General features: G+C 43.7%; 1 protein-coding gene and 1 pseudogene across 3 annotated transcripts; one reads left to right on the top strand and one right to left on the bottom strand.

The window, feature by feature from the left end:
- Positions 1–15,953: 15,953 nt before the first annotated feature.
- Positions 15,954–16,103, top strand: LOC119804118 (annotated as a pseudogene).
- Positions 16,104–46,469: 30,366 nt separating this feature from the next.
- Positions 46,470–103,318, bottom strand: LOC119803922 (multidrug resistance protein 2). Of its 3 annotated transcripts, XM_038315405.1 has the most exons (28): positions 103,191–103,318; positions 102,685–102,752; positions 98,105–98,153; positions 96,529–96,691; positions 93,933–93,990; positions 91,596–91,787; positions 90,759–90,930; positions 89,479–89,603; positions 85,531–85,702; positions 82,626–82,739; positions 82,386–82,496; positions 82,056–82,181; positions 81,763–81,966; positions 81,313–81,483; positions 80,202–80,363; positions 78,691–78,843; positions 76,868–77,014; positions 75,827–75,934; positions 75,414–75,491; positions 71,959–72,042; positions 70,253–70,456; positions 64,335–64,435; positions 62,860–63,000; positions 59,553–59,709; positions 57,600–57,797; positions 55,854–56,060; positions 53,238–53,384; positions 46,470–47,057 (listed from the first exon to the last, which is right to left on the bottom strand). In XM_038315405.1, exons 2-28 carry the CDS (start codon positions 102,744–102,746, stop codon positions 46,857–46,859), a joined length of 3,807 nt encoding a protein of 1,268 aa, XP_038171333.1. In that variant the 5' UTR covers positions 102,747–102,752; positions 103,191–103,318; the 3' UTR covers positions 46,470–46,856. The 3 variants fall into 3 exon arrangements, with proteins under 3 accessions (XP_038171333.1, XP_038171334.1, XP_038171335.1); XM_038315406.1 differs by lacking the exons at positions 81,763–81,966; positions 82,056–82,181; positions 82,386–82,496; ... (8 more) ...; positions 102,685–102,752; positions 103,191–103,318 and having other exon boundaries at positions 80,202–80,314; positions 81,313–81,640; XM_038315407.1 differs by lacking the exons at positions 46,470–47,057; positions 53,238–53,384; positions 55,854–56,060; ... (16 more) ...; positions 102,685–102,752; positions 103,191–103,318 and having other exon boundaries at positions 78,707–78,843; positions 80,202–80,314; positions 82,626–82,719.
- Positions 103,319–105,551: the final 2,233 nt, after the last annotated feature.

Here is a 105,551-nt window from a genome sequence, read left to right as displayed (position 1 = left end):
ATGCAAGGATCTAAGGATGTTTTAAGGTCTAAGAAGGTGTTTTAAGGTGTGTATATGCAAGTTATAATGGTCTGAGGAAAAAGGCTTAAATGCTAATAATCTTAATATTAATCAATAAAATTCTGATAAGCCATTGAAGTACAACCACTATCATCATAACTACAAGCTCAAGATCTCAAATTCCTTTTGGTTGTTTCCCAACCATAGACTTAAAAGGTACTTTTCATAGGGCTAAAAACATCTGTCACACATGATTTGTGGCATGAGCATACTGCCATTTCTAATGGGGCTAAAACTGATGTCTTCACAAACTCAAAGAATTCTTGTAAGTTTTAGGAAGTCAACTTGGATTTACCTCAAACAGATCAGACACACCCTCCCCCCAAGAACCAATACCTAAACAGCCTAAGCCTCCCCATCTTTCCCTGGTCTTGACACCCCCCTTCCTCAATTACCAGGACTTAGAAGAAAAATTCCCTAAGCTTAACCTTGTCCTCTATTCTGCCAATATCTTGCCAGATAGTTCCACATAGCCTGGACAGCAGTGAAAACCCAGCTACCCTAGGACATGGCCAGAACCTCAGCTTTCTCAGATCCCCCAAAGATGATCAACAGCCCAGATCAGCAGGAAGCAGTCTCGAGAACCCAACGCCTCATTTCCCTAACCTGCCACACCTAACGCCTCACCTTTTTTTAATAAATAACGAAAGGAGAAATGTTAGCATCCAGGCAAACCTGGAACTGCCCCTTAAGGACCTGACATTTTGTCATCCCCACATTGCACCCACGTACATGGCAGACAGTACCCTATCCCTTTAAAAGATGAAAACTCTATTTCTCTCTTCTCCCTCCTCCCTTTTCTCTCTCTATATCTCTGTCTTTCTCGTTCTCTCTCAGTCTCTCTTTCTCTCTCCCTTCCTTTCCCTTTATCTCAATAAAAGCCAACTAAAGCTCTATCTGCATGGCGTATTTGCCTCTCGCCTGTCATGGGTACTGTTGGCTCCACCAAGGTCCATCTCATGGAATTCTTAGTCTCCCTTTGTATTTCATCTTTCTCACTATCTTCAAAAGCTCCTGCGTCAAAGTAGATGTCATAGCACTTCCACACTCCCGTCCCTGTACCCATCCCTCCTAAAATATACATGTATATTCTTCTTCCTGACAAAGCTCCCTTGGCCCTCTTCCCTGCAGGCTGCCCCCACATCTCTCTCTTCTTTGGAGGCAGACTTCTTGAAAGAATTGTCCCATGACATCTATTTCCTGCCCTCTTGTTCTTTCTTAGATCCAATCCAAACAGGAATTTGACCCTTTAATACTAACGAAACTGCTCGTGTCAGGGTCACTGATAACCTTTAGATTGCTAAATAGAAAGGCCTTGGCCCTTTTTCACTTGAGAAACTCAAGTATTTGATAACATAATCACATTCTCTTCCTGATTCACTTTTCTGGTACCCAGGATGCTGCCCATTTCTTGAATTGTCCACTGCTTCCTTGCCATTCTTTCTCAGTCTATTCTGATAGTCTCCTCTTTTTATAATTTTTTATTTTGTTTTATTTTTGAGATTATAATAATTACAAGATTCCTCCTTTCCCTTTCCTCCCTCCAAACATATACCCCTTCCACCTCTCCTTCAAAACTATGGCCTCCCCTTTCACTAACTGTTGTTGAATGTGTGTGTGTGTGTGTGTGTGTGTGTGTGTGTGTGTGTGTGTATTTCTAAATACAACTTGTTCAATCCATATAATGCTACCAGTATGTAAGTTTCAGGACTGACTGTTTGGTACTGGAAAGCCAATTGTTGTGTCCTTCCTGGGGAAGGACTCATCTCCTCTTCCCAGCTTTCCTTGGCTGCCTGTAGTTCTCTGTGTAATGTTGAAGTCTCCCAGGCTTTTCCTTGTTCAGTTTGGCACGTTCACTGATGTCATCCTTGTTCAGCTCACATTTGGACAGTCGTGTTGGTGAGACTTTATAAGTATCTCTGGTATTAGGAGGAGACACAATTTCCCAGCAAACTCCCATCTGGTTCTTACAGTCTTTCCGTCTTCTTTTCAGAAATGTTCCCTGAGCCTTAGACATAGGGGTGTTTGGCAGATGTAGCCACAGGAAATGGACTCCACAACTCTGCAATCTGATTGCTTGTGGCTTTCTGCAGTTGTCTCTGCTGGGGCACAGGAAGTGTGGAATGTGGGGAAGACTAGGGGAAGGCTGCTACCAAGGCATGGGTGGCCAGACTTGACTGGAGCTTTTGCTGTGGGACCTGGGGCCAGATCTGCTGGGCTGTGAACAAGTGGGGATTGGAGGGTGGGAAGCACTCACCAGGCTACAGAGTAGAGGAGGATGTGGGAAGGCTGGATATGGAGTGAGTGGGGTCCTTTTACAAATTTCACTTTCCAAAGAGTGACAGAGGTGCTCCAAAGCTCACTTATGGGTCTCTTCATCTCCATTCTCACGATCTTTGTCACCTCAGTCTCTCAGCTTTAAATAGAATTCACATCCAGCAGTTTCTCGTTGTTATTTTTATCTTAGATCTTCTTCCCAAGTCCTACCTTTTATGTTCACGACATCTTGAATGGTTGTATTAGGTGTTTGGTGGCACATCAAATCTAATATGCTCACTGGACTCCTGATCTGTTCTTCAAACTGGCTCCTCCAACGGGCTTCTTCTCAGTTGGCAATTTGGGTTTTCTAGTTGTCAACACAATTAAAGTCATCCTTCTATTTCCTTCTATGTCTTTGATACCACATAATCAGTCCATCTGGAGATTATGTTGAATTTACTTTTAACTATACCCCAAATCTTAATACTTCTCCGTGTGTCCAGTTCTGCCATCACGACACAAGGCACCACCATCTCTTGCCTAAGTCACTCCAAGAACGTAATTGTTCCTCTGCCTTGGTCTCTGCTCCATCTTCCGCTTCTGTCCTCTTTCTAAAGAACAGTCTAGTGCAGTAGCAGTTTGAGAGGTGAGTCAGCTTGTGTTGTTTGCCACTCACAACTCTGCGCAGGCCCAGTTCACTAGTCACAGCCCAGTGTTTCACACCCTCCCTGCTTCTCTGACCTCATTTTCATCTTCTATCCTTGCCTAACCCTGACACACACACACACACACACATATACACACACATATACACACACATATACACACACACATATACACACATACACACACACACACACACACACACACACACACACGGATTTTGGATTTTCCTCAAATAAGAGAGGCAGTAGGTACCCCAGTTCTGCCTCAAATTCTCTCTTCCCCAAATTCACACAGTTCACCCTTTCACCTCTTAAAGTCACTTCTCAGTTACAATCTGCAGTGACAGCAGCTGTATTCCACAGTCCTCAGTTTCTCAGCTCTTCCCTCTCCACTTGGTTTGATTTCTCCCCAGCATTGATAGCCTTCACGTGAGCAAAGATAATTTTCTGTTTCATTCATAAAAACATCCGACAATCCCACACGTTTCTGGCTTCTTGTTAGAGTGTGAAGATATAAAGAAAAAGCTGTGTCACTCCTGTTCACACTCAGGTGTTTCCATCTGTCTGCCCCAAGACCCAGTGACAGCAGGACACGTCAACATCAGTCACCAAGACGCAACTATAGCCACTACAGGTCACGTGTACTTTTTATATATCCCTTATAAAAAGGTAGGGCCATCTCCCCCTACTCTTTTCCTTCCACTCTTGCTCAGAGGCAGTCTCTGCATTATTCCCCCCAATAAAGCTTTTATGCGGTGCCTTGCATGGTGTGACTTTGTGGAGCCCTTTGGCTCCAACCCATCAAGGTAACTTCTACCATTAAATCATGAGAACTCCAGTACAAAACCCATTCAAGTTTAGGTGGTATCTTATAGTACCATTGTAGACAGAAGTTTCTGTACTGCCCAGTCCTGCAGCCATCAAGTCCCAAAGAAACACACAAAGGCTTATATTAATTATAACCTGTTTGGCCTCTTAGCTCGTGCTTATTATTAACTAGCTCTTAACAACTTAAATTAACCCATAATTCTAAACCCATGTTTTGCCACATGGCTTGGTACCTTTTCTCAGTCAGGCATTCTCATCTCACTTCCTCTGTATCTGATTGATGACTGTCTCTCTCTCTGCCTTTCCTTTTCCCAGAATTCTTTCAGTCTGGTGGCCCCGCCTATAAATCCTGCCTGACTACTGGCCAATCAGCATTTTATTAAATCTTTACAGCATACAAAAGCATTATCCCACAACATACCATTACTATGTATATATCATTTGAATCTCAAACTAAAAAAACATGTTTAAATAAGGAAAGTGCTAGTGTGTTCAGCTTAGAGTGGGAAAACAGGGACTTCCAAAGAGTAGGTGAATTTTATATAGTTGGTAAATGATGGAATTGGGGTTCCACCTCTGACCACATGACTCCAAGTTGTTCTTCTATATCCCTGGGGAAGATTACAATGAGTCAGAAACCATGCTTTTTTTCCTTCTATTAATGGTCCTTTAGCATAAAGGGGGTTCATGTGTGTGTGATAAATCAATGCTTTCAACTATACAATAAAATATTTGCATTACAAATAAAATTATATAAAGATCAATAGAAAGCAAAATACATTTACCAAAATACTTAAAATTTATCAAAATATTGCCAAATATAACAATAACAGCTTTCTCTGAAGAGGGTGTCATGGATTCTATTCTAGACACAGTTAACTTGATGATGAACTCTGTGGTACTTTCTCCCAGTATTTTGCTTTCATGGTTGCTAAAGATTGGGTCTGGCATGCTCCACAATGTCTGGAGCATGTGTTCAAAGGCCTGGTCCCCAGAGGAGCAGTTTGGAGAAGTGATAAGAGGCGGAGTCTAGTGGAAGATGTCCAGGTCAACAGGGGACATCTTAAAGGGCACTATGGGGACATAGTGTCTTCCTCTTTTGCTGCACTCTCTGATTTGTCACATGAGCAGCTTAGCTCTGCCACAGATTTGTGCCAGGATGTGATGCTCCACCACAGACATGCAGTACTCTCGAAGGACCAAAGAAGTTGTGTGGTGACTCATTTCTCAGTGTCCTGCCTTACTAGGCTGCGCCCTCCTAGGTCCTTTGGCTAGAGAGCAGGAGGTTTTGTTTCTGCATGTTGCCATTTCTGGATCATTTCCTCCTTCAGCTGGGACAGAGGGTGCAACAAACCAACAAATCAGGAACTCGCTACCACAGGCTGTTCTTTGGGTCCCAAGACCTTTGGCCAGTTTGACTTATTATCTCCAGTTTTCAGAACTTTCAGAAATGTCAAAAATTTCTTAATTTTTTTTTTAGATGTATCATTTGGTATTTTCAGTTGTACTTCACAGGACAAATAGGATAATGGGCGTGCTCTATTTCCCTTAAAGTGATTGTTAAATGTTTAAGGGTGTGTGTGTGTATGTAATTGTTTTGCTCATAGTATAGGAGAGCTCAGTCCATGGAGGCTTGGCACCATGCACTAGAGCAGAACCTTGTAGTGGTGAGAGGATGTAGTACAGAGTAACTTCTTCACCTCATGCTGGATGGGAGACAGTGTAAGGTATGGACTAGAGGCCTGCCTTTTCTAAGCAAGCCGCTTCAAAGGTTTCCGTACATCCTAAGATAGCACCACCAGTTGGGGTGTAAGTGCTTACACATGAGCACTGTGGGGAACATTTAATTATTTAAACCATAATAATCTGTCCCTAGCCCCTAAATGATTCATACATGTCTAATAATAAAAGATGAACTTGCAAGACCTGAGCCAGTGACCTCTGCCAGAACAGGCCTGAACCAATGACCTCCACCAGAGCAGCCCTGAGACAGCAACCTCCACGAGAGCAGGTACAAGCCAACCACCTCTGTGGGAGCAGGCCCAGGACAGTAACTTCCATGAGAGCAGGCCCGAGCCAGCGACCTCTGTGGGAGCAGGCCTGACTGAACTCTGGAATTGCAGAGCAACCTCCTGGAGTGTCAAGTGACCTTCAGGAATGACGAGTGACCTCCAGCTTGACTGGAACTGTGACCTTGACTCCACAATGAGGAACAACCATCTGAGCCTTGGATCCAACTACACCAATCAGAGGAAAAGATGGGTAGACAAGGTAAGATTACTCTCAACACTACAAAGAGCAACACGACACCAACAAAACTAGTGTCTCTAAAACAGCGAGACTTGAACACCCCAATACAGATGAAGCAGAAGAAAATGACTTAAAAATAACTTTAGGAGAATGCTTGAGGCACTTAAAGAGGAAATGAAAAGTTCTCTCAAAGAAATGGAGGAAAAGACAAACAAAAAATTGGGAGAAATCAACACATTTTTAAAAGAAAAGTAAGAAAACACAATCAAACAGGTGAAAGAAATGAATAAAGACTGAAAACTGAAATAGAGACAATAAAGAAAGCACAAAATGAGGGAATTCTAGAAATGGAAAATATGGAAAAATTATCAGGAACCACAAGTGCAAGATTTAACAGCAGAATTTAAGAGATGTAAGAGAGAATCTCAAGTGTTAAAGATACGATAGAGGAAAGAGACTCATCGGTCAAAGAAAAACACTAAATTTAACAGAAGCGTAACACAAAATATCCAGAAAATGTGGGACACCATGAAAATACCACACCTAAGAATAATAGGAATAGAAGAAGGAGTCCAACTCAAAAGCACAGAAAATATATTCAACAAAATCACAGAAGAAAACTTTTGCAACTTAAAGGTATGAATATGAAGATAGAAGAAGCTTACAGAATGCCGCAAACAATGGACCAAAAAAAAGTTCCCTCGCTAAAACACTAAACATACAGAATAAAGAAATGATATTAAGAGCTGCAAAGGAAAAAGGTCGTGTAACATATAAAGGCAGATTTATCAGCATTACACTTGAATTCTCAATGGAAACAATGAAAGCCAAAAGGTCCTGGTCAAGCCTTACACAGACATTAAGAGACAATGGATGCCAGCCCAGACTACAATACCCCAAAAAACTTTCAATCACCAAAACATCTTGGACAAAACAAGATATTTCATGACAGAACCAGATTTAACCAATACTTAGCCACAGACCCAGCCCTACACAAAGTACTAGAAGAAAAACTCCAACCCAAGGAAGTCAGCTACATCCACAAAATCACATATAATAGATGATCTCACAGCAGCAAATCCCAAGGAATGGAAAAACACAGACAATAACATCATTAAAAAAGGAAACTAAAATAACAGGAACCAGCAATCACTGCTCATTAATATCCCTTAATATAAATGGCCTCAACTCACCTATAAAAAGACACAGGCTAACAGATTGGATACAAAAACAGAATGCATTCTTCTGCTGCATACAAGAAACACACCTCAACCTCAAAGACAGACATTGCCTCAGAGTAAAGAGTTGAGAAAAAATTTTCCAATAAAATGAACCTAAGAGCTGGAGTAGCTATCCTAATATCTAACAAAATAGAATTCAAACTAAAATCAATTAAAAGAGTCAAAGGAGGACATTCCATATTAGTCACAGGAGGAATCCATGAAAAGGAAATCTCAATACTGAATGTCTATGCTCCAAATACAAGGGCACCCTCATATGTAAAATAAACACTACTAAGGCTTAAATCACACATTAAACCCCACACACTAATAGTGGGAGACTTCAACACCCCACTCTCACCTCTATACAGGTTTTCCAGAAAAAAATTTAACAGAGAAATAAGGGAACTAACAGATGTTATGACTCAAATGGACTTAACAGACATTTATAGAACATTACATCCAAACATAAAAGAATATACCTTCTTCTCAGCACTTCATGGAACAGTCTCAAAAACTGACCACATACCAGGTAACAAAGCAAACCTCATTTCAAAATACCATGGCTTAAAATTAGAATTCAACAGCAACACTAATTTCAGAAGGCCCACAAACACATGGAAATTAAATAATGCTCACCTGAATCATCAATGGGTCAAGGAAGAAATAAAGGAAGAACTTAACAGCTTCCTAAAATTCAATGAAAATGACCACACAACATACCCAAATTTATGGAACACAATGAAAGCAGTGTTAAGAGGAAAGTTCATAGCACTAAATGCCTACATAAAAAAAGCTGGAAAAATCCCACATTAGTGAGTTATTAGAACACCTGAAAACTCTAGAACAAAAAGAAGCAAACTCACCTAGGAGGACTATAAGGCAGGAAATAATCGAATTGAGAGCTGAAATCAACAAAATAGAAACAAAGAAACTAATACAAAGCATCAATGAGACCAAGAGTTGGTTCTTCGAGAAAATTAATAGAATAGACAAACCTTTATCCAAACTAACCAAAAGGCAGAGAAGGAATATCCAAATCAACAAAATCAGAAACTGGTGTGGGAAGTCCTTCTGTATATGTGTTGCTTTTATTGGTTAACAAATAAAGCCGTTTTGGCCAGTGGCTTAGCAGAATAGAGCTAGGTGGGAAAACTAAACTGAATGCTGGAAGAAAGAAGGCAGAGTCAATGGGAAGTCATGTAGCCCTAACAGGAGACAGACACCTCTGCTGGAGCCCACCGAAACTTTATCAATAGGCCGCAACTTTGTGGTGATATACAGATTAATGAAGATGGGTTAGTTTAGGATATAAGAGCTAGCTAGAAATATGCTTAAGCTATTGACAAATAGTATTACAATTAATATAGTTTCTGTGTGATTATTTCAGTTCTGGGAGGCCAGGAAATGAATGACCAGCCTCTAACTGGTCATTGGGGGACATAACAACAGATACAAATAAAATCCAGAGAATCATCAGGTCATACTTCAAAAACTTGTACTCCACAAAATTGGAAAACTTAAAGGAAATGAACAACTTTCTGGATAAATATCACTTACCAAAATTAAATCAAGACCGGATAGGAAAATTAAATAGGCCTATAACTCCTAAAGAAATAGAAACAATAATCAAATCCTCCCGATCAAAAAAAGCTCAGGACCAGATGGATTCAGCATAGAATTCTACAATGTCCAAGATCAAAAACACTGATGACAACTTATGCTGGAGAGGAAGTGGGGTAAAGGGACCATTACTCCATTGCTGGTGGGAGTACAAACTGGTACAGCAGCTTTGGAAATCAGCAAGGCTGTTTCTCAGAAAATTAGGAAACAACCTACCTCAAGACCCAGAAATACCACCCTTGGGCATACACCCAAAAGATGCTCAGTCATACCACAAGGACATGTGTTCAACTATGTTCATAGCATCGTTGTTTGTCATAGCCAGAACCTGGAAACAACCTAAATGCCCCTCAACCAAAGAATGGATAAGGAAGATGTGGTACATTTACACAACGGAGTACTACACAGCAGAAAAATTAATGACATCTTGAAATTTGTGGGAAAATAGATGGATCTAGAAAACATCATACTGAGTGAGGTAAACCAAACCCAGAAAGACAAATATCATATTTACTCATTCATAAGTGGCTTTTAGACATAAAACAAAGAAAAACCAGCCTACAGTTCACAATCCCACAGAACCTAGACAACAATGAGGACCTTAAGAGAGATATACATGGATCTAATCTACATAGGAAATAGAAAAAGACAAGCTCTCCTGTGTAAATTGGGAGCATGGGGACCATGGGAAAGGGTAGAAGGGGAGGTGGACAGAAGAGAGGGGAGTGAAGAAAAATATATAGCTCAATAAAAACAATTAAAAAAATAAATTAAAAAATAAGAAAAAAATTGAAGCTAACCAAGTTCACAGATAATAAAAAGAGAATTATTTATTCCTGAGGCAATTCTTTTACTTACATTCCTTTCAAGTCAAGAATTTTAGGCAATTTTATCAACTTTTAAAAAAGACTGTCTTTATATTGGCCTTGAGTCTGACAGACCACTACTAAAATGTTCAATTCCATTTTGCTGCTGCTTCTGTCAAGGTGTTTTATAGCTACCATAAGTCATGCAGTGTGAAAAGTTCTTATTCTGCAATTTCCATGCATATATTTCCCGTATTAACATCATCATTTTCGTCAGGAGATTTGGGAGTCCAGCGAGTCTGTTAATATTTTGCATTCCAGCTGGGCGGTGGTGGCGTACGCCTTTAATCCCAGCACTCGGGAGGCAGAGGCAGGCGGATCTCTGAGTTCGAGGCCAGTCTGGTCTACAAGAGCTAGTTCCAGGACAGGCTCTAGAAACTACAGGGAAACCCTGTCTCGAAAAACCAAAAAAAAAAAAAAAATATTTTGCATTCCATTTCAACACTGAAAATGTTATCAAAATTTCTGAAATCTCTGTAGCCTCATCTTATCTACAGGTCAGTGATATGTCCCATGTTGAAAAACTCAACATAGGAGTCACTGCAAATTTACAATAAGCATCTTGAAAATAATTACACATGTTGCTCTTTTAGAGTCTTTGCAGGGGCTGATTCATAAATTTTAGGTTTGACGTCTCAAAAAAAAGGTGGTGCATTTGTTATATCTGTAAGAGATCATATACTCTTAGCAGTTCTCATATTGTTACTGAAAGACTTCTGGGACTCAAAAGAGAGTCTTAGCCATGAACCCATGTAGCATTAAGAGGAAGTTATTTATTTATGGTACAGGGTGGCAAAGAATAAACATCCCCACTCCCCAAAATGAATAATGGGAGAAAGGCAGAAATGGATGGGACCAAAACAAAACAGAAGTCCATAAGGTTGAAGATTCAATTCTTTTACTCCACATCCAACAGCAGTGAGTTTTGAGCTCCAACAGGCTGGGGCAGCCCTGTCTCTGAGACCTCTCTCCTGGAATACACTCAGTGTCTGTGGCTATATTCTACAAACAATCCATGTTCTTATCGTCTCCAGAATCCTGGGGTCACCATTGCAATCTGTGATTTACTATTATAGCTTCACATACAGGGCCCCCAGAGACTGCCTGAAGGGATTAGACCCCATCATGCATTACCTGGCTGCTTAATGTTTCCTTTGAAATCAAAGAGGAAGGCTCCATGATCCTATAACTTTTACACTCTTCACCTATACAAACAGAATCATGTGGACATTGTCCTTGAATGTCCAAGCAACTGGGCCTAGGGAAGACTTACCTAACAGAACCTGAATGTGTAGGCTCTTCAGAGCTCTTCTCTCAACACAGTCTTTAAACTGATGAAAATCATTTCTCCCATGATCACACTGTGGGGAAGGGCTAGCTGATTCATGAGATGTAATTGGAGGCCTGCTTGTTGGTTTCCCGGCCACCCAGACCTGAAATAATCACACAGAAACTGTATTAATTACAACACTGCTTGGCCAATAGCTTAGGCTTTTTATTAACTAACTCTTACATCTTAAATTAACCCATTCCTATTATTTTATATTTTATCACGAGGCTCCTGGTTTACTGGCAAGGTTCTGGCGGTCTCCAGTGGGCATCTTTCCCCTTAGGCAGCTACATGGCATCTCTCTGACTCTGCCTTCTTTCCTTCTCTACCTGCTTGGAATTCTAACCTTACTCTATTCTGTCCTGCCATAGGCCAAAGCAACTTTATTCGTTAACCAATAAAAGCAACACATATACAGAAGGACTTTCCACTGTATATTGGACTCTTCCAATGACAGGCCCTTAACACTTCCCTATTTCCCCAGTGCAAAATACTGGATTTCTCTAATGGTCACAATTTCTTTAATAGCCACATTCTATTTATCCTCAGCTCTAAATATCCTCATTTTCTGGCCACAGTGCATATTTTTCAAATCATTCTGTCCTGATTTTTGTCCCTGATTCTTACAATAAATCTGGCCAAAATCAGCCAGCAAAACCACACCATATACTAATTGTTATGTTGGCTTAAAATGTTTTCCTCCAAAATAATTAGTCCATGTCTTACTTAGGCTTTCTATTGCTGAGAAGAGACACCATGATCAATAGCAGATTAAAAGGTTTCTCTACTTTACCTACTCATCTCTTGGAACCATTTTCTCCCATCCTCTGAGGACCTCTCTCGTTCTTTGTGGCTGTTACAAAATCTTCACATGGCCTCATGTTTGCTCCACAGCAAAATCAAATCAAATATTAGTAATTACAGACTTTCTCACCACAAAGTAAGATGTAGTATAATGCTTAAAATGCAAACAGCTTATGTACCATTTTACATTAATCATTCCTATTCGGATGTTCTTTGACTGTCTCTTCTGAGTGCTCAGTTTAGAAACCTGTTCCGCAGAATGTCGATCCTGTGTGATCAGGGTATGTTTATGAGGTGGGACCAAGTACATTTTTGTTAGGTTACTAGGGTTGATGCCACAGAAAGAATCAAGGTAGGTTCTTGAGGGACTTTATTTCTAAGACAAGGTTCTTATAAAATTGGGATTGGACCCTCTCTTCTCTGGCTTCTTGTTTCACCATGTGACCTTTCCTTTTCTCAGTGATGCCATTCACCATGAAGTGAAGCAGCTGGGGACACCACCCTGGGAGCCAAATCCATGACGATTGCAAACCATGAGCTAAATAAATTTCATTTCTGCATAAAGCAACCTGCCTCAGGCATTCTACTGTTTCAGTGGAAAGTGGACTAAAGCCGTGATATTAGTTACATTGCCTAAGTTCTGCAACTGCACATTCACTATATGATTCATGTTTCTCTTCGGTTCTGTCATCTCTCACTTGACTGTGAGCTTCTTCTCTGAATATTACAAGTCCGGAGGTAGGCTACTCTTTTACCTCATGCTCATTCTTTTTCTACACTTTTAATTCAGGAGTAAGCCCAGAAAGATTTATGGGGGGTTTTCATGTACAGCTCATCTAGGTTTAGCTTTTAAAAGACCCCTGAGGCTGGAGAGATGGCTCAGGCATAAAAGTGGTCTTGTAACGGACCCAAGTTTGGTTCTACACTTGGAAGCTCACAAAGGCTAGCAACCCCAGCTGTAGGAGATCTGAGATATCTGGCCTCCACAGACACATCCCCCCCCCTCTCTCTCTCCCTCTCCCTCTCCCTCTCTCTCTCTCTCACACACACACACACACTTAAAAGTAAAAAGAAAAAACCAGAAAAACATCTGAATGAATAACCAGCACCTCAGACTGGAACTTGCAGGGAGTAATAACCAGCACCTCAGACTGGAACTTGCAGGGAGTAATAACCAGGACCTCAGACTGGAACTTGCAGGGAGTACTGGTCACTTTCTACCTCACCCCCACACCTTTTGAGATTCTGATAAAAGCACGGATTATCTCTTAGAACTGTGGCCGATTTTGTCTGTATTTATCGATTTTTTTATGAATACGAATGAAAGGAGAGAAGGACAACATGAAGAACATATTCACAGAACAAGGTCATCCAGGTGTAGCCTGAAGAGTGCCAACCATTGCTTAGTGGAAACAAGCGTTATCTGACTTGAGAGACACTCTGCCTCCTCTTAGAGGGTTTTATACTTCCAAGGTTTTGAGAACTTTTGTAATGAAAAAGTCATTTGACATTTCCTTCCCTTTCCCATCAGAATTCCACTGTAGTCAAAAACCACAATATTAATATTCTCTTTAACTTCACACATGAAGCCGCTTCTAAGGAAGATAGGTTAAAATTTCCCAAAGAAAGCAAACAACCCCCAAAGACAGACGGGGGTCAGAGAGGAAGCCCTGGAAGAAAGCAGGTGTGACCTTAGTTTAAGGGTGGGGAGCTGTGGTGGTTTGAATGAGAAATGTCCCTCATAGTTTCATAGATTTGAACAATTAATCCTCAGGTGATGACATTGTCTTTCAGCCTTTAGTGGTGGGGCATTGCTCAGGGAAGTCTCTCACTGGGGAAGGGTGTTGAGGTTTTCTAACCCAACTGTACTTCCTGCATTCTTGAGCTTTTTCTGTCTCTGTTTCTCTCCTTTCCTCCTTCCCTCCCTCCCCCCTTCTATTTCCTGTGTGAGGATGTAATGTGAGGAGGTCAGCATTCTGTTCCTGGGCCCCCACTGTTTTGTGCCATGCCCTCCCCACCATTGAGGACTGTATCCACTCTTAAACTCTAAGCTAAAGTGAATACTTTCTTTCCCCACTTGCTATTTGTCAGAATGTTTTCATCAAAACAAGACAGGGAATAATACAGTGACATGTGGAAGGGACTTGATACTTTAGTAGTGTCTTGGTTACTTTTCTATTGTTGACAAGAGACACCATGACCAAAGCAACTTAAAAAAGAAAGAGATTATAGAGGATTTACTTACAATTTCAGAGGATGAGCCTGCAGCAGGCAGTGGGCGCAGTGCGGCAGCAGTAGCTGAAAGCCCGTATGTTGAGACAACAACCAGGAAGCAGAGGAAGAGTCAACTGGAATGGTGTGGGTTTTTGAAAACTCAAAACCTGCCCCCAGTGACACACTTTTTCCAACAAGGCACACCCCACCCCAATCCTTCCCAAACAGTTCTACCAACTTGGGACCATCATTTAAACATATGGATCTATGGGAGTCATTCTCAACCAATCCATTGTAAATAGGTTGAAACCAATATAAATGTAGACTTTCAGAATTTTTTGAGGTGTTTAGAAGCAATCACTACAAGAATTATGGGTCACCCTGCTGTGGGTGGTGCACGCCTTTAATCCCAGCACTCAGGAGGCAGAGGTAGGCAGGTCTCTATGAGTTTGAGGCCAGCCTGGTCTACAGAGTGAGTTCCAGGACAGCCTTTTCACAGAGAAACCCTATCTCAAAAAACAACCCCCCCCAAAAAGAATTGTGGGTTGTGTATGCCTGTCTGTCTCTCTCTGTGTGTGTGCACACATGCAACACGTATGTGGAGGTCAGAGGACAATCTCGGGGCTTGGCTCTCACCTTCCAAAATGTTTGAGACAGGATTTATTATTTGTTTTGCCACTGTGCCTGCTAGAATGACTGGCCCTTGGGGTTGCAGGGATTCTTCTATTGTACGCTAATCTCCTCATAGGAACACAGGGATTACAGATGCTCCCATTGGGTGTCCAGCTTTCACATGGCTTCTGGGCATTCAAACTCAGGCCCTCACACTTGCTCTGCACTCTTACCACTGAGGTATCCCCCACGCCTCCAAATTACAGATTTTTATTGTTGTCATTGTTGTTGTTGTAATAGTTGACCTGTTTCAATCAGGGTCTGTGAAAGAAAGAATGTTCAGTCATATACACACGTTCAGTCATTCCTGCAGGGTTTGGTGACAGAAGTTTCAGAACAAAATAGACCAAACACAGGCAGCAGTAGGAACTTCATATGGATAATGAGCTATCTTAAGGCCACGAAAGGTTCTGAAGAACAACATTGCCTCTCTGCATCAGTGTGGGGAGTGGAGGGCAGTTTCTAGAAGCTGGTTTTAAGGCAGAGCTGCTGTGAGAAGAGCACGCCTACTTCTTGGCTGCCCCTTTCAGCTGAACCCACAGAAGAAAGCTCTGAGGGCAGAGATCAGTGTGCAGAGAAGGGTCAAGACTAGACACGGAGGGCAAGCAGAAGGTATGAGGCATATGCCTCAAAGTAGAGGAATCTGGAAACCGGCAAAACCCTGACCATTTCCTGAATATTGGTGTCCACTCATGATTTCTGTGTTGCTTTCTGTGCCTAAACATGGGTTAAGTACCAGCGAGGCCCGAGGAAGCAGATAGAGACTCAGCTCTCAGTGTGTGAAAACAGCTACAGAGTACACAGTAAACTAAAATATAGACTGAAACCTAAGGAGGTGTAGAAATCATAGAAAGAGTTCAATGCTGGCCATTTTTAAAAGCCATTTATGACTTTAGTCTTGATCTGAAGTACTGGTATACAGCATACATGCAACATTCAAGAACTTAAATTAAAATGAAATTGAGCTATTTGTATGAATTAATAAGTTTGATTACTATTATCCAATAAATCCCTTATTTTTTTTTTTAAAAAAAACTTATCATTCAACCAGTATGCTTGTAACCCTACGTGCTGAGGAAAATGGATTGCAAGTTTGGGTTAAGTCTAGACAATTTAGAGATAATCAGTCCCAAAAATGAAATTTAAAAAGGGATAGGGATGAGTACTTACTTGGCAGGGGAGATCACAGGGTGATTTTCCCAGGGCAAGGCTTCTCCATTGCACTCTGCATGCACTGGTCCCTGTGATATCCCCAAATGCGGGAAACTCGACTGCATAATTTGTGGTAGTAGAAGAAGAGAAATGTCTCTTACAAATAAGTTATCCTCTAACCTCTACAGGTGTGCAACACCATATACACACATGTACACACACCACCCACATACACACACATGTACACATACCACACATACCATACATACACACACCATACACACACATATACCACACACACTCATTTATGCATGCACACACACTATATATATATACATATATATCACACAAATAACACCCACACATACACCATACACACACATATGCACACATATACTAAACAAATACACCATACTGATGTGGGATTCCCCTCTGTATACTGTGAATATCCATGGTTAATGAAGAAACTGGATTGGCCTGCTAGGATAGAACACAACTAGGAGGGGAAAACTAAACTGAATGCTGGGAGAAAGAGGAGTTTAGAGAAGCCATGGAACTGCCGCCAGAGACAGACAAACTTTGCTGGTAAGCCACTGCCACATGGCAATACACAAACTAATGGAGATGGGTTAAATTTAGATGTGAGTTGGCCAATAAGAAGCTAGACCTGATGGGCCAAGTGATTTAATTAATACAGTTTCTGTGTGGTTATTTCGGGAGTCTGGGCAGTCGGGAAATGAACAAGTGGCCTCCTACAACACCATGCACATACACCATACACACTCATTTATGCACACACACTACCATACATATACCACACACACACACACACACCATACATACACCACACACACACACACTTTACATACACCACACATACCATACATATATCACAAACACACATGCACACACCATACACACATATACCACACATACACACACCACACGCCATACACACACTATTTTAAAATTCAAAATTGAAGTTTGTTTTTCTACTTTAACTGGTCATCTCCATTTGGCTTCTCTCCCCAGGCTTTGTCTCTGTTTAGACCTCACACATGCTTGCAAATTGTAGGTACAGGGTAGTATCATCCATAGCCTGGCTGAAACTGGTACTTTCTCAAAACAACATGGAAAAATCCATGGGTAAATTCTGCCTGAGTCATCTGTTTAAACTATAAAGAGCAGGAGTGATGGGGTCATTGCCCGTGCTGACCAAGAATTTTCCCTCAGTCATGCTTACATTGAGCTTGTTCCTGACAAAGTGTGATCCAACCCCCAGAGTTAAGGTTGAGAATGTGAGGGTATATCTCCTAGGATCTTTGTGTATGGTGTGTGTGTATGTAGTATATTTGTATATTCACTGTTCATAACACTGGATTCCTAAGGATGTTTTCAAGCTAGTATATTATATAGTCTGACCATGTCTTCCCTCCCCATGTGTTCCCTTTTCCCACTCCTCTCAGTCCGTTCCTTCCCCTTAACAGGATGTTTTCCATAAAACACAGTTGAAGGGTGAGCATGAGCTCTTCTGGAATGCATACATTTTCAGAACAAGGAAGCCTCCGCCGTAAACTAGTTGAGATATAGAAAAATAAAATAGTCCCAAGACAGATAACTGTCATTCTTTTTCTTCACTTTCTGTTTCTAACTCCTGATTAAAGAGGAGGAGGAATTGTGCTCCCTCAAGACGGCTCTGCCCCTTCCTCCCTAAATAAAATGGTCTGACTCCCGCCAGGAACCCAGGCCTCTGTGTCTGCCCACACGTGGAAATCGAAACTCTAAAGATAAACACCTTCTCGGGCTGCTCCCAGGCTCAACAGCCACACCAGAGTCCTAGAGTTAGTCTTTCCTCTTTCTTTTGGAATTGTTACAAGGCTTGAATTGTTATCTCTATAATATAAATTCGAGGGATAAAATGTTACCTGTACAGACATTTAGAATGTAAGTTTTCACCATTGGATCTAGCCTCATCTGTGTGGTGGTCACCACACACCCTTCCCCACATCCAACACCCAAACTCCATCCGCCCTGAATCACCTGTTTCGTCCCTTCCAAGTTGTTTTCCAGTTGTTCTCCTACCAACACCTATCCGCTGTCTATTTTCCAAGTGTGAGTTCTGTTCTCCATGAAGCTTCTTGTACGTTCCATGAATCTGAGAAAGTCTAAAAGATACCTGGTGTATAGAATGGTTTTATTGCCCTTTACTCAGCCCCCCTTCCTGGTCACACGGGGCAACTGTGCCTTACCCAGGATGTCACATATGAGAAACCTGCTGTGCGTTCCTTCTCAGGCTGGATTCTCTCTCTTGTTTGCATTTTGGTCTCCTCCTTATTTTTTCATGACTTATTTCTTTAGTGCTCCATGATATCCTATTGAGTGTCTATACATAATTTATTTATCCAATCTCTTGAAGAGCAACTGGGTTACTCAGAAGCTTTGACATCCTCAGAGGACTCCTATATGGGATTTCCCTTTTCAGCAACCCATTCTCCACGCAGACTTGCACCATGACAGCAACACATTACGGATTCTTAAGCTGTGCGCTCCTTCTCCTATGCTCCCGTGCTCCTGACGTGCTCCAGAAGGGATCTAAAATAATTGCTAAATTAATCAGCACCGAGTAAACCTTACTTTCATCAAAGAGAACAGTATTCTTGAAGATCCAAAAAACTATGGACTGAAAGGCAGCCGGCATTCATTTTCACTGCGTTCTACACAATGGGTTGTCCTAGGTGCTTTTATTATATTTAGTACCTGAGCAACACAGTGAAGCAACCAGGGAAGGAAACTTTTTTTTTGCCAGTGGGGAAACAGGGTCTACGAAAAATAAGTAACTTGTCCAAAGAACCACATGCCACATGTAATAAACTATGACCCCAAACAGAAACTCGGGCTCTCTGATTGTAGAGCCTAGGTTTTCTCTGCCATTAAGCAACAATCAATGAGAGGAAATATTTAAATTTGGCTTGTCACAGAAAAAGGGAAGCCTCTCAGGTTTCAGCTCAAAGGTCAGTTATGACCCACACTGGCTCTTTTGAAAGAGCCCAGGTGAAAACATTTCATCATTTCTCTTTGCCCCTGCTCAGAGGTTTCTCTTTGCTCCCTAACTTCTCCAAGGACACAGAGAGGTCTTTCACCTAAGTGTTGCACATTCCAAGTGAGACATAGTAATTTCATTGTGGAAGTGTCCTAAGTCAATCATTTGTCTAATCATTTTCCTCCTCCCAGAACAGTGCATCTTTTTGTTTCATTCAACAAATATTTGTGCTGAGGACTTTCGGTGTGTAGTGTTGGTAGAAGTATCAGCACAATGCACAGCAGCTCTAGGTGCACAGCAGCCACCTGCGAGGATACTCTAGGTGCATAGCAGCGCTGCGAGGATACTCCAGGTGCACAGCAGCCACCTGCGAGGATACTCTAGGTGCACAGCAGTGCCTGCGAGGATACTCTAGGTGCACAGCAGCGCCTGCGAGGATACTCTAGGTGCACAGCAGCCGCCTGCGAGGACACTCTAGGTGCACAGCAGCCCCCTGTGAGGACACTCTAGGTGCACAGCAGCGCCTGCAAGGATATTCTAGGTGCACAGCAGCGTCTGCGAGGACATTCTAGGTGCACAGCAGCCGCCTGCGAGGACACTCTAGGTGCACAGCAGCCGCTTCAGAGAATATTCTAGGTGCAGGGGTTCTTTGGAGGATCAGGAGAGTTGAGTTTAACTCTCATTATTAAATTAAATGCAGAATTTTATTAGGTCTGGTTTTTCATCGAGTTGATAGGCATAGTGTTTAAGATCGCTTGTAGTTGTATCCACTGACTGGGCTCAGTTTTTGTCTCAGAAACCAACTGAGGCTACAGCCTCCTGAGGGCATGGCAGGCCTGTTCACATGGCTGGCATGTGATGCTGGCTGAGTACCAAGGGCTCTGTAGGATCAAGTCACGTAGCCACCTCACAGGACTTCAGCTTCTCATAGAAAGGGGGCTTGATTTAGCGGGGAAAAAAAGGAACCATCGTCACAGCTTGGGATCTTGTTCTCCATTTAAAAATAACTCCAACTGCCACTTTGCTAGGTGGGGCTTGCAGTGTGAAGAAAAGTCCCTGCTCATGCACCATGGTGTCTCGTGCTGTGTTCTGCCTTGTTCGGTACACTCCGCCCACGGGACTCAGTCCTGATCTTCAAATGTTCCTTCAGGTGCTGTTTCCTCTTGCCTCCTCCCTCTCTCACCTCTTCTAGTATAAGACAGCCTCCATTTTTGTTCAAGAGTTAAGCCCTTATTATTAAATTTATCCAAACTTTCAGACTTTCCATCTGTTGTCTTACTTTTTTCTTAAGAATTGTAATAAAGACTGGTAGGAAATTACAGATATCTTACATGGGCTCCTGTGTACCGGTGGGTCAGTTTGTCCCAGTGATAATCTGTGATAATTGTAGTTCGAAATCAAACCCAGAACTCTGACATCAGTACCAAGCTGTGCACCTCCAATTTCTTAAAAATAAGACTACATATACATGTATGTCTCTATAAATATTTTCTTTTATCTTAAAAACTTAGACACAAGGCTTTTCTCCTCCATTCTGGGGACTGAGTAAGGCTGAGTTACACGTCTGAGAGTAGCAGTAGCTCCTCCCTCCCTCTCTCTCTCTCTCTCCCTCTCTCTCTCTCTGTCTCTCTCTCTCTCTCTCCCTCCCTCCTTCCCTCCCTCCCTCCCTCCCCCCCTCGCTCCCTCCCCCCCCCTCTCTCTCTCTCTCTCTCTCTGTGTGTGTGTGTGTCTTTGTCTCTGTCTCCCTTCCTCTCCCTCTCCCTCTCTCCCTCTCTCCCTCCCTCCCTCCCTTCCTCCCTCCCTCCCTCCCTCTCTCTCTCTCTCTCTCTCTCTCTCTCTCTCTCTCTCTCTCTCTCTCTCTCTCTCTCTGTGTGTGTGTGTGTGTGTGTCTTTGTCTCTGTCTCCCTCCCTCCCTCCCTCCCTCCCTCCCTCCCTCCCTCCCTCTCTCTCTCTCTCTCTCTCTCTCTCTCTCTCTCTCTCTCTCTGTGTGTGTGTGTGTGTGTGTGTGTGTAGAATTATATGGCTCCAGGCAAGAATCCTGTCGCTATGCCTTGTGTTAACAAAGACTTGTCAGCCTCGGATGGGCAGCACAGTAGAGCTGGCCCTGGGATGAGTGTGGTGAGCTGGAGTCAAAGGTATGAGAGCAGAACTGGCCCCAGTCCTATCTGGGGTGTTCTGGAGAGTTCACCTGGGTGATGGCAATGAGGGAAGGCTGGCAGGCTTTCCAACCTAGCCACCACCTAGGCTCAGGACCAGGGTTTTCAGTTGGCCCAACCCAGCATCCACTTCATCTATGAACTCCTGGGGCATGTGAAGGGACCGAACCTGCAGATCCAAAGCTACAGGATGTACATGACACAGGGCAACAACAGGATCTCCAAGAGGAGTCCCAGTGAGGGCCTAGTATTGAGGGTGTAGCAGAAGACAAAGGCTTCAAACAAGACCAATTGATGTAGGTGTGTCTTCTATCTATCTGATGATTTCATTGGTTAATTAATAAAGAAACTGCTTGGCCTGATAGGTCAGAACATAGGTGGGTGGAGTAGACAGAACAGGATGCTGGGAGTGAGGCAGATGCCTCAGGCAGTCACCATGCCTCTCCTCTGTGAGACAGTCGCCATGAAGCCAGCCACCAGGTCAGACATGCTGAATCTTTCCCGGTAAGCAACCACCTTGTGGTGCTACACAGATTACTAAATATGGGTTAAAGCAAGAGAGAGTTAGCCAGTAAGAGGCTGAAACTAATGGGCCAGGCAGTGTTTAAAAGAATACAGTTTCCATGTAATTATTTCAGGTAAAGCTAGCCTGGTGGCTAGGAGCCGGGCGGTGGGAAGCGGCCGCTGATCCTCACTACAGAATGGCACCCAACGTGGGGCTCGAACCCACGACCCTGAGATTAAGAGTCTCATGCTCTACCGACTGAGCTAGCCTATTGCAATGAACACTTACAAGTAAAGATGTATGGAATAAACAGTGTACTGTGGGATTCACTGGGCCACCCTACAAGAGTTTTCATTTGCTTGTTTGTTTGGTTGATTGGTTTGATTTTTGATTTGGGTGGGGTTATTTTGGTTTTATTTTTAAATTTTGTTTTGGGTGGAAGTAGAAAGGATGGCGGGGGAAGCAAAGGAACAGGGGGATGAGTAAGATCAGGATACACGATGTAAAATCCACAAAAAATCAATAAAAAGTTTTAAAAAGATTTGCTAGATACTAATTTCTGGGAAAACTGACACAAGGGTGATACAAACTGGATCAGAATTTGTTACTTATACTGCATGCCGAGGGTGTTCCCAACCTCAGGAGCATAGTACTGTAAAGTGACCTTCTCCTTTAGAGATCTGCAAACTGGGAGTGCCCAGGGTTCCAAGCTGAGTAAGCAAAAATGGGTTTTTATAAAAGGACCTGTTATTGAGACCTGAGGACAAATGACTGCCTTGTATACCAGAACAGGTTGAAGCATGAATTGGCTTAAATTCAGAGGCTGATGCTGTTGAGTCAAATACTGTGTCATCATTGTGAGAGTTGGGCATCACTGGGTAACTTTTGAGATGGAGCAAGAGGAATCAAGAAGCCCAGACTAGAAAGGAATAAACTCAACAGATGGCACACATTGAAACCGCCTAAATTTAGTGTGTGTCCTGAGATCTGTATTAGTTAAGGTTCTCTAGAGGAACTGAACTTATAGCAATGGCTCTATATAGAAAGAACAATTCTTATATATACAAGGGGATTTATTTGAGTGGCTTATAGGCTAATCCAACAATGGCTTTTTACCAAAAGAAAGTCTAAGAATCTAGTCATTGTTCAGCCAACGAGGCTGGACGTCTCAGCTGGTCTTCAGTGTACTCTGGAACCCCAAAGAGGTAGGCTCTAATGCCAGGGAAGCAAGAACGAAGGGCAATCAAGCAAAGAACCAAAGCTTCTTTCATCCTTGCCCATCATAGGCTGCCATGAGAAGGTGTGGCCCACATTTAAGATGGGTCTTCCTACATCAAATGATCCAGTTAACTAAAAATACCCCACAAGTGTGCCCGGTGAATTGAGTTTTTAGTTAATTCCAGATGTAGTTGACAACCAAGATTAGCCATCACAGGGCCACACCTCAAATACCTGTGTGCACATGAACAAGTTGCTTTCCTGCTGAAGAGGTGCCTCAGATCTGTCAGTCACAGCGACTTCTATTGTGCCCAACTATGTATACATACACACACACACATACATACATACATACGTATGTATGTATACATAGTTGGGCACAATGGCTATATCCATCCATCAAGTCATCCATCCATCCGTCCGTCCATCCATCCATCCATATGTAAGTTTCCCTCTTTTTTCCCTTTTTATAATTGATTTTTATTGAGCTCCACATTTTCTCTGCTCCCTTCCCTGCCTCTCTCCTCCCCCTCCAATCATCCCCCAAGGTCTCCATGCTCCCAATTTACTCAGGAGATCTTGTCTTTTTCTACTTCTCATGTAGATTAGATCTATGTAAGTCTTTCTTAGGGTCCTCATTGTTGTCTAGGTTCTCTGGGATTGTGGTTTGTAGGCTGGTTTTCTTTGCTTTATATTTAAAAACCACTAATGAGTGAGTACATGTGATAATTGTCTTTCTGGGTCTGGGTTTCCTCACTCAAAATGATGTTTTCCAGCTCCACCCATTTGCTTGCAAATTTCAAGATGTCACTATTTTTTTCTGCTGTGTAGTACTCCATTGTGTAAATGTACCACATTTTTCTTATCCATTCTTAAGGGTGTGTGCAATCGCTGCCTGGCCTGTATGGGCTGACTAGTGTGGCAAGCTTTATTTATTAAAACACAAATAATATGCCACTATAACACCCTCCTCTTAGGAGACCTTGCTATGGAATTTCAATGTGGCCTCCCATCTGCACAAACAAATGTGTAGGGACTCCCATGTCACTATCCTGACTACAGCCCATGTGAGACACAACGAGCGGGCGTCCTTTGCTCTTTGTGACCGTTCTTAGTGCACCTTTCACAGTACCTGTCCTTCATAGCCAGGGATGCAGGCATCGCACCGGAAACCACCATCACCTTCCAAGACACAGGTAGGGCTGAAACTGAAAGAAAAGTGATTTACAGAAAATTTTAGAGATTAGCTTCAAATCTTTATCTTAAAGTATTTATTCCTCATCACATCCTAAAAACACTGAGTGATTATACCGGGTGGCTGGACAAGCGGCTAGAGCTCAACTCTGTAGAACAAAAGGAATCAAAGCCTGCAGACAATGCTATGGGACACATGGAGGTCTCCTGTGTCCAACGTCAGAAGAGGCGTTTGCTGCAGGGTTGCAGCAGGTTGAGTGCTAAGTAGATCAGTCTCACAGAGCATAGCCAGCTACCCAGGAAAACAGTCCAAATCAATTTGGAGAGAGGGGTTGCCATATTTATTAGATAGCGATAGAGCTGACAAGGTGCGGGAAACAGGAAGACAATGTTGCTGGTTAGTACAGTTCCACGGACTGCGTCGATGTGCAGAGGACACGTCACAGAAAAGCTACTTGGAGGAACAGGGAAGCATGCTGGCAGCCACCGGGTAGACCAGCAGAAGTAAACTGATACAGCCCAGATGGAGCTTTTGATTAGTATCTTTTTTTAAAGTCCTGGTGCCACCTGGAGGCTGAAGTGGGTGACTGCAAGCTACTGGAACCTGACCCAAACCAAGTGGGAAACCAGGTCTGGTTCTTTGCTGGATGTCCACAGCATGAATTACCAGCCCTGCACCACCTCCAGCATCTCTCTCCTTACATAATCAGGCAGACTTCAAGGAAATACAAATACGTGGAAGATGAACCAAGCAATCTGTGCCTTCTCAAGTTTGTAAATTCTCGTGCCTCACAGATATGACTAAGGGGTTGGGGGGGATGGTTTTTTGATGGAGGAAATAAAATGCATTATTCAACAGTGTGGACATTCACACAGTGAATGGTTAAACAGCCACGGACGCACTTCTGTGGGTGCACACAGCCACTGGCCACAGATGCGGGATATACGTATAGAAATTACCTTTTCCAGAATGGTGCCACATTACCTATCCAAAAGCATGGCACCGCATAAGTTACTAACTGATGGATTAATGTCATGTATCTTTTCTCAGTGCTTGTGTGTTTCCCTCTAGGAACATGTACACACAATCCACCCCTATTCCCTTACAGTGAATATGAACTGGATCACATAGCTGAACCCATAGCTGGGAACTCAAATTACTCTTGAAAATTCCCCAAAACCCATTTTTAAAACTGGTTCCATCCCAACCCTCAAGACCAACACGATGCTTTCCTTCTGAAGAGATCCTGCTCAGACACCCCTGGGAAGGTGTGCTTTTCTTTAATGTCCCCACAGGGACAGCATTAACAGAGAGCACTCAGGGACTAAGCAACTGAGCTTAGGAATGCAGGAAGCTGCTGTGTCAGATGTGTAAGCCCGGACTTACCTGAAAAGGGGGGCGGTGAGGACAGGTACACGGGGTGCAGTCTCCAGGCAACCCAATCACCTTCTCATAGTGGCCGGGAGCACACATCTTGCAGGGGTCACCAGCAGTGTGGCTGTGGCTGTTCTGAAGGTCAGCATTTCAGTGGAAGAGAGAAGCAATGGGAAACAGTCAGAAATGACACTCACCAGGGAACAGCTTTTTAACCAACTGTGCTTCACATCAGCAAACATCCTTTAATGCTTAAGGAAGATGGGGCACGTTTCTTTATAGTTTCTACAATTCTGGAGGCTTTTCCAGATCTGTGGCCTTTATTGACCATAGGATTACATAAGCCTAGAAACTGTTACTATGTTCTCCTAGAGGAAAACAGACCCAGGATGCCAATACAGTCAGAAATGAGATCCTTAGATCTAAAGTAGATGGAGACCTGTGGTGTGCCAGTGTGTCTTTAGGGGAGCCCCCCGCATCTGAGAGAGCATCAGCGTGAAAGAAGTGAGACAAACACACCTTGATGGAGGGAAGAACAGATGGCTCGGAGACAGTGCTTCTCAGCCTGTGTGGGTCGGGACCCCTTTGGGTTCAAATGACCCTTTTACAGGGGTCACACATCAGATATTTACATTGCAATTCATAACAGTAATAAATCTCTAGTTATGAAGTGGCAATGAAATAACTTTATGGTTGGGGCCACCACAACACGAGGAACTGTATTAAAGGGTCACAGCACGAGGAAGGTTGAGAGCCACCGCTCTAATGTCATCAAGTTCTCATCATCTGCCACTGTTGTGCTAGATGAGACCCCCCGGTCCTTGCAAAAGTCTCTGGATGCCGACTGCAATCAAGGTCTCAAAAACCAAGACTAGGCTCACACAAGCAGGTGGGGAACCAGAACCAAATGTCTGTATCTAGAAACAGAAAAAAGGGTGTGGGAACCCACTGTAAAGACAAGAGAAAAGTAACGTCGCAGAAGTTATTCTGACATCAAGGAAGGTCACAGAGAAGGTTTTACAGGGAACGTAAGGAACTCGAGAGCTTACGTGTACAGCCACCATCCTGGTACCCGTAGAAGCCGTGTGAACACCTGTCGCATGTTTTCCCACCGACGCCTGGTACACAGGGACACTGGCCATTCTCTGTGCAGTTGTCTGATGTGGAGCCCCCCACACTGCAGTTACAGGGCACACAGCCACGCCCTGTGTCCAGCCCATAATAGCCAGGCTGTGTCACAAGAGAGGAAGGATCGCGGGTTAGTGGCATATGCACACACTGGAATGTTCTCCAAGTCACACACACACACAAGATATTCCACAGACTCATCATGTTCTCAGCACATGTCTGTTCCTGGGCACGCTGCACGCATGCTCTATAGATGGGAGGGTACAGCACAGAACAGTCAAGAGTGCGTGTGCTCGTCCCACATGAATTCAAGTTCCCGTGGAGCTAGGTTAAGCATCAATCACACAACACTGGCAAGCAACCGAACAGCCTGCAGTGATTGGGAGATGTCTTACCAGGCACTGGTCACACTGCTGGCCTGTCACTTGAGGTTTGCAATCACACAGCCCAGTCTCCAGATGGCACACGCCAGAAAGGGAGCCGTTTTCATGGCAGTTACAGCCTAAGATGCACAAGACACAGAATGCTTTAAAAAAAAAAAAAGTATGGGTTAGAGTAAAATCCTTTTACTTCCCAAAGTACAAGGCATAAAGATTCAACATGCCAGATCACAGAGCTAACACATTCACAGTGAGAGCCCAGCCAGGTTGTGAAGCAACCACAGCAGAGGGAGCACTGACCCTGGACACTGCAGACTTCATAGCCTGAGCCAGGGCTGGATCAGCTTCTTGGCTAACCCCAACTTGCCTAAGAATCTGGCTTCTTTCTGGCGTTCGGTTTTCCCTGGTGTATGTGGACAATGCCACAGCTCTGCTTGAGATCCTGAGGGACTGCAACCCTGCTGCCCCATTGCCTGCTGCTCTAGAAGGGCTTTACTCTTTCATTCTGTAGCTTGATTCCCATTGCGATTCCTAACTCCTCAGCCCTGCCCCAGGCACCACATGGACAGATGCTCTCTGATGGAGCGCTCCCTCTCTCTCCTCCCTCCCTCCTTTCCCCCTGCCCTATCCTTCTGAAGGAATGTCTCTTACCACACCTCCTCTTCCCCTTAGGATGTCCATCAACCTCAACTCTTATTTTGTGTCCTCTGGTCTCTTATTCCCTAAAGTGTGTCACTTTTCAAAGTCTCTGGGACACCGCAAGCGCTAAAGTCAGTGAGCAGAGTTGAGTACTCATCTTATGGGATCTTTCTTCAGACTGGAACCCACAGACCTCTCACTCCCTGGACTTTAAACCAAGGTGTCCATGTAGTTCAGACTGATGGGTCAAAGCCGTGATTGATTTCATCTCCTAATGTGTACCTACATTATTTTTTTCTATATGGCTGGTACCACCTTTTCTCCAAGCTGTAAGATAAGCCCAAAACACTTATCTGGAGTTATCAACATATGGAAGTGGCATTATTTTTCATGAATCCTTTCCTAAGACTGTGCAAAACCAACACCTGCACAAGGCCAAGCCAGCAGAAATCACAGCGGGAACCAGGGAGGGGACCCATGAAGCTGAGGAGTGATCAGCAGTTGATGGCTACTAGAAAGTTTTCTTCAGAGATGCAACCCCCCTTTTTAGTGCCCATGCTTCAGTGGATGGCCCCAACTCTGAGATCCACATAATAGCAGCACTAAACGGACTCAGTAGGTTTAAAAACAAGGTACATAAAGTTGTGAGGGAGAAGTCGTGGGGAGATTGGAGGACTTGGTGGGCCAGATTTGATCAAAGTACATTGTATGCATGTTTAAAACTCACACAATGGAGTTTTCTGAACAAAGCAACAATACAAATGCCCAGGGCTCCAGTATTAGCCCCAAAGCTGGGTCCCCTCAGGCATGAAACTAACTGTCTCGGTGAGTGGCTTTACCACATCTCTATGTTCAAGGCTCCACACAGAACTTAGCAAATCAGGGTGAGGCAGCACAGGAGCAGACCCCCAGGATACTCCACCACCAGGCTTGAGAAAATCTTCTCACTGGTCATGAAGGATATGCATTTTCCAGACTTCTGACCTTAGAGGTGACAGCGAATTAAGCCGCTGTAGAGCACAGAGGGAGGAACTGAGTATCAGATCTACCTCTGACCAACAGGAAACCCACCATCAGTACACAAGATACACTAAGGTCTCCTCCAGGCTGAGTTCTCTTGGCAAGTGTTAAGAGATTCAAATGGCAATATATAACAACTATGACCGCATTGGTCACACACTCACCTCGGCAATTTTTGGCAGTCACAGCATCTCCATAGAAGCCACCTGCACACCTTTCACAATGGGCACCATCTGTGTTCCACAAGCACTTCAGACATTCCCCGGTGACAGAGTCACAGTGGCCAGCCTCCAACGGATCAACATTGCCGCTGCAGTTGCATGGTACACAGGTTCCCCCTGGCACTGTTGGGTTTCCATAGTAACCGTCTGCACATCTGTATCCAGGATGGAAAGCAGGATCTAATAAATAAGAGGGTTTGAGATAATACCTCACTAGCTAGGGCCTCCCTGGGTGGTTAATAAATCAGACTCTGTCCCTTAAGATTTGCAATGGAAAAAGGGTGACTCTGTCCAGACAGTCACAAATCTTCCTTGCCTGTTGTGAGGTGGGAACAGATCCAAAACGAGCATAAACCCAGATGATGTGCAACCACGTCCAGAGCCAATTCTGACCTCCTTCTGGCCACCCAGGATGTCACCCGGCTCTTGACAGGATGCACCAGGGGCAGAGACACCAAGGCTTATGTGTGGGAAAACACAGACTGGCTTTTGGATGCCAGAGATGGCTCCTAAATCAAACCTCCCAATGCCTTCACTATTGTCTGGACAACTGAATACTCAGACACATGACGACTGTAACTACTGACCCCCCCCCCCATAGTCTTTGGTGTGATCAGAGATGCACTCCAGGAGGTGAAACACTGTTCTCTCCACGGGCATCCTGCTTTTCTCCATGAAATATCAGTAACGCACCGAGATGCCAAGACCACACTTAAAGCTATAGATTTTAGGTGTCCACCACTATACATTATATACATACATTGAATTATCACATCATATCTACAGGGTCTGGACGACTGCTATGTATCCACTAACATTAAACATTTGTAGATATTTAAGAAGAAAATACGGACTTTCTGCTGGACTTTTTAAATAGTTGATGCTGCTTTGTGAGACTGGGGGTTGAAGAGCCACAAGGTACCTCTCACACCGGGATCCTGAGTAACCCGGAGCACACTGGGCACAAACCACATTCTCTCCATCAGTAAGGTGGCAGGTGGGGCTGAAACTGTAAAAACATGTGGAATTAATGTGATTCTTCCAGTGGACGCTGCTCCTTTCTAAATATTTAAAATGGTTATTTTTGGATACATCTGTCCTAACAAATGCTCTGCAGGTTCTCTCTCAGTCTTTAGTGCTGTATCCGCCCTGGCACAGCCATTAGCCTCCTCTGTCCATCATCTACTGCTTCCTCCGCATGTGCCCTGCAGCTCACAGTGCACTCACATCGCCCCACCCCTGCCTGTCTGCATCCACCCTCACTGCTCCATCCTCATGGCCCAGTTCAACTCTGCTTCCTCCAAGAAGCCTACTTGGGTTAGCTTCCTCTCTCTGCTGTGGTTTGTTAGCACTGATTTTCAAGCTCTAAAGATAGTCCCTCTGGACACGGGGACACACCACACACACACACACACACACACACACAGAGAGAGAGAGAGAGAGAGAGAGAGAGAGAGAGAGAGAGAGAGAGAGAGAGAGAGAGAGAGAGAGAGAGAGAGAGAGCCAGAGAGACACACAGAGAGAGACAGAGAGAGGCAGAAACATACAAAGAGACACAGAGAGACAAAAGAGATAGATTGATAGACAGACACACAGAGACAGAAACACATAAAGACAGACAAAAAGACAGATACACAGACAGAAACAGAAGGAAAGGAAGAGACACACACAGAGAGAAACAATAAAGAGATAGGATAGACAGACACAGGCAGAGAAACACACAGAGACACAGAGAGACAAGAGAAAAAGAAAGACACACACACACACACACACACACACACACACTTCTTGCTGAGGTCCTGAACTGGCCTGAACAATGAAGGCTGACAGTATCTCACCCTTTCACCATAAATAATAATAAACTGTTCCTACTATCATTTGGGATGGCCCAGCGTGGCCATCCCTTCGTCCATTTGTCCATCCCTCTATCCTTCCTCAGGCCGCGGTGGTGGAGCATGCAGAGGAGCCTGGCAGAGGCGGCCAGAGCACAGGCGGGCTGGAGGGGGCGCGGCGGGTCCGGGAGGGTGGGAGGGAGTGCGCCGGGGGCGCCGGGCGCGCCGGAGAGGCAGCGGGGTCGCGCCGGGGTCCCACGCGCCAGGCCTTGGGCCTGAGGAGCCGCGGCTCTCGGGGCGGCACCGCTCTTCGGGCTGGGAACTTGTCCCGCGCGCGTCTCCCGCCGCTCGCGCTTAGTCCGGCGGCCGCTCCACCTCCCTTCGCCGGCCGCAGCCGCCGCGCGGCTCTGCCTTACAAAGGAGGGCGAATGAGGCGGGCGGCGGCGCGGCGCGGAGGCCCCAGGTCGGCGGGGCTGGCGGCCGCCCCCGGCACCACCTAAGACGCCCCCGCGCGTCCAGCCTCGGCCCAGGCCCGAGCCCCGCAGGCGGCCGAGCGCTGCGTGACGCCCGCGGCCCGCGAGGAGGCGGAGCAGCAGGACGAGGCGCCGCCTTCCCCGCGCATTGCGGCGCGCCCTCGCCGTTGTCTGCGCTGTGCGCTGGACCAGTTTCGCGAAGTTGCCCGGGCCCCGCGCCGCCCAGATGTGGGACCTCATGGAGCCACAGCCAAGCCAGAAGATCCGCAGGATGAAGAACTTTGTCAGAGTTTCAGCAGCATCGGTGAGTGTGCTCCTCTGTCTCCCACCCCACCCCAGTGTGCTGCCGGCTGTCTCCGAGCTCGCTCCCTAGGCTCCTTGCCGCCAGCCGCGCTTCATGCTTCCAGAACCTGCCAGGCAGCTGTCACCTCTGGGCGAACTGTGTACCAGGGATGGAGGGGGATGTCGCTAGGAGAGCCACCCCTCTTCCCCAGGATCTGCGCTTCATTTGTGGACCTTCCCAAGCCTTTAATTTGGGTTCCTCCTCTCAGCCACTAGTATCTTTTGCACTAGCAGTGGACCGAGAGGGGAAACCCCGTTCTCACCGCCATAGGGGTTCTGCAGTCACCACGTTGTTATTTTTAAAGCGCTTTAGTATTAGGTGTTTAACCAGTAATTTAGCTTTGAGAATCGCTGAAATGTTGACATGTGCCTGATGTTGTTTAACATAGCCAACCTAAAGGAGGTGGGACAGATACCTTGAGACCTTTCGTTCAATACCTTGAGTACTTCGGGTCCTATAAATGGAGGTTTGGGTATTCAGTTCCTAGGACGCTGAACCTTCCAGCTGCTGTAGAGAAATGTGAGCTATGAAGTTGTGGGTACTCTATGAATCAGTCTCCTGAACTGCTGCAGTAGTACAGTTCCGAGGCTATTGTCTTTGAAAAAGAGCAACCGACTTAACAAAGAACAGACAACAAGATCAGGGAATGTTTAGAATACTTAAAAAGATAGATCCGTGTTCTGGGGAACAGCAAGATGACAACAGTGTCATGTGGAATGGCTTTGTTAATCTTGAGGTTTACTGGCAGGAAGTGCACCTCTTAACCTGGAGGTGTAGCTGCCTCCTCAACTGTCACAACTTTCTTTGACACAGGTAACTGTGCCAAGCAAGGGATTCCCACAGAGCCTAAGACAAACCTATCAGAATGTCCAAGCGTACCTTCTGGCCTTTGGTTTGCTGTGATCATGTTCATGAAAGTGTTAATTAATTAATCATAAACAAGCTAATTCCTTAAAACTCTGATGTGCCAGTAAATGTCAGCTGTCTGTCCATGCATGCAAACTGTCTTCAAGTGAAGGTAAACATTTAGTCAAGCGTATAATTGTTAATAATTATTATTATTATCATTATTTTGGTCCAATTTGTTAATATTATTTCTAAGTTATGTGCAGAAGCCAGATTAATCCAGCCTTTCCATATTGTGTTTGAATGCACACAAACTCACTCTTATGTATTAGGCAGTCCAATGTGGAGTCTTCCGTTTAAATGAAGTTCGAAGCCCAGAGGATTGGAGAGTGAGGTGTGGAGTCCTGTGCATTATCCACAAGGATGTTTCCGTGCTGGGCCCAAATCACCACCCATGCAGGTTCTGGAGTCCATTAGAGCCTGTTCTAAAGCGCATTAACTAGATATTTACTAATGCTAATGATTCCGTTGGAGCCCCTCCAGTTTTGTGTTAAATAATCTATTGCAGTTGAGTCTCAGTAAGAAACCAAGGGCATTAGTAGAAAAATTCTGTATGTCGAAATAATTTTAGGGTTTGATGGCCAATCACTAAAATTTGGGGTAACTGCAATATTGGCAAATGGGTGTTAGAGTTAACTGGGCTTCCTAGATTATTGAGATTTAGTGGTGGGAAAGCTCCTTTTGACTTGAACTCTTCTCACAAGTGCCTTCTATGATATGTGGTGATTACACGCAGGCTTCAGGTAATAACAGCTCAGTAAAGGAAACACGTCATGTCATGTATTGAAAGAGGACCCGTGACTCAGAAGAGAGATCATACTGTGGTATATTGTGAAAGAAATTATTGGCATTTTTAAGTGATTTTAATGTTGAGTGTGGACCAAAGCCAGGGTGTTTATTAGAAACAGCACTGCCAAACATGTATCGTTCTCCTCTGCTTTTCTTCACACTCAGAGGCAGTGAACTCATTCTGATGACTGAACGAGTTTTTGAGGAGCTAAAGGCAATGGAATGAGAGTTTGTGCAGGGAATGGGATCCGTGTATCAGATGGGGTTCGTGGTGTTGCCAGTCTGAGCTCAGTGACCTTGGATAGGTCCCTTAACTTTTCTGAGTCTCAGTTTTCAATTGGTTGGCATTTAGTGAAATAACGATCCGATGTCTTGTGTGACATGCACTGTGCACTCCATAAATGTCTGCACCGTGTTGTCGTCATCGGGCACTAGACCATCCTGGCCTGACTCTACAGAAAGCAAGAAAAAGAGAAGCGCTGACAGACTTGTACTATAGCAGCCGGAAATCGGGGTAGAATTGGACCGAGCTGGGCCTGGCCATCTCTTTTCCCGCCCTCCTTGGGCAAGCAGTAATCCTCTTAAAGGCCTGCATTCTCACCGCCACACATTTGTGTGCTTGTTGTGGAGATTGAGCAAGACAGAATAACGTGATGTGATACATCTGCTGCACGGTGGACATCGGTACTGGGAGCTCTGGATAGTTCTTTCTGATTTCTCTTTGTCCATCCCCCCATGGAGAGGTAGAAGAATAAATGGTTTATTCCCATTGGACAGCCCAACAGTACCATGCGTTCCCTTTCATTGGCACATCCGAGAGAGCCTCTTACCTGTACATTCTGACTATTTCCTTCTTTCAGCACAGTTCAGGTGTAGCTTTCATATACGGTGAAATGTCCATTATCACTGTTCAGTCATTAAAGAATCACTAACCATTTACCTAGAAGATTATGAGAGTTCACAGTGCATGTGTATGCAGTCAGTGGTTATTCTTAACAGTAGTTCAGTCACTAAAGAATCACTAACCATTTACCTAGAAGATTATGAGAGTTCACAGTGCATATGTATGCAGTCAGTGGTTATTCTTAACAGTAGTTCCGAATACAAAAGTAATAATGCTTAATTTGACACACATCATAGATGATGCTAACTTGGTTACCATCTTCCCCACACATAACTGATCTGAGATTGCTGTATTATAAAAGGTCAGATCAAACACATTGGGTTTCAAGCCACAGGGCTCTAAGTATGCCATCTGCTAGGCAATGGCTCCAGTGTAGCTGAGTTCCCATATAAGGCGAGTGTGAATTCTACGGCCAACCGTCCATTTCACAGTGAGTGTTCACAGCTTCCTGCTCAGTGACGTCAGTGTGGTCACTATTTAGGAATCACTATTCTTGTCTTACATGATTCCCGCCCGTTTCCCACTTAGGACTTTTAGGCTAGCTGAACAAACAGGAGATTCATTGTTAGATAGCTGAACTCTGCTACAGCCTGTCTTTCCCCTGGTTCTTTTTCTTTTTTGAGACAGGGTTTCTCTGTAGCTTTGGAGCCTGTCCTGGAACTAGCCCTTGTAACCAGGCTGGCCTCGAACTCCCAGATATCCACCTGCAGCTGCCTCTGGAGGTTGGGATTAAAGGCATGTTCCACCACCACCAGACTAATTTTTTCTAACATAAGCATTTACAAGTTTCCCTTTTAGGACTGTGATTAGTATGCCCCAGAGGTTATTTTGCATTGTGCTTTTATTAATTTACAGGAATACTTTGATGTTCTCCTTACGTTATCTTGTGGACCACTCTTTATTTAGTAGTGTGTTATTTCTTCTGCCAAAATTGTCTAATTTCTAAACCTTCATTGTTCCTTATTTCATCATGGTCATCTAAAATAAAATCGTAAAGTCATTTGCATTTTTATTTATGGGAAAAAAGTAGGTTGTACGCAGACCAAGGACCAAGTACTCTGTTTACCAAAGGACAGGGTGGTATTCACCTACAGTGATATCCCTGTCACCCAGAGACAGGACTGGGGAGACACTCAGGAGTCCTGACTTCTGGAAGTTCCAGGGGGCAGTTTCAGCTTTTGCACTTGACCCCATTAAAATGGGGCCTCTTCTTCCCTTTGGAGCATTTGTTTTCTCTGTAAATTCAAACCTACCAAGCAATTCCATAAAGTCTGTCCTAAAGTGACCAGGTCCCTGAGGAGAGCTAGCATGGGGTCGCACCTTCCCCAGCCCCTTTGTACCAGGGGACCACAAGGAGCCCACAGCAGCAGGTGGGCTGGGTCTGCATGGCACCCATCAAGGTCAGCCCTCCCTACAAGGGCCTCCGTGGTGGAGTGAGGCAATGGAGTCCAAGGGGTGAGAGAGGCTGCAGGGGCCAGAGCAGGACCAGCTGAGAGGGTACAGGGCAGGTCCTGGAGGGAGGGAGGGAGGGAGGGAGGGAGGGAGAGAGGGAGGGAGGGAGGGCGGGCAGGCAGAGGCCAAGGAGTCCCAGTGGCAGCTGGGTTGCACTGGGTCCTGACTGCTAGGGTACCTTTCCATCTGAGCTGTTAGACTTAGCCCACTGGGGTTGTGATAACACTGGGCAGGATGCGCTGGGAGGCAGAGGAAGCTGGCTTGGTAAATCAGTGAAAACAAGACTCAGCAGCACGCACTCTTCTGAGGTCTCCATTCCATTTCCTACCTCCTGGTCCCTGCCCTGGTTGTGTTCCTCCCTTGACTGCCCTTCAGGGATGGTCACTTATAGTGAGTGTTTTGTTTGTGTTTTTAAAAATAAAGCTTGCCAGAGATCAGAGCTCAGAGCCACCAGAGGCCAGACAGTGATGGCTCACACCTTTCATCCCATTACTTGGGAGTCCCATGGCTTTAAATCCAGCACTAGGGAGGTGGAGATGGGAAGGGATGGCTGGGCAGAGAGAGAAATATAAGGAGGGAGGAGACAAGAGCTCACTGCAGTCTGAGGCTTGGTGGGGACAGATGCATTCTGTAATGCAGGATCATTCTGTAATGCAGGACAGGATTTCCCCTTCTTTTCTGAGCATAAGAACTCTCTGGTGCTTGGCCCCTTACTTCCCTGATGCTTAACATTAACCCCTATATCTGACTCTGCGTTTTAATTATTAAGCAACTAGAATTTGTGCTACAGTAAATAAGGGGACTGGGATAGATGCGAGGGGCTAGGTCCTACGCACCCAACTTGACAGTTTGAGGTTTCAAGACCCAACTACAAAGGCCACTGCCACTGTGCTGGTTGGAAGTTCTAAATGAGTAAATCTGTCTCTCTGATCCACTGAAGCAGTAGCTGGGGGATGCTATTGCATTTTCATAAGAAGGGGAAAGGTACTTGTGGCCCAACATGGAGACAATCACTATAGCCTGCTGTGATTGGAACATTCCAAGCTTTTACCTCAAAAGTAGCCACTGACCAGGGAGCTAATCTCAGTGACCTGTGGGACTCCTTCATCGATGTCTTCATTCTAATTGTCTTTCAGGATTTGGCACAACTGTTTCTGGACAGGAGGCCTGCTTTCCCCGGAATAAGGACCTAGACAGGCAATTTAATGTGTTGCGCGTGCACCATCGGCCAGGGTGGACTTGGCACTGTGGCGTTGGCCTGACATCGCCGCGTTTCCATGCTGGTGGCAATAAAAATGGTGGAAAATGACAACAAACACCTTCATCTAGTCATGACTGAAGTGGCAGCCCTAAGAATGATTAAACACCTACACATCATTCGCCTCTTCCAGATTTTAAATACAGAAAATCATACTTTTTATAGTGATGGAGTACGCGCCGGGAGGAAATCTGAGGGAGCAGATATGGAAGAAGGCCGGCTGCACGAGGAAAAGGCGCCGGAAATGTTCAGACCGCTGGTGTCAGCCGTGAGGGGCGGCCCATGGCCATGGCATCGCCCATGGAGACCGGAAGCCCCAGGACATCCTGCCAGATTAGATGCAGAGGGTGACGTGAAGCTGGGAGACTCTGGCCTCGGCACCAGGTGTGGAGCTGGCACTGCGCTGCCGGGGTGCTGTGGGACTGAGATCTACAATGCTCCAGAACTGCTTCTGAGGAAGGGGATGATGGGAGGAAGGCAGATATCTGGAGTCTGGGTATAGTGCTCTATTTTATCACCATGGGGCACCACCCCTTCAGAAGAAGCACCCTGGAAGAGATTGAGAAGAATATATCCAAGGGAAGGGATTACATCATAGCTTACATCTTTAAAAGACTTGATAATCTCTTTTTTCAAATGCTCAGTGTTGCCACAGAGAGGAGGCCCAACGTTGAAGACATTCAGCAGCATCCACGGATCAAGAACCCTGAAGGAAACATCCCTAGTGAGCCCTACCCAGATCCTGTATTTGTAAGAGTTCCTTTCCTATGGATTTGCTATAAAAAAGATCATATACCCCCTATATAAAAGAGAATATAATGAGATCATGAGGACATACCTGTTAGAACAGCAGCTTGACCCCACCATCTCAGTCAAGGAGGTAAACCCTGCGGAGGGCCTATATTCCCGCACCATCTGTGCGGTCTCTCTGCTGTCCTCTCCCCCTGAGCACTCTGTCCCCTGTGACTCCCTGTGTGGATGATTCCTCCCTTTGTGCCCTCATCTTCCTTCAGGATCCATCTGTTCACTGTCAGGGCCTCAGGAAGGTGTGGGCTGGCTTATGTTCAGGGTTCTTGGGAATCACCGTCCTTCTCATCCCGTGGCTTTCCACCCTCTCACTCTTCCCTCAGCCTCCTGGTGCACGTGTTCTCTGTGTACAGGACAGGAGGCCGTCATCGCTAGGTCAGACACCCTCATCCGCATCGTCACCACCATGTCTAGTCTGGAGGTAAATGGGTGTCGGCCTCTCTCTTCCTCCCCCTGCCACTGTGCCCTGTGACACAGGTCATTCCTTTCAGTGCCTAGACCTAGAATTCCTCTGCAGATGAGACTTGGCAAAGGGCCACATGGGCGGAGGTCCTGTCTTTTCAGATCACTGGATATTTTTTAAATGGGAGAAATCTGGGGATCCTGTAGGCCCGTATTTCTACATGGTGTGACAGCCGTGTTGGTGGTTGGTATCCCTGTCAGACAGGCTGTCACTACCCTAACAAAAGCTCAGGACGTGTTGTTCCTTCTCTTTTGTAGATTCGTAGATCGCCTGAGAAGAGTTGTGAATTCCAGGCTAGTGACCAGCTGCAAACCTGACTAGTCCTGCTCCCCGGAAACAGAATGTTAATGAACTTCCACCTTAGTTTACCTTGGGGGATAAAAGGTGTTGGGATAATAAATGTGGGTGATCTTCAGGATTTGAATGAAGCCTGAGTCTCCTTTCCGATATTGCTCTGTGAACTGTGTCTCAATTATTCCCACACCTCCACGCTGGTCCAGAGAAGGAAAAGTAGTTTATGTTGGGACATCGGCCCCGACAGGATCTGTGCTCTCTACCCATGCTTCAGTCAGGATGCTGGGGACAAGTTCTCTCAGTGCAATGGCGGTGAGAGCAGCAAGAAGAGGCTCGCAGGCTTTCCTCTCATAACTGCTTCTCCTTGGAAGGTCACTACTGGAGGATGCTCAGGGCCCCTGAAAGCTCCTCCTTGCTGTCACCTGACACGCACGATGCACTGACAGACATCCCTCAGCTCCTTGTCAGAACTCCTTAGGCCCTGTACCCTGGGTGCCACAGAGCACCAGTTGGAAACCAAACTAATGAGATGATCATGTGGTTTGTATTTTTCAGTTTGTTTATATGGTGGATTACTTTGTGTTGAACCATCTCTGGGATGCATCTCTGGGATGAAGCCGACTTGATCATACTGGATAATGGTTCTGATGTGTTTTTGGATTCGATTTGTCAGTATTTTATTTAGTATTTTTGCATCAATGTTCATGAGTGAGATTGGTTTTTAATTCTCCTTCTTAGTAATGTCTTTCTGTGGTTTGAGTATCAGGGTAATTGTAGTCTCATCAAGAGTTTGGCAGTTTTCCTTCTGTTTATATTGTGTGGAAATATTTGAGGCGTATTGGTATTAGTTCTTTGAAAATCTTGTAGAATTCTGAGCTGAAACCATCTGGTCCTGGGCTCTTTTTGGTTGGGAGACTTTTCTATTTCTTTAGCAGTTATAGGTCTGTTTTATTTGCTTATCTGGTCTTGATTTAATTTTGGTCACTGATATTTATCCAGAAAGTTGTTCATTTCCTTTATGTTTTCCAATATTGTGGAGTACAGGTTTTTGAAATATGATCTGATGATTCTTTGTATTTCCTCCGTGTCTGTTATTACGTCCTCCTTTTCATTTCTGATTTTGTTAAATTTCTCTCTCTGCCTTTTGGTTTGGATAAAGGTTTGTCTGTTTTGTTGATTTTCTGGAAGAACCAACTCTTTGTCTCACTGATTCTTTGTATTGTTTTCTTTGTTTCTATTTTGTTGATTTCAGTTCTCACTATATTTCCTGCCTCCTAGTTCTCTTAAGGTGAGTTTGCTTCTTTTTGTTCCTTTTTGTTTTCAAATGTTCCTGTTAATTTACAAGTGTAGGATCTTTTTAGCTTCTTTATGTAGGCATTTAGTGAATTTTAGGAAGTCTTTAATTTCTCCCTTTATTTCTTCCTTGACCCTTGATGATGCAGGTGAGAATTGTTTAATTTCCATGTGTTCCAGAAAACCCACAGTTTTAAACCATGGTGATCTGATAAGGTACATTGGGTTATTCCAGTTTTTTTTGTATTTATTGAGGTTTGTTTTGGTACCAAGTATGTGGTCCGTTTTTGAGAAGGTTCTATGAGGTGCCGAGAAGAAGGTATATTCTTTTCTGTTTGGATGGACTATCCTATAGATGTCTGTTAAGTCCATTTGAATCATAATATGTTAGGTCTCTTATTTCTCTGTTCATTTTTTGTCTGATTGACCTGTCCTGTGGTGAAAGAGGAGTTAAGTCTCTCACTATTAGTGTGTGGGGTTTAATGTATGATTTAAGCTTTAGAAGTGTTTCTTTTTCATTGGGGCATAGATGTTCATTATTGAGATTTCCTCTTGATGGATTTTTCCTGTGACTACTTTGAAATGACCTTCTTTGTCTCTTTTGACTGATTTTAGCTTGAAGTTTATTTTGTTAGCTATTAGGATGGCTACACCCACTTGTTTCTTAGGTCCATTTGATTGGTATTTTTTTTGCAACCCTTTACTCTGAGACAACATCTGTCTTTGAGGTTGAGATGTTTCTTGTATGCAGAAGAAGGATGGGTTCTGTTTTCGTATCCAATCTGTTAGCCTGTGCCTTTTTATAGGTAAGTTGAATCCATTTACATTAAGGGATATCAATGACAAGTGATTGCTGTTTCCTGTTAATTTAGTTTTCATTGTTGGTGATATTAATTTGTGTGCTTTTTCCTTCTTTGGGATTTGCTGCTATGAGTCCATCAATTGTCTTTGTTTTTGTTGGTGTAGCCATCTTCCTTGGGTTGGAGTTTTCCTTTTAGTATTTTTTGTACGGCTAGATTTGTGGCTAGGTATTGGTGAGATCTAGTTTTGTTATGGAATATCTTGTTTTATCCTTCTATGGTGATTGAAAGTTTTGCTCGGTATAGTATTCTGGGCTGGCATCCATGGTCTCTTAATGTCTGCATAACGCTTGACCACAACCTTCTGGCTTTCGTTGTCTCCACTGAGAAGTCAGGTATAATTCTGATGAAATGTCTGCCAGCATTCTCACAGACACCAGAGTATATTACATAGCACACTGGCCTAGCCCATTTATTACCTTTATATTAGCATTGTCAGTGGTTGTAACAGGAGACTCTACTACTGAGCTACATCCCAGTCCCATTTTATTTTTCTATTTTTAGTTTTTGAGATGCTAGGGCTAGAATACATGCTGGGCTCTACCACTGAGCCACATTTTCCAACCTATTTTTAAAATTCAAACAACTTTATATATGGCTATAGTCCAGATATGTATTTTTCCAAAACAGTATATATTATATCCAAGTATCCTTGGAAGATGTGAAAAAATATTCCTTAACTATTGTATAGAACTATACTACATACTTCATAGTTTAATAATAGTAACAATTAATACAACATTCAAAGCAAATATTTTCAAGAGGTTATATTTTAATACTATTTTCAATCAACATAATTAACACAGAAATAAAAACTGTAATAGAATAATTTGGAAAGGCTAGGTAGGTGACTTATGTCTGTAATCCCAATATTCAGAGTCTGAGGCGAAAGGATTACCACAAATTCAAGACCAACTAAATATTCGGTTCCAGGTCAGTCTGAGCCACAGAAGAGGGACTCCTGTCACAAAGCAAAAATAAATAAATTAATCAATAATTAAATTAATACAAAAGAAATTTAGAAAGTATTTTAAATGTTAATGCTAACAGTTACTTTTTATTTTTAGAGAAATATTGAAATTCGGGAAAAATGTTTATGTGAAATTTACCATCTTTATCTTTTTATTTTTTAATTCCCTTTTGTGGTGCTAAGGATAAAATTTAGGACCTCACACATTATGACGGAGCTCTGCTCCCACCTCTGTCTTAATCATTTCTGAGTACAGTGTAGTAGTATTAATTATATATATTGGATTATTTGTTCTTTTGATGACCAATTTCTTGAGTTCTTTATATATTTTGGAGATTAGTCCTCTGTCCAATGTGGGGTTGGTGAAGATCTATTCCCATTCAATGTGCTTAAGTGTACTTCCCACTTTCTCTTCTATGAGGTTCAGTGTGGTTGTGAATGGCTCTATGTTGCGGTCTTTGAACCATTTGGCTCTGAGTTTTGTGCATGGCAATAGATATGGATCTGTTTTCATTTTTCATGTTGATATACAGTTATGACAGCACCACTTGTTGAATATGCCTTCTTTTTTCCATTTTATATTTCTTGCTTCTTTGCCAAAAATCGGATGTTCATAGGTATGTAGATTGGTATCTGAGTCTTGATTTGGTTCCAATGGTCCTCCGGTCTGTTTTTATGCCAATACCAGGCTGTTTTCAGAACTCTAGCTCTGCAGCAGAGTTTGAAGTCAGGGATTATGATGCCTCCAGAAGTTCCTTTGCTGTACAGGATTGTTTTGGCTATTCTTGGTTTTTTTGTTTTTCCCTATAAAGTTGAGTATCGTTCTTTAGAGGTCTGTGAAGAATTTTGTTGAGATTTTGATGGGCATTGCATTGAATCTGTAGATTTCTTTTGGTAAGATGGCCTTTTTACTATGATAATTCTACCGACCCAAGAGCATGGGAGATCTTTCCATTTTCTGATGTCTTCTTCAATTCTTCCATCAAGAATTTAAAGTCCTTGTCGTACAGGTCTTCCACTTGATTGGTTAGAGTTACTTTACTCTGAGATAGTTTATGCTATTTGTGGCTATTGTGAAGGGTAATGTTTCCCTGATTTCTTTCTCACCTCATCTATCATTTGTATAAAGGAGGGCTACTGATTTTTTTGAGTTAATTTTGCATCCTGCTACATTTCTGAAGGTGTTTAGGAGTTGTAGAAGTTACTTGATAGAATTACTGGTCCCTGGCTTGGGACCAGTCCTGAAGAGTTCTCTGGCTCAGGCCTGCTCCCTCAGGCCTGCTCTGGTGGAGGTTGCTGGCTCAGTCCTGTTTCTGTATATTTCTCTGGCCTGGGCCTGCTCTGGTGGAGGTTGCTGGCTTGGGCCCAGTCTTGTAGAGGTCTCTGGCTCAGGCCTGCTCCCTCAGTGGCTCTTCCCTTGTACCTGCTCCTGTGGGGGTTGCTGCCTCAGGCCTATTCTGTCAGAGGTTGCTGGCTAGGGCCTCACTTTCCCCAGTTTAATCCAAAGAGCTAACCAAAAAGAGGAGAACCTGGGCAAAGGTGGAGCATTCTTAATGTCTTCCAGCTGTTTCATAATTTCAGTCTCTCTATTTTTGGGAGATTCTGAGAAATAATTATAAAGACACTGAATGCAAATCAGGATTCATAGGAACCACACAAACGCCAGTTAAGAAAGACCCCTCTTCCTCTCTCCCTTTCTTCTCTTCTCTCTTGCTTCCTCTTTTTTTCTTTTGCTTTTTTGTGGTATGTGCTGATGTCCTTACATGTTCATGCATTTGCTGGTGAATATGTGAGTATATGGATATGTATGTGTGTGCATGTGTAAACGCACACACAAATAGAAGACAGACATCAACCTTAAATGTTATTCCTTAGGAGCTGTCTAGTTTGTTTTGAGATGGGGTCTCTCACTGAGACACAGGGCTCACTGATTTGGTTAGATTAGTTGAGCAGCAAATGTCAGCAAATGCTGTGTCTCCCAGTACTGGTATTATATGCATGTGCCACCATGCCCAGCTTCCTGTGGAGTGCTGGGGATTGAACTCTGGTCTTCTGCTTGCATGTTAGCCACTTTAGTGACTAAAGTATCTCCTAAGACCCTTTTTCTTTCTCCCACTACCTTTGTCAACCTTTCTTTCTTCCTCTTTCCCCTGAAGACAGGGCTTGTCTGTGCATCCCTAGCTGTCTTTGAACTTTCTTTGTAATCCATGCTGTCTTAGAAGTCAGAGATCTGTTCAGCTCTACTGGTATTAAAAGCATGTGCTAATACACCCAGCTCCTTTCACTCTGAGACAGAGTCTAGGCTGGTCTGAACTCACAGACTTCCTGCCTTAGTCTCCTCGGGGCTTGGATTCATACAGGACCAAGCTTGGCTTAAAAAATACTAAAACTTAGGTATCTATACTAAAATTAAGTTTGACTTCAGAAATGGTACGTATAGGCCAGTGAGACAGCTTAGAAAGTAAAGACCCCACCAAACTTGATAGCCTGAATTCAGTCTGATAACGTGAATTCAGTCGTCAAGACCCACAAGGTGGAAAGAAAGTAAATGTGTGACTTGTAGACATTTTCCTGTCTTCTCTACCTGTGTGCTGTGGCATACACTACCCACCCAAAATAAACTTAATAATTATTTTAAGGAAATGGCAGACATTTCTGAGTCGCTCTTCAGTGTTTCTTAAAGGGATAATTCATAGGATATTTTCAGAGCCCCTTACAATGAACTTTAAAGTTTACCAAGTGTCATCTCACTGCCATCATGCTTGAGAGTTTGTAGGGATGTTTGCTTTTCTTGGAGCAACATTTGAAGCTCAAAAACACCAATAATAGCTTATGCTGGAGAGGATGCAGAGTAAGGGGAATACTCCTCCATTGCTGGTGGGAATGCAAACTTGTACTCTGAAAATCAGTATGGTGGAATCTCAGAAAATTGGGAATCAATCTACTGCAAGAACAGCAATACCACTCTTGGGCATATACCCAAAGGAGGCTCAACCATATTACAAGGACATTTGTTCAACTATGTTTATAGCACCATTATTTGTAATAGCAGAACCTGGAAACAACTTAGATACCCATCAACCAAAGAATGGATAAAGAAAACATGGTACATTTACACAATGGAGTACTACTTAGCAGTAAAAAGCAATGACATCTTGAAATTTTCATGCAAACAAGATGGAACTAGAAGAAACTATACCAAGTGAGGTAACCCAGATTCAGAAAGATGAGCATGGTATGTACCCACTCATAGATGAATACTAGCTGTAAGCAAAGGATATGGAGCCTATAGTCTACAACCCCAGAGAAGCTAAGTAACAAGGAGAGGCCTATGAGAAACATACATAGATGCCCCTGAGAAGGGGAAGGGGAAGTAGACAAAAGCTCATGACAAAATTGGGAGTATGGGGGTGGGGGAGAAAGGAGGGTGGAAGGGCAAGAGACGGGGAGTAGGGAGGAGAACTAGAGAGAACAGAATGGTCGAGATGGGTGAAGGACAGAGACAGAAAACAAGGGAAGAGATATCTTGATTGAGGGAGCCATTATGGGGCTAGCAAGAAACCTAGGACTAGAGAAATTCCCAAGAATCCACAAGGATGACCTCAGCTAAGACCCTATGCAACAGTGGAGAGGGTGCCTGAACTGACCTTGCCCCATATTCAGATTGATACTATCTTAAATGTCAGCATAGAATCTTCATTCAGCAATTGATGAAAGCACATGCAGAGAACCACAGAGAACCATTGGCTTGAGCTCCCAAAGTCCAGCCAAAGAGAGGGAGGAGTGAGAACATGAGCAAAGAAATCAAGACCATGATTGTGATGCCCACTGAAACAGCTTACCTGAGCTAATGGAAGCCTTCCAACCCAGAACTGAAAGGAATCAGCATAGGACTAAACTAGGCTCTCTGAATGGGGGTGACAGTTTGGCTGAGACAGACTGTGGGGCCACTGGCAGTGAAACCAGGATTTATCCCTACTGTTTGTTCTGGCTTTTTGGAAACCATTTTCTCTGGAGGGATACCTTGCTTAACCTAGATATGGGGCAGGGGGATTGGTCCTGCCTCAAAGCAAAAATGTGCTAGACTTTGCTGACTCCCCATGAGAAACCTTACCCTCTCTGAGGAGTGGATGGGGGTGGGATGGGGCTGGAGGGACGGTGGAGAGAGCAGGAGGAGGGGAGAGAGTAGGAAATGGATTTGACATGTAAAATGAGAAAAGACAGTTTTTTAAAAAAAATAAATTAAAAAAATATTAGAGAAAAATAAAAACATTTACCCATAAAATGTCAAGAAAGAAAGAAAGGATACCTAGTATTTATCAGGAAGTTACTAAGCAAGTCAGCTACTTTAACTTGTACTCTTTATTACTAAAATTGTATGTTTTTTGTCATACATTTCTCATTGGGAATGACTTGATCATATCATTTGCCCATAGATCTTTTTCTTTTTATGAGCAGTTTATATGTTAAAGATATCAATTGTCTGTGATAAACACAGCCCTAGAGGTGGTGATTCTCACTTGCATTTACCCTGTGTTAGGTTAAGCTTTTTGTGATATTTTCTTGTTTTCTCATGTTTGCATCTTGGCGGATTGACAATCGTGGCACATTGTAAACATCTCCCATCAAGAAGGTCAGCTTTGGAAGAGAGGAAACTGTTATCAAGGAGTAATTAAACTTACAGAATTATAATAATCATTGAAGAGCTCCTTATTAAAGCAATAAAATAAAGTTATGTTACTTTTGAAAGGCTCCTACTTCATAGCTCTGCCTCTGCTTTCCATACTTGCAGGTTGGTCTGGGTGCTGGGTTTAAGATCCACCAGGAACGGCAATATAAACACCAGCCGACCAAGTCCAGGAGGCATCTAAACAGGTGGCTTTGTGAGTTTCCATGTGAAAGATACCCCGAATGGAAATTACTTAAGTTGTGTAACCATCTCACAAAAAATAGACAGGTTCTTAAAATCCATTTTTTAGAAAGCTGAAATCATTTACAGCACCCCATTTGGAAAAATACATAAATTTATTTATACACATGATAGACAAGATGTCTCCAATAATATGAAAAATTAGTTTTTATAGGCACTATATGGAATATTTCAGTACTTTTTACAACTTTTATAATCAATAAACAAATTAGGGTTAAAATTAAAAATTAAATCATAACGAATTTTATTTAAATAATCTTTAAGCTCTCTTATGGATCACGTAACGCAATTTAAAAAACTGCCCCCATTCAATGACATTTTTTTCAATTTCAGTTCATTTAATTACAAAGCTTCCAAAGACTCAATGAAATTACCGTTAACATCATTCACCTTTTTAACTTTCGTTAGGTGCCATATTTAAACACCAATATTAAAAATATTTCATATTTCAAACAGTCACAGCTCACGAGCGCTTTGCTCCGGTCTGGACCATTGAGAAATAGATGCCTTTCTGTGCCAGCAGCTGCTGGTGGGTGCCCTGCTCCTTGACCTTGCCGTTCTGAATCACCACGATCAAGTCCGCATTCTGGATGGTGGACAGGCGGTGAGCGATCACGATGCAGGTGCGGCCTTCCCTGGCTTTGTCCAGGGCTTCCTGGACCACCTGTGGACCAGTCACACAAGAGAGTTAGGATAAAAGCCGCCCTCTTCCTATCGTCCCCTCCATAACCAGCCCCAGGATTTCTCTACCATGCCCTTCTTTAATTGTGTTCTCAGAAAAAGCATACTAAAACTGATGCTGATCCTATCACATGGAAGTCAGAAACTGACACTAAGAAAACCAGGGACAACATAGGCTGGTAGGACCAAAAAAAAAAAAAAAAAAAAAAAAAAAAAAAAAAAAAAAAAAAAAAAAAGAGTAAGATCCTGGAGCTCTACTGGTGGGAATGAGCACTGGGAAATGGACTAGGGAAATAAATCAGTGCAGAAGACCCTCAGAACAATAAGAGAAACATATAATCAGCTATACCTGTGCCTGATTATGTACCCAAAGGCTCCAAGTCACAATACCAGAGATACATGCATATCTGTAACCCGGTACTATTTCTAATAGCCACCATATGGACCCAGGATAGGTGCACATGAGCAGATGAATGACTAAAGAAAATGTGGCACATATACACAGTGGAGTTATAGTTGGCCACTTGGGAGAATTAAGTTGTGTCATCTGAAGGAAATGGAATTGGAGATATCATGCTAAAAGAAATACACCATAATCAGAAAACCAATGCCATGATTCGTTTTTAAATACAGATTTTATATTTAAATGTGTATATGATATAAAAGTAGAAGGGAGGTTATACAGAGGTTGGAAAGGGCCAAGGGGAGAAGAGGAAAATAAAAGCAGGCAATAGGTGTAAGAAAGACAAAACGATGCATGTTTTCTCTCATGTGGGGATCTAGGTGCAACAACTATAGCTTTTACATGTATAATATATAATACACATATATATTATATATTATATTTATATAACATATATTTTATATATTATTATTTTATTTATTATTATATATTTATTATTATATTTATTATTATATATTATTTATATATTATTTTTATTTATATATTATATTTTTATTTATATATATTTTATTTATTATGTATACAGTGTTCTGTCTGCATGTACACCTGCAGGTCAGAAGAGGGCACCAGATCTCATAGTTGGTTGTGAGCCACCATGTGGTTGCTAGGTCTTGAACTCAGAACCTCTGGAAGAGCAGACACTGCTCTTAACCTCTGAACTATCTCTCCAGCCCCTATAATATATATTTTTTCGTGTAAAAGAAGAAAGGGGACTGAGCCAGCGACCTAGGAACAGGCCTGAGACAGCGACTTCCACATGAGTGGGAGTGAATCCAGACCAGGGACATTTACAGAAACATGACTGAGCCAGCAACCTAAGCCCGAGCAGGCCTGAGGCAGCAAAATCCATAGAAGCAGCACTGAGCCAGTGACCTGGGCCAAAGCAGGCTTGGAATGGCGAACTCCACAGAAGCCAGATTGAGCCAGCGTCCTGGGCCGGAACAGGTCTGGGATGGTGCACTCCACAGGAGCAGGACTGAGCCAGTGACCAACTCTGTGTAAGTGGGAGCAGATTCAGACCAGGGACATTTACAGAAACAGGACTGAGCCTGTGACCTAGGCTGGAGCACACCTGAGACTGCGAACTACACAGGAGCCGGTACAGGAGACAACCTCTGAGGGAGTGGGCTGGAGCCAGAGAGGGAGTGGGCTGGAGCCAGAGACCTCTGCAGGTCCAGGCGTGAGTCTGGGACCTCCAAGGGAGTAGGCAGAAACCAGAGAACTCTGAGGGAGTAGACCTAAGCCAGAACCTCTGCGGGTCTGGGCATTGGTCAGGGACCTCTGAGGGAGTAGGCGGGAACCAAAGACCTCTCTATGGGTCCAGGCTGAATTTAGGACCTCTGAGGGAGTATGCCTGAGCCAGGACCTCTGCAGGTCCAGAAGCACCCAAGTCTGGGACCTCCAAGGGAGTAGATGGGGCCAGAGTCCTTTGTGGGACCAACCCCTAGCCAGGGTAGGACTGAATCCAACCAGGGACATTTATGAAAACAGGCAACCTAGCCCAGAGCAGGCCTGAGACAGCAAACTCCACGAGAGCAGAGCAAACCCCAGGAACACTGAGCAACCTCCAGGAACACGGAGTGACCAATCGGGTGAGCGAAACTGTGCCAAAGACTGCACCATGAGCAGCAACCATGTGAGCCTTGGATCAACTGGAACCCGGAAGACTGATCACCAGAGTCACAGGCAGCCCCAGCTACACCAATTAGAGGAAAAGATGGGTAACCAACATGCGACACCACAAAGAGCAACACAAAACCAGTAAAATCTAGTTACCCTACAACAGCAAGACTTGAACAAACAAATATAGATGAAGCAGAAGAAAATAACTTATTTGAGGCCCTTAAGGAGGAAATGAAAAACTCCTTCAAAGAAATGGAGGAAAAGATAAACAAAAAATTGGAAGACATCAGCAAATCCCTTAAAGAAAACTAAGAAAAAGCAATTAAACATAAGAAAAAAAACTATTCAAGACTTGAAAACTGAAATAGAGGCAATAAAGAAAATACAAGCTGAGGGAATTATAGAAACGGAAATTATGAGAAAACGATCAGGAACCACAAATGTAAGCATAAACAGCAGAATACAAGAGATGGAAGAGAGAATCCCAAGCACTGAAGATACAATAGAGGAAATAGACTTGTTAGTCAAAGAAAACATTAAATCTAACAAAAGCTTGACCCAAAAATCCAGGAAACAGGGGACACCATGAAAAGGCCAAACCTAAGAATAATAGGTATAGAAGAAGGAGAAGTTCAACTCAAAAGCACAGGAAATATATTTAACAAAATCATAGAAGAAAACTTTGCCAACATAAAGAAAGATACAAGAAGCTTACAGAACATCAAACAGTCTGGATATATATATATATATATATATATATATATATATATATATATATCTCCACATAATAATCAAAACACTAAACATACAGACATACAGACAAAGAATATTAAGAGCTGCAAAGGAAAAAGAGCAAGTAATATATAAAGGCAGACCTAACAGAATTACACCTGACTTCTCAGTGGAGACAATTAAAGCAGACGGTCCTGATCAAATGTTATGTAAACATAAAGAGACCATGGATGCCAGTCCAGACTATTATACCCAGCAAAACTCTCAATCACCATAGAAGGAAAAAAGAAGATATTCCATGACAAAACAATATTTCACCAATACCTAGCCAAAAACCCAGCACTAAAGAAAGTACTAGAAGGAAAACTCCAACCCAAGGAAGTTGGTTACATGCACAAAACCACAGATAATATATGATCTCACAGCAAAGAATGGAAAAACACACAATAACATCACCAACAATGAAAACTAAAATATCAAGAACTACCTATCACTGGTCATTAATATCCCTTAATATAAATGGACTCAACTCACCTATAAAAAAACACAGGCTAACAGATTGGATACGAAAACAGAATGCATCCTTCTGCTGCATTCAATAAACACACCTCAACCTCAAAGACAGACATCACCTCAGAGTAAAGAGTTGCAAAAAAATTTTCCAATCAAATGGACTTAAGAAACCTAAGAAAGAAACTGGTGTGGAAATGTTTAAGTCTCCTACTATTAGTGTATGGGGTTTAATGTATGATTTAAGATTTAGAAGTGTTTCTTTTACATATGAGAGTGCCCTTGTATTTGGGGCATAGGTGTTCTGTATTGAGATTTTCTCTTGATTTCCTGTGACTAATATGAAATGGCCTTCTTTGTCTCTTTTGATTGATTTTAGTTTGAAAATCAGTAGCTCTCCTCTACACAGATGATAAATGGGCTGAGAAAGAAATCAGAGAAACATCACCCTTTGCAATAACCACAAGTAACATAAACTATCTCAAAGTAACCCTAACCAAACAACTGGAAGACTTGTATGACAAGAACTTTAAATCTTTGAAAAAAGACATTGAAGACACCAGAAAGTGGAAAGATCTCCCATGCTCTTATGTAGGTAGAATTATCATAATAAAAATGTCAATCTTACTAAAAGCAATCTACAGATTCAATTCAATGCCCACCAGAATCCTAGCAAAATTCTTTACTGACCTTGAAAGAATAGTACTCAGCTTCAAACAGAGAAGCAAAAAACCAAAGATAGCCCAAAAAATCATGTACAATAAAAGAACATCTAGAGGCATCACAATCCCTGACTTCAAGCTCTACTACAGAGCTACAGTACTGAAAACAGCCTGGTATTGGCATAAAAATAGACAGGAGGACCAATGGTACTGAATCAAAGACCTGGATATTAATCCACACACCTATGAACACCTGACTTTTGACAAAGAAGAAAAATAAAAAATGGAAAAAAGACAGCATATTTAACAAATGGTGCTGGCATAACTGGATATCAACATGTAGGAGAATGAAAATAGATCCATATCTATCCATGCACAAAACTCAAGTCCAAATGGATCAAAGACTTCAACATAAAGCCAGCTTGGAAGTACACTTGATGCATTGGCACAAAAGACTACTTCCTAAATATAACCCCAGTAACACAGTCACTGAAAGAAACAATTAATAAATGGGACCCCCCTGAATCTGAAAAGCTTCTGTAAAGCAAAGGACACAGTCAACAAGACAAAACGACAGCCTACAGAATGGGAAAAGATCTTCACCAACCCCACATTAGATAGAGGTCTGATCCCCAAAATATACAAAGAACTCAAGAAATTGGTCAGCAAAAGAACAAATAACCCAACAAAAAAATGGAGTACAGATCTAAACAGAGATCTCTCAACTGAGGAATCTAAAATGGCTGAAAGACACTTAAGGAAATGCTCAACATCATTAGTCATCAGAGAAATGAAAATCAAAACAACTCTGAGATCCCATCTTACACCTGTAAGAATGGCCAAGATCAAAAACACTGATGATAACTTATGCTGGAGAGGTTGTGGGGTAAAGGGAACACTCCAGCATTGCTGGTGGGAATGCAAGCTGGTACAACCTCTTTGGATATCAGTATGGTGATTTCTCAGAAAACTAGGAAACAACCTTCTTCAAGACCCAGCAAAATACACTTTGGGGTATATATTCAAAGGATGCTCAATTGTACCACAAGGACATGTCCTCAGCTATGTTCATAGTGGCACTGTTTGTCATAGCCAGAGCCTGGAAACAACCTAAATGCCCCTTGACTGAAGAATGGATAAGGAAAATGTGGTACATTTACACAATGGAGTACTACACAGCAGAAAAAAAATGGCATCTTGAAATTTACAGGCAAATGGATGGAGCTAGAAAACATGATTTTGAGTGAGGTAACCTAGATCCAGAAAGACAATTATCACATGTACTTAGTCATAGGTGTTTTTTAAACATAAAAGCAAAGAAAACCATCCTACAAATCACAATGCCAGAGAACCTAGACAACAATGAGGACCTAAGAGAGACATACATAGATGTAATCTACATGGGTAGTAGAAAAAGACAAGATCTGAGTAAATTGGGAGCACGGAGACTATGGGAGAAGGTTGAAGGGGAGGGGAGAGGCAGGGAGGAAAGAAGAAAAAAATGTATAGCTCAATAAAATCAATAAAAATAAATTAAAAAAGAAAGGAAACTGATGGGATGATGGGTATAAGTGAACTATAACAAAGTTTAGATACTGAGGGATCTAACACATGAGAAAAAAATTAACCCCAGTTTGGATGAGTTCTGAGACAGGCTATGTCTGACATAAGGTAAGGGCAGTCAACAGAGTCCATCCAACCATTTACAAACACTCTCTGCCCTTGCCACACAACAGCCCTCAAGCTGGCCTCCTGCCAGCTCCACAGAGCATCAGGAAGCTGGAGCACACAGCAAAGCCATCCAGCAGAAGAAACCTCCTCTGAGCATCTGCCTTTCAGACAGTGGACTCTTCACCTTTCTCAAGCTGGAAGGCACCAGCTGCTGTGTCTCGGGGCAGGGCCAGACCTAGGCCCTGTCTCCCTGCAGCTCCTCACAGGCTGCTGCAGAGACGCAGGCTGCAGGAAGAGACTGCTGCCAGCATGCAGCTTGCAGGCAGACTTCACAGAACACAGAGGGTCCAAGACTACTCTTCCTTTTATCACTTCCGGCAGGGCTCCTAAATCCCAGCTGCAGACAGATTTTCACTCCACGGGGAGCCCACACAGGCAACAGTCAGCTATGCGTCCCAGCGTTCTCTACTGTGGCAGAGAAAGACTCCACTCAAATCCTTACCTTTTCGCTCTCCGTATCCAGAGCCGACGTCGCTTCATCCAGAAGCAAAATGCGAGGCTGTCTGACGAGGGCGCGCGCTATGGCGATGCGCTGCTTCTGCCCACCCGACAGCTGAGTCCCTTTGTCTCCTACTCTGGTGCTGTATTTCTGCGAATGGAAACAGAGCTGACGATGAAGGAGACACAGTAAATAGAGAAATTAGATAAATTTAGATTCGGGGGCTAAAAATAGGTTCACAGCTAAACAGTTAAACAACGCAGAAAACAGCTCTAATTGGTAGGTTTAATCTCTCCTTTTGAAAACAGAAAATTGGATCCCCAAATTATACGCCCAGCTTTCTCCGTGAAAGAAATCGGCAATCCCAACTGTCCCATCTCCCTGCTTCATTGTGCTTGTAATAAAGATTGACAGGAGAAAGGAAATGATTTGAACAGCTGCTCACAACTCGAGAAACGTTTTTGTCACCAGCAGGTGACACCCTCTGCATGACTTTAACTGAGTGAAGAAATCTTTAGAATATCAGCCTTTTGGTGTTTCTACTAAATTACCCCCAGCAGTTAAATGATTTTCATCTGATGTGGAATTCCATTAAGTTTAAAACAGATCCTTCTTTATCTGATTCTAGAGTCTTCCAAAACTCTTCCCCTATCAATCTCAACAGCAGAGAACTGTCACGAATTATTATGTACAATGACAAAGACATGGGCTAAAAGACTGTAATATCAGAAAGCAGGAGAGGACGTGACACCATGTAGAAGCAGAAAACACACAGCCTTATTTTTTTTTTTTTTTTTTTTGTAGCCTTTGGCAGGCTAGGATCAGTCCCGCGCATAGCACTGACTCTTGTGAACTTAACTATAAAATTCATGCTCAACACAAGGCTGCCTCTTCGTTTGGCAACTCCAGTTCTATGGTGGGCAGAACAAGCTCAGCATTTGTGGAGAAGAACTCTGGTGAGGACGGAATGATGTTTGGAATAGGCTTCACCCTTGAGCTATGACTACCCCAGAATCCAGATGCTTTGATGTGTCCTGGCCCGGGTGAGTGAAGGGCTACCAGACTATATTGACTCAGTAGTGATCCTTGGGGAGCAGAGAGGGTGGTGCTGTTTCCTCTGTAGGATTGAGGATACACACTGTGGCAGGGCAAGGCCAGGACTAACCACTCAGGAGGAGATGCTCAGAGAATGGGATTCAATGACCAAGTGTTCTAACAGGAGTCCGGAAAGCTGGTCCTTGCTGTGTCTTCTATTCTGTGTCACTGTCACCCGGGCTCTAAATAACAAATGGCTGGGCCTGACTGACAGGCTTTTATCCTTTTGTTTTTCCATTCAGAAGAGCTAATAGAGGGACTGAAAATTCTGCATTTATAGCAGCTCCTAAGGGGAAGACTCAAGCTTTGACAGGCAGTGAACCTCGTTAGTAACGGGCTCTGTAGGCTTGTACTTTGAGTATTTCAGTCTCAAGAGTCAACCACCATGGCTGGACTACCTCGCGGAGGGGAAGGGGACAGATCTCCTTCCGCGTCATGTGTTCAGCAGGCCCAGCTATCTGTGGAGGAGCCACACGAAGAGACATAACTCCGCAAGAGTTAGGGCCATCTGCTCTTGCGCATGAGGCCTTCTCCTTCCTGGATGGCTTGAGACTATTCCACCTTATTTTACAGAGGGTATTTCCTGTAATAATTAACTTAACTAGTGATAATAGGAGGAGGTATATTATTTGGGTAAACCTGGAGCTGCAGAGATGGCTTGGGGGTTAAAAGTATAGCTGTTCTTCCAGTCAATATCCAGCACACACATGACAGCTCACAACTGTCAGTAACTCCGGGCCCACATATCTGCTGTCCTCCTCTGGCCTTTGAGGACAACCAAGTCTCAATGTAGTGAACAGGTAAACATGCAGGCCAAACACCCATACACAAAAAATAAAAACAAGAAAACTAAAATACCTAAAAGGGCTTAAGATAGTGCCAGTGTTGCCAATTTATCTAACTTACTTGAAGAAGGGAGAAATAGTCACACAGGACAACAGCCCAGGGAACATTTAAATAATCAACTGCATAAGTGTAGCCTGGGGCCTATGAAACTCACAATGGTAAGAAATCAGGCAGTACCGCAGTCTTCCCAATGACTCAGCCCTAGCTACAGAGCTGTCTTTCTGGCATGGTCCAGTTGCCTGCCTGGCCTAACTCCAGAGTGGGGCTTGAAGCCTGCAGAGGAGCTGCACAGTGAAGGACAGGAAAGAAATGGAGAATGGGGAGAGACAGCAATGGCTGCTTTTTGTTTTGTTTTGTTTTGTTTTGTTTTTTGGCAGAATCAGAAGATACAGACATGGCCGCCGAGTCCTTCACTCAGACTTGGATGACTGGGACTCTGCCCCTGGAGGAGTGGTGCCCCTTGCCCCTAAGCCATGGGTCTGGAACAGGCCTTCTCCTCCTGGACAGTTCCTGTGTGGGGGTGACACTTGCTTCCTTCCTCACAAGGACTCATACGTTCAATCAAGTGAACGTAATGTCTGACCAGCGAGGGAAACTGTAGCCAGATCTCTGTATAGATCGGAGTATGTTTTGGCTGCTAAATTTCCTTTAATAATTTTAATTTGGAGAGAGACATACGTCAGGCAGCGACTCGATGAACTGGTGGATGTTGGCCTCCTTGGCCGCCCTCTCGATCTCATCCTGGGACACGACCCGGCTGTTGTCTCCATAGGCGATGTTCTCGGCGATGCTGCAGTCAAACAGGATGGGCTCCTGGGACACAATGCCTAGGTGGGCTCGGAGCCACTGGACGTTCAGGTGCTTTGCTTCTTTGCCGTCGAGAAACTGGGAACACAGATTCACGTTGGTCACAATCAGTAGGACTCAGATTTAATAAAACCATGGGGTTATTTTATACTTTATTATACTCTAAGACTATGGGGTTGTTGCCATGAGATGAGAGGAGTTTTGCTTGTATTACTTTGGGTTTTTAAGACTTGTTCAAGGATACAGAAGTGTGCACATTGGGGAAATACCCCATTTCTCATGATTTAAATTTGGCTGTTGACTCACGCAGTAATAAGCAAAGAATGGCCCTCCAAACGGGCCAGAAGAAGTCATGTCCCCTAGAAGTGGAGTCACGGGCAGTTGTGAGCCACCCTGTGGGTGCTTAGAAACGAACCCGGGTTCCGTGCAGGAGCAGTGAGTGCTCGTGACTGCTGAGCCATCCCCACGCCCTGCAGATTTCTCCTTTCGAGCTCGCTCCCTCAAGGGCCTCCCACCCTGCTCTTTTCTTACCTCTTCCAATGTTGACTGATTCAGAGTCCACACTCCCCTAAATCTCCATGTTTCCTCCCAACCATCCTTCAGGCAAGCTAAATTGTTCTTCCCACTACCTATTTACTGAGGGTACGGAGTGGAAGACAGGCCATTAAATTGCCACTTCATGTCCCCACTCTTCCCCGTCCTCATCTCACCCAAACTCGTCTTGTGGAAGATTACTTTAAGGAGGCAAAGATGTGTTCTATGTGTTTATGCTGCATTTGCTTAATGATGTAAAGATGTGTTACATTTGCTTCTGCTGCAGTTTGTTTAATTATGTAAAGATGTGCTGCTCTTTAACCTTGCCTGACTAAGGCACCTGACTGGTCTAATAAAAAAGCTAAATGGCCAATAGCTAGGCAGAAGAGGGATAGGCGAGTCTGGTGTGCAGAGAGAAGAAGCAGGAGTGTGAAGACAGACCAAGGGGGACAGACCCAGGGTCAGCCAGTCAGGCAGCCATCAGCCAGCCACGCACAGAAGAAAGAGGAAATGGAGGACATGCGGAATGAAAGAAAGATAAAAAGCCCTAAGGTAAAATGTAGATGGTAAGAAAACAGGTTAAATTAAGTTAAAAAAAAAAAAAAGCTAGTGGGACAAGCATAAGATAAGGTCGAACATTCATAACTAATAATAAGTCTCCATGTCTTTATTTGGGAGCTGGCTGGCAGCCCAAAGACAAAGCCTGCTACAAACTCCCCCTCGTCCTCCCTGACATCTTTCCCTTCTGGAAACACAGTAATTGGCCTTCATCTCCCTGTCACTCCTAGACCCCTTTTCTCTTTCAAAAGCTACTTTAATGTTTGATGTTTGCCTCTGGCAAGGGGGATGAGCAGTAAGCAGGCTGCTTGCCAGGGAAAACGGAGGAGCCCTGTTGATGGAGAAGGTGTCTAGGGCTGACTGTACAGCTTACACACCCAGCTTTAGCTAGAGGATGTTTCTCAGCGGGGTTATTATTTAAAGATAGGAGAGAAAAACAAAACATGGCTTATAACCAAGAGTTAATAATATCCAGGCATTTGCATGATGAAACCTAAGATGATCTTAACACAAAAGTGTGCTCACCACTGTCCCGGCCCTGGGGTCGTAGAACCGCTCGAGCAGCTGGACCACTGTGCTCTTCCCGCAGCCGCTGCTGCCTACCAGGGCCAGCGTCTGGCCCTTCTTCACCTCCAGGCTCAGCCCCTGGAGCACTGGGATGTCGGGTCGGGTGGGATAGTTGAACATGACGTCATTAAATTTCACATTTCCTTCTAACCAATTCTAGGATGATAACAGCAGTAGTCAATTTGATTACAGCAATATGAAAACAGAGTATAGCCGACCCTAGCTCTGTCCAGCTGCCAGGTGAAACGGATCAAAAGGACCCACCTTGCCCTGAGCACTAGGGTGGTCTTCAAGTACTGTTAAATACTATTTAACACTGTTATCTGTGCTGAGTACTAAGTCTTTACTGTATGCATCTTTTCAATCCTTCCCATGAATGACTTAAAAGAGTCCAAAAATAGGCAATTTGACAGGCCCTTCTCTATCTGGCTTCCTCGAGCAAAAGACCATCAGCTTAGCAGCCCCTTTGACAACTGCTTGGACTGTCTTCAATGCCATTTTGGATGCATTGCACACATGAATGTCTGAAGAAAGAATTATTGCAATTACAGCTGCTTGCTGCAAAAGCACAGTTTCAGTGGGGGGCAGGTGGGGAGAGCACTATTTCCAGCAATAACTGCTTCAGACAACTTGCTGCAGAAGTCACAAGGATCGCCAGCAAGCCTGTTCAACCAGGACAGCAGGGGAGTACTAGTGGTACCAGTATTGGTACGAGTGGCCCAGCAGAAGGTCTGTAATTAGTGTCATCAGAGTCTTGATAGACAGGTCTTTGCTTGTGACTTTTGCTCTTTCTCATCAGCAGAGCGGACTGGGCTGACAACACAGAGAAGAGACCGGAGCAGCAGCAGCGGAGCAATGGCTGCCGTATCACGGAAGAGTTCTAGAGGACGACATGGTTGGGAAGTGCAGGGAGAGAGGATAGGACCACAGGTGAGAAACTCTAGGCTTCCACTGTTAGAAGAACTGCAACGCTTTGAGGACCAAAGTCCTGCACCATGGGCTCCAGACCTGTAACGCTAACTGCTGCAGGAGCCAAGGGTTTTCATGCTGCAGTCCTGCCCAGCAGCTGCAGTACATGCTGCTCTGCCCAGCAGTGAGACTTAGAATAGTTTCAAATACTGCGACAGTTGGTGATTAAAGCTAGAGCAATAAACACCTAACATGAGCATCTAGTATTCCTAGTCTCCAGCAATAGGCACCCCAGCTCTCAGAGCGTGGGGCCTGCTAGGCCCGTCCCCTGTGACGTAAGCACTCAAGGGCTTAGGACTCTTAACAGTGAGAGTTCTAGCCTACATGCTCACGGACTCTACCCATGGAGAGCAAAGAGACTCCAATCAACCAGTTAGACAACTGCAGTGAAATTCTATGGTGGTTAGCCTTCATTTCAAAATGATAGAACTGAATAAGTGGACTCTAATTAATCAATGCCTTGGTCAGCAAGATGGTTTAGTGGGTAGGGACCTTACTGCTGAGTATGACAACCCGAGTTTAATCCCCAGGATCCACGTGGTGGAAGGAGAGAACCAACTCCTAAAGTTGTCCTTTGATCTCTACGTGTGTGCTGTGGTGGGTGAACATCCACACACCAACACAGCTAAATAAAAATGGAATTTAAAACAACTTTAAAAAAAAAGAAAATCAATGTATTAATGCCACAAGGCATTAACACCATCCAAATATGTAACATAAATGCAAAGAGCTTTTCTTCCATAATCTGCCTATAAAGAAGAGAGCATTTTTATCACTCTGTGTACTGGTTTTTATACACATTAGCATTTAATAAAGTAAACCCATGGGCTAGAAAATCCTGTATTACAATCAATATATTAAAAAGTACACATTTCATTAAATTTTTCTTCAACCACTTTATCCATGAGGTTAGAGATCACGTAACTGAAAGAACAGACTCACCGGCTTCAGGCCTTCGGTGCCATAGCTGTCAATCTCAGGAACTTTCTCAAGGATCATGATGATGTGTGACGCCGACACTTTGGCTTTGGCGTAGTCAGGAGCGAATGAACTGGCACTTCCTGCCGCCATGGCACCGAAGACAACAGCTGAAAATACCCTGAGACACAAAGAAAAAGGAACGTGTGTGCACACACAGTCATGGCTGCCGTGGAAGCAAGCTGACAGTTCTACACCCAGGAACGGGCTGCTGAGTGACCACTGTCCTGTAGAGAGAAGAAATATACAGAGCAACTATGAAGACACCACAGCGGTCCCGTCCAGAGCCAGCCCAGATGATACCTCTTACCGCCTGCTTAGCCCCACTAACAATCACACGAGTGCAACAGAAGATGAAGGACCACAGCTGGGAGCTGGCCTCCTCCCATGCTCTGATACCCTAAGGAAGAGAGAATGATGTTCCCTGCAGCCTGTGGCCAACTTCTGGTTCTCACTTTACTGTCAGTGGGAACCCTTTAGAAAGAAGTCCACCTGGCTCCCCGAAGGACTCCTCCTTTATTGCAGTGGATCAGAACACTGTACCAAGAGCTGTGGCTTTCAGACAAGAATGAAGACATGCACTCACATGCTCCTCTCCAGGCAGGCCCGACAACACCCGCTCCACTCTCCCAGATCTCAGAGGCCATGTCACCTTTGTCCCTTGCCACATACCAACATCTGGCAGCTGTGGCACACCGCTCACACTCTTCGTTAAAAAAGATCGTCATGAGGTTGCTTTGCTTCCTTTCATGTGTTCGTGATTTCATTTAAAAATTGAGAAATGAAACAGAAAACAACTTTCTTTCTGAACACCGTTAAACAGAGCAGTGCTGACCTGTCTGACTACACAGCTTCATGTCAATATCGTTTGTACATATCAGAACAATGACTAAGGAAGTCACTGTCATAATTTTAAATTTTATTTTAGGGAGGAATGCGAAGGCACCCAGTGTTGTGATTTGAACACCTGGACCCCAGCTGGAAGCTCTGTTTGGAAGGTTGTATTACTTTTAGGGGCTGGAATCTTGCAGGAGCAGTGGGTTACTGGGAACAGGCCTTGAAGTTTTACATCCTGTCCTAACTTCCGGTCTATTCTCTGTCTCCCTGACTGCTGAGGTAATACAACCCGCTGGCCTTGTCCACATTCCTGCTACCAGGCCTCTGTCATGATGGATTGTAGCCCCTCAAACTGTGAGCCTGGATAACTCCATCTCTTTCAGTTGCCTTTGTCAGGATATTTTATCACATTCACCGCCAAGGAACCCTCGCACTCAGAGAACAAAGTGCATCACCTCATGATGCTCTTTATGCATAGTTCTCATTTTTAATCAGCACATAGTCCAAAACACAACTGACACTTCTAGAGAAGCAGAGTGAAAACAGCAACCAATTCACTGGGAAGAATGATATCAAATCACTGTAAAGCAAAACAGCTTCAAATGAAACACTCTTCCTTAAGTGCATGGCAGTGTGGCTGGCTCCAACAGTCCACACTCCCCCCCCCCCTCTCTGACCTTCACAAATACTTCTGTTTGAAAATGATGTGTGGATTGCAACCCTTTCCATCTGGGTTTGACATGAGACTTCCTTCAGTCAACAAGAACGGCAGAAGTCGGGGTTGTCAGTCGGAGGTCTGTGACTCTGGAGGTCTTGTACGCTCCCCATCTTGTTCATTTTCATCTCTATATTCTCTCTCCCCCCGCCCCCGCCTCGCTACCATAGGTAGCTGCGAGATAAAGCATACACAGAGGACATCCCTGACGTTCCCCAAGCCAAGTATCTATAGCTTCCTTTAACACAGAAGTGAGGTTGGATGAGAGAGCTTTTATGCCCAACTCAGACCAGCACAACAAATGTTTTTAATTCCATGTCACTGAGCCAATGTGGCTGGCTGTTGGAAAGGCATCATGTTCTCACAAAACCTATGAAACGTGTGCATTTGTAGCATTGCTATCACAGCACAGACCAGAGAGGACCTTAGCCATGTCAGGTCTATTGACACTTCCCTAAACTGACCTGCATCTTCTGTTTTAATAGGTACCGTGTTGGATTAAATCTATTGCTAAGCTTACATTAGCATCATGTACTGGAACATCAGCCAATAGGCCTTCTGCGTTGTTGGTGACCAATCACTGCCTTTCTCCATGAGCATCTCAGCATGTCCTCAGCAGTGAGCCCGGAAAAGCCTAAAATAACACTGGCTCTATAGACATACTAAAAAATATACTGTAATAAGACACATGGACAGCTAATTTTCCTCATATATTATTCAAACTTTTTTTATTTGGTGTGATTAGGTTTCCCTGAACTCACTAAGATCCGCCTGCCTCTGCCTCCCAAGTGCTAGGATTAAAGGCATAGGCCACCATGACCTAGCATGGGATCTTTTTTTTTTTTGGCATAATTCACATAAATTTATTTTATTACAGATTTAAATTAGAATTCAAAGTAATGGACTTCCTTATGGCATTTTTACACACACACACACACACATGTGTATATATATATATATATGTATATATACATACATATGTATATATATATGAGTTTGTGAATGTGCTTTGGGCTTATTTGTCCTCCTCCTCTGCTCCTTTCCCCATTGCCCCAACTCTTGTAATTAATCTTTTTTTTTTTTTTTTGGTTTTTCGAGACAGGGTTTCCCTGTGGTTTCTAGAGCCTGTCCTGGAACTAGCTCTTGCAGACCAGGCTGGCCTTGAACTCAGAGTTCCGCCTGCCTCTGCCTCCTGAGTGCTGGGATTAAAGGTGGGCGCCACCACCGCCCGGCTAACTAATCTCTTTTTATTACTTTATAAATAATACCAATCAAAATTTCCACTTCCTCCCCTCTTCCCACTTCCCTCCTGCTCCCCCACTCACCCTTCCCCTTCCCCCTCCAGTCCTAAGAGAGGGCAGGGCACTTTGCCCTGTGGGAAGTCCAAGGCCCTCCCCTCTCCATCTGGGCTTAGGAAGGTATGCATCCAAATAGAATAGGATCCCAAAAAGCCAGTACATGCAGTAGAAACAAATCCCAGTGCCCTTATCATTGGCTTCTCAGTCTGCCCCAATTGTCAGCCACATTCAGAGGGTGGCATGGAAGTTTGATGGCATGGAATCTTTTTTAAATGGTCTCTTTTTGCAAGGTTCCTCTGGCCTTTACTAATTAGAAGTATTTTTACAAATCTGCTGAGCCATAAAAAATTTAATTGGCTCAAAAGCTTGGAACAAAGCAATATATCAAATATTTTTATCTATTTAAGAACCCAATACTTACAGCATAACATTTTCAAAGGTCATCAGTTCATGAGCCACCAAGTAGGCACCAAACCGGAAACACGCAGCATAGGAAAAATACATCATGGCCTGAGTGAAGGAGAACGCGATCCCAAAGATGTGAGCTTTCTTCAAAGAGTTTCTGGAAAGAAGAGAACCCAAATTCACCCCGCTTCATTTCTCAGTCATTCAAGCAACTTCCTGTGGGCTGGGGGAGGGGCACACAAGAGGGACAGATACAGTGGATTCCATTCCTAAAGAATTCGGCTTGCGTCCTTTGACTGAACCGGTCTCATCTCTGAGATGCAATGGTGTCTCCATCTTTAGTGTAGGACTTTTACCTCTTAGTGGGTTGATAACCAGACCTGTAACCCTGAGAAGAGCCTGTTTTACATTAACAAATGAATGGTCCTCCCCACTCCCACTTGGGGATCAACACCTCTACCCAACACCCTCCAGCTGTGGGTGGCAGAGCAGCAGGAGTGTCCTCTGTGGGGATCTAGATGAGGTGCACAGCATCAATGCAGCCACCATGTTTAGGGGAAGCAAAAGGCACTTAAGTGCCTGGAGCCAGGGAAGCTTTACAAAGCATTAACATTGCAGGAATGTCTCAAGGGTCTTGGGTGTGAGGTGAGGGCAGGAACAGGGTGGGGATAGGAAGCCCTTTGACCTTCCTATCCTGCTAAAACCACCATCTTTCTTCTTGTCTTTGCCACTTACTGGGATTTCTCCTTCCTTCCTTCCTTCCTTCCTCTCTTCCTTCTTTCCTTCTGACAGGGTTTCTCTGTGTAAGTCCTAGTTGTCCTGGAACTAGCTCCTGTAGACCAGGCTGGCCTTGAACTCACGGAAATCCACCCTCCTCTGCCTCCTGAGGGCAGGGATTAAAGGCTTGCACCACCACCACCTGGCAATTTACTGGGATTTCAAATGAAAACTTTCCTCAGAAAAAGAGGGCCTGCCATGATCATGACAAAGGTGCCTGGAAACCTTCAGAAAGGTCTAGTTCTCGCCTTGTCCTAGAGGAGGAGCTGAGACTCCAAGGCTGGGCTCGCCAGTATCCTGGTCACCTTTCTTTTAGAGCTGTCATAGGTACTGCTGGGGTACAGGGAGAAGAGAAGGTCTCCCCAGGAAAGGAAGGAGCAGAAAGTATCCTGGGGAGATCCCCTCAGTGTCCCACAACACCTCCATAGAGAACCTCCCCGACTCTCCAGATACGGCAAACAGCAGGGTCGTCAACCCGACTGGACACCAGAGACATCCGTGGTCCTCTTCTCTGTCCTCCCCGGCCTGCACTGCTCTACCTCATAGATGACCTAAACTCAGGTCTCTTCATCTCCCTTGATAGTCTCAGGCGTTCCTTCTAGTACTTTCTTCTGTTCACTCTACCTTCTGGCAAAAGCGATCCTGAAAAACGGAAGTCCTCACTAGAAAACCCCCGTCCCTGAGAGCCCTGGCCCACTCTTCAGGGCTTCTTACTTGTATGGTATCTGCAAGCTCTGAGCATACATGTCTTCAAACTTCTGCTCCCGAGTCAAAGAGACGACAGTGCGGAAGTTCTCTATGGCTTCAGTGGCGATCTGTAAAACAACAGGCACAAGACCCAACAGGATCTCTTTTGAAATCTATAAATATCGTTAATAAAAGTAAGTTGCTACAATGTATTTATTTAGCATGTAGTATTCTCTATGAGCATCTTCTTTACTGAAAAAGAATAGTAAATAATTTCTCAAACTGGACTTCAGGTCTGTATGGGACATCCACTAATCTTCCTCCCCCCGCCCCGCCCTCTTTAGAGAGACGGCCTAAAGCCACTGTCTTTACTTGGTTTTAAAAGAGGTACTTGAGAATTCTGTATGTCCTTTACAGTGCTTTCTTACACAGTGGACATTTCAACCTTCAATTGCTTTACCTTGTTTATTCTTTTATTTGAGACAGGGTCTTGCAAAATATGCAAGACTGACCTAAAACTTGAGAACTTCCCAGTCCGTCTGGGTGCGGTTAATACTGCCATGCACTGTGACACCTGGCTTTACACATTTTTTGTTTTGTTTTGCATATTTTTTAAAAATGTGATATTTATCTATAAGTGCCAGTGCTTTAAGACCTATCTGGAATATGCTACAAAATAAACAGTTCCACATCAGCATCTTAGACCTTCACGTAAGCAGGGCTCTTCCCCCAAGTTTACACATCGCTAATGATAAAGCGGATTCCGAAACTATACTGTCTTTGGTAAAGAGCATTCCAAGGCTACTGAATACATGCAGTGCGGTACCACAGACAACCGTAACAATGCACCTGTTTTCGGCCCCAGCAACACTTTGAATTCTTATCCCCATAGACATCTTTGAATGCGAGGATTTACGGGTATGAATTAATTTACTTAGGAAAAAGTTTTGAAAGTTAAATCACTAGGCCAAAGACAGTAAATGCTGTTTGTCATCAACAAATATTGTACAGACGGACAGGATTCTCTGGTATTTTTCCATATATTCACATATCATGCCCATCTACTTTTCCACCCTCTCCTCAACCCTTCCTGGGTCCAGACGTTTCTCTCTCATCTTCTAACATACTCTATACATGGAATAAAACAGACCTGTCTTTTTCTTATTTAACATGACCTACTCCAATTCTACTTTCCTGCAAATTTACTGTGTATGTGGCTTCTCATCTGTAAAACGAAGGGGATGGATAGACGCTCCCTACCATTTCTTTAGCTCTAAAACTCTAGGTCACCAAGAGAAGTTCCTCTTAGATATTCTCTCAGGCTCTTTCGCCGGGCAGACCTGATTTTCATAAGGACACATTCCATTATGTCCTAATTTGTAGAACAACACCCCAAATATAAAACCCACTTATTTTTCACTGAATCTTGTACAAATTATCTAAATATGAAAAGGAGATAAAAAAATCATTTTAGGTTATCAATATCAGCGTATGTCTGTGCACCACTTGCATGCCATGCCCATGGAAGACATAGAGGGCATCAGATGCCCTGGAACTGGAGTTACAGATGGCTGTGAACTGCTGAGTGAGTGCTGGGAACCCAGTCCTCTAGAAGAAGCTCATTTATGGATGGAACAGGGGGTAACTCCAGCACAGCTGTTTCTTCTCCCATCGATTTCGACTCAATACTTTAAGCTCGGATTTGCTGTTACCTTTATCTGCTCTCTCAAGCAGTCTGCTTCAGTCATTTCTGTTGTATGCTTTGAGTATTTTACTTGATGATGTATTGCTAGCTATCTGTCGCTTCTATCTATCTGCTAGTTGCTATTATTCTTGTACTCTGGTTTGCTAGCTGCACACTTTATACGTTCACTTAAATCTGAAGGTATGGCTATCATAGATCATTTTTCTGCATGGTCACTACACACACACACACACACACACACACTCATGCACGGGCACATGCATACACACAAACACACCCATGCACAGGCACATGCACACACACACACTCACACCCATGCACGGGCACATGCGCGCCCACACACACCTATGCATGGGCACATGCACACACACACAGACACCCGTGCACGAGCACATGCACACACACACACACACCCATGCACGGGCACATGCACACACACACATGGGCACATACACATGCATGGGCACACACACTCATGCATGGGCACATGCACGTGCGCACACACGCACACCTATGCACGGGCACATGCACACACACACACAGACATCCATGCATGGGCACATGCGCGCACACACACACATATACCCATAACCATGCACGGGCACATGCACACACACATGCATGGGCACACACACACTCATGCATGGGCACATGCATGCACACACACACACACACACACACACACACACACACACACACTTTCTCTCTCACTCTACTTGTAATACCAGCACTGGGGAAGTGCAGAGAGAAGAATCCTTGGGATTTGTTGAGCTAGTCTAATCTAACCAGTGGTTTCTAGGTCCCAGGGAGGGCCTCTGACTCAAAGACAAGGAGGATAGGAGGATGGCTCCTGAGAAACGACCCGAGCCTGCCTGACCTCCCCACACATACACACGGCACCCATACTCACGTACAACTGCATACACACACCAAACACATATGCATTTGAGAATAAAGTCAGATGTTAGAGGGAAAAAAATGATCCAGAAAATCTTTGTTGAGATACATTAAACTACTTTTAATTACAGGGGTTCAAATAAATAGAAGCGCTGCGCCGGGTTAGTAAGACAACTGAACAAACCATAGCAGAGGGTGGCGGGAAACAAGTTCCATGATCAAATTCAATAAATGTCTGAAAGACTTCCTGTGAAGGCACCGGGGGACCGCTGAGAAAAAGGAGAGTTCGCGCACAGGCTTCGAATGATCACTGAAATGACATTCTACTCTACAGAATCATCTCTTCATTTGGAGGCGCAATGAAGCGATTAGGAAAAACCTGAACTAGAACCTTGTACCCTTACAGCTTCAATCTCCACAAGTTTTAAAGACTAAGTAATTCCCTAAATGAAGAATTTCTAGTTGGGAGAGTAAAAAAAAAAAAAATAGCACTGTTTTGTTCAGAAAGTATCATTTACTAAATAACTTTGGAGAAAAGGAAAATACGTGATTTTGAAAAAAAAATGACTTCTTTACCCTCTTCCTCCTGCCTTCAAAAAATCATGTTTGATGATGGCTTTCAAGACTGAAAAAAACCCTACACGTTTTCAGTAGTGCTCATTAGTCCATAAGAACACGACTGCACACTGCCAAGCACAAGCCGTAGACAGTCGAGACTATGAGCGCGTTCCGACAGCACAGAATGAGAATGGCGAGCAGCTCTGTCTTCCCAGACACCATGACTCCGGCTGACAAGAACAGTCTGCGTCACCACACTATCAGGACATAAGAAGGCCCTGACATTCCGTTGCTGGGATATGAGCAGCCCTTGGCATCACACACTCAAGTATGTGTTCTGTGAAATTACACAGAACTGCTTAGAAATCTTAAGCTTACCTCATTTCTTTAGAGGCAAATCATCCGACACAGGCTTGTCCTTCATGGAACTTAAGTGTTAGCAAGGAATACACCCCGTTCGTTAATAAAGAAATAGGACAGAAACGTCAGAGGAGGCACACATTCAGTAAGTGTTTGGCCTCTGAAAACACAACGCAAAAACCTGAGTGATGGAAATGAGTCGTCCACGCGATCCAAGGGAAGCAGAGTCGCGTGATAGGAATTGCCCAGCCCCTGGCAGATGCAGCAGTGTGGACAATGAAGACTACAGCGCAAAGAGAACAGTCATCAAGGACTGGACCACATCGGGTTTGCAGCTGGGGAAAGACGCTTGGACTGTGTACAACTTGTTAGAAGTCACTGCAAGATTTAAAGTACAGGCTAGCACGACCCAATCTGTATCTAACAGATATGAGAATGGGATCGTGTGAAGAATGTAGAATACAGGAGAGCAGAGCTAGCACGACCCAATCTGTATCTAACAGATATGAGAATGGGATCGTGTGAAGAATGTAGAATACAGGAGAGCAGAGCTAGCACGACCCAATCTGTATCTAACAGATATGAGAATGGGATTGTGTGAAGAATGTAGAATACAGGAGACTAGAGCTAGCACGACCCAATCTGTATCTAACAGATAACGAGAACGGACTTGTGTGAAGAATGTAGAATACAGGAGGGGAAGTCTAGAGAGTTAGATCACTGAGACCTCCGCTACCTTGTGGCTTTGGACACAATCCAGGATCTCTCTAAACTTTGGGCTTTATCATCTGTCCAATAGGGACAATTCTGCACAGTCACTGACAGCCTTCAGTGAGGGAATACACATACAGCTCAATGTGATAGCGGCTATAGGCCATCTATTTAATAATAATTAGCAACCTGAGAATTATAACAATGAGGTTGATTTTTAATATTAAGTAGATGGCTGGAATAGCCACCGCCAGAGTCTCTATGCACTGTAGTCCCTCTAGGGATCTACCACGGAATTAGAGCCTGGCCGTAACTCTGAAAATCTGCCATAGGCAGACACATTCATCTCTAGCTGTGCCCCTTTCCTCACTCATGCTGAAGTAACTTCACGAGCCTGTACCAGATGCCTGGATCTTAGGACTGGTCGTCTTCCCACAGTCACTCTACGACATTTGAAGCGTATCGGTGCTATCAAATCGCAACGCTTTTCTTCAAATGAAAAGTCTTCACCACAGAAACAAAGAACCCAAACACACTGTTGGCTGAAGTTATTTACTCAGGAAGCTGGGCCTCGGTTGCTCGAGCCAGAGCACTCTGAGGACATTCCCACTGTGAAGTCTGACCCTGGAAACAATAGTTGGAGGCAAGAAAGCTGGCCATATGGCTTTCTCTCAGAGAAACTCCAGGGAAACAGGGTGAAGCACCTGGGTGATGACTAACTTCTGGGACCTTCCTAATCATTCGTGTCAGTGAGGTGCCTGGCTAGGAGACAAAGTACCAAACACACACCCACTGGGAGCCCAAGTCGACTCACATCTGCCTTGGGCTAGGCCCTAAGTCTTGGGAATTTGGAAAATCCATCCGTAGATATAGCACTAGTAGACACTGGGCTCATTTGAGGGGGCAGCCCTGTCCCAAACTCTCATTTCTGGGAGAGCATGTGACATCTGACTATTCTCCACAGTAACAGAATGTGGCTTCCCAGCTAATGAACAGGAGTGCCACTGCCTGAGTTTGGATCCTGGCTCCAGGAGAGACTAGTTCTAAGCCACGAAGAGCACAGCCTGTGTGTCCATCGGTCTCACCTAATGAGCTGTTTAGCAGAACACACCTGGTCGGGTCAGGACAAGAAACAAAATATTTGCCAGGAAATCCAGTAAGTCCCACAAAAGCATGTGTTAATCTGTGAAAAAAAATAGCTAAGGGTACACAACAAACAGGACCAAGGGGAAGACAGCATATGTGAGAGAAAGGGGGGGGAGAGGCATGGAAAAGAGGAAAGCAGTAGTCTAAAGTGGAGCAAATAAACACTCTTAGGACTTTAACATACTGAATCTCTCCAAATATGCATAACAAAATAACAAAATGTGCCTATGTCCCCGCATACAGGAACGGCTTAAAGAAAGAAAGACAGAAAGACAGAGAAGGTGGGGAAGAGAAGGAAAAGGGGGAAAAGAGAAGAATGGAAAGGAATGCAGGAGAAAGTGCAGGCAGCAGCCCGAAACCAGAAAAGCCACGAAAAGCAGCTGCCAGTCTTCGAGCTGAGAGAGGTGTTGCCCACTTTTCTTCGGATATGAATCTGCAGGAAACTGAAGTTTGCGGAAAGAATGGTCAGGACAGAATCCTCAGGGCACAGTCAGCAACAGGGAAAGAGTGAACATCACCACCAAAGAACTTTTTCTGCTAGGTAAGAATTGTGCTTTGTCGGACTCACCTTCCCAGAAACCTCTAGTTCTTTCTTGTCTTTCAGAGCTTGACTAGACAAGAGTTTCATTTCCATAATGCCACCCAAAATAATGAGCGGTACAATCACTACGAGTAAAAGTGTTAACTGCCAGCCATAGATTAAAGATATGATAATTCCCGTCCCGAGATTTGCTACATTCTGGGTCGTTACAGCAAGCCTGGAACCCATAGCCTGAAAAACATAAGAAATTAGAGACACATTTTTATATTAACCGTAAAATACATGTGCTCTTACGACTTAGGAGAATTTGCTTTCATGTGAATACACTAAAATTTTCTTCTTGGTTACTAAATTTGTGTTTCTAAAATGAGGATTTCCCCGACTTCTACAAAAATAGGACAGGGGATCAATAATCCAGAACTGATTTTTCTCTCTATTCTGATTCCTTTTTCTCTCTTTGGTGTGTTTGTCTTGAGGTACGTGTGTGTGTGTGTGTGTGTGTGTGTGTGTGTGTGTTTGTGGGGTGCATGTGCATGAGCATGCTGGCGTACTCACCCATGTGGAGGATAGAGCAGGATGTGGGGGGGATCCTGCCACCGTTCTCTGCCTTACTGCCTTGCTCACAGGTTCCTGGGGTTCACTTGTCCCTGTCCCCCCAGTGCTGAGGTTACAGGCATATGCAGTCAGTCATGCCTGGCTTTTTTTACGTTGAGTGTTGTGGATTCAAAACTGCAGAGAAAGTGCTCTTTCCTTCTGAACCTCCCCCCAGCCCTGACTGATTCCTCAATTCAAAGACATCTTTATGTACCAAAGCACAATCACTAGAGCAAGTTCAGGGCAGAGGGAGACCCAACAATGAACATGTTTGCATTTACACACCATCTTCTTGAAGGCTATTGTTATGAAGTGGCGGGTACAGAAGACACTGTAACTTCAGCCCGAGATCAAAATCTATTGATGTGAGAATTCAAAGTTATTCCTTCTCTAACTTTTAATATGTGTTTTGTTTCCTATAATCATTTTTTTTATTTTTTTTCCTATAATCATTTTAAGGAAGCTTTTCTTCCTCCTTCTCTAAACTGTATGCCTAGAACATCCTGACAAGAGGTCATGTGTTGGGGCTGGAGAGATGGCTCAGAGGTTAAGAGCATTGCCTGCTCTTCCAAAGGTCCTGAGTTCAATTCCCAGCAACCACATGGTGGCTCACAACCATCTGTAATGGGGTTTGGTGCCCTCTTCTGGCCTGCAGGCATACACAGAGACAGAATATTGTATACATAATAAATAAATAAATATTTTTTAAAAAAGAGGTCATGTGTCCTTCTTGAGTAGCGATTACAACTGTCCATTGATTAACTGAGCAGTAAGACAGACTGACCATTCAAGATGCACTATTAGTACTTCCCCTTCTGTCAGCAACTCTCAAGGAGTCTTCTGGGCAGGATACCACACACAGCGGGTCTTTTCTAATAACTGTCCCCCATGGACCTTATCAAAGGAATGCTTATAAGTTATATACCATGCAATATATATTTAATATATGTTTAATTTTATACCTTAGCTACAATGCATGTGATATCCCAGTGGGTTAAATGAATGTTTACATTTTTTTCTGCCAACCCCTATTTATATTTTCTTAAAGACAGCCTAACAGCTAACAGCTCTAAGGGAACGGGATCTCATGCTGTGGATCAAAACGGCATAACGACATCCCCCCTGCAGGAAGCACGTACCCCTTTCACATTAGCAGCATCACTGGCGAGTCTGGTGGTCAGCGCGCCAGTGCTGTTCTTATGGTCATCGAACCAGCTTATGTCCTGTAACACAGAGGTATTTTTTTTCATCGTAATGCCCTATTTATGGAACTCTGAGATTTAGGAGAAAGTGACAGTGTCAGCTATCACATATCCCCCACATTTAGTATCCAGAATTGAATGTTCAATAGACAGAAGAGAGTTAATATGCAAACACACAACTGGACTGCTTTATGTGTTAATTTATATAAAAATGTCTCCTTGTCTCCAGCCGAACTCCAAGTGTTAAACAGTGAAGAGTGACATGCTGCTGGTATCATACAGCCTCAGCTCCAGAGACAGAAGGCACGAGGAAACAAATTCACATTGTCCTCTGGACAAAAACATATTAAAGAAGGACAAAGAGGTAAGGGACAAGGCAAAGAAGCGGCAGGAAGGACTTTCTAAGGGAACTGGGAGCAGACACGCAAAGGAAGGAAGAGAAGAGCGCGTCCAAGAGAAAGATGATACAGCTCTTGCAGTGACCTGAGCCAAGGCGCACTCGGTCTTAACAAAAGCTACCAGGCTGCGGTAGCCCAAACACACACACACACACACACACACACACACACACACCAAACCCACAGTGTTTGTCTCTAAACCAGCCTCTTCCTGTGCACTCTTTTGTCCTACTGGGGTCCCCCTGAACCTCTCTTCTACCACCGCTGTGCAGTTACCTATGGTGTCTGGACAGGGGTGCCATTGCAGCTGAGGTGGATGGGAGCTGCACATGGACTTTGGCAACTGTGGAATCTAGAGACTTCCCTGCTGGATGCATACTGCCTCCAGACCGGGATGAGGATGAGGCCATGAAACCAGAGAGGAGGCTGAGGAGCTCATTAAACAGGAGGAGTGAACAATGGCCTGCAGGCCCCACCCTCCTGTGCACGTCACCACCCTCCCAACATAGACATAGTTTCAAAAAATAAATCTTGAAATAACAACAAAACAACAGCCAAAGAGATGTTACTGTCCACATGGAAGACTGATGCTTTGGAACCTCTGGCTTGCCTGGGCTAGGATGCCTGAACATTTTTTTATTTAATAGTAAATGACAATCAATCATAAAAGTTTTAAGGTTGTATGTAAATTTCTCATAATTGATTAAAAAAATCTTTCCTCTTTCAACTGGGCTGTCCTGGGATACTTTTCCCAAATCCAAATTCTTCATTAAGGAAAATATGCTCACTGTCTGTTTTGAGGGTCTTGAAGATCCTAAGTGTGAGGTGCACTCTGTCCTCTCAAGGAAGGGAGCTAACACTCTAAGTGGGTTATGTTAGCCTTTGAGGAGCCAAGAAAGCAGGCAGTGAGGGATGATGCTCAGGGCAATGACCTTAAATCTGTGGAATGAAAAGCATGGGTGGGGGTATCCCAGGTTCACAGGAGAAAGAAGGAAGAGGTAATGAGCACTATTGAAGATTACTTTGGTTTCTGTGTTTTTCAATGCTGGACTGTTGGGAGCAGTGAGACCCCAGATCTTGAATTTCTTGTAATCCCCTGATCTGAGTGCCTACAGCTGCTCTGAGCACGAGACCTTCAGGAGTTCCTGATGGCAGGAGAGTGGTTTCTGGTGGGTTTGGCTGGGGCATGGCTATCTCTATATAATCTGCTCCTGAACACAATAAAGGGGGCATTCTTGGGGAATTCAAGGATGACCCGTGTCTCTGTCTCTCTGTCTGTGTTTGTGTATTTTAACCTCCTGCCCCTTGCATGAATCTTGCGAACTGGGTGCCAGCGCACCAAATGCAGACACGGGGGCGCGGTGCGCGGAAATTGGAGGTCCCAGCCGAGATATCGGGAACTAGGGAACGCTGAGAGGTCGCCCTCAGAAGGTGAGAGTGGATTGTGGTATATGTGTTAATCCTGACATCCTTCGCTCGGTTTTGGTTTCAGGAAGTCCAACCGAGAAAGAGGGGTAAACGAACAGGGTTGTCCCTGGCCGGAGGGGACTTATGTATTGGGAAAAGATAGAAAGTATATAGCTTAAAAAGATAAATGTGTACAGATGTATGATGATTGTGTTGTCTTTTGTGTTCTGGACTGGAGAAAGACATTTGATTCTAGGAACTGCTAAGAAAGGTATCTTGACTTTAAAATATGGGCTTAAGAATTTGATGTTTTGGAAAGGAGGTTCTGTTTTTGTCTCCACAGACGATGAGAGCCTAAGGATTTATTCGATATTCATGTGGTTTGAATCCCTGAGACCTCCTGAAATGTTGGCAGTGGAGTGTGAGCAGCGGTGGCTCCAAGGCCAAGCGCTGAGGGGCTGCAACGCCAAACCCCGGGATCTGCCTCGAGAACCTACGAGGCAAGAACGCTAGGCCCGCTTCCAGTGTGGGCCTCAGGGTGTAGAAGCACAGCACGACCACGACCCCTAACCCTAACCCTAACCCTAACCCGTGTCTGAGCGCGACTGGAAAAATGGCAGTGAATTGCAGTAAATACCCCCAAGAATGCAGCATCCCCACTCAGCAGGAAGTAGCCAGACAGATTGACAACACCCAAATTCCCTAAGTGGGGCCCCTTTCAGTGGTTGCAGAGCAGCAAGCCTGCTTCCCTGAGTTCTGCTCCACTTCATGCACCAGTTTGGACCCAGAATGAATGCAGCTGAGGCTAGAAGGCAGCTGGAGCAGAGCTTTGCTAGGTGGCTGTGGTGGAAGGCACATTGCCTCAGCCCAGTCAGTGCCTAGCCTGGCGGATGCCACAGCAGTGCCAGAAGTACATGTTACCTGGAGATACTGACCCCTCATCCCCCCGAATACTTAAGATCAGACACTGTTTTATAAAAAATTTAGGGGGTAGATGTTGGGAGCAGTGAGACCCCAGATCTTGAATTTCTTGTAATCCCCTGATCTGATTGCCTACAGCTGTTCTGAGCACGAGACCTTCAGGAGTTCCTGATGGCAGGAGAGTGGTTTCTGGTGGGTTTGGCTGGGGCATGGCTATCTCTATATAATCTGCTCCTGAACACAATAAAGGGGGCATTCTTGGGGAATTCAAGGATGACCTGTGTCTCTGTCTCTCTGTCTGTATGTGTTTGTGTATTTTAACCTCCTGCCCCTTGCCCGAATCTCACGAACCGGGTGCCAGCGCATCGAATGCAGACATGGGGGCGCGGTGCGCGGAACTGGACCAAAAGACTAGAGGGGAATCTACTCTGGAGACTCCATTTGTCCCAACTCAATCTGGTTCCTTGTGCCCGCCTGTAGTGAACAGAGTGCACGTCCGCAGCCTACATCGACAGATGGTTTACCAGCATCTCAAGAGGAGGCCGAGGGAGACCCATGCAGGAGGATCTCTAAGGAACTTGACAGCGCTCCTACAATCTGTGTCCATGGAACACAAGAGAGAATTCCTACTCCCCAACCCCAGGGTGCAAGCCACAGCAGCCGTACCTGTCTCAGCATGGACCTGAAAACCTTGTATCGGAGTCGCTTGGTGAGGATCTCTCCAGCTTTGCCAAACATGAAGCCCTAAGAAGAAACGAGAAGGCGTCACACAGAAGGCTGGCCAGAGACGCAGATGCCAAATACACAGGGGATGGATGCTAAACTAACCCTGGGCTCCCATTCACATGTCTCCATCTCTGTTCTAAACTCTATAGCACATAGAACACTCCCTACCATGATCAGGTCGAGGGCTGTAGTAGGGAAAAGGGTAGAGAGGAGGAAGGAGCAAGAAGAGGAGGCGGAACCACAGGACTGGTCCAGTCTAGGTGATGAAAGAGGAACTAATATATAAACAGGCAAAGTAAGTACTCGTTTCCAAAACCTTCCAAAATGAATACAGAAGCAATGTAGACACTTACCTGAAAGAAATATGTAACAAAACAAATCATTCCCATGACCAGAAAAAGCAGCGAAAACAAATTACAATTCTGTTGTTTGGTTTCGGGGTCATCATCTCTTGTGAAAACCTGCGACAAAATATTTGAGGGGTTCTTAGTTCTGTGGCTGAGGAAGGCATTCCTCAGGGAGGCCATCCCAGTCTCACTCAGTGTGGGGGACAAAACAGACTTTGTATCCTGGAACAAGGGTGGCTTCCAGAACGCTGCCCGCTAAGGCATCTGCATCGGTTCCTTCATGACAGAGATCGTCCACCATGCACAGACTCACCCAGCATTTTCCCGGGCCCATAGAGATCAATGCGTGCTACCCTACTATGAAACACACTGTAATAAATCCTCTCCACTTGGAAGCTTGGTAAGGAACACCATGGTTCAACAACAACTCACTGTTTTACTATGCGAAGATTTTAAAGTGTTCTGAGCTGTTTGATTACTTGGGACTGGATACCGTATCACGGAGCTCATCCCTGAAGAAAATGGAGGAGTCTCCCTCTCTTAGCAGCCATTGATTGATTATGGGGCCTTGTGAAATGTCCCCACCCACACGGGTCATCAAATGGGTCTTGTTTAGGCAATTATATTGATGAGATTTCATGGGTACAGCTCCCATGTTATCCAGCAGCAGAGCCTGGTTCTCTGGCTCTTACACGCTTTCCACTCCCAAAGGACAGCTCATTCTGTCAACTGTCTTTTATCCTCATTTCTTCGTGTTCGTCCACTAAACATACTCAGCAGAGTGTGTGTATAATAATTTGAGAGTGGCGGGGAGTAGATCTAAGGAGCTAGAGGAGGCTAAAGAAGATGGAAATGATGTAAATACAGTACCCTTGCATGAAAGTCTCAAAAAAATTTAAAAATTTAAATAAAAAATTCGGTTTCCTCTTACAAATTCGACTTCTATTCTCCTCAATTCAAGCCATGTGTAGAGCCATATTTAGAAGCCGTTCATTCATTCTTCATCGGTAAACACAACAAATACACAAAAAGGCCACGGACACTTACCCCTATAATCCTTGAAAATACTATGGCGAACACTGGTTGCATGCACCCGCTTATAACAGCACTAAACACACCAACGACTAAATAAGGCCATTCAGTTACGTTCAGCTTTAGGATCCGCCAGAAGGAAACAAGAGGCACATCTTCATCCTAGAAAACGCATGCATTACAGCAGGACAGTTTACCAAGTTCATAATGTGGGGGCTAGAGAAATGTCTCAGCAGTTGAGAGCACTTGCTGATCTTGCAGAGGACCCATGCTCTGTTCCCAGCACCCACAGGCAATTCATAATTGTCTTTAACTATGGTTCTATGTGTTAGGATTATGCTGGCCTGCCCTGTCACCTGGCAGAATGAACCCAGGCAATACCCTGTCTCTTTAAGAGACAAGCGCTCTCTCTCTCTCTCTCTCTCTCTCTCTCTCTCTCTCTCCTCCCTCCCTCCCTCCCTCCCTCCCTCCCTCCCTCCCTCCCTCTCTTTCTCCTTTCCTCTCACGTATCCTCCCAATACCATCTTCCATACTCCAAGCTCTTTGCATGGTGTATACTGTTTAGTACACGATCCCCCACCTGCAGTGGGACCTGCCAAGATCACTTGTGGCACATCTTACATTGGGATTCTGATTCTGGCCTTTAGGGGTACCCCCCTCCCAATACATCCATGGTACACATACATACATACAGGCAAAACACTCATATACATAGACGTATTATTTAAAAATTGGTAATTAAGTCTATCATCTATAGCTCCATCCATCCATATTATCATTAATGAATATAATATGATTCCTTATTGACTGGTAGTACTCTCTTGAAGCTAACTCTGACAGTTTCATTCTTCTTTTAAAAAACAAGATGTTATCAATACTTTTGGCCTAGAATTCACAAGACAAGAATATTTACTATGGGGAACAAACAGAATAGAAAATGTAATACTGGCAGAACCACCAGAGTCTCACTCTTTTTAAAAATTATTAAACTGACCTAACACATAATAATTCTGTTATTACGGACATCTGAGATTATAAAGAATACGTGCTTCTAACTCTCATAAACATAATCTTGAAGGCTATATGTTTATTTAAATATATATGGTTGGACTCCAATGCCCAGAGTACAAGGGCACACAGGAAGAGTTGTGTCCTACTTGCTATAGTCGATCGTAAAATGAGGGGTGGGAGATGTAGCTCATTGGTAAGGTGCCCAACTAAAAGTATGAGGTCCTAGCACCACAAAAATGAAACAAAACAAAACAGCTTATTTTACTAATGCTTTAAGATTTATTCAGCGTTCCCGACTTTAGGAATTCCCGACGGTGATGGCTAATGTCATCATTTTAATAGGATTCAGAATAACCAAGGAGACAAGCGTCAGAGGGATTATCCAGGCTAAGATCTGCTTAACTGATGTGAGAAGACCTAACTGTGGGGCTGACTCAAAGGGGAGGGAACTGAACACAGGCGTGCATCACCCTAAAGCCCCATCATGATGAACTCGCCCTCAAACTCTGAGACACTCCAAACCCTTCCATCCTCCCTGAAGCTGCTCCAGTTGAGTATTCTGTCACGGCAAAGCCCTTAACTGACTACAGTTTCTTTGCATAAATCCAAAATTAAAAAAAACTTCCTAAGAATTCTTACTCGTAAATTCTGAACTGACTGTAAAATGCTGTGGTTTTGATTTCTGGAATAATCTATAAAACATGACAGAAGGAGTCTTATACAGTCATATCTTGTTTTCCTCCTACCCCGGGCCCTAGCTCACCCAATTAACACGCAAGGAAGGGTGTAGGGAGGGTTTAGCCCCACGACTACAGCCACATCCATACCTGGGCCTCTTTCGCACTAACTCTTCTCTCTTGGTCTTGTGGACCGCAGCTACATTTCCGTATTAAAGGGGATGTGGATTCATTTGAAGTCAATTCAGTGTCACTTTGGGACTCATAAGCTTCATTTTCCAGTTTAATCTCATCTCCTGTAGTCTAAAACAAATAAGAAAGACGGAGAAACGGGTTAGACAAGGGTCCATGGGCATCAGCATTAGGAAAATCAGGAAAAGTTCCAAGGTTTTATGGGACATGATGGGACTAAGCTGCTCTGCTTGCTCGTGGGATGAAATGTCAGCCGCAGAGTGACAAGGAGCGCCACCAAATATAATACTCTTAGCCATTTCTGTGTTGCTTGATGGGTCAACTGCACAAACCTACACATCTAGGAAGCAGGAATCTTAATTAAGAAAATGCTTCCGAGCCGGGCGGTGGTGGCACACGCCTTTAATCCCAGCACTCGGGAGGCAGAGGCAGGCGGATCTCTGTGAGTTCGAGACCAGCCTGGTCTACAAGAGCTAGTTCCAGGACAGGCTCCAAAGCCGCAGAGAAACCCTGTCTCGAAAAACCAAAAAAAAAAAAAAAAAAGAAAAAAAAGAAAAAAAAAAGAAAATGCTTCCGTTAGACTGGCATTTAAACAGTTCTGTGGGGTATTTTCTTGATTTACGATTTAAGTGGGTGGGCCCAGCACACTGGGCAGGTGGTCCTGGGTAGTTCAAGAAAGACCGAGGAAGCCAGAGGGAGTAGTCAGTAAGCAGCACTCCTCCAGGACCCCAGCACTCAGCTCCTCCTCCAGCTTCCCGCCTGAGTCCCTGGCCTGACTTCCCTGATGATGAACTCATGGTAAGGATGGAACATAGGATGCAATCAGCCCTGTCCTCCCTAAGCTGTGCTTGGTCCTGGCACTTTATCACGGCCACACAAAGTAACTGAAACACTCTTTTTTTTCTGGGGCACTCAGACGTTTGCTTTGAACTAGTGTAATCAGAGGCAAGGAGGTGTGTCCCATAATGTGAGCCAAATCTGCCATTTAAAACGTTCTAGCAGCCACATTAGAGAATGTGAAAATGGTTAAAAATCAATTTCACTATATATTTAATCTAGAGAATCCAAGATGTTATTGTCACCCAACATATTATGCATTTAACAAGCAGCAATACAAAAAGCTACTGGAATATTTTGCATTTTTTACACTAGGCCTTCAGAATCCCAGTGTTCCTTTTGTACTTAAAACATTTCACACTCCAGATGAACCAATATTCTAACGTTCAGTAGCCACATGTGGCCAGCAGCTCCTACCATGGGTAGCTCATCTCTAAACCTTGTTAAATGTTAATTATCCCTCTTAAGCTTCTTTCTTTCCCCAAAAAGGCAACACAAAACCCTTGCTTGATCCTATATATCCAAAGCACTTTTCCTGCTTTTCAAGATAATCAAATTAAATCATCTATAGCATTAAATGGTAGTATGCTATCACCAAGATAATGTTGGAAAATTCCAGAGTTCCACCATACCTGTGTCATGACAAGTTTGAAGTAAATGCCCTTCTCTTTCATGAGTTCGTCGTGATTTCCTTGCTCCACAATGACACCGCCATCAAAGCCAGCAATGACATCAGCGTTATGAACTGTAGACAAGCGGTGAGCTATCACAATGGTGGTCCGACCTTCCCTAGCCTGGAGACACAGAAGCCTGACTTTTGATACATGAATAACTAACTATATGTAAAGACTCACTCATTCAACTTATGCTTACTTAATGCCAGTGCTTTGACAACATAAAACCTGCAAAGCTACAGAAAACAGTCTCTGATTTCAATGAAGACATGGGCATGAAGTTGCACTTAGCCAAGGAGCTGTTCATAAATGATAGCTACAGTAGAGAAAAAAATCCGTTTTCTTCAATGGAGTGAAATTGTGCATCAACCACACTGCAGGGCAGGCCCTGTGCGCAGGAGTGGCCAGCCAACACAAACTGGACTCTGGATTTGTTTGTCTTAAGCATCAGAAGACAGAGAAGATGATGTAAGTTGGTAGGAAGGTGAGGAAGGATCTGGGAGAGATTGGGGTTGCGGTTGTGTAAAGAATATGATCAAAGCCGGGTGGTGGTGGTGGTGCAGGCCTTTAATCCCAGCACTTGGGAGGCAGAGGTAGGTGGGTCTCTGAGTTCAAGGCCAGTCTGGTCTACGGAGCTAGTTCCAGGACAGCCTGGGCTGCGCAGGGAAACTCTGTCTCATAAAACAATAATACCAACAAAGAATATGACCAAAATATATTGTATGAAATTCTTAAAGAATAAATAAAAACATTATTAGAAAATAAATAGAATTTTTTTAAAAGAAGAGTGCTCTGGGGAGGTAGAGACTGAAAGATACTAAGACTCATAGGTCAGTCTGTGCTGTCAAATCAGTGAGCTGCAGGTTCACTGACAGATGACAGACACTGTCTCAAAAAAGAAGGTGGAGATCAATTAAGGAAGATAATCCATGCATGCGCACACATGTTCAAGTGCACCTATACATACATATGCATACACACATACACAGTCACACAGACAAGAAAAATCACAAATAATGGAATACTAATATTCTTATAATTCAGACCTTTCTAAGTATAGCTCACCAACCTTATCCAGAGCAGCCTGAACCACGGCTTCACTTTCTGTGTCCAAGGCTGATGTTGCCTCATCCAACAAAAGGATCTTGGGGTTGCGGACCAGGGCACGAGCAATGGCGATTCTCTGTTTCTGTCCCCCACTCAGCTGTGCCCCTCTCTCACCAACCAGGGTGTCAAATTTCTACAATTAAAACGATAAAGAAACAAACAAAATAACAGGAAATGTAGTAAAGCAATAAACTACCTCAGTTCACGTTTCAAATTGGGACGTAATCATCACTGGAGCCTCGCCAGCAACACAGTCCAGTTCTTAGCAACAAGTATCTACCACACGTTGATAGGGTGAGCAATGGAGAATCCACAGTAAACTGGACTTCCCCTCTAAGGAAGTTCATCCAACTAACAGGAGTGTCCTAAGTTCACATGAGCCTCGGGGTGCCAGGGGGCAGGCACAACTCACGTGGGGCAGTTTCATGATGAAGTCATAGGCGTTGGCCTCCTTGACAGCTTTCTCGATCTCATCCATGGTGACGTTCTCTCGGCCATAGCGAATGTTTTCAGCGATCGTGGTGGCAAACAACACAGGTTCCTGACTCACCACGCCAATGATTTCCCGCAGGTACCTCACATTGATGCTCCTGATGTCCTGGCCATCGATACTGACCTGAAACAGAATGTGAGGTTGTCACACTTTAGAACCATGGAGTCAGAACGATGGGCAAGGGTAGCGCTGCTGGCCGCACGACCACTCACCACGCCCTCTGTGGGGTCATAGAGCCTCTGCAGCAGCTGGACCGTGGTGCTCTTCCCACAGCCACTGTTGCCGACCAGGGCCACTGTCTGTCCGCTCTGCACCTTCAGGTTGAGGCCCTTCAAGATCTGCCAAGACAGGAGAGAAGCTAATGTTAGGGCAATTCCCAGGACAGATATACACACATAAGTTCTATGAGAGGAAAGCTGAATTCAGTACTGGGTTTAAATAGGTAACATACATGTAATTATTTGCCTTTGTTTTACAATATATAAAAGAGTGTCTCTAGCCAATAGATTATTGAATCATAGATTTATCATTTATCGCCGTACCTTGACTCCACTTCGAGATGGGTAGCTGAAGTGAACATTTTTAAATTCTAAATTCCCCATTATACTGTCTGGTTTATGTCCCTTCGTTGAGAAGCTGTCAATGCTTGGCTCCTAAACAGAAGTATATGTTAGGAGATCACCAGGCTACAGTCACTACTCTGTATAGGAAGTAAAAGTGAACCTAACTCGATCAGTAGCCAATCTTTTAAGTAGGTGAATAAATGGGCCAGTCAGACTTACGTTATCAATTATCTTGAAGATTTCATAGGCAGCCCCTCTTGCATTTGCAAAGGCTTCTATGTTAGGGGCAATATGTCCAATACTGAAAGTCCCAAATAATATAGAGTAGAAGACCTGAAGAAGGGGACCAATGCACACAATTACTTAGTGCTCAGCACAATTTTCCTCATGCTTCCTTTTTCTGCTAATGTAACCAATTTCATTTCAAAATGAGAAGAAAAATTGACACAAAATACTGAGTAGAATAAATGGCAAGAATATTGAGTACTAAAACATTTTAAGTTTATGACTACGAAATTCAAGTTCAAATCCTGGTATTAGGCTACATTTAACCCTTTATACTATATACAATATCAAAATATTATACTGTAGCCACCAAGAGCAAATATTTGTTGACTCTTCAATTAAAATAAATAATATAAATTTAAGTTTTTAAACACGTAATGTGCTTAGAATTTAGAATTCGTCTGACCTGCTTCATCACACATGGTATACTTTCTATACACTCATATTTAATAGAAAGCTCTTTTTTCAAAGATTCAGCATTTTTACTTAGATCCTCACAAGAATAACCGGAAATAAACACAAGAAGCCCAGGTCTGTACCCGGATGAGTATTGCAAAATCTTCAGGACATCCTCTTCACACCTTTGGCTGCCAAGTTGACCTGCTGTCTATGCTGCATCGGATGCTACTGTCTCTGCAAATGCATCCTCAATTATGCAGCTCACAGCTAGATATGACTCAGTGCCCCCAGTTCACCTCCTTACACTGTGCCCTCTTTGAAATCTAATGAACAGGTATTTGGGTTTCCATTCTTGGTTTTGATAAAAAAAAAAAAAAAAAAAAAAAAAACACTTTCTTCTTGCTACGAAAGACTCATCTTTGTCCTATTGGAGCTTTGCAAGAACTGATGTCATCTCTGAGCCACACAGGGATACAACTGTGGATCCCACTGAATCCTCACGCCACACTAGAAGTTACGGCAATGTTCCTGTCACATCTGTTTGGCATTAGAGGGAAGCCATAAGAGTTTAGACAGTTGCTCCAAATCAGAGCTGGTAAAGTCCCAGCTGGAATTTGAAGCCAGTAGGTCTGGTGCAAAATCCTGCACCTGTATTTGTGCACAGTCCCACAAGGCAAAAAAAAAAAAACAAAAAAAAAAAACCTCTAAATACAATTTTCGGTTACAAAGAACAACAATTTACATTTCTACAAGACTGTGAGGCTACCACTCAAAAGATTTTTACTATTTACTATTCGTTTTTTTTTTTTTTAGTAGTAAATCAGAAAATAAGAGGAGCACTTAGCATGATTGTGTCCAAGGGAGACCATCTCATTAAATGTAGGCTTATGGCGGAGAGGTAGTCAATGTCAATGGTATTTAGGCTACAGGGCTGGGAATCACCTTTTCTGAAAATACTTCATGTCTTCAGATACTAAATTTTGCCAGACCTTGCAACCAAGTTAATAATATGCCTTAAGACCATTTAAAACAGTATAGTCACTTTGTTTCCCTATTGTATATTCATTCAGTTTAGTTTTACATGCCTTTAAGAAAGCAATCTAACCAAACTAACCATGCCCTGGACTTCAGATATACTTAGCTTCTACAACCAAAGCTAAATGTGTAGCTTTAAACTATCTACTTTTCCTGTTTCTGACCCAGAAAAGTCTGTGTGTGTGTGTGTGTGTGTGTGTTGGTAATAACTTGCTAAAACCAGACAGTAACCCGAAAGGAACTTTAAAGAAAATGTATCCAGCGTAAATATTGGAGGCAATAAGTGGGTATAGGTTGATAATGTCTGCCTGCAGTTCTGGGTGCTATTTAGGGTCAGTAAAGTAGCACCATCACTTGTAAACCTCTATTAAATTTTTCAGTAAAAAAGAATTTTTCATTCTTTTCCAGGACCATGTTTTTCTATGCTGTTCACTGGATGTAGAGCAAAGCCCTTTGTAAGTACAGACAGACAGACATCAGACCACAATTAACAAGAGAGAAGACATAGGGAGAAAAGTGAAGAATTCCAAGAGGACTCATTCTCAGTTTGGGTAGTTTGAGTAACAGTGACCCCAGGAGACTCCTATTTGAATGCTTAGTCATCAGGGAGTGGAACTCTTTGGCAAGATGATAAGATGAGAATGTGATCCTGTTGGAGTAGGTCAGGTCTTGGTGGAGGAAGTGTAGGAAATATACCACTGGGATCACTGGGGGTGGGCTTTGAGGTTTCAAAAGCTTGTGCTAGACTCCTTCCCCAGTCTTATCTCTTTGCTTTTGGATCAGGACGTAGCCCTCAACAACTTCTCCAGCACCATGTCTGCCTGTGTGCCACCGTGCACCTCACCGTGATGATAATGGACTAACTCTCTGAAACCGTAAGCCAGCCCCCAATTAAATGCTTTCTTTTATAAGAGTTGCCTTGGTCATGGTGTCTCTTCACAGCAATGGTTCAGTGACTAAGACCTTGGTTTATATAACTCCAAGAGGAAGACTTTTTTGTATTCTTTAATGCAACATTGAAACAAAAAGAATAAGTTTGATTTTTTTTTTTCCCCGTTTTTTCAAGACAGGGTTTCTCTGTAGCTTTGGAGCCTGTCCTGAAACTAGCTCTTGTAGACCAGGCTGGCCTTGAACTCAAGAGATCCACCTGCCTCTGCCTTCTGAGTGCCCAACTTAAGAATAACTCTTTTTTTAAAAAAAAAAAAAAAGATATCTGTAAGAAAGACAACAATATTGATTTTTGGATACATCTAATTTCCTCTCCACTCTTGAACCTAGTAACTGAATGCATGTTTCTTTATAGTATTTAATAAGTTTCAAAACATATTCTTCTAAGGTTAAATTAAAACTTCTCAATTGAAATGGCACAGTTAGTGAATCCTTTTACAAAGCACATATGACTTACGGTAAGCACTTGTCCAACAGAGTACTCATTTGAGAGGACCAAAGAGGTCCCGTACCAGAATGCTAGTGCGTATGATGCATACACCAAAAGGTAGGCAATACCTATGGAAATGCCACCTGTGATCGCTTTCTTTATTCCAACATTTTTAGCTTCTTCTAAATTTTTATTGTACCTGGAAAAAAAGCAGAAATCATTACATGTACTCATAAAGATTAAGGAACTGGATCAATGTAACAAGGGAGTGACTTGATCAGTTGGAATGTACCAGCCCTGTAGTACATATGTTTTCTTCTTTTCTCCATACATTGCCCCTGAGAGGTATTATTATTTTATTCCTTCACTGAAGAGTAACTGAGGCTTAAATCTTTTCTGGCTTTAGTAATCATGAAATAATGAAACTTATCAAAGGCATATCTTATTGCATGCATACACGGAGACACACACACACACACACACACACACACAAAAAAAACCCACAAGGAAAACCACTGCTCAGGGTGGCTCTGCCTAGAATCCTAGCACTAAGGAGGCTGAAGCAGGAGGAATGCAAGTTCAAGGCTAGCCTGTCCTCTTTGGGGAAGGGGGATGGGAAAAAGAAGAAGCATGGGAAGGAAGATGAAAACGGGGAAGAAAGAAGAATTCAGAAAACGAGAGAAGGAAAGGATGGAGAACAAAGGAGCCTGGGGGAAGAACAGGAAGGAGGAGGAGCAGAGAGTTAATGAACTGGAGCTATAATGCTAGAAAACCTTAACATAAAAAAAAAAAGCTACTTAAAGCTCTGGACCTTAAGAAAGTTCTAAAGACAGTTTGCTCCCTTGGGGGTACTAGGAAAACAAACTGGGAGATTCTACAGAGGAGAGCACTTTGGAAACTGTGGCATGTTAAACCATGCTTTTGATATTTAAAAAAGCTCAGCTGAAGAGCTGTGCACACACCAGCAATCCCAGACCCAAGGCAGCCCAGGCATGAGAAGTAAGAGTTCCAGGCCAGACGGGGCCACACAGCAAAGTGTTCCCTCTTAGAAACAAACAAGCCATACGCTTTATCTTATTTCTATAGAAGCAATTATTAAAAATCACTGTTCTACAGAAATGATTTTGGCTTGTGAATATATAGAGGGTACAGGCCGGGGAAGCTGCAGGCACCATGCGACAGCATGTGACAGTCTAGGGATGCAGCAGTAGAAACCGCAGGCTCCTAGCAAAAGACTGCAGCCTGGATCAGGCTTACATATCGTGGAAGAGCAGAGCTATGGAGCTGCACTCTGCCAGCATGCCAGGGACACGCAAGTCTACTAAAGTACCAAGCCTGTTTCTTCTCTTTCCTACCTGAGCAAACTGACAGGAGCCACAACACCCCAATAAAAAATGCCAGGTCGCCGGGCGATGGTGGCGCACGCCTTTAATCCCAGCACTCGGGAGGCAGAGGCAGGCGGATCTCTGTGAGTTCGAGACCAGCCTGGTCTACAAGAGCTAGTTCCAGGACAGGCTCTAAAGCCACAGAGAAACCCTGTCTCGAAAAACCAAAAAAAAAAAAAAAAAAAAAAAAAAAATGCCGGGTCATCATCCCTCACCAAAGAGAGGTGATCATAAAAAACAATTTCTGCTATGAAAGTAACTCCAGATGGACAAGTTCCAACACAAAACCAAAAATGAGATTAAAAACCAAGACAGCAGGTATCCTCCAAAAAGTACCAATCTCGTGGCAAGGGATAGTACTGGCAGGGACTTAGCTCAAATTCCAAACAAACGATTAAAAAATATGACTATAGCCGGGCGGCGGTGGCGCACGCCTTTAATCCCAGCACTCGGGAGGCAGAGGCAGGCGGATCTCTGTGAGTTCGAGACCAGCCTGGTCTACAAGAGTTAGTTCCAGGACAGGCTCTAAAGCTACAGAGAAACCCTGTCTCGAAAAACCAAAAAAAAAAAAAAAAAGAAAAAAAAATATGACTATAGTCACATTCGTAGAATTTAAGGAGAACATGAACACACCTGTGGAAGTCAACTAAAGATATGAAAATAGAATTCAATAACGACAGAAATACTGAGGAAAAACCAAGTCAAAATGATGCTCAAGACACAAAACTCAGAAAGTCAAATCAAAAGGCAAGTGGAGAAACTCTTCCCAAGAGACTGGGTAATGAACATGGAACATGATCTAGCAGGAATCAAGGTAAAGCAATTGTGCAATCCAGTCAAAGACACTGAAAATTTTTTCAAACACTCTTTTATTTTTTTACAAAGAACATAAAGAGAACATGCAAGAACTTCGAGATACCATGAAAAGATCAAATCTATGAATGATGGGCATAGAAGAACAAAAATGGCTCAGAAAAGACTTTCAACAAAAAGCATAGAAGAAATGTTGCCACATCGAGGAGAACAGGTGTGTATCTAGGTACAAAACACATACAGAATGCCTAAGAGACAGGACAGGAAAGAAACTCCTCATGTTGTGTTATAGTTAAAGCACTAAAAACACAGGAAGAAAGGGCAGATAAGGGGAGATAAAAGTTGCAGGAGAAAAGGCCCAAATCATATACAACAAGGGACCAACCGGAATAACAACTGATTTTTTTCCACAGAAAATATAAAAACCAGAAGGGTTTGGAGTGATGTAGTTCAAATTCTGAAAGAACACTGCTAATAACTAAGACTATTATACCCAGAAAAAAATACCTGCCATAATTGAAAGAGAAACAAAATTTTCCACAGCAAAACAGTCTTAAACATAAGATTGGCAAGTCTGAAACAGCTAGAGAAAACAGTAGGGCATATCTTGAGTATATCTGCCTGAGTAAGGACTCTTAGAACAGAAATCTGGCCACTCAGGAAGTAGAGCAACAACCAACAAACAGGGCCACACAAAAGGAAAATGTCTCTGAATTAAATGCAGTCACAATTATCGTTAAATTTCCATTCCAAAGGAGCTGGTTTCCTCGCATAGCTGATGTTTTGAAGGGGAAGTGGGATAGACTGATTGCTTCAGAAGTAGAAGCTTTGTGATGATATATTCCACAGCATACTGAAGCTTTTGCCAAGCTGGGAGATTTAGATGTCTTGTTATCCCAGATCCCATCCCCACCCTCACTATGGGAGACTTATTCTCATCTCTCAGGTCTCAGGCTAATTGAAATCTCATCTAAGAGACATTTTTTGACCATATCTAGATGTGCCCTTCTGATATTCCTCAGTACATTTCTTTTATCAAAGCATATTTTTAAAGACTATGTTGGGGGGGTGTTTTAGTTAGGGTTTCTATTACTGTGAATAAAGGAAAACATTTAATGGGGTGGCTTATAGTTTCAGAGGTTTAGTCCATTATCACCTTGGCAAGAAACATGGTGACATGCAGGCAGATATGGTGTTAGAGAAGTTACTGAGAATTCTCCATCTTTGATCTGCAGGCAACAGGAAGTAAACTGAGACCCTGACAGTGGCTTGAGCATATATAAGACCTCAAAGCCCACCTCCACAATGACACACTTCCTCTAACAAGGCCATACATCCTAATAGTGCGACTCCCTTAGGGGGCCATTTTTTTTTTCAAACCACCACAGGATAGGTATGAGCAAATATCCCTGGAGGCTCAGAAAAGGTCCCCTGGGTCTGGAGTTACAGGTGGCTGAGCCCCTAAGAACTCAGGTCCTCTCCTCAGCCCTATCAAAGCATATTATGTCTCTCTAAAAAATAAATTCCAATAACTCTCTTAGAGCCTTTTATTTCTCAGACTAATAGGTTGTCTGTATACCAGATACTCCTTATTTGTAGTTCCTGTGCCACCTCTTTCTTCTGTAAGAATGAAAACACAGGCCTTCAAACATTTCAAAAAGTAAACAGAACATAAAAACCCCTTCTTCTGTATTAGGAAAGCATAATTAGAACTGCAATTTTGCAGAATATTAGCAATGACACAGAATTTTACATTTCTAGAGAAAGAAACCCAAACCTTTCCAGTTCTTTCTTTTGTCCTCCAAATGCAATCACAGTTCTGATGGCCGCTAAGACTTCTTCAGCAACGGCTCCAGCTTTCGCATAAGCCAGGAGTTCCTTATTAGTGAATGAAGTCATTACCTGTCAAAGTGTGATCTGGTGTCATTTAAAAATGCGGAGCAACTCTATCTTTTGCAGAGTAATAAATAAATAAATAAATAAATAAATAAATAAATAAATAAATAAATAAAAGATATGAAAATGTTGCTTGTACAGAAATCACACAAAGAGCAAGAACTTTGAATATCAGGTATCTTTTTTTTTTTTTTTTTTTTGGTTTTTCGAGACAGGGTTTCCCTGTAGTTTCTAGAGCCTGTCCTGGAACTAGCTCTTGTAGACCAGGCTGGCCTTGAGCTCAGAGATTCGCCTGCCTCTGCCTCCTGAGTGCTGGGATTAAAGGTGTGTGCCACCACCACCCGGCTGAATATCAGGTATCTTTGGGGAGAGAAAAAGTGTACTGGATTCCCTACCAGTATCCTCTAACTGACCCAGTGTCTAATTAAGGAAAAGAATCCTGGACACAAAGGGACCTTTGGGTCAGGTGCCTGATCTGCCTGGGACCCTCTAGCTCTTCCTACTTTGCAGGGTTAAGAAAACAGTTTCATGCCCACATGAGACTAGCAAAGGCTAGCTAGAGGGCTCACTAGGTAAAAGAACAACTGAAGCCGGATGATCTGAGGCTGATCCCCAGAGAGTGATAGTAGGCCCTGGAAACCACTGGAGTGGCGGTGTAGACATGGGAGAGCCACTTCTATGGCTGACACTTCACGGTGAACATGGGACTGTCCTCTACTGAGCACTGATATTTCCAGGTAAGCATGTCTTTTCTTTTTTTTTTTTTTTTTTTTTTTTTTTTTTTTTTTTTTTTTTTGGTTTTTCGAGACAGGGTTTCTCTGTAGCTTTGGAGCCTGTCCTGGAACTAGCTCTTGTAGACCAGGCTGGTCTCGAACTCACAGAGATCCGCCTGCCTCTGCCTCCCGAGTGCTGGGATTAAAGGCGTGCGCCACTGCCGCCCGGCTAAGCATGTCTTTTCTATGAAGGCAGAGAACGCACAAAGTCCCCTTCCTTCTTTCTTATACTTTCCCCAAGTAATAGCTCAGGAGATCTGGATCGGCTTCTTCTGTCGACTGTTAAACAGAAGATTAAAGCAAGTAGCAAGTCCACCATCAGGACTGTCAAGGTTAAAGACCTTCCCATGAGGTTCTGGGGAGGGTTTTGAACCCTGGATTCACCTACCTTGGCCCACATAGCAGATGACAGTCCAATAAGAGGGGTGACAGCCAAAATTACAAGGGTTAACTTCCAACCACGTATAAATCCTACTATGAAACCAGCTAAAAATGATGTTATGGAATAAAAAAACATTCCAATTTTATCACCAATTCCTTCATTAATTTTGAAGACATCACTAAAGAAAAAAAAGAGATCGTGTTACAAATAATGTCGGATTTGCACAGAATTTATCCAGTTTTATATTGTTATCATTGAATCTGGTATAAATTAATACGTCTAGAGTGTTTGTATGTATTTCACGACGGGTTGTCTGTTTCTGGTTTAACAGTACCCTATGGTCCATGTGGCCTCAGAATGAATACACATGTCATGTCTAAGACAATTCACTGTGAAATTTCAAACTGCTCAGAGATGTGTGTATATGGCGCTGTTCTCTATGAACACGAATCATTGAGTTCACTGTGTCTTCTGTGAAGCAGAGGCTGACTGACAGGAGCTCCCTCCTCCTTTCCAATGTCTTCCAAGGCCACCATGGAGCCCCCAGCAGGATGGAACTCAGTGGGGCTGGACAGACCACACTGCCATTCTCTGCAATCACTGCTCTGCTCACTGCATTTGACTCTGCCAGTCTGGCCCTCATTGAGTGCCAGGCAAGGAGCAGCTCCGCCCCCCGTCTCTGCCAGTGCACTGGGAACAAGAAGCTGTGTAAGACACAGGCACTGCTCACAAGGCTTTACTCTGCTCAGTGATGCACCTACACTCCTAACAGGGTGGTGCTATCTACTTCACAGCGTTGAGAACAAAAGTGTATCTGACGTCAGCATAAAACTAGGTACTCACTCTGCGAGCCGGGTGTTGAGCTCCCCAACGTCATGCACGTCAAACCAGCCAATCTCCTGATTCATTATCGCGTGGAAAAACTTCTGTCTAATTTTGTGTATTTGTCTTCCAGCCGCCAGGCACCAAAATGAAACCTGAATGTAGGCAACTATGAGCACACCAGCACCAATCCCGGTGTAATAGTAGGCGTACCTGAAAAACAAGAACACCGTAGTGCTGTTTTCTGACCAGTCCTTCCCTCTGAACACAATTGAGTCTTACTTCTTCAGCTCTCTGGGTATCCCACCATGCTTAACAGACAGGAAGGGGTTGAAAGGAACGGAGCTGCCATGCCAGCGTGCAACTATGTCTGCGGCGATATAGAAGAATGGCTCTGGGGCAAGCAAAGCCCACCTCTTCACTGAACTACCCTGTAAACTCAGGCAGGATGCTTAGCATCTTAGGCTCCAATTTTCTAGCTGGTAAAATGGAGGTAAAAAGAGATATATAATATGTCTGAAAGGTGCTTGGGCCAGTACCGTACATATAGCAAGCACCCAGAGAACATCAGTTACTATGGAACAGTGCTTGGTATTCTGGAAGTCTGAGATATGCCCTTGTAGTCCTAATTCTATTACATCAGCATCAGTTAATGAGCCCCACGCCCAGGCTGCCTCTGCTTGTCAAGAGACATGTGACAGAACCCGTCTGAAAGTGGAAACTAGGGATGGAAGTGACTCCTTGCCCCTCTGAACTGACGGAGCTCAGCTGATAAGAGACAGCTGAAAATTAATACTATCGGTACCTGCCCAATTGGTCATGTCGAACTACCCTAAAATGTTGAAGGAATCAAAGAGCAGCCCTTCTAATTTAAACAGAAATTATGAAAAATGAAAGCCTTCAAATTAAACTAAGGAAAAGGTGAACTGATATTCCCATGTTCTGAGTCTTCACATTCACAAGGGCAAACCTTGGCTTCTGCGATCAGTCCATATTCAGATAAAAGGCAAACCTTCCGACATGAAATACAGGGTACAGATGTCCCTGTCTTGAAAAGGAGAAGGTCTACTTGTTTTCTCCTGAAAATTGCAGGGTGACCTGGGAAGCATCAGCATTACTTAGAAGGAAGGGAGTCCCTCGTGTGGTATTCACAGCTCTGCCCTCAACCTGGCAGGAATCCTGCAAACACATCACACCCTGTTATAGCTCATAACTTCCAAAAACGATATGGGGCAACTTGAAAGCCTCTCCCTAACAGAGGAGTCTAGAACTAATCATTTTTCATGTGCTAATGATACAGCAAGGGTAACCCCATTTTAAAAAGTATATCTTACGGTTAGGGGACAACTTGAAAGCTCTTTGGTTTCGTTTATTTGTTCACTCTTTCAGACTTTAGGTCTTTTTTTTAAAAGGACAGGGTCTTGCCACATAGCCTAGGCTGGCTTCAGTCTCACAACCCTCCTGCCAGTACCTTCACAGTGCTAAGATGGGTCATCATTCCTAGCCTTGGTAACATATTTTTAAACAATCAAGATGTTGCTGTTAACTGGGCATTGTTGCTTGAACCTGTCATCCCATGACGTGGAAGGCTAGGGCAGAAAGGAGGCCATAAATTTGAGAGCAGCCTGGGCTCTCTCTGTCCCAAAAAAGAAGAAAGAAAAAGAGGGACTTAAAGTTATTACAATATAAAAAGAATAATGCCTCTATACAATAGTGGTCAGAGTATTTGTGTCTTCTCATTCAAATATAATCAAGGAACATGTCAAAGCATCCATAGAATAATGTAGAATCAAATTATCTGAATATTGTCATGGATCTTTGCACATTTGTTCAAAGATTTTCTTCGGAAAAACTTCAAAGCATGTAAATCATAAGCAAAATATATTCCTTAGTTAAACCAAGGTAAAAATTAAACATTTGTTAATTCTACGAATTTTTTGTTGCTGTTTTGTTTGGGGGGGGTTGTTTCTTTGTGTTTCAAGACAGGGTCTTTCTGTGTAACAGCTTTGGCTGTCCTGGAACTCTCTTTGTAGACGAGGCAGGCCTTGAACTCACAGAAATCCACCTGTCTTGCCTCCTGAGTGCTGGGATTAAAGTGTGTCACCACCGCCCAGTTACTTTAGGATGCTTTAGTTCATTATTTACAATTAGATGCCAAGTTTAAAATTTCCCTGCTAGCCAATATTATTATAATTTTTACTAGGGATACCGTGTAAGAGGCACATTAATAATTACAAAGCTATATTCAATGATTTTTAATTCAACTTCTAATCATATTATATGAGTGAGAAATGTTATAGATCATTTTAACCAGATTAATGCAGAAATGATTAAAGAAGAAATAAAGTGTCGAATTACGTGGCCATATCTTCCTCCAGATGATTGCTGCTGACATTCTCTGTATGGTTGACTTCACCTAGACAACCAGAAAACAGAGCTGGGCCATTTATGCCTTTTTGCACTCCAATAATAATAAACATATATTTAAAAAACCCCTAATTTGTTTCACTTGAAAATCTATACAAAATAGGAACAAGTGATTCAGTAAAATTCAATTTTAGTTTCAATCCAATCTTTAATGACAGCCATCCAAACAGTTCCATGTTGGCCATGAGCTACTACACAAAGCTTATGTTCAATGATGCTCATTTTCAAGAAGAAGCCCACAGTGACAAAGAAATACCAGTGCAACTGGACATGGGCACATATGCAAACACTAATACTGTATTTCTCTGTTTTATGGTTATTTCACAATTATCATAAAGAACAGAGTGATGTGGGATTCCCTTCTGTATGCTGTGAATATCATTGGTTAATAAAGAATCTGTCTTGGGCCTGGCAGGGCAGAATAGAAGTAGGCGGGGAAAACTAAACTGAATGCTGGGAGAAAGAAGGTGGAGTCAGGAGAAGCCATGGGGCCGCCACCAGAGACAGACATGGCGGAACCTGAAGGCCAGGAGTCTCATAGTAAAATATAAAATAATAGAAATGGGATAATTGAGGAGATAAGAGTGAGCTAGAAATATACATACGCTAATAGGCCAAGCAATGTTGTAATTAATACAGTTTCTGTGTGATTATTTTGGGGCTGAGCAGCGAGGAACAAACAAGTGGCTTCTTACAACAAAGCATTATCCAATATTAGGAAGAGCTAATTGTCTGAACCAAATACATTAGAAACCCCAAACTTTAAACATTCATATAGACATTCATAAGTACTAGTCAACATTTTTGTGTAGGTTGTCAATTTTTTTAAATATATGTGTACATATATAAAAACTTTAAAAATACTTTTAAAAAGCAACAAGTGTGAATCTTGGTCTACATTCAGCACCAACTTTTCTTGTCAGTGTATGCTTGTATCAAATTTAAATCTGCATACATTTTGGTTGTTTCAATATCATACTGTTATTGGAAACATCACTCAGTGAGTCTACTTACCAAGCAAACACTATTCCCTGGGTTTGATCCAGTACCACATAAACAGACAAATAATACTGCTTAAGCATATGTGTACACATATGTGGCTATATGGTAAATACTGTATTAGAAGAATTATTGTAATCAAGACTGCTAGGTCAACAAAAGGCACATCTTGAATCTTACAGTCCTTGCAAAATGTTAGATTATAATATGTGAGGAACTCAAGAGGGGAGGGAAAGGAAGGAAAAAGGACGACTTGCAATGTGAGCAATATGGACATTCACGGTGTTTATCATAGACTTAATTCAAATATCAGGCTAGGAAGATAGCCCAGCAGGAGATAACATGCCTAGTGTCTGTGAGGCCACAGGTTCAATTCTCAGCACCTCAAAAATGAGTTCAAATGATATAAAAGTCAGGGGTTTGGTCTCTAACATCAACTTTTCAAAGTCCAGAGATGAGATGGTTCTGCAGTTAGGAGCCTTAACCGTTCTTACGGGGGACCCAATGTCAATTCCCAGAACTTATACTGTGCAGCTCACAGCCTCCTGCAACTATCAGTCCACATGTCCACCTGAATGTCATCCCCCTCACACACACATACTTAAAACCAATCTAAAAAAAGAAAGGGCCCTGTAAGCTAAGAATATCATTGAATTCTAAATATATAACTGTAACTCGCCAACATGTCAACTGAGTACAAGAGAGCTGTAAGTCTCCAGTAGTTTACTTTATCTCAATCTCTGCATGACCAACAGTGACCTACACACTGAAGCTCAGAGCTAGCCTGCGCCCACCAAGTCAAGGATGTCTGTGTTAGATGAAGAAAGGATTTCCACAGCTCACTCATTCCTTCACTCCCCCAGGGTGTTTTTTTTTTTTTTTTTTTTTACATCTTTCCTTATCCATCACTTTCCTGCTTCCAATCTTGCTGAGAAAATTAAGTTCTGCCAGTCCCTTATTTATGCAAAGTTAGACTTTCTGAGGTTTCGGTCTCCCGCAGTGGACCATGAAACTGCATCATCTGTTCTTATAAACAACTGTCTCAGACCTCGTTTCATTTCTTCAGTCCTGGGTCTGCTTTCTGACAGGCCAACACATGACCACACACGAAACTGCGCAGACGTCCCTCCCTTCCGCTTTCTCATCTCATCTGAGAGTAACCATGTCCTTCAGTCTCTCAGGCTAAACCATCAGCAGCATCCTCAGTCCTTGGTTACACTCAGGCCCCGGACTCGTAACTAGTGCCGCTCACCATTCACAGTGCGGATTAGATTCCTGTACTTCCTCCTCAAGTCGTCAAAGGCAGTTCTGACTCCACAGAGCTCCTCCCTTTTCTACATATCTCTGCCAAGGCTTGTCCTGGGTGTTCTAGTGCCCATTCACACGATCTTCTTAAACTCATTACAAGCAAGAATTGAAGCTGTGACCCGCCACCTTTTTCAGCACAAAACACAGCACTGCAAATGGTACGGTAAGTGGATGGCCTTTGCAAAATTCCAATAACTTCGGTACCACGAATAATCCTTACTTTGATTCGTAATGTCTGATGGACTACTGGTTTCTGCTTTGGTAAAACTGTCTGTCATGTGACCAAACACCAGCATCAAGAGGGGAAGTGCAGTCCCATGGATAACGGCAGCCAGCGTTCCCAGGGCCATGTAGAGCTTGTCGAGCCAATCCGCATAGCGAAACTAGGAAGAAGAGCGGGCGCACAGTGAGCACGTGGCACCATGGATGGCGCTTCTAAACAGACCCCAAATTCAAGCCCATTTCAGACTGTCACTGCTACTGCCGCACACCAAGCTGTCCTCTACCGGTGCTGAACTTTGGCAATCATCTCACCATGGGCTGTACCAATTCATTTTTAATTTATTTATTTTTCATCTATGTGCATATGTGGGGGGGGGCATGAATGTGAGTGCTGTCACAAACCAGAAGAGAGCATCAGATCCCACAGAGCTGGAGCTATAGGAGGTGGAGAGTTCCCTGATGTGGGTGCTGGCAACGGAACTCTACTCCTCTGTAAAAGCAGCGAGTGCACTGAACAGCGGACCTATTTCTTCAGCCCCCTTGTACTAATTCTTTTTCTCCTGAATTCAGGCAGGTGTCTTCTCTTTGGTAATATCTGATGAAATTTTTTTTTAAGTTTCAAAGAGGATGACAGAAGAAAAATAATGTTTTGAAGAGGCAGAAATCACTGCTTGCTCATCCCGTGGCAGCGAACATTAACACTTTGACTGGAATTACAGTCAGTGAAAAGAAATACCTTTCTCCACATGGCTGTAAGCGTGTTTCCACATTTAACAGGAGAGAGAAGACCCTTGACTGTTAAATCCTAGGAATCAATAATCCACAACAACCTTTCTTAGCATGTGTTTCAGGGTACGTGTTCCCACTGACACTACGAGACTGTCAATGAAGCTTGACCTTGCATCAGGGTGCGGAGTTAGCAGCTAGCTTCCAGAATTAGCCGCAGAGGCTTTGGAGGACCCAAGGATACATACGGAGAGACACAAAAAGTAGTAGGGAGGGGATCAGAAAGATTTGATGGGGGTGAGTGGGATGAGGGTAGAAATAATAATAAAAAAAATCAGATAAACTCTTCAAACATGGGTAGATAGACTTTGAGGCAAACCTGTCAGGACTTCAGAACAATAGTAATCCCAGTAGCCAGGACTTCAGGGTCTTGAAGGATGGCATATTACCAAGCATATAATAGTAATTCCCAGGAGGAAGGAGGTAGAAGGGTCAGGAGTCTAAGGCTGTCCATACACACACAGCAATACCCTGCCGTAACCTGCAGCCAGCAAGACAGCATGGGATGCAAGAGCTTTCCTCCTCCTCGCCGGCAAGGACCATCAAGAAAAAATACAGGTAAAAGATAACTGGCAACATAACAATTTGGAAAGCATTGAGATCTAAGCCAGGAAAGAGAAGCTACTGAGGTTCAGTCCATGGCAAACTATGCTTGCCATTCTTCTGAAAATAAGCTAAATCTTCAGTAACGTCACCTCCGGCTCCACCTCCTAAGAAAGCCTAATACCACGTGGAATATCTCTTTTGTGACGTAAGTGTTTGAAACAATGAATGAATCCCAAACTCACCATCCCAAATATGCCAACGGTTGGTTTCTTTTCTTTCTTCTCCTTTTGACTAAAGAACATAACAAAGGAATTATACGGAGGTTCAGAAATACTACGAAAACTTTAAAAGTGCCAGCCTGCTGTAAAACTAATGAGAACTAGGACAAACACGTCTGCAGCATACTAATTCACTAGGACAAACTTGTCAACACAGTACTCAGTCACTAGGACAAACATGTCTACGCAGTACTCAGTCACCAAGACAAACATGTCTATGCAGTACTCAGTCACCAAGACAAACATGTCTACAAGGTACTCACTCACTAGGAGAAACATGTCTAAACAGTATTCATTTACTAGGACAAACGTGTCTAGACAGTACTCATTCAAACAGTCTGATATCATTAACAAAGTGCAAAAACAAATGTTCACATATTTTAGACATTTAAATATACGATTATCGGTGGTTATTGTCTTTCTATGTTTAACTCTTTACACTTTGTGTATGTGTGTTCTCGTGACTATGGGGGGGGCATAAATATGCGAGGTGCATGTAGGAGGTGGGAAACCTTGCGTGTCATTCCTCGCCGTCTCCGTGCTAGAGACAAGGGCTCTTGTTATTCATCACTGGATTACTGGGCCACAAGATTCCAGTGGTTCTCTTGTTTCCATGTCTAATGGCTCCCCATTACAGTGCTGATATCACCCACACACACACACATCTTATCACATCTGGCTTTATATGGGTTCTGGAGACAAAAACAAGCTTATGCAGCAAGTACTTTTCTCAGAGAATTACAGCTCCTATCCCAGGTGTTGGAATTTGTACAAGAATAGTTTCTTGGATCTAGATATTTCCTAATTTTTATAATGAATACATTCACTCACACATTTATTTGCAAGTAACATACTCCATATTAAAAAAAGAGAAAGTTTTTTTCCTTTTTTGGTTCATTTTAGTCTAATTATAATATTATGGCTTGGCATGGCAAAGAATATTTGTAATTCCAGGACTAAAATGGCTAAGGCAGAAAGATTACACATAGGAGGAAAACCTGGGCTACATAGTGCTTCCCTACTTGTAAAAAAAAAAAAAAGAAAAATTTATTATTTTCTAATAAATCATGTTCTAGAATTAATCTGCCCAATTACCTTCTTGGTAAGTCTAGGTATAGTTCAATCACTACGTAGACATACATTCATTCATTCATTTTATTGGCAGTCTGGATAGTATTTCTAATCCTTCTCTTTGCTACAGAAAGCAGTGATCAGATGTTGGACATAATTATCCGAATTTGAAAAGTATTTAATTACTCTATGGGCAAATCTAATTCTGCAAGGCATCTGAAGTCCTCAGTGGACCAAATAAAACCTCAAAAAGCCATGGTTTACAAACAAAACAAAACAAAATAACTATAAATTGTTAAAAAGCTGGCCTTACATGCAAAAAAGTCAACTGCTACTCAAAGTTAGAAATCGAATAATTCTACCTCACAACCCACATTTGTCACCACCTGTCGCCACCAGCAGGGATGGCAAGCTATGCCACATCACTCTGAGGAGAGACTGTTTTAGAAAGAACATTATTTTAACACCGACTTTGAAGTTTAAAAGTTCATGGGTTTTTTTCATGAACAAATGAAGTAAGAGGATCATTTTAAAGGAGAAAAAGTCCAGTTCTTAGTAGTACAAGATGGACCCAAATCCACGAGCTCAGGATGGGCCCTGTGCTGGTGCAGCTACAGCCCAGCTTCAGGATCCCCGAGCTAGGATGCAAGAGGAGAGACAACCACAGTCATCTCAGCTCTGCTCTTCCTTACTATTTTGTTCTTTGACACTGATGCTACTTAAGAGAACATCTGACATTCTAGGTATGAGCTAGGATGATTCATTAAAAACTCGGAAGAAGGCATACTGTTGACCTTTGCTAGATAAAAAAAAGCACGCAGAAGACTTATTTAACTTGTCTGGGTCCTGTTGATAGAGCAAAACTAAGGTTTAGAAAGCAGTCTGCTGCTAAACCACCAAGTTGTGCGGCGGGAGATGCAGACCTCTGAGACTTCAGCCAGGATGGAGCCAGTGGTACCTCACTTGCCTGGCACTGGGCTAGACGTATAGTTCAATAGTAGACATTTGTCTAGCATGTGCAGAACCTGGGTTCAATCCCTAGTGCTGAAGGGAAAGGTTACTATTCTTTTTTTTTTTAAGGTTACTATTCTTAATGTATATCTGTGAAATTTCTCTAACAACGTGAATGACTATCAATTTCTCTTGTTGAGCACTGAGTTCTGAGCTGACAGGTGCTCTGAGGAATCTACTAGGAGTGAGGACTGGTGTATGCTCTCTCCCAGAACTAAAGCTTCAAAGTCACTTGGAGGCTCACCCAGGCAACATCCTAGGGTAGATAGACAAAGTCAGCGCTGGGGAGCAGTTTAAAGAGCCACTAAGCAAAAAGTACAAGGAATTTCTCTACTCTGAAGTCACAACAGAACCAACGATAAAATGAAGATATGCGTAGACTCAAACCATCTATTTTCTTCACCTTTCTCTTTGAACATCATGCAATACTTTGTATGCAATATACGTGAGTGGTGGTGTACACCTGTCATTCCAGCTCTTAGGGAGAGGATGTGGGATGATCTCCAAGTCCAGGCCAGCCTGGGTGACACGGTGAGTCATATGTGAATGGTGGTGTACACCTGTAATTCCAGCTACTGGGAGAAAGGATGTGGGGTGGTCTGTAAATCCAGGCCAGCCTGGGCGACATGGTGAGTCTGGAAAGCGTCCATCTTACAACAGAGCAAGATCCTATCTCAAGGACAAAACGAGACCTTCTAGAATGTACTGCACATTAGACATCTGGGTTTCAAGATGAGCGCAAATGGAACATGAATGTTCAATATAAAAATATGGACTTATTGTGAAAGAGAATGTCTTCTTATTCATAACTTTTATTACCAATATAAAAATTACTATGTCTGGGGTACCCAAAAGTTCTCCTAAGTTGATTTCTTTACTTTTTAATATTGACGGGGAAGGGGGGATTTAAAACTACAAATGCATCTCACAGTGTCTTTCTCTAGACAGCACTACCCTAGAAACCTGGCTGGATCAGATGGAACACGTCTGCAAGCAGTCTCCTCAAGCCCCACCACACAATGCAGACATTCAGAGCTTGTGCCACCATCCGTGGGGCTGCATCTGATCACCTGGAGAAGCTGCTGAAGGAACTCTCTCTCGGAAGGGCAGTTTCCCCACTGAATGCTGAACAATCCTCACCTGACAGGTAGTGTGTTCCAGACAGCTGCATTTTCCTGCAAAGAACTTTCCTAGAATGCTTGACCACTCACCCTGCTCCCGCCTCTCATGATATCAGTGAGGCATTGGCTGTATTGGACCTAGCATCTCTAAGTCACTGAGAGCAAGCATTTTCTTTGAACTTCAAACTTCCCTAACATTGGCCAGTAGACATTCTTCCAGCTTGTTGCCATGACTGGTTTCTGGTCTTGTTGTTTTTCACGTCTTATTTATTTGTTGTGTATGGACGCATGCACAATGGAGGAAGGCTCTCACGGGCCACCACAAGTTGTCTATGGAGGTCAGGGTCAGCTTGCAACTTGCAGCTGGCTTCTGCTTCCACTCTGAGGGCTGGAAACAGAGTTTAAATCCGGGCGCGTCAGCCTTGCAGGAAGCTCTTTGCCTGCTGACAGGCCTGGCTGGTCCTGCTGATTCCTGGCTAGTTAGCATCCCTTACTTCAGGCTCAGTGTGTATTCTCTCTGTCCTAGATCGGGCTTCAAAATGAGCTGTTCTATGTAGCATCCGTTTCTTTAGCAGAAAGCACCAAGAGAGCTTCTTTCCAATGTCCTTTCAGTGGACAGAAAGTGAACAACTAAAGATATTCATGACTTCAGATTGGAGTTTCTCATTCTAATTTTACATTTTTAAACATAAAATTTGTTTTCAATCTGTGCTTTCCCTTTGTAGATTCCTAATAATATTAATATATCCACCAATTCCTATTAGCTTACAATTTCCTGTAAACATTAGCCTAATGAGGTATGTTTTTAATTTCCTGTCACAGGCAGTCTGCTGTGATAAAAAAAAAATATATACGGAGAATAACTATTTTCTCTAAGCAATGACATTTTCAGGTATTCTAATTGAAGTACAGATAACCAACCTAAAGAGATCTAAATGCGGTTTTGGTCTGTTTCACCTGTCATGACACATTCTGTGTTCATGTGGTTGTTTATCAGACCACAGCAGAGAACCCAAGCAGCACATGGCTCAGGTGCATGAGCGATCAGCAGTGCTCATAAAGCTGAGGAGATACACACACACACACACACACACACACACACACACTCACACACACACACAGAGGGTGTGAGCGGTGGCCGGCCTGGAGGCTAAACAGGAACCTCCTGTCACACACACCTGAAGGGCTGCTCCAAGCAGAGGAATTCCTTCCAGGGACTGGTTTATGTTTCTGAAGGCTGAAATACCAACCACTAATCATTTAGGGCAGTCCCGGAGGCTACAAACTAATTGCTCAAATGTACAAGACATGTTAAGTATGAAAGTGAAATAATCCGGCTACCTCTTTTTGCTCATCTTCGAGTTCTTGTCTGCTAGTCCATTATGGTCCTCTTCAAGCGCCATCACGCCCTGGGGAAAAACCACGGTTCTTCAGCTAAATATATGTCCACGGGGGGCCAGAGCCTAGGCTGACCTCACTGCTCCGTGGAGACCAGCCGTGAGGAGGAGCCCCGCCCTGATGCTCCTGGTCTGGGTCTGGAGAAACTCAGCCTCGGGATCCAGGGAGCTCCCAGGTCACCCACCTAGACCGGGTGCTGGTTCTGGATCCTGCCGCACCCCCTGCCGGGTCCCCTTAGCCCCAGCGCGCTCCCCCACCAGAGCTAGGGGGCTGGCGCCGAAAACACCTGCTGGGGGCTCCCGGAGCGACATGGGGGTGTCGCGACTTGGTCCCCACTGACTTCCGTAGCCCCTGCCCCCTACACCCCACCACCGCCACCGCCACCGCCAGGCTCAGGCATCCCGAGCAGCAGACTCTTCCTGGGAACTGCTTACTACACGTGTTTCTACCTCCTTCGCAAAGTCGGCCAAGACGTGGAATTTGGAAGAAGCGACTGTGAGTTTTGGGGAGCCTGGGAAGATGGGGGGCAGCGGCCTCAGCTTCTGGGAGCTTCAAGAGCCGCGGCGGGAAGGAACTGGAAAGCTCCCGCGGGTTGGAAAGAACTGGGGACTTTAGTAGCCGCAAACCTGCCGCCCAGGGACCCTGCCGCCAATCAGCCTGGTGGGCGGGATTGGGCGAGCCTGCTGGAGGGGCTGCGAAACAGGAGGGAGGAGCTTCCCAGCCTCTCTAACCTTTGTGGAAAGGCTTTGGAATCCTCAGAGACAAGTCTCTACATGTTCAGGTAGTCTCCAGATGGAAGTAAGTGTATATGCCTGGAAAGTGCACAGTTGGCTCATTGGTGAATCACACTGAAAACGGTAATTTACCTGATCAAGCTAATCTGTAATTAGGAAAGCAATCAGGGGCTTTGCTTATTCTGTAAAGTCCCTTCTGGAAGCATTGCTTTCTTTTTGTGTTTTTAAGGCTGGTAGAAATTTTTCTGGGAAAGTCTTTCTTCAGTGTGTTTGGCATTTTTCTAAAGTATATCCATTCACTTTTTTTTGACTTGGTGACAGTATTACACGATGGGGCATTTCCCAGTAGAAATTTAAAGTACACAGTATCTTTTAACTCTGGACTCAACACCCGCCTTTCTCCCAGGGCACATGAAGTTCTTAGGTTTTCTGGAATTCTGATTGTTTCAGGTGTTGGAGTGTAACACACCCTTTCTCCCTCTAGTTGTGCCAGACTGCAACCTAACAGTCTGGCAACTCAGTGATGCAGAGTTCCTTGTCTCCTGCCAGGGAAGCACTGACCACCTGATTAGAACTGGTAGAGAACTAGTTTTTGTTTGTTTGGTTGGTTGGGTTTTTTTTGGGTTTTTTGTTAGGTGTTATTTTGGTTGGTTGGTTGGTTTTGTTTTTTTGAGACAGGGCTTCTCTATGTAACCACACTCACTGGCTGTTCTGGAACTCACTTTGTAGACCAAGCTGGCCTAGAACATACAGAGATCCACTGCCTCCCGCTCCCGAGTACTGGGATTAAAGGCGTGTGCCACCACCACCACCAGGCAAGACCCCTGTTTCTTGTGCTAAGCTCTCTCTGTTCTCACAGAGGTCGAGAAGTAGCCACAGCTGTTTTTAGCTAACTCGTTGTGAGATGAACTGGAGTCTCCTTCCGGAACAAGATGGAGGTTACGACTAGCTGCGTTGGAAGAATACATCAGAGGACAACTGTGCCTTTCCTGCCCCCAAGAGCTTCAGGGTAGGGAGGGAGCCGATCAGATCGCCATCTTTCCTCTCATCTGTTTAGTGTGGTTCCCTCACCGTCAACCAGAGGCCTCTTCTCGCCTTCGGCCCGAGCTTTGCGATCTCCATGCTTGAGCTTCCTTTCAGCGCCAGCTTCCTCACGTCAACGCATGAGGAACCTGTAGTTTTCCCCGACGTTCCAGACGGAGCCCCCCTTCTGCAGAATTAGTAAACAGGACAGTGTAGGACGTTATTACCATACGTCATCAACATTAGGAACTGGGTCGAGGCTCCGCTCCATTCTCCCCAGTGGCTTCAAAGGTTCCCTTTCGCCCGGGCGGTGGTGGCGCACGCCTTTAATCCCAGCACTTGGGAGGCAGAGGCAGGCGGATCTCTGTGAGTTCGAGGCCAGCCTGGTCTACAAGAGCTAGCTCCAGGACAGGCTCTAGAAACTACAGGGAAACCCTGTCTCGAAAAACCAAAAAAAAAAAAAAAAAAAAAAAAAAAAAAAAAAAAAAAAAAAAAAAAAAAAAAAACAAAAAAAAAAAACAAAAAGGTTCCCTTTCCATTTGGGAAAAATCAGATTTGTAGCTTCGACAAAGGAAATAATTTTGGGGGAAGGCATTAAGAAGCAAGGTTGGATTTATTAAAAAAAAAAAAAAAACACCATAGATGCTTCAAGAGAGAGTAGAAGTAAATCTGCTCTGCATACTGAGATGAGCTTCTCAAAGGAGGCTTGGACGAGGTTTCTTTGTGATGGACACATTTATTGGATTTTGGAGGCACATAGTAAGGAATTCCCTTTTGCATTGCCCTGTAGTCAGACTGATGAATATCTTAAATATCACCATAGAACCTTCATCCAGCAACTGATGGAAGCAGAGGCAGAGACCCACATGGAAGCACTGGGCTGAGCACCCAAAGTCCAATTAAAGAGTGGGAGGAATGAGAATATGAGCAAAGAGGTCAAGACCAGGATGGGGACACCCACTGAAATAGTTTACCTGAGCTAATGGGAGCTCACCAACTCCAGCTGAACAGGGAAGGAACCAGCATAGGTCCAAGCTAGTCCCTCAGAGTGTG

This window comes from Arvicola amphibius, chromosome 18 (assembly GCF_903992535.2).
Source record: "Arvicola amphibius chromosome 18, mArvAmp1.2, whole genome shotgun sequence".
Taxonomy (NCBI): domain Eukaryota; kingdom Metazoa; phylum Chordata; class Mammalia; order Rodentia; family Cricetidae; genus Arvicola; species Arvicola amphibius.
This window is presented reverse-complemented; position numbering and strand designations above follow the sequence as displayed.

Coding starts and splice junctions, on each gene's coding strand:
- LOC119803922 (XM_038315405.1), bottom strand. CDS start 102,746: ATGGCGCTTGAAGAGGACCATAATGGACTAGCAGACAAGAACTCGAAG. Junction 75,935..76,867: donor TATTTTCAAGGATTATAGGG/GTAAGTGTCCGT, acceptor ATTTTGTCGCAG/GTTTTCACAAGAGATGATGA. Junction 59,710..62,859: donor ACCTTTGAAAATGTTATGCT/GTAAGTATTGGG, acceptor TTTGTGTCTCAG/GGTATTTTCAGCTGTTGTCT.